The sequence below is a fragment of the Somniosus microcephalus genome, chromosome 14, assembly GCF_052327205.1.
Source record: "Somniosus microcephalus isolate GS21.2 chromosome 14, FLI_Smic_1.0, whole genome shotgun sequence".
Lineage (NCBI taxonomy): Eukaryota > Metazoa > Chordata > Chondrichthyes > Squaliformes > Somniosidae > Somniosus > Somniosus microcephalus.
In genome coordinates, this window is record NC_141000.1 from 114827227 (window position 1) to 114971405 (window position 144179).

Below are 144179 nucleotides of genomic sequence, written 5' to 3' on the forward strand. Positions count from 1 at the left end.
TTCCGAGCCCCGATCTCTGCCTCCTGCCCTCCTTCACGATTGCCGGGCTGTGACCACCGTCGCCGCCCCCCCCCGCTCCCTCCCCAACACCCCTCCCTGCCCACCCACCAAGCTCCGATCTCTCCCAGTCGTTCTCCACCACTGGGGGGTTTTCTCGTGTCGGTTGTGGAATAATTGATCGAGGTTGATTGCTGCAATTAGCCAATAACTCTATTATCGTTGTATCATGCAACTCCCAGGATGTTAGAAGATGAACAATTCCTATGTTCGCTCTCAATTTTAAAATAGTTTAACATCAGAAATGTGCCTCTTTATTTTTAATGTGATACTTGAGAAAAAAATCAACGGAATTAAAATTGTGGCGGGTTGTATAACAGGCTGAAGATCCACTTCACCAGATTACTGCCCAGGAAGTGAAGATGAACATTTACCCCACATGATTGTGTCAATAATAACATTCTTCTTTGTATAAAAAATATTCCAGCTCACTGCCCTCTTCTAACTTCCTCATTTTTAACTTCACATCCTCCGGACTTTGTCCTTTCCCACAGTTTGCTTGGATCAGTCTTGCCTCTTATAATCTTTGAGACTTCAATCAGGTCACCTTGGAGTTTCTTTCTTCCCCAAAGTAACAAGCCCAATGGTTTTAATTTTCCCCATAACTTAACTCACTCAACGCGCTGAGTATCTGTCTAGCAAGGGGTCAATAATTCCCCCACAGTCCCAGTAGATGGTTATATTATAAATACAGAAAATTCCTGGCTAGCTCTGGGTCGACACCCAGCAGGATATTCATGTTGTGGCAGCCCACAAAACCCTCCCACCGTAGAGGACTAACCACCCTTTTGGATGGTATAATGATGGCTAGCGCCCTGGAAGGAGTGTTCCCATCACAGCCTATCTGACTGTTAATCAGCCTGCCAATCCTTCCACTGCTTCACACTGTTCTCCAAGGGAAGAGTGTGAAGATATGTTAAAAAAGAAACTCACTGAAAAGATACAATTAATTTTATAATTAGGACAAAGTTTAGGAGTCATTTTATTAAAATATTTTATTTTTTTGTTGTCTTCAGCCATTTGACTCTTCTCTCTGTGAAATAAAAATAAATTGAAAGCACGATTAGCTACAACAACTTGCCTTTTTGACATGTTTAGGGTGAGAGAGAGAGCGACATCTCAGACCACTGGTGGGTGGAGAAGGGACAGCAGGGGGCGGAACGGGAGCATGGACAGGTTTGGAAGGAGTCAAGGCACGGAGGAAGGGAAGGAATTTCAGGAGGCCTTTTGACACCAGAAGCGGAGCGGTAAGGAAAAGGGATTAAGTTGGGGAGATCCACAGAACAGAGGCGCAATGGCTGACTGAGTGGCCACAAGTGGTGAAGCGGAAGGTGCAGCCTTGTATCGGAGAAACATAGAAAATAGGAGCAGGAGTAGGCCATTCGGCCCCTCGAGCCTGCTCCGCCATTCAATGAGATCATGGCTGATCATCCAAATTCAGTACCCTGTCCCTGCTTTCTCCCCATACCCCTTGATCCCTTTAGCCTTAAGAAATATATCTAACTCCTTCTTGAATATATTTAATGAATTGGCCTCTACTGCCTTCTTTGGTACAGAATTCCACAGGTTCCCCACTCTCTGGGTGAAGAAATTCCTCCTCATCTCAGTCCTAAATGGCTTACCCCTTATCCTTAGACTGTGACCCCTGGTTCTGGACTCCCCGACCATCGGGAACATCCTTCCTGCATCTAGTCTGTCTAGTCCTGTTAGAATTTTATAAGTTTCAATGAGATCCCCTCTCATTCTTCTAAACTCCAATGAGTACAAGCCCAATCGACCCAATCTCTCCTCATACATCATTCCTGCCATCCCAGTTATCAGCCTGGTGAATCTTCGCTGCACTCCTTCCATGGCAAGAACATCCTTCCTCAGATAAGGCGACCAAAACTGCACACAATACTCAAGATGTGGTCTCACCAAGGCCCTGTACAAGACATCCTTGTTCCTGTACTCAAACCCTCTCGCTACGAAGGCCAACATACAATTTGCCTTCTTAACCGCCTGCTGCACCTGCATGCTTACCTTCAGCGACTGGTGCACAAGGACGCCCAGGTCTCGTTGCACTTCCCCTTCTCCCAATCTATTGCCATTCAGATAATGATCTGCCTTCCTGTTTTTGACACCAAAGTGGATAACCTCGCATTTATCCACGTTATATTGCATCTGCCATGCTTCTGCCCAATCACCCAACCTGTCCAAATCATACTGGAGTTTCTCGGCATCCTCCTCACAGCACACACGCCCACCCAGCTTTGTGTCGTCGGCAAACTTGGAGATATTACATCTAGTTCCCTTGTCTAGATCATTAATATATATTGTGAATAGCTGGGGTCCAAGGACCGATCCCTGTGGTACCCCACTAGTCACTGCCTGCCACTCGGAAAAAGAGCCGTTTATTCCAACTCTTTGCCAATACCTTGCCCCCAATCCCATGTGCCTTAACTTTACATGCTAATCTCTTATGCGGGACCTTATCAAAAGCCTTTTGAAAGTCCAAATACACCACATCCACTGGTTCTCCCTTAGCTATTTTACCAGTTACATCATCAAAAAATTCCAGTAGATTAGTCAAGCACGATTTACCTTTTGTAAATCCATGTTGACTTTGTCCGATCCAATCATTGTTCTCCAAGTGCTCTGCTATTACATCTTTTATAATGGACTCTAGCATTTTCCCCACTACCGATGTCAGGCTTACTGGTCTATAATTCCCTGTTTTCTCTCTACCACCTTTTTTGAACAGTGGGGTAACATTAGCTACCCGCCAATCCATGGGTACCGTTCCAGAGTCTATAGAATTTTGGAAGATGACCAGCAATGCAACTACTATTTCTAGGGCCACTTCCTTAAGTAGCCTAGGGTGTAGATTATCAGGCCCTGGGGATTTATCGGCCTTCAATCCCGTCAATTTCCCTAACACCATTTCCCTACAAATACTGATTCCTATCAGTTCCTCCCTCTCATTAGACCCTATGTTCCCTGACATCTCTGGGAGTTTATTTGTGTCCTCCTTTGTGAAGACAGAACCAAAGTATGTATTTAATTGGTCTGCCATTTCTTTGTTCCCCATGATAAATTCCCCATATTCTGACTGCAAGGGACCTATGCTTGACTTCACCAATCTTTTTCTCTTCACATATCTATAAAAGCTTTTACAGTCAGTTTTTATGTTCCCTGAAAGCTTACTCTCATACTCTATTTTCCCCCTCTTAATTAATCCCTTTGTCCTCCTTTGTTGAATCCTATACTGCTCCCAATCCTCAGGTTTACTGCTTTTTCTGGCCAATTTATATGCAGAGAGTGCATGTGGAGAACTTAGACTTCTCATACGTAAAGGCTCCGGTTTTTGCCTGTTCTCTGGCCAGGACAGACAGAGCACCCCCATGACAGTTTGCATGCATGTGTAATTACTGGGGGTAATTTTTAACTCTGCCGCCTGGGCAGTAACCTGGTGGAGCTGATCGCCTGCCCATTGTAGAACCCGTTCACTGTAGAACCCGCCCATTGAAGAACCCGCCCATTGCAGAACCCGCCCATTGAAGAACTCGCCCATTGTAGAATCATCTGTTGTAGAACCCGCCCGATTTACATTCCATTGAAATAATGAGGCAAAGTTGAAAACTACTCGCCTTAAAGTCATAGCTCAGTGATAGTGTTATTATAACTCAGTGATATTGTTATTATAACTCAGTGATATTGTTATGAGACACAGAGATCAGTAGGAAAAAAAATTACATATTTTAAGAAACATAGAAACATAGAAACATAGAAGATAGGAGCAGGAGTAGGCCATTCGGCCCTTCGAGCCTGCTCCGCCATTCAATGAGATCATGGCTGATCATCCAAATTCAGTACCCTGTCCCTGCTTTCTCCCCATACCCCTTGATCCCTTTAGCCTTAAGAAATATATCTAACTCCTTCTTGAATATATTTAATGAATTGGCCTCTACTGCCTTCTTTGGTACAGAATTCCACAGGTTCCCCACTCTCTGGGTGAAGAAATTCCTCCTCATCTCAGTCCTAAATGGCTTACCCCTTATCCTTAGACTGTGACCCCTGGTTCTGGACTCCCCGACCATCGGGAACATCCTTCCTGCATCTAGTCTGTCTAGTCCTGTTAGAATTTTATAAGTTTCAATGAGATCCCCTCTCATTCTTCTAAACTCCAATGAGTACAAGCCCAATCGACCCAATCTCTCCTCATACATCATTCCTGCCATCCCAGTTATCAGCCTGGTGAATCTTCGCTGCACTCCTTCCATGGCAAGAACATCCTTCCTCAGATAAGGCGACCAAAACTGCACACAATACTCAAGATGTGGTCTCACCAAGGCCCTGTACAAGACATCCTTGTTCCTGTACTCAAACCCTCTCGCTACGAAGGCCAACATACAATTTGCCTTCTTAACCGCCTGCTGCACCTGCATGCTTACCTTCAGCGACTGGTGCACAAGGACGCCCAGGTCTCGTTGCACTTCCCCTTCTCCCAATCTATTGGCATTCAGATAATGATCTGCCTTCCTGTTTTTGACACCAAAGTGGATAACCTCGCATTTATCCACGTTATATTGCATCTGCCATGCTTCTGCCCAATCACCCAACCTGTCCAAATCATACTGGAGTTTCTCGGCATCCTCCTCACAGCACACACGCCCACCCAGCTTTGTGTCGTCGGCAAACTTGGAGATATTACATCTAGTTCCCTTGTCTAGATCATTAATATATATTGTGAATAGCTGGGGTCCAAGGACCGATCCCTGTGGTACCCCACTAGTCACTGCCTGCCACTCGGAAAAAGAGCCGTTTATTCCAACTCTTTGCCAATACCTTGCCCCCAATCCCATGTGCCTTAACTTTACATGCTAATCTCTTATGCGGGACCTTATCAAAAGCCTTTTGAAAGTCCAAATACACCACATCCACTGGTTCTCCCTTAGCTATTTTACCAGTTACATCATCAAAAAATTCCAGTAGATTAGTCAAGCACGATTTACCTTTTGTAAATCCATGTTGACTTTGTCCGATCCAATCATTGTTCTCCAAGTGCTCTGCTATTACATCTTTTATAATGGACTCTAGCATTTTCCCCACTACCGATGTCAGGCTTACTGGTCTATAATTCCCTGTTTTCTCTCTACCACCTTTTTTGAACAGTGGGGTAACATTAGCTACCCGCCAATCCATGGGTACCGTTCCAGAGTCTATAGAATTTTGGAAGATGACCAGCAATGCAACTACTATTTCTAGGGCCACTTCCTTAAGTAGCCTAGGGTGTAGATTATCAGGCCCTGGGGATTTATCGGCCTTCAATCCCGTCAATTTCCCTAACACCATTTCCCTACAAATACTGATTCCTATCAGTTCCTCCCTCTCATTAGACCCTATGTTCCCTGACATCTCTGGGAGTTTATTTGTGTCCTCCTTTGTGAAGACAGAACCAAAGTATGTATTTAATTGGTCTGCCATTTCTTTGTTCCCCATGATAAATTCCCCATATTCTGACTGCAAGGGACCTATGCTTGACTTCACCAATCTTTTTCTCTTCACATATCTATAAAAGCTTTTACAGTCAGTTTTTATGTTCCCTGAAAGCTTACTCTCATACTCTATTTTCCCCCTCTTAATTAATCCCTTTGTCCTCCTTTGTTGAATCCTATACTGCTCCCAATCCTCAGGTTTACTGCTTTTTCTGGCCAATTTATATGCAGAGAGTGCATGTGGAGAACTTAGACTTCTCATACGTAAAGGCTCCGGTTTTTGCCTGTTCTCTGGCCAGGACAGACAGAGCACCCCCATGACAGTTTGCATGCATGTGTAATTACTGGGGGTAATTTTTAACTCTGCCGCCTGGGCAGTAACCTGGTGGAGCTGATCGCCTGCCCATTGTAGAACCCGTTCACTGTAGAACCCGCCCATTGAAGAACCCGCCCATTGCAGAACCCGCCCATTGAAGAACTCGCCCATTGTAGAATCATCTGTTGTAGAACCCGCCCGATTTACATTCCATTGAAATAATGAGGCAAAGTTGAAAACTACTCGCCTTAAAGTCATAGCTCAGTGATAGTGTTATTATAACTCAGTGATATTGTTATTATAACTCAGTGATATTGTTATGAGACACAGAGATCAGTAGGAAAAAAAATTACATATTTTAAGAAACATAGAAACATAGAAACATAGAAGATAGGAGCAGGAGTAGGCCATTCGGCCCTTCGAGCCTGCTCCGCCATTCAATGAGATCATGGCTGATCATCCAAATTCAGTACCCTGTCCCTGCTTTCTCCCCATACCCCTTGATCCCTTTAGCCTTAAGAAATATATCTAACTCCTTCTTGAATATATTTAATGAATTGGCCTCTACTGCCTTCTTTGGTACAGAATTCCACAGGTTCCCCACTCTCTGGGTGAAGAAATTCCTCCTCATCTCAGTCCTAAATGGCTTACCCCTTATCCTTAGACTGTGACCCCTGGTTCTGGACTCCCCGACCATCGGGAACATCCTTCCTGCATCTAGTCTGTCTAGTCCTGTTAGAATTTTATAAGTTTCAATGAGATCCCCTCTCATTCTTCTAAACTCCAATGAGTACAAGCCCAATCGACCCAATCTCTCCTCATACATCATTCCTGCCATCCCAGTTATCAGCCTGGTGAATCTTCGCTGCACTCCTTCCATGGCAAGAACATCCTTCCTCAGATAAGGCGACCAAAACTGCACACAATACTCAAGATGTGGTCTCACCAAGGCCCTGTACAAGACATCCTTGTTCCTGTACTCAAACCCTCTCGCTACGAAGGCCAACATACAATTTGCCTTCTTAACCGCCTGCTGCACCTGCATGCTTACCTTCAGCGACTGGTGCACAAGGACGCCCAGGTCTCGTTGCACTTCCCCTTCTCCCAATCTATTGCCATTCAGATAATGATCTGCCTTCCTGTTTTTGACACCAAAGTGGATAACCTCGCATTTATCCACGTTATATTGCATCTGCCATGCTTCTGCCCAATCACCCAACCTGTCCAAATCATACTGGAGTTTCTCGGCATCCTCCTCACAGCACACACGCCCACCCAGCTTTGTGTCGTCGGCAAACTTGGAGATATTACATCTAGTTCCCTTGTCTAGATCATTAATATATATTGTGAATAGCTGGGGTCCAAGGACCGATCCCTGTGGTACCCCACTAGTCACTGCCTGCCACTCGGAAAAAGAGCCGTTTATTCCAACTCTTTGCCAATACCTTGCCCCCAATCCCATGTGCCTTAACTTTACATGCTAATCTCTTATGCGGGACCTTATCAAAAGCCTTTTGAAAGTCCAAATACACCACATCCACTGGTTCTCCCTTAGCTATTTTACCAGTTACATCATCAAAAAATTCCAGTAGATTAGTCAAGCACGATTTACCTTTTGTAAATCCATGTTGACTTTGTCCGATCCAATCATTGTTCTCCAAGTGCTCTGCTATTACATCTTTTATAATGGACTCTAGCATTTTCCCCACTACCGATGTCAGGCTTACTGGTCTATAATTCCCTGTTTTCTCTCTACCACCTTTTTTGAACAGTGGGGTAACATTAGCTACCCGCCAATCCATGGGTACCGTTCCAGAGTCTATAGAATTTTGGAAGATGACCAGCAATGCAACTACTATTTCTAGGGCCACTTCCTTAAGTAGCCTAGGGTGTAGATTATCAGGCCCTGGGGATTTATCGGCCTTCAATCCCGTCAATTTCCCTAACACCATTTCCCTACAAATACTGATTCCTATCAGTTCCTCCCTCTCATTAGACCCTATGTTCCCTGACATCTCTGGGAGTTTATTTGTGTCCTCCTTTGTGAAGACAGAACCAAAGTATGTATTTAATTGGTCTGCCATTTCTTTGTTCCCCATGATAAATTCCCCATATTCTGACTGCAAGGGACCTATGCTTGACTTCACCAATCTTTTTCTCTTCACATATCTATAAAAGCTTTTACAGTCAGTTTTTATGTTCCCTGAAAGCTTACTCTCATACTCTATTTTCCCCCTCTTAATTAATCCCTTTGTCCTCCTTTGTTGAATCCTATACTGCTCCCAATCCTCAGGTTTACTGCTTTTTCTGGCCAATTTATATGCAGAGAGTGCATGTGGAGAACTTAGACTTCTCATACGTAAAGGCTCCGGTTTTTGCCTGTTCTCTGGCCAGGACAGACAGAGCACCCCCATGACAGTTTGCATGCATGTGTAATTACTGGGGGTAATTTTTAACTCTGCCGCCTGGGCAGTAACCTGGTGGAGCTGATCGCCTGCCCATTGTAGAACCCGTTCACTGTAGAACCCGCCCATTGAAGAACCCGCCCATTGCAGAACCCGCCCATTGAAGAACTCGCCCATTGTAGAATCATCTGTTGTAGAACCCGCCCGATTTACATTCCATTGAAATAATGAGGCAAAGTTGAAAACTACTCGCCTTAAAGTCATAGCTCAGTGATAGTGTTATTATAACTCAGTGATATTGTTATTATAACTCAGTGATATTGTTATGAGACACAGAGATCAGTAGGAAAAAAAATTACATATTTTAAGAAACATAGAAACATAGAAGATAGGAGCAGGAGTAGGCCATTCGGCCCTTCGAGCCTGCTCCGCCATTCAATGAGATCATGGCTGATCATCCAAATTCAGTACCCTGTCCCTGCTTTCTCCCCATACCCCTTGATCCCTTTAGCCTTAAGAAATATATCTAACTCCTTCTTGAATATATTTAATGAATTGGCCTCTACTGCCTTCTTTGGTACAGAATTCCACAGGTTCCCCACTCTCTGGGTGAAGAAATTCCTCCTCATCTCAGTCCTAAATGGCTTACCCCTTATCCTTAGACTGTGACCCCTGGTTCTGGACTCCCCGACCATCGGGAACATCCTTCCTGCATCTAGTCTGTCTAGTCCTGTTAGAATTTTATAAGTTTCAATGAGATCCCCTCTCATTCTTCTAAACTCCAATGAGTACAAGCCCAATCGACCCAATCTCTCCTCATACATCATTCCTGCCATCCCAGTTATCAGCCTGGTGAATCTTCGCTGCACTCCTTCCATGGCAAGAACATCCTTCCTCAGATAAGGCGACCAAAACTGCACACAATACTCAAGATGTGGTCTCACCAAGGCCCTGTACAAGACATCCTTGTTCCTGTACTCAAACCCTCTCGCTACGAAGGCCAACATACAATTTGCCTTCTTAACCGCCTGCTGCACCTGCATGCTTACCTTCAGCGACTGGTGCACAAGGACGCCCAGGTCTCGTTGCACTTCCCCTTCTCCCAATCTATTGGCATTCAGATAATGATCTGCCTTCCTGTTTTTGACACCAAAGTGGATAACCTCGCATTTATCCACGTTATATTGCATCTGCCATGCTTCTGCCCAATCACCCAACCTGTCCAAATCATACTGGAGTTTCTCGGCATCCTCCTCACAGCACACACGCCCACCCAGCTTTGTGTCGTCGGCAAACTTGGAGATATTACATCTAGTTCCCTTGTCTAGATCATTAATATATATTGTGAATAGCTGGGGTCCAAGGACCGATCCCTGTGGTACCCCACTAGTCACTGCCTGCCACTCGGAAAAAGAGCCGTTTATTCCAACTCTTTGCCAATACCTTGCCCCCAATCCCATGTGCCTTAACTTTACATGCTAATCTCTTATGCGGGACCTTATCAAAAGCCTTTTGAAAGTCCAAATACACCACATCCACTGGTTCTCCCTTAGCTATTTTACCAGTTACATCATCAAAAAATTCCAGTAGATTAGTCAAGCACGATTTACCTTTTGTAAATCCATGTTGACTTTGTCCGATCCAATCATTGTTCTCCAAGTGCTCTGCTATTACATCTTTTATAATGGACTCTAGCATTTTCCCCACTACCGATGTCAGGCTTACTGGTCTATAATTCCCTGTTTTCTCTCTACCACCTTTTTTGAACAGTGGGGTAACATTAGCTACCCGCCAATCCATGGGTACCGTTCCAGAGTCTATAGAATTTTGGAAGATGACCAGCAATGCAACTACTATTTCTAGGGCCACTTCCTTAAGTAGCCTAGGGTGTAGATTATCAGGCCCTGGGGATTTATCGGCCTTCAATCCCGTCAATTTCCCTAACACCATTTCCCTACAAATACTGATTCCTATCAGTTCCTCCCTCTCATTAGACCCTATGTTCCCTGACATCTCTGGGAGTTTATTTGTGTCCTCCTTTGTGAAGACAGAACCAAAGTATGTATTTAATTGGTCTGCCATTTCTTTGTTCCCCATGATAAATTCCCCATATTCTGACTGCAAGGGACCTATGCTTGACTTCACCAATCTTTTTCTCTTCACATATCTATAAAAGCTTTTACAGTCAGTTTTTATGTTCCCTGAAAGCTTACTCTCATACTCTATTTTCCCCCTCTTAATTAATCCCTTTGTCCTCCTTTGTTGAATCCTATACTGCTCCCAATCCTCAGGTTTACTGCTTTTTCTGGCCAATTTATATGCAGAGAGTGCATGTGGAGAACTTAGACTTCTCATACGTAAAGGCTCCGGTTTTTGCCTGTTCTCTGGCCAGGACAGACAGAGCACCCCCATGACAGTTTGCATGCATGTGTAATTACTGGGGGTAATTTTTAACTCTGCCGCCTGGGCAGTAACCTGGTGGAGCTGATCGCCTGCCCATTGTAGAACCCGTTCACTGTAGAACCCGCCCATTGAAGAACCCGCCCATTGCAGAACCCGCCCATTGAAGAACTCGCCCATTGTAGAATCATCTGTTGTAGAACCCGCCCGATTTACATTCCATTGAAATAATGAGGCAAAGTTGAAAACTACTCGCCTTAAAGTCATAGCTCAGTGATAGTGTTATTATAACTCAGTGATATTGTTATTATAACTCAGTGATATTGTTATGAGACACAGAGATCAGTAGGAAAAAAAATTACATATTTTAAGAAACATAGAAACATAGAAACATAGAAGATAGGAGCAGGAGTAGGCCATTCGGCCCTTCGAGCCTGCTCCGCCATTCAATGAGATCATGGCTGATCATCCAAATTCAGTACCCTGTCCCTGCTTTCTCCCCATACCCCTTGATCCCTTTAGCCTTAAGAAATATATCCAACTCTTTCTTGAATATATTTAATGAACTGGCCTCCACCGCCCTCTGTGGCAGGAAATTCCACAGGTTCACCACACTCTGGGTGAAGAAATTCCTCCTCATTTCAGTCCTAAATGCCTTATCCCTTATCCTTAGACTATGACCCCTGGTTCTGGACTCCCCGGCCATCAGAAACATCCTTCCTGTCCAGGCCTGACAGAATTTTATAGGTTTCGATGAGATCCCCTCTCAATCTTCTAAACTCCAGTGAGTATAAGCCCAATTGACACAATCTCTCCTCATACGTCATTCCTGCCATCCCGGGTATCAGCCTGGTGAATCTTCGCTGCACTCCTTCCATGGCAAGAAAGACCTTCCTCAGGTAAGGTGACCAAAACTGCACACAGGCTTTCATTGTCCAAAAATATCCATATGGAGCACTCACAAACTGTCCGGACCAGCAGGCAACTCTATTATGCCCGCGTCCTGCCAACAGATTGATTACAGATTGGCATTGTTAGAGGCCTGGGGTCAAGCCACCGCTTTGCCCACTAGGCCAGGGAATGGGGAGTAGCACAGGGAGAGGGAAAAGACACTATTATAGAATGGGGAATGCAAAGCAAATAAAACTTGTGAGCACGGAGTCCAGGTTCCGTTGCGTGTACCTCCATTTGCTCGTGTATCCATTCCAGGTATTCGGTGACCCTAGCGTACACTCCGGGTTTGTTCTGGTTTGCACAGCCCGCTCCCCAGCTTGTAATTCCGACTAATTTCCAAGCATTGTTCTCACTGCAGGCGAGAGGGCCTCCACTGTCTCCCTGTTTTAAAACCAAAGAGGAAATCCAAAGGTGAACAGATAATTGAGAATAACTGGATACATATGTACACATCACATGCATGCAGATGTACATGGGGATACACAGGAACTCACACAAATGGAAATACAAAGGCAGATGTACACAGGTACATGTACGCAAATAAATATACTAATTATGCAAAGCTTTGGGGAGCAGAACTGAGACACATTCAAATCTTCTGCAGTTCAATGGCCACGTTACCTAATGGGGTGCATCCGTGGAGCAAGGGAAATTGGAACTCTCTTGTTGACCTGCCAGCATTGAAATGCAGGCAATCTAAAAAATAACACTTCAGATACGTGGCGAGACTAGAGAAGCTGGGATTGTTCTCCTTAGAACAGAGAAGCTTATGGGGAGGTTTAACAGAGGCTTTCAAAATTATGAGGTGCCTGGATAGAGTCGATAGGGAGAAACTGTTTCCACTGGCAGGAGGGGCAGTAACCAGAGGACACAGATCTAAGGTAATTGGCAAACGAACCAGAGGCGAGATGAGGAGAATTTGTTTTTACGCAGCGAGTTGTGATGATCTGGAATGCGTTGCCTGAAAGGACGGTGGAAGCAGATTCAATGGTAACTTTCAGAAGGAAATTTGATAAATATTGAAAAATAAAAATTTGCAGGGCTACAGGGAAAGAGCACGGGGGTGGACCTAATTGGATAGCTCTTTCAAAGAGCCAGCACAGGCATGATGGGCCGAATAGCCTCCTTCTGTACTGTAAGATTCTATAAAACTGCTTATTCTACGTATTGTTCTGAAATTGCTTCATATCAGTATGGCTCATTTGGCAGTACGTTTACACTGGGAGAGCACTGTATTGTCAAAGTTTTCATTCCTCCTAGCCAAAACACTCAAGCAACATCACTAAAAGAGATTATCTGGTAATTATCCCAATGCTGTTTGTGCGACCTTGCTGTGTGCAAATTGACTGCTGAAGTTCCAACAGCAGGGTGGGAGGAGGCTCATGTGGAGCATAAACACCAGCTTGGACATATTGGGCCGAAGAAACCTGTTTCTGTGCTGTAAATACTATACAATTACAGCAGCGACTACATTTCAAAATACTTCATTGGCTGTGAAGCACTTTGGGATGTCCTCTGAGGTCGCCTCAGTACTGCACGGGAACGTCAGCCAAAATGATGCGCTCAAGCTGTTGGAGTGAGACTTGACCCCATAACCTTCATGACTCAGAGGCAAGAGTGCTACCCACTGAGCCACGGTTAACGCAGACTAGACACCAGCACCTTGCTGGGATCCAGTTTTACTGGGGCCGGGGAGTCAGGCGCAGTGAGAAATCATGCCAGGTCTTCAATACGATTGCCGGAACTGTGGAAATTCCTGATGAGTCACCTTAGGGGCGCAGACGCAGCGTCAGCCGGTCCCGCCCATTTCCTGGACACCCCCCCTACTGTCATTTGTAGCCTTCTGCTGCAGGTATCTCCATGGCCCTGAGGAAATTTGTAGCCAACATTTTTACTGCGCCATTGAAAGGCATGGAAATAAATATTTAGTGATCCAGACATTGCCCTGAGAGAGAGATAATGTGAACTTTTGCAAACACAAAATACCAAGGTTGATCATTATTGAAAGGAACCCTGATGGTGAGAAGTCCTCCTGAAAAAAGGGTCTGTAAGCCCATTTGAGTGACCAATTGACAAGAATTGTAGTGCATCTTTGAATATTGGCCTGGTTCAGGTAGGAAGCGTACCTGGCAGGAATCAATCCCTCCCTGCAGGTATCCAGCACAAATCATTCTGGAACTTATCCTCTTATAGTAAACTTCAGGCCGGCTGCACACGTTGTTGTGTATCAGAGGAACCTGGGCCTCCCTCAGACTGAGCGAAATTTCATCTGCTGGATTACAAAGGCACGTCATTCAGTATGTTTCACTCCACGGAACGATACATTCAAAAATATATTGGCCAAGGCTCTGCTGCCAAAATAACGGCGAGTTTAATGGGGCTCGAGGTTATTAACCTGTAAATCGTCCAGCGTCTTATGACAAGGGTGAGATACCCCGTGAATTGCGAATCGCCACAAGTTGTTGGACGATGTGCGCCGCTCCGTCGTTAGCCTCATGAAAGTGGCAGCTCACCCTCAACCTCCCGTGAGTTTCATGAAGTTACTGTGTTTATACGTTAATTGCCCATTTAACTCACCCCAGAAAGTTAGGGCTGGAACATTTTAATGAGGAGATCTATGTTCCTGCAGTGCCACTCAACCTCTCCGGCCCAGAAAGGGAACAATTTAAACGGTGGAGTCTCATTCCTACAGGTACTAAACTATTGTTAGAGATTTTTTAAATTTAAAATTTAACATTTTTTTCTTACTTGCCTTTCCATCTCTTTTTTCTTTCCCTTAATCCAGTCTTTCTTTTCTTCTCTTTTTTTCTCTTTCTGCTTTGACACTAATTCACCTTATTTCTTTCTCCGTCGTTCCTCTGTTTCTTTCTCAACACTTAATTAAGGAGATAGACTGTTGGTCCCATCGTTTGTCAAGGTCCCAGATGTCCCGTTGTCCTCGCCGTGCCATTGTCAGCTCGCATTTCCAGCAACTTACAGAGCAAAACATTTTCGAGCTGAAGGGTGAGGGAAGATGGCTAACTAATGGGGCACGCTGTGAGATGCCCTGCTCCAACAAAATCTGGGCTATTATTTTTACTTTACAAAGTGATGCACAGGTTTGGAAAAGCTCATTACAGTCGATCTAGCTGGACCCAAAGTTCAAACAAATAATCACACACACTTGCCCCCAAAAAACTATCCAGCTCCGTCTTAAATTTCCATACCTTTGCTATCATCAGTGTGAAGCTGTTAAATCTAAACTGTCCACTGACCTTCCCTCTCCAGGGCTTGAGTCCATGTCCCTGGCTACAGTGTTTGTGATAATGTTAAATCAATTATTAGCGCTCAGTTTATCAACACCCGTTGGAAACTGATTACGTTTCCTTGCTTCCTATTTTCTCCTCTTCCCCTCCCCTCCTCTCATGTAGACACTGGGGGTATCACCCACTTTACAATATAGGCCAAAGTCAAAATCACCCCCATTGACCCCTTGCTGTGCTACAGTTCCGTGGGTGACAGTCACTCTCTGATGCCTCACTCAAGTGAGCACTGTTTATATGTGAACCCGGGTGGTGAGTGCTGGTGGACTATTACACAGTGAATAACGCCATAGCCAAGCTTCATGAACCCAAAGCCCACATGTTTACAGCATGGCTAGAGATCAGGAGCAGCAACCCTGAACTTTTTTCTCTTGTCTCTTACTAAGTCTGACTTATTACATATGGGGAAATCACAAGGCACCTCCATAGCTTACTGCCCTGTGTATGACACATGCTTGTGCATTAAAGCACCGTGCCACTGTACCATCCCCCAGTAGGGTGTTAGTTATTTCCCCCCATTTCAAACTTTCTCCCCTCCTCTTTCGAAGGCGCTGACTCTTTGTGTGGTGCAGTTCCATGGGTAGAGCAGCCCTCCGGTATCTCACGCAAGTGGCCATTCTTTGCATGTGAGTGTCAGCAGCCTATTTGACTATGGGGAGTATATTTTGTCTTCATCTAAAGTCTCCACTGTGTGCATTTCTCAACAGGGGTCATTAAAGCATCGAGAGCAGGGATGCTGGCTGGCCGATCACCTCCTTGGCTCAGCAACATTCAGCCCAGCAAGATTCAGCCCAGCAACATTCAGCCCAGTTGTGCTGCCCCAGTTAGTTGAGATCACATAATGAGAACATAAGAGATAGTAGCAGGAGTCGGCCATACGGCCCATCAAGCCTGCTCTGCCATTCAAGAAGATCATGGCTGATCATCCACTTCAACTCCATTTTCCTGCCCGATCTCCATATCCCTTGATTCCCCTAGAGTCCAAAAATCTATCGATCTCAGCCTTGAATATACTCAAAGATTCAGCATCCACAGCCCTCACAACACCCAAATATTCACAACACGCTGAGTGAAGAAATTCCTCCTCATCTCGGTCTTAAATGGCCTACCTCTTATCCTGAGACTATGCCCTCTAGTTCTAGACTCTCCAGCCAGGGGAAACAACCTCTCAGCATCTACCCTGTCAATCCCCTTCAGAATCTTGTATGTTTCAATGAGATCACCTTTCATTCTTCTAAACTCCAGAGAGTATCGGCCCATTCTACACAATCTCTCATCATAGGACAGCCCTCTCATCCCAGGAATCAATCTAGTGAACCTTCGTTGCACCACCTCCAAGACAAGTATATCCTTCCTTAGATAAGGAGACCAGAACTGTGCACAGTACTCCAGGTGTGGTCTCACCAAGGCTCTGTACAATTGTAGCAAGACTTCCTTACTCTTATACTCCAATCCCCTTGCAATAAAGGCCAGCATGCCATTTGCCTTCCTTATTGCTTGCTGTACCTGCATGCTAGCTTTCTGTGTTTCTTGCATGAGGACACCCAAATCTCTCTGAACACCAACCTTTGAAAGTTTCTCACCATTTAAAAAATATTCTGTTTTTCTATTCTTCCCACCAAAGTGAATAGCCTCACATTTCCCTACATTATATTCCATCTGCCACCTTACTGCCCACTCACTTAGTCTATCTATATCCCTTTGCAGACTCTGTGTTCTCCTCACAGCTTACTGTCCCACCTAGCTTTGTATCATCAGCAAACTTGGATACATTACACTCGGTCCCTTCATCTAGGTCATTAATATAGAATGTAAATAGCTGAGGCCCCAACACTGATCCTTGTGGCACCCCACTAGTTACAGCCTGCCAACCTGAAAAAGATCCGTCTATCCCTACTCTCTGTTTTCTGTCTGTTAACCAATCCTCTATCCATGCCGCAATATTACCCCTAACCCCATGAGCCCTAATCTGGTGATCTGGTGTAATAAGCTTTTATGTGGCATCTTATCGAATGCCTTTTGGAAATCCAAATACACTACATCCACTGGTTCCCCTTTATCTACCCTGCTAGTTACATCCTCAAAAAACTCTAATACATTTGTCAATAATGATTTCCCTTTCATAAAACCATGTTGACTCTGCCTAATCATGTTATGATTTTCTAAGTGACTTGATATCACTTCCTTAACAATTGATTCCAGCATTTTCCCAATGACTAATGTCAGGCTAACTGGCCTGTAGTTCCCTGTTTTTTCTCTTCCTCCTTTCTTGAATAGCGGTGTTACATTTGTGACCTTCCAGTCCGCTGGGACCATTCCAGAATCTAGGGAATTTTGGAAGATCAAAACCAATGCATCCGCTATCTCTTCAGCCACCTCTTTTAGAACCCTAGGATGTAGGCCGTCAGGTCCAGGGGATTTGTCAGCTTTTAGTCCCATTAGTTTCTCTAGTGCTTTTTCTCTACTGATATTAATTGTGTTAAGTTCCTCAACCTCATTAGACCCTTGGTTACCCATCATTTTGGAATGGTTTTTGTGTCTTCTACTGTGAAGACAGATACAAAATATTTGTTTAACATTTCTGCCATTTCCTTATTCCCCATAATAATTTCTCCTGTCACAGCCTCTAAGAGACCAACATTTAGTTTTGCTACTCTTTTCCTTTTTACATACTTGTAGAAACTCTTACAATCTGCTTTTATATTCCTTGCTAGTTTTCCCTCATATTCTATTTTATCCCTTTTTATCAATTTTTTGGTCAACCTTTGCTGGTTTCTGAAACTCTCCCAATCCTCAGGCTTACTATTATTCTTTGCAACATTATAAGCTTCTTCTTTCAATCTAATGCTATCCATAACTTCTTTAGTTAGCCACAGTTGGATCACTTTTCCCGTGGAGTTTTTGTTTCTCAATGGAATGTATTTTTGTTGAGAATTATAAAATATTTTTTTTAAATGCTAGCCACTGCTTATCTATTGCCATACCTTTTAATCTATTTTTCCAATCTACCTTAGCCAACTTGCCCCTCATACCTATGTAATTGGCTTTATTTAAGTTTAAGACTCTAGTTCCGGACTTAGACAAGTCACTCTCAAAGTTAACGTGAAATTCTATCATATTATGATCACTCTGCCCCAGAGGATCCTTTACTATGAGATTGCTAATTAACCCTGTCTCATTACACAATACAAGATCTAAAAATAGCCTGTTCACTGGTTGGCTCCATGATATATTGTTCTTGGAAACTGTCCCAAATGCATTCCATTTATCCAAATGCATTCCATTTCTTAAACTCTCTTTACCTCCTTCATTGGTCAGACCCCATCCTGAGATCCAGCAGGTTTTACCTTCTGCAAAATCCTGCCCTGAATTGGGAAGGCAGATGGGTTGAATCCAATCTGTGTTAAAAAAAAAAATCTGGAAGTCATTCCCTGGAAGTACTTTTCAAAACTATAATTTCAAAACAAAATTCTAAAATAGCACAGAGTTGAAAAACAAGCCTCTGAATCCCTTGATTTAATGAGCTCTTTATTTGGGGGAGAGTGGGGTCGGGGTGAGAGAGTCAGTGGATGAATTACTTTCTCTTTCTCCATTTCAGAGATTAGGGCCTAGGTAGCTGAAGGCACGGCCGCCACTGATGGAGCGATGGACATTGGGGATGAGCAAATTACCAGAATTGGAGGAATGCAGAGATCTCGGATGGTTGTAGGGCTGGAGGAGGTTACAGAGATAGAGAGAGGGCGAGGCCATGGAGGGATTTGAAAACAAGGATTAGAATTTTATAATTGAGACATTGTCGGACCGGGCTCCACCATGCCTCGCTGAGATACTAGGGGGAAAAATTCAGTTGTTTGCACCTCCCATTAGCGCCTTAAGAGGGCGCTAATGGGGCGCAAAGCAACTAGCGCCCGGGCGCGGCAGTGTTTGCGCCGCTCGCGAAATTAACTAGACATTTTGCGGCGGCGCTAAACACTACCGCCATGATCTCCTGCACCGGCAGATCGTGACGTCAGTCGAGTGCGCAACGTCCCGGTAGCGCCCCGGACCGGATATTGAGTGGCGCCCCCTGCCTTACCGCCTGCCACTAGCAACGACAAGTTGAAGGGAGCATTTTGCAGTCAGAAAGGGACTGGGGGAGTGCTATTTAAAGGTGACCGCTTCCTGCCTTTTTTTGTTGGTGACATTTTTGCACCACGCATTCTGAGAGAGAGAGAGAGAGAGAGAGACTTCTGGAGAGATTCAACGCTGTGTGAAGGAGTTTTGGGTACTGAGCAGCACTTTGCAGGTTCATTTTGATTTGCCCTTCCTTCCTTCGCCAGCGCCCTGAGGTAGCGTCTCGCTCCTCGGCCTTTGCGCCTGATTTAGCGCTCCAATCACCTCCAGGGACGATAAAAGCCATGTTTGCCAGCGGAGGCGCTAATTAGCGCCAGGCGCTAAACTTTGCGCATGGCCGATAATGCCGGGCAATACTGAATTTTTCCCCCTAGATGATCTGCTCCCAGTCTTCTCCCGATCCCGCTCCAAAGCTGGGCACCAGGAGGTAACAAGGACTCTGAATCTTGATTGAGTCTCTCTGGGAGTTCTTGGCCTGCTGAGTGATGCCAGTCACAGAGAATGGAGCGATATTTTCACCCATGGTACACTTACGTGTCAGACAGATCAGGGCCCGGTTTAGAGTAAAGCTCCCTCTACTCTGCCTGCATCTCAATCCCATCCTTGGAAAAAGAATGCCTATTGAGTGAGGTTTCCATATCCCATACCAACAAACCCTCCAAGCTGTGACTGAGCCTAGATTTAGCTGAGTTGGGTCACAGTCAAGTTTGATAAGGTCCTAATCTCAGAAGAGCACTAGTGTGAGATGCTTATTTCCAACATTAGTCTTTTGAGTTCTGTCGAAAGGTCACCGACCTGAAACGTTAACTCTGTTTCTCTCTCCACAGATGCTGCCTGACCTGCTGAGTATTTCCAGCATTTTCTGTTTTTACCTCAGATTTCCAGCATCCGCAGTATTTTGCTTTTGTATTAGTCTTTGGTGTAGCCACTCTGAGTGATAGTGACAGTATCACGCCAATTGGTGTCTAATTATGAATAGTTTCTGTACTGTGGGCCCAGGCTCTGTAGGAACTATGTTGAAAGTGCGGCAAGATTCATTTTCACATAGCGACGTTCGTTATAGGCTGATGGAGAGAAGAGTCTTTCACCCATGTCAGTCTGGAATAAATCTTGACCCAGGTCATGAATGTGAAAGGACAGCTTGCTAACGTGCTCCATAACACAATTGCCATTGTATTTAATTTTCAGAAAGGGTCCGAAAACCAAAGTTAAGGATCTTTCCGTGAGCTTTCGCGAGCAAAATGGGAGGCACAGTTACCATTAAATGTCAGCGGCCTCTCCAGTTTCATGAGTGCAATATCGTAATCGTAGGTCTTTCCTTTGTATTTCCTGTGGTATATGATCTTCTCCACAATGTAGGATGAAGTTTCAGACAGAGGCTGCTCTACAATGCCAACGTATACTTTCCATGAGGAGAGGAATATAAACCTGAGACCACAATGAACAGAATTGAATTAGATTATAAATTTTAGAAAGGCTAATGCTGTGACCCGACCTCTCCTTCCCCTCCCGAGCGGAAAGTTGCACTCACAGCGAGTGTGGGGATGCAGAATTAGTCCCACAGGGCTGAACCTTAACTCCCAAAAAAATGGGTGAGTTGGGCGTCGTGTTAGAGGTTAAAATCTGGAACAGGAACTGAACCCCTGCCTCGACCCCGCCCGCTTCCGGTTTTAACAGAGGCGGGATGAGGGGCGGACGACCAATCCTTGAAACTTATAAAATTCTAACAGGACTGGACAGACTGGATGCATAAAGGATGTTCCCGATGGTCGGGGAGTCCACAACCAGGGGTCACAGTCTAAGGATAAGGGGTAAGCCATTTAGGACTGAGATGAGGAGGAATTTCTTCACCCAGAGAGTGGTGAACCTGTGGAATTCTCTACCACACAAGGCAGTTGAGGCCAATTCATTAAATATATTCAAGATGAAGTTAGATATATTTCTTAAGGCTAAAGGGATCAAGGGATATGGGGAGAAAGCGGGGACAGGGTACTGAATTTGGATGATCAGCCATGATCTCATTGAATGGCAGAGCAGGCTCGAGGGGCCGAATGGCCTACTCCTGCTCCTATCTTCTATGTTTCTATGTTTCTATCCACTCACGGGAAAGCGGGGTGGTAATTTAAATATTATAATGAGGCTGCCTGCCTTCATTTGAACAGTCATTCTATTTTTTAACCACTGGCGGCCGGGTTTCCCAGGCCTCGGGAAACTCGGCAGCTGAAGAGTCGGTCCTGGTCCTTCCCTTTGGGAGGTGTGAGACTGACACTGGAACAGGCTTTTAAAAAAAATTCATTCCTGGGATGTGGGCAAGTTATTTATTGTCCATCCCTAATTGCCCTTGGTGGTGGTGGGCCACTGCAATCTGTGAGGTGAAGGTACTCCCTTGTAGTTGTTTGGTACAACTGAGTGACTTGCTCGGCCATTTCAGAGAGCAGTTAAGAGTCAACCTCATTGCTGTGGGTCTGGAGTCCCATATAGGCCAGACCAGGTAAGGACGGCAGATTTCTTTCCCTAAAGGACATTAGTGAACCAGATGGTTTTTACAACAATCTGGTAGTTTCATAGTCACCCTTATTTTATTTTATATTTATTTAATTAACTGGATTTAAATTCCCCAGTTGCCGTGGTGGGATTTGAACTCATGTCTCCGGGATCATTAATCCAGGCCTCTGGATTACTAGCCCAGTAACATAACTACCATGCTACCGTTCCCATGCTGAAAGCAAAATACTGCAGATTTTGTGAATCTAAAACCAAGACAAGAAATGCTGGAAACACTCAGCAGGCCAGGCAGGGTCTGCGGAGAACACAACATTGATGTTTTGGGTACAGACCCTTCTTCAGAACCAGAAGATATTACAGACAAACAGCACTTAAAAAGGAACAGCACAAAGGCCACACACATGGGAAAAGAATGATTGTACTGTGCTTAACTGCAGAACAGGTGATGGTTAAATAACAGAACATAAGGCAAAAAGAGGATAGGCAGGTCGAGTAGGAAGTATGATAGAAAATGACAGCTGTGGTTCAGTTCTGAGGTCATTAAAGTCAAAGGCCCAAAAATTGTTGGGAAGATAATGGCGAGTTCACAACACCCACCAGTAACATTGTGTAAAAAAACACAGCAATTTTTGACGAGGAAGAGATGTGGAGTGAGTTGCGAATCGCCACAATTTGCTGGATGATTGGCGCCTCTCCGCCGTTAGCCTCGTGGGAACGGAATCTCAACCTCAAGCTCCCCGTTGACATTCATTGAGTGTCAAGAAATTGCTGGATTTGCACTGTCAATGCAAATTATTTAGGGCTGATAATTCACGTCACAATCATCCTGTTACTGAGGCGATTTATGTTCCTGACATCCCGCTCAACCTTGGAGGCCCAGAAAAGGAACAACTGAAACTGTGGTGTCTCACTCCCGCAGGTAGTAAATTGTTCTAGAGGTTTCTCAAATTTGAAATTTTTTTTCATACTTTTTCTTTCGGTCTCTTTTTTATCTCTCTTAATCCACTCTTTTTCTTTCTCTCTCTTTATTTCTCTTTCTGTATCTAATTTGACTCGAATTCACCCTATTTCATTCTCTGTCTCTGTTTCTCCCTCTATCTTTAAATCTCATTGGTTGAGGAGATAGACTATTGGACCCGACGTTCACTAATGTCCCGTTGACCGTTATCAGCTCGCACTTCCAGCAATTAAAGCGCAAAAATAACATGATCTGAGGGGTGAGGAAAAAAAAATCAATTCATGGCACTCGTGTAAGATGCGTGGGAGAAAGGTGAGGTGTTGTTCCTCAGCTTTGAAAAGGGCGTGACAGCAGGTGACACAAAACGTGATCAACACGTGGCGTGGACCTGTGGGAAAAAACCCGAGGATAATTTCAGGAACAGTTAGACGTGGTGACGGAGGGAATGTTGGGTCTTTCTGGGATGAATGAGCGAGGAAGAGGTTGAATGGCCTTCCCCCATCCATGTCTACCTCCTAGACTTCTACCTGTGAAAGGTTCATTGAGTGAGGTGGGGAATGGGACATAGAGGCAATGTAAAAGGGGAGGCAGGGAGGAGGGTGGGGGTAATTCAATGTATTTTTGCTCATGCGGGGAGTGCTTTGCTTCATCTCAGTCACCCTTTAAGCTGGCGGTTGTGGGGGGGCGGTGGGGGATGGGGTGGTGTGGGGGGGGTTTGGGGGTGTGGGGAGGGGCGGTGGGGGGGGGCGGTTGTGGGGGGGGGGTGGCGGTGGGGGAGGGGGCGGTGGGGTGGGGGGGTGGAATTCTAAAGGAAAAAAAAGCCAAATCGTAGCGTCGGATATGACCACTGCTCACTGTGATTTGCTGAACGAACAATGCTTTCGTATTGTAACTAAAAGACATCAATCCCATCGATGCACCAATCAATTTGGATCTAGTCACCCCGACCTTTGGTTTGAGTTGTGAGGAAGTGACTTACTCGACAACACAGTGCGCGGCAGTTGCTATCCATTGCGAGGCTATGATGGATCCTCCACACAGGTGCTGTCCATCGAAGTGAAGACTAGCCTGCCAAGGCCAATGACCAGCCACCGAGAGATTCCCACCAACAATTCGAGGCGAGTATCTGGGTCTGGAGCCACACTCTGCACAAGGGAAGTCACACGAATTTCAGGGCAAGCTACACGCTTTAGATTCTCTCCTCACTGCCTGTCCCTCCCTCCATCTTGCTCTATCACTTCTTCTCTCTCCCTTCTTGTACCTCTCACTTTATCTCCCTCTCTCACTCCTCTTGTAATCACTTCATCCTCCCTCATTCCTTCTCCCTCCCTCACTCCTGCACACACTCCGTCCTTCACTCACTCCCTCACTCCTCTTATCATCACTCTATATCCCTCCCTTACTCCTTCTCCCTCTCACACCTTCTCCTACCCTCACTTGTGCCCTTTCCTTCCCTCATACCCACTCTCCCTACCTCACTCACTCCTCATAATCGATCCTTCTCCCTACCTCAGTCCTTCTCCCTCATTCACTCTTGCAAGCTCTCTTTCCCTCCTTCACCCTCACTCCCTCATGCTCACTCTTATATTCACTCGTTTCCTCTCCCCACTCCTCCTCCATCCTTTACTCACTTACTTACTTACTTCTCCTCTAACCTTTAGTCCTTCTCACACCCACCCTCAATCCCTCTCTGAGGAAAGCAGGGGTGTCCTGGCCAATATTTATCCTTCAATCAACATCACTAAAACAGATGATCTGGTCATTATCACATTGCTGTTTGTGGGAGCTTGCTGTGCACAAATCAGCTGCCGCGGTTCCCACATTACAACAGTGACTACACTTCAAAAAGTACTTAATTGGCTGTAAAGCGCTTTGGGATGACTGGTGGTCGTGAAAGGCGCTATAGAAATGCAAGTTCTTTCTTTTCTCTTCCTTTCTCTACCCCGCTCTGCAAATTTAATGAGACCCTCGCCTGTTTCGGGCATGATTGCTGCTTGCCGGATTCCTTGCCTGCTGTAAAATCTTACCGGGCCGGACGTCAGCAGGAACGGGGCAGTACGTAGTGCACCGCATTTTTCGGCCTGCTACCCGCCGCATTTTCCGCTTGAAAATGGGATGAAAATCGCCCCCATAGTATCTGCACATTTGTGGCGAGCACATTCTTACACCAAGTCTGCAAAAACTGACTTTACCTCCCAATAGGTGGTGCTATTGCACCAATAAAAGACAGTGGCCTCAGCAGTGCCACCTGAAGGCAATGAGTGGTGCTGCACCCGGACAACCTCATTTATTTCATTTACCAAGTTCCAGAGTGTTTGTTTTATGAGATTGACAGTATATTACATTTCTCTCTGTCAATCACTTTCTCGTGATATTTTTGTTTGACATGCTTGCTAACTTCTATAAACAATCTTTATGACCCCCCCAACTGCAAGGTATATTTTGCTCTGTTAAAGGTGCTATGTACATAAACTGCAACTTACATTTATGTAGCGCCTTTAACGTAGCAAAACGTCCCAGGCCGCTGAACAAGAGCGATATCAATAAAAACATTTTTGACACCGAGCCACATAAGGAGATATCAGGACAGATGACCAAAAGCTTGGTCAAAGAGCATCTTAAAGGAGGAGAGAGAGGTGGAGAGACGCAAAGGTTTAGGGAGGGAGTGCCAGGGCTCAGGGCCCAGGCAGCTGAAGGCACGTCCGCCAATGGTGGAGTGATGAAAAGCGGAGATGCGCAAGAGGCCAGAATTGGAGGAGCGCAGAGATCTCAAAGAGTTGTAGGGCTGGAGGTTTTTCCTTCTTACAATTTTCCAAAGGAGGGTAAAATTGTGCTGGGTATTGTTAGAGCTTAAGGCCTTTGTATTACATTTCTTTCTCTGCTATTTGAATAGAAAATAAGAAACTAACAAATGGAATCTCACAGGAGTGCATTAAGCTACTCAGTAAGATCATGGCTGATCTTCCACCTCAACTCCACCTTCCTGCCCTATCCACATATCCCTTCATTCCCTTAGTTTCCAAAAATTTAGCGATCTCTGTCTTGAATATACTCAACGACTGAGCATCCACAGCTTGCACCAAGTGATTTTACCTTGTCTATTTTAATATATTTGTCTACATCTACTGGCCTTCCATTGACCATCCCTCCCATTTTGACTTATCGTTTGCGGGGAGACTCCAGATGTCCCCCATAATGACAGGGCAGAGGTCAGAGGTCAGGAACTTGCCTGGGATTGGTTGAGTTACACTCTCCTACTTCCTGTGCCGTCTTGGTATATTATTGAGCTGTATCAGAGAATTCCACAGATTTACGACCCTCTGAGAGAAGAAATTCCTCCTCATCTCAGTTCTGAAAAGGCGACCTTTTATTCTGAAATTATGCCCTCTAGTTCTAGATTTCCCCACAAGGGGAAACATCCTCTCTGCATCTACCCTGTCAAGCCCCCTCAGTATCTTATATGTTTCAATAAGATCACCGCTCATTCTTCTAAACTCCAATGAGTATAGGCCCAACCTGCTCAACCTCAGAAGCTCACTGTTTCTGGGGGGAGTTCATTAAAATCCAGCATTGAATGAGAAAGGAGTAGATTTATTAATCTTCAGCTCATGCAAAACTCTGCTGATCATTTCCTATTCCACGCCAAGTCCCACTCACCCATCACCCCTCTCCTTGCTGACCTACCTTGACTCCTGTTGGGGTAAAATTGTTGCGCCTAGGGAAGGTAAGGGTTAAAATATATTCTTGCTGCTCCGGCTTTGTCAACTTACAGAAGTGACAGTTTGCAATAGCATAAAGTTAACTAACTTACAGCAATAGCATAAAGTTGATTAACTTACAGCAATAGCATAAAGTTAACTAACTTACAGAAGTGACAGTTTGAAATAGAAAAGGGTTGAGCAACTGATTGGTGCAGGCGGGCGCATGACTAGATAGGAATCTGCCCCTTGGCCTGCTAAAAAGTACGATGATATAATTAAGTTGTTTTTAAAAGAATGTGATTGGAGGTCAGTTGTTGCTAAGGCGCCAGATTGGCCGAAGAATAACTGACCAAGACTAATGAAGTAATAACTACTGATATCGGTACTTTCCAACCTTTTTGAACTGTATAAGAAGCGCTCGATCACCACTGTAAAAGCGAGTGCTGGACACAAGGTTGCGGAACCTTTGTCTCTTCTCCCAAAGTACTTTGTCCGAATAAATTGTGTGCTTTGAACGATCAACAGACTTGGTGAAGTTCGTTTTCACTTACAAATTGGCGTAGTCTTCAGGATAAATCCGGAGGTCGCCGGACCACCCGACGAATGAACACGGACGAGTAGTCAAAATTCTGACCATCCACCAATTAGCGTCACGTCGGAGGGTGACACAGCGGCGCCGGGTTTATCAAAGGATTCGGAGTAAAGTCTGTGGCGGGTAAGAGTACACAATTCAGTAAGTGTGAATGATAGATTGAATAGGGAAAACCGTGTGGCGATAAATGTCGAGAAGAATAAGATCTGACTAAACGAAACGGACAAGGGGAGTGCCTGTCTCACATACCTAGCCTGAGCCGGTTATTAAGAGGGCACATGCCCCATGTGAAGGCCAGGATCAAATAGGCGCAGAGGCACCAAAGCACTCCAAGAACGTGAAGTCAGAAGGGTGACTGAGAAAGTGAATAATTACTTGAACCTTTTTAGGAGATCCAAGACCAGCCCGAATAGAGGAACTCAGCAGATGGTAAAACTGAAGTTGGACTAACTATGGCATCGGGGAAAGAAATAGAATGGGGACCTCCTGGGTCCCTGTCTAGGTTCTATGCAGATGACCGGAAGGGTATGGTGGATAAGATGACAAAAGACGGGTGGGACCCGCTTCAAACCCCTGCCGCTCAGCGAGAGAGGTGGGAAAAACAGAAACAAAAAAAGACCAAAAATGCAGGAGTAATTTTAGTCCATCAGTTGGTCACGGTAATCCGAAAAACTCAGAATCTTCACACTAAGTTGATGAAACAGAATGAGGAAATTTTAGAATTAGAACAAGAACGAGTCAGTGCAGCAGGCGCACAGATAGCGAGGCCCCAGCAGAGAAAGAAGGGGGTATGTTTTAACTGTGGGAAAATGGGACACATGGCCAAGGATTGTAGAGGACCAAAACAAAACCTCATAAGCTGCGATAACTGTGGCAAAACGGGACATAACACAAGTAGTTGTTGGACGAAACGGGATTCACAGGGATCCCAGGGGCCCAGGCTAAATCCCGAGGAATATCAAAGGTTCTTACAATTCATGAAACAACAAGGAGAAAGCCGCTGACTTACAGCGGCCCCCATAAAAAGGGAGGCAGGCGATAACCGGGCCTATGTGCCAGCACTGTTAGGGGGCTGGCAGTGTGATATGTTAGTAGATACCGGGGCATCGGTGTCCATTACGGACCTGCCTTTACCTGTCACCAAACATAATATATATATTGTGGGATTGGGAGGGTAACGGATCCCCGCGTATAAAAGTGAAGTACAAGTATTAGAAATGGCGGGACGCCTGCTCCCCGCCCAATTTTATGTATGTCCAAACAATGAAGGAACAATTTTAGGAATAGATTTATTGAAGGAATTCAACCTATTGGTGGACTCCAAACAGGGTAAGATAACATGGTCACAGATGGATGGGAGTAAAGTAGGGCTGACAAAACCCCTCTGTCATCTTGCCAAAATAGGTAGCGTGAAACTGGTGGCCCGGGATTGGGGACAGGAACCAGGAAATTATGGGGTTATATGCGAGACGATTAAAACTGTCTGGGCAGTCTCAAAACAAGATACGGGATGAGTGGATATGACCCCTATCGATGTCCCGGGGCCAGAGCACAAATCACATAGACAATACCCCATTAGGCCGGAAGCCAAAGAGGCTGTATCAAAAATAGTACGCGATTTAGAAGAAAAATGGATAATTAGAGCCACGGAGAGTAAAACGAACTCCCCTGTATGGCCAGTAAAGAAACCAGATGGATCATACCGATTGACCATCGATTATACAGTGTTAAATAAGGTAACCCCCAAATTACACCCAATAGTGGCTAGCCCTGCCACTATTTTAAATGGCTTAAGTACGGAGCACAGAATATTTACCATATTGGATATAGCTAATGGATTCTGGTCCTTACCATTGGATCAGGGGTCCCAAGAAAAATTTGCCTTTACCGTTGGAAATAGGCAATATACGTGGACCCGATTACCACAAGGGTTCCATAATAGTCCGACGATATTTCACCGGGTGATGAGCTCACTATTGGAGCCAATAGACCTGACTCCCTACCGTAGTACGATACTACAATATGTGGATGACCTACTAATAGTGTCAGAGGACGAAAGAGGGCACGCTGCAGCCCTGATTGTAATCTTACAAGCACTGGAAAAAGGTGGGTTTAAAGTGAACCCCAAGAAAGCCCAAATTGGACAATCCACAGTCACCTACTTGGGACAACAGTTGTCACAAGGGGCCAGGACCATGCCCAGTGATCGCCGGAAGGCGATGCAAGAAATGCCTAGATCAGTCTCGGTGAGAGGGGTCAGGAAGGTCCTGGGTCTGTTCAATTACAGTAGGAATTTTATACCCAATTTCGCAGCTATAGCAGAACCAGTTCAGAGGTTAGTGAAAGGAGGGAACCCTGCAACAACACCCATTGAGTGGGGGCCAGAGCAGGAGAACGCTTATGCCGAATTAAAACAGGCCCTGATAACAGTCCCGGGATTAGGGTTACCCGATATGAAAAAGCCGTTCCACATCCATTGTGAGAACGAAGGGGGATTTTATGCTGCAGTGGTCACTCAACAACATGGCGATCGAAGGCGACCCGTAGCATATTATTCAACCCAGCAGTCCCCAGTGGCAGCGGGATTATCGCGTTGTGTGGCGGCACTCGATTGCGCCGCCTGGGTGATAAAAGTGAGTGAACCCACCGTGATGACGGGGGACATTACTTTACATACCAAGCACACCTTGGTGGAAATGTTGAATACAGGGAAATTAAGATCAGTCTTTAATATGCGTAGGGCGCGATGGGAAGCGGTGCTGTTACCGGTAGACCAATCAGTAAAAATGACCAGAGATACAGGAGAAAACCCGGCCGAAGGCCTCTTGGGAATGGGGGAACCTCATCAGTGTGCAGAAACAGACGAAGAGGTTAATGACAACAGACTACAGGATGAGCCGCTGGGAGAAGCTCAGCTCACCCTCTATTTAGATGGGTCTCGAAAATATATTGATGGGTCCCCCAGGACCGGATGGGCGGTAGTGAATGACCAGTTAGAAACCGAGTTATCAGGGAGATTGGATGGAGGACTCTCGGCCCAAGTGGCGGAGATTGTAGCCCTCACAAAGGCGTTGAAATTAGCCAAAGATAAAACAGTAAATATATATACCGATAGCCGGTATGCGTTCGGGGTTGTGCATGATTATATGACAGCCTGGGGACGTAGAGGATTTGTGACAACAGGAGGGGAACCCATTAGACATTAGAGTAGAATCCGGGCCCTCTTACAAGCTGCGGAAGGGCCAACACAAGCAGCCGTCATCAAAATAAAAGCGCACCAAAAGATACAAAATAAGGAAGAAGAAGGGAATCAGGCAGCCGATGTTGTGGCACAAAGAGCACTAGAACAGGGCCGTGAGGAAGAAACAGAAGAGCAGGTCGGGAGCGCTGAAAGGGAGGAAGTTAATATAGTTCAGTTACACGCGGATACCTCACAGACGGAGAAAGAGGACTGGTATCAAACAGGAGGGAGACAAGATGCAGATTTGATATGGAGAAAGGATGGAAAGACCATAGCCCCAACCTGCATCAGATGCTGTTGGAACTGCATCACGGGTTAGCTCACACGGGTAGGGGACCCATGACGAAATTAATATCCAAGGAATGGTGGTGGCTGGGATTGGGAAGGGATGTAGCAAAGCATTGTCAACGTTGTGCCACGTGTGCACAGCATAATCCCGGCAGACCAGTTAAGATCCGAATGGCTCACCAGCCGCGCCCGAGGGGGCCGTGGGAAAACATACAGATAGATTTCACTGGTCCATTACCCGCTTCGCGAGGTAAACAATATTGCCTGGTCATTATCGACCAGTTCACCCGCTGGGTGGAAGCTTTCCTGACCCGAAATTGTACTGCCACCACTGTTGCCCGTATTTTGGCAGAAAAAGCAATTCCTAGATGGGGAATACTGTTGCAAATCGACTCTGACTAGGGAACACACTTTACCGGGTCAGTAATAAAAACAGTCTGTGGGCTGATGGGGATAAAAAAAAAGTTCCACATTCCTTACCACCCCCAGAGCTCAGGGATGGTGGAACGAATGAATAGAACTTTGAAGGTGGCCCTAGCGAAGGCTATAAGGGATACCGGGAAATCATGGGTAGATGTGTTACCCATCATTCTGATGAAACAGCGAGCGACCCCGAATCGAACAACGGGATTATCCCCATATGAATTAATGACAGGCAGAGCTATGCAACTCCCAGAAGGAATAGTTACGGGGGGCACAGATGTAGGACCACTTAAAGATAGGCTCCGACGATACGGGGGATAGGACCTGGGTGGGATGGCTGTTGGTGTAGGGACCGGGTGCTAGGGTTTGGATGATCAGCCATGATCTCGTTGAATGGCGGAGCAGGCTCGAAGGGCTATGTTTCTATGTTTCTATGTTTCTATGTGATAGAGTTAAGCAAGCAATTAAAAGATATGAGACAACAAACCCGGGACAGGCAAGCTGAAAAGGATAAAGATCTAGAGTTAACGGCATTCCCATATATTCCCCCAGCAGGGACGAAGGTAATGGTTAAAAACTTACCAGGGAAGCCCGGGTTTGCTCCGAAGTGGTCGGGCCCGTATGATATCGTAATTAGTGGAGATACGTGTGCTTGCGTCAATGAGGGGCATGGGATGGTGGAAACACTGGACACAGTTGAAAATCTATGACCCTTCATCGACTTAAGAAAGGGCCACCCCTGAACGAATACTCTTCGTAGAAAGTGAGGAATGTCCGAACCGATGATACAAAAATTCGAACCCGAAATTGATAGTCTAGAATTAATAATGAAAATTGCAATTCGGGTTATGTGCGTTTTGTTTGTGATATTTGGCCTTGTCTGGATCCTCGAATATTTGTGGCGCCGTGCGCAAAGCGCTGCGGGGGAGACAAGGTCAAATAACAATAATAATGAGAATAAGGGGGAAATTGTTGAGATAATTGCCTAGATAATTGTGTTTGTCCAGAATTTCAGAATGAACCGTACAAGCAACTGAAGAAGAAATCGAGGAAATTTGATGTGAAGTTGCGATTTTTGTTTTCTCTTTTGATTTTGTGAAAAAAAAACTGTTGTAATAATGGAAAAAGGGACATTACTGTTATGTGTGTGCGTAGTGGGTGCCTGTCTAATCGTTATGTTGAGACAGGTCCCCGGACTGGAGAATGATAACAAGCGACATTGTAGAGAACTAAATGTGAATACCTTTTTGTATATGTCATATACTTATGCCAAAGAAACCGATATCTCCAGTTGTTGGGTGTGTGCACATATACCCATCCACTCAGAAGGGGGTATCCCTTTGAGACCAGCCCCCTTCGATATGCCAGACACATTGGAACTGAATGTTGCACATATATCCCTGATAGTTCGGAGAATATAACCAATCTGGCCGAACACATTCGGAAGGAGGTGGGAAAACTTAGACAACCACCTGAATCGACTCTGTGGAGTTGGGCACATGGGTGGTTGGGATCAATCGGAACCTCATTGTTACAGGGACTGATGTCGTTCTTTGTCATAATAATTGTGTTGTATTGTGCATTCCTGTTGTTGAAATGTTGCTGTGCCCAAGTGGCAAAGAATGCTGTTCCAGCCACACCAGTCAGGCTGGTATATGGTAACATAGGGGATAGATCTTTGTTTATTTAAGAGCACAAACAGTTAGAAAGGAAAATGCTTACGCGCAGGTAGCTATTAAAGGGGTATAGTAAGATAGAGTAGAGTAGGGATAGACCATTGGTTATGACATAAGGCACAAAAAGAAACAGATAAACAGATGAAGAAGGGAACGAGAACAAAAAGGAGAAGAACGTGTTCACGACACGTCAGATGAAGGATGATGGATCAAAATGGACAATAACCAAAATGGTATAAATGAATTATCAACAATGTTATAAAAAGGAGAAGAACGTGTTCGCGACACGTCAGATGAAGGATGATGGATCAAAATGGACAATAACCAAAATGGTATAAATGAATTATCAACAATGTTATGAATGACTGTAATTGTTGTTGGATTTCGTAAACGGATCATGAAGAGTTGTGTGCCGCCAGTCTAACCATGGTATGATGGTTCCCAGGGCAAATCAAGCTTTGGCCAGGGACCAATAGGAGGGACTGTTGGGGTAAAATTGTTGCGCCTAGGGAAGGTAAGGGTTAAAATATATTCTTGAAGCTCTGGCTTTGTCAACTTACAGAAGTGACAGTTTGCAATAGCATAAAGTTGATTAACTTACAGCAATAGCATAAAGTTAACTAACTTACAGAAGTGACAGTTTGAAATAGAAAAGGGTTGAGCAACTGATTGGTGCAGGCGGGCGCATGACTAGATAGGAATCTGCCCCTTGGCCTGCTAAAAAGTACGATGATATAATTAAGTTGTTTTTAAAAGAATGTGATTGGAGGTCAGTTGTTGCTAAGGCGCCAGATTGGCCAAAGAATAACTGACCAAGACTAATGATGTAATAACTACTGATATCGGTACTTTCCAACCTTTTTGAACTGTATAAGAAGCGCTCGATCACCACTGTAAAAGCGAGAAGCTGGACACAAGGTTGCGGAGCCTTGTCTCTTCTCCCAAAGTACTTTGTCTGAATAAATTGTGTGCTTTGAACGATCAACAGACTTGGTGAAGTTCTTTTTCACTTACAACTCCCGTCCGCTAACACCTCCAATTTAAGATTCTCATCCTTGTATTTAATTCCCTTCATGACCTCAGCTCTCTCTATCTCTGTAACTTCCTACAACCCTAAAGCTCCCCCTAGAACTCTCTGTTCTTTCGACTATGGCCTCTTTTGCAATCCTCCCTCCCTTCAGCTCACCATTGGCAGCCATGCCTTCAGCCAGCTAGGCCCTAAGCTCTAGAATTCCTGAACCTCTCCACCTCTCTCTCCTCCTTTAAGACTCTCCCTAAAACCTACTTCTTTGACCGAGCTTTTGGTCACCTGTCCTAATATCTCATTATGTGCCTCAGTGTCCAATTTTGACTGATTATGCAAAGCACTTTGAGACGTTTTTCTACGTAAAGGAACTATCTAAACGCAAATTGTTGTTGTCTATAATAATCCAAGACTTCTGATAACTTAATCTTCTGTCTATGAAACTCACCTAAACATTTTAGCGATGTCACCTTGCCTGAATTACACTCGGTGCTGCAAAGAAGAGTAAAACAGAAAATAAATCAAAACTGAGTAAATACATAAGAACATAAGAAATCGGAGCAGAGCTTGCTCCGCCATTCAATAAGATCATGGCTGATCTTCGACCTCAACTCCACCTTCCCGCACTATCCCCATATCCCTTGATTCCCTTAGTATCCAAAAATCTATCGCTCTCTGTCTTGAATATACTCAACGACTGAGCCTCCCTCTGGGGTAAAGAATTCCAAAGATTCACAACCCTCTGAGTGAAGGAATTTCACCTCATCTCAGTCCTAAATGGCCGACCCCGTATTCTGAGACTGTGACCCCTGGTTCTAGACTCCCCAGCCGAGGGGAAACATCCTCCCTGCGTCTACCCTGTCAAGCTCTGTAAGAATTTTATATTAATATATTAAGATGACGAAAAATACTGTGGAAAAAAAGGTAATTGAGTTTCTCTAAAGATTCATTTTTAATTTTATTCCAATGGAAATGAACTTTGAACACCTTTGTAATCATTCCTGTACACATCTTCCATATGCTGTTAAAATAACCTGACCCTTTTACAGGTCCTATTACAAGCCCAGTTAGGTTCACCTCTGACCTCAAATTGTACCCCCCCCCCCAATCCCCTACAACTCTTTCAAAAACAAGCTAGCTACTGTAATGAATTGATATATAAGGATGTGAAGGCCCTTGAGAGGGTGCAGAGGAGATTTACCAGAATGGTTCTGGGGATGGGGGATCTTAGCTACAAGGACAGGTTGGAGAAGCTGGATTTGTTTTCATTAGAGCAAAGGAGGTTGAGGGGTGATTTGATAGAGGTGTACAAGATTATGACGGGTTTGGATAGGCTAGACGGGGAAAGGCTGTTCCCACTAGTTGATGGTACAAGGACTAGGGGACACAGATTTAAGGTTTTGGGCAAGAGATTCAGGGGGGATGTGAGGGAAAACTTTTTTACGCAGCGAGTGGTGATGACCTGGAACTCGCTGCCGACGGAAGTGGTGGAAGCGGAGACACTCAATATTTTCAAGGGGAGACTGGATAGGCACTTGAGGGAAATAAACTTGCAGGGCTACGGGGATAGAGCGGAGGAGTGGGATTGACTGGATTGCTCTGCAGAGAGCCGGCATGGACTCAATGGGCCGAATGGCCTCCTTCTGTGCCGTTATGACTCTACGACATGTTGAAAAGGTGAGATCAAATGGGCTTTCTTCATTCAAACTGCTCCTGTGAAATTATGATCACATTAAAACTACAGTAGCTTCAAACTGCGTCGCAATCTCTCAACTTGCTGTAAACTTTCCAGTAGAATGTAGGACGAAAATCAATTCTAAAGGAAAAAGCAGTGACTGCAATAAATCATAACTGGTGTGTCTGACTATAATTAATACCATCATACATTAATTAAATTATTGAACCACAGGCTTCCTAGCCTAGGAATATTTTCAATACTTATTGTCTGGGAATGTTTCTAAATTTAAAATGAACAGGCTAATGCCATACCTAGACAAAGTAATTTATGTGAATGCATTAAGCTAATAAAACACCGCAGAACTGCCAAGCTTTAATAGTGTGGGAATTGTACCTCAGTGAGATCACCATTTGTGTCCTGGGGCTGCGGATTCCGTGCTGGCTAAAATTTACTTCCACAAAATTAACCTTCAGCTTCCCCTCGATGGATGCAATGGGAAGCTCTGTGGAGTTTATATAGCTGGGAACACAAAGGGGAGACACAAGGAAAAGATCTCGCTGCCCGCAAAGACAAATCCAACGGCACTTCACAACCGTCCAAATAAATATTCGAATAAGATGCAAAAATATGTTAAGTATGGCTGCAACTTGGGAAGCCATGTCTTGGGCAAGGGACTCAGCACCACATGATGTCCTGGGGCAAGTCCAGGGAATTTCTATGTTTTCTTGCGTGTACAAACGTACGAACAATGATGGACAAGAAAAGACCCACTAGCCCATCCAGCCTCATCCCACACAATTGTGATACCTTGTGTGATAATTGTGTATCACAATACGCACACTCTCCACCTCACCCAAAACCATGTGTTCTCCCGGGAGAGGCAATAAATCAGATTAAAAAACCCAGGCCAATTAGGCAAAAGAAAATCTTGGGAATTCCTATCCGACCCCCCCACCCCACTGTCCCCCTCCCAAGTCCACAAGATCACTCTGGCCCTGATAATTTATTGTAGGATTACATAGGATATACAGCACAAAAAAAGGCCATTCGGTCCAACCAGTCCATGCTGGCGGTTATGCTCCACTCGAGCCTCCTCCTGTCTTTCCTCATCTAACTATCAGCATAACCCTCTATTCCCTTCTCCCCCATATGCTTATCTAACCATCCCTAAATGCATCTAAACCACTCCCTGTGGTAGTGAGTTCCACACTCTCACCACTCTCTGGGTAAAGATGCTTCTTCTGAATTCCCTATTGGATTTCTTGGTGACTATCTTATATTGATGGCCTCTAGTTTTGCTCTTCCCCACAAGTGGAAACATTCTCTCTGTATCCACTCTATCAAAACCTTTCATAATTTTAAAGACCTCTATTAGGTCACCCCTCAGCCTCCTCTTTTCAAGAGAAAAGAGACCCAGCCTGTTCATCCTTTCCTGATAGGTGTACCCTCGCATTTCTGGTATCACCCTTGTAAATCTTCTAGGCACCCTCTCCAGTGCCTCTATATCCTATTTATAATATGGCGACCAGAACTGTAAGCAGCACTCCAAGTGTGGTCTAACCAAAGTTCAACACAAGTTTAGCGTAACTTCACTACTTTTCAACTCTATCCCTCTAGAAATAGTACCTAGAAGTAGAACGTACTTTTTGTATGAGGTGGCACAGCTGCTGTCGAACTATCACACGTCAGAGGCAGTGAAAGTGCCAGTTTCTGAGTGGATCTGACCATTAATAAATCACTTGCCCTACCTGCAGTGGTATGTGAGAATGCTACACGGTGTGGTAATGGAGGAGGCCATTCAGTCCCTTGAATCTGTTCCGCCATTCAATTAAATCATGGTTGGTCCGTACCTCAACTCCATTTAGCCACATTTGATCATTATCCCTTGATCTTCCTTACCCAACAATAATCAATCGGCCTCAGTCTTGAAAGTTTCAATTGGCCCAGCATCCACAGCCATTTGGGGGAGAGAGTTCCAGATTTCAATGACTTAGGCTTCATGTTGACAACATCCTCACAAGATGAGGCTCCTTCTGCGTTACTTTTCTTAACCTTGTTGCCTCCGTTGACTCTCTTGTGTGAGGTTGCCTGTGTCACATATTCAGCTCCTCCAGACACCATTCAGTGTTCATAATTTAATGAGCATTGCCTCCCCTCCTAGGGCACTGTACTGAGCCACTTCAACCAGAAGGTCCCAATTTCACTGTCTCTTCTCTGTTGTGTTATCTAAGCTCATCAGGGATGGTGCTGGAAGCACTACAGGTGGCCTCAGCGTCCCGGAGCTAAGTGGGGGTGGGGTGGGGGGGTGGTGAATAAAGCAGAAGTCCCCATTTCCTGATTGCTATCCAGTGACTCCAGTGCGAAGAAATTGGGGGTCATTGTGACCTTGAGCAATCATGTGTAATGGGCGATATGAGATTAGCCGGCCATTATAGATCTCTCCCGATTGAAATGACTATAGGGAGAGATGTATAATGGGCGGCTGATCCGCTATCGCCCGTTATACACTATCGCCCAGAGTCATAATTGCCCCCATTGGCTGTACAAATTGGGCAAGTGTGAGATTGCATTCATCTGTCATGACCTCACAGATTGAATTGGCAGCTGGTGCTCACTATCGAGGATCTGGCAACCATTAAGGCTGCTTGGTTAAAGTCACAAAGGACACTGTTTTTGGCATGGAACTATAAAAAGATAGACTTGCATTTCTATAGCATATTTCATGACCCTGGCAAATTAAATACAGCCAATTAAATACTTTTTGAAGAGTAGCTACTGTTGAAATGTAGGAAACCCGGCAACCAATTGGCGCACAGTAAGATCCCACAAACAGCAATGAGATAAATGGTCAGATCATCTATGTTAGTGATGTTGGTTGAGGAATAAATATTGGCCCAGGACACTGGGGAGAACTCCCCTGCCGTTCTTCTGATTACTGCCGTGGGATCTTTTACATCCACCTGAGGGCAGACGGGGCCTCGGTTTAATGTCTCAACTGAAAGGCGGGACCTCTGCCGGTGCAGCACTGAATTATCCCAGCAGAGAATCAATGCTTTTAGGAGACAAGGTTAGGGGAAGAACATAAATAAAAAAATTAAAAAAGTTCTGGTTGTATTTACCTGCTATATCCAAGTTGTTTACAGGCAGCGGTCCCGTGTACAGCGTTCCACCCCTCCCAACACACCGTCCTCCAAGTACCACCAGTGTAAATCTGCACCACTGAGCTCTTCCCACTGACTCGTACTGACAAAACCAAGCGCAAAAAGAAAAGAGGGTAAGGTTACAGGCTGGGCCAGATGCACCCGCAAAACCATAGCCAACAGTATAAAGCACAAACAGCAGCCATGCTCTTGCAGAACTCTTCAAACCAAACAGATGTAACACTGTCCTGAAGGTCTGTGGCTCGTTTGTCATATGAGTTGGCCACTCATTGTTTGAATTGGAAATATGTTCCATTCCCCAGCAATAGAGTCCCACGCTATAAAAAACACAAACATTCATTGGGCCAAACCTTGCTGGCATGGGGCGTCTCGCGGCGCTCACCGTTAGTTAGACTTTATCCCTCACCCTTCAGCTCAACGTATTTTTGCGCCGTGACTTGCTGGAAGTGTAAGCTGATAACGGCACAGCAAAGGCAACAGGGCATCTGGTACCTTAGTGAACGATGGGACCGACGTCTATCTCCTGAACCAATCAGATTTAAGGATAGAGAAATAAACAGAGGAACGAGGGAAAAGGAAATAGGGTGAATTAGAGTCAAATCAGGTACAGAGAGAGAAATAAAGAGAGAGAAAGAAATATTGGATTAAGAGAGAGAGAAAAAAAAGCGACAGAAAGGAAAAATATGAAAACAATGTTAAAATTTAAGGTTTGAAATTTTTGAAATCTCTGAGAAGAATTTATTACCGAACACTTTAAATTGTTCCCTTTCTGGGCCAGAGTGATTGATTGGCATCGTATTAACAATTACCACATACACTATTAATTACCAGCCCCAATTTTCTGCGTCGAGATTAATCAGCAATTAATGTGCAACTCCAGCAAGTTCTTAACAATAACGGGGAGGCTAAGGGCGAGATACCGTTTGAGTCAAGCAAACAGTGGAGTGATGTAAATCAACCAGCAAGTTCTGGAGATTCACAACTCATGGCATATCTTGTAATCCTCTGAACTTGTTGGGCGATTTGCGCATTAATAACGGTGAGCGTCGTTGACATGCTGTTACTTTTTCAGCGAGATTTGGCCCAACCGTTAAGAAAATATACATGCAAAGAAATTAATTTTCTACATTACCACACCCCAGCTCATCTTCTCCCGAAGGGCAGTCTTTAGCACCGTCACACCGAGCCGAGTACCATATACACGACGAGGATGCGTGACACTGGAACTTGCCAATGCAACTGTACGTGACTGAAAGAATTTAAAATGGTGAAATATTCATTACCGGCTTCTAACAGTTGTTGTGTTATAGTAAGCTTAGTTCAAGAATAAATTTTAAAAAACAACGGGACTGATGTTCCATTCCTGCATTTTGGGTCAATCCTTCTGTCCATCTAATTTTCCCTCCTCTGAAAGCAATGATTTAAGTCACATTTACACGACAGTGAGTGCGAAAAGACTCTGTCCTCCAGGGACTTTCCATTTCACTGTGGAGTCTGGCTGGGCCCTGACTCAGGATTTACACTGTGGGAGTCATTTTGATGGTGCGGAGACTCCAGCGCAGCCTCATAAAATTATTCCTTATACAACAACAACACCAACTTGTATTCATATAGCGCCTTTAATGTAGTAAAACATCCCAAGGCGCTTCACAGGACTATTATAAGACAACAAATTTGACACCGAGCAACATAAGGATAAATTAGGGCAGGTTAAAGGGGTAGGTTTTAAGGAGCGTCTTAAAGGAGGAAAGAGACGTAGAGAGGTGGAGAGGTTTAGGAAGGGAAATCCAGAGCTTAGGGCCTAGGCAACAGAAGGCACGGCCACTAATGGTTGAGCGATTATAATCAGGGATGCTTAAGAGGGCAGGATTAGAGGAGCGCAGATATCTCGGTGGGGGGGCGGGGTTGTGGGGCTGGAGGAGATTACAGAGATAGGGAGGGGTGAGGCCATGGAGGGATTTGAAAACAAGGAGAAGAATTTTGAAATCGAGGCGTTGCTCAACCGGGAGCCAATGTAGGGCAGCGAGCACAGGGGAGATGGGTGAATGGGACTTGATGTGAGTTAGGACACGGGCAGCCGAGGATCACCTCAAGTTTATGTAGGGTAGAATGTGGGAGGCCAGCCAGGAGTGCGTTGGAATAGTCAAGTCTAGAGGTAACAAAGGCATGGGTGAGGGTTTCAGTAGCGGATGAGCTGAGGCAAGGGCGGAGTGAAGTGTGAAGTGAAACCACTATGTGTAGATGCCACGCTATAATGTAAATGCAGCTGTGACAAGCGCTAAAGGTGAAATCTATATTAGCCTTGCCTTCTTTAATACTTTCATGTTACACAAGGGGTTAAACATCAAGCTCACTCTCAGAAATCAGCAGATGCACAGTTGCAACAATTGTCTGGCTGATTGCTAACTAGTTTGCTTGAGGGAGGAGCCAAATCATTCAATTCAAATCCAAATGTGCTTTGTCATTTGTTCAGACATTTGCCTGGTTATTTACATTCACTATGCTGCAGTGACCATTCCAATAGAAAGAAAAATGTGTATAATAAACATAGAAACATAGAAGATAGGAGCAGGAGTAGACTATTCGGCCCCTCGAGCTTGCTCCGCCATTCAATGAGATCATGGCTGATCATCCAAACTCAGTACCCTGTCCCTGCCTTCTCCCCATATCCCTTGATCCCTTTAGCCTTAAGAAATATATCTAACTCCTTCTTGAATATATTTAATGAATTGGCCTCAACTGCCTTCTGTGGTAGAGAATTCCACAGGTTCACCACTCTCTGGATGGAGAAGTTCCTCCTCATCTCAGTCCTAAATGGCTTACCCCTTATCCTTAGACTGTGGCCCCTGGTTCTGGACTCCCCCGCCATCAGGAACATCCTTCCTGCATCTAGTCTGTCTAGTCCTGTTAGAATTTTATAAGTTTCAATGAGATCCCCTCTCATTTTTCTAAACTCCAGCGAGTATAAGTCCAATTGACCCAATCTCTCCTTATACGTCATTCCTGCCATCCCAGGTATCAGTCTGGTGAATCTTCGCTGCACTCCCTCCATGGCAAGAACATCCTTCTTCAGGTAAGGCGACCAAAACTGCACACAATACTCAAGGTGTGGTCTCACCAAGGCCCTGTACAACTGCAGCAAGACATCCTTGCTCCTGTACTCGAATCCTCTCGCTATGAAGGCCAACATACCATTTGCCTTCTTAACTGCCTGCTGCACCTGCATGCTTATCTTCAGCAACTGGTGCACAAGGACACCCAGGCCTCGTTGCACTTCCCCTTCTCCCAATCTATTGCCATTCAGATAATAATCTGCCTTCCTGTTTTTGCCACCGAAGTGGATAACCTCGCATTTATCCACATTATATTGCATTTGCCATGCATCTGCCCAATCACCCAACCTGTCCAAATCATACTGGAGTTTCTCTGCATCCTCCTCACAGCACACACGCCCACCCAGCTTTGTGTCATCTGCAAATTTGGAGATATTACATCTAGTTCCCTCGTCTAGATCATTAATATATATTGTGAATAGCTGGGGTCCTAGGACCGATCCCTGTGGTACCCCACTAGTCACTGCCTACCATTCGGAAAAAGACCTGTTCATTCCAACTCTTTGCTTTCTGTCTGCCAACCAGTTCTCTATCCAAGTCAATACCTTGCCCCCAATCCCATGTGCCTTAACTTTACACGCTAATCTCTTATGCGGGACCTTATCGAAAGCCTTCTGAAAGTCCAAATACACCACATCCACTGGTTCTCCCTTATCTATTCTACCAGTTACATCCTCAAAAAATTCCAGTAGATTAGTCAAGCACGATTTACCTTTTGCAAATCCATGTTGACTTTGTCCGATCCTGTCGCTGTTTTCCAAGTGCTCTGCTATTACATCTTTTATAATGGACTCTAGCATTTTGCCCACTACTGATGTCAGGCTTACCGGTCTATAATTCCCTGTTTTCTCTCTTCAACCTTTTTTGAACAGTGGGGTAACATTAGCTACCCTCCAATCTATGGGAACTGTTCCAGAGTGTATAGAATTTTGGAAGTTGACCAGCAATGCAGCTACTATTTCTAGGGCCACTTCCTTAAGTACCCTAGGATGTAGATTATCAGGCCCTGGGGATTTATCGGCCTTCAATCCCGTCAATTTCCCTAACATCATTTCCCTACAAATATTGATTTCATTCAGTTCCTCCCTCTCATTAGACCCTATGTTCCCCGACATCTCTGGGAGGTTATTTGTGTCCTCCTTTGTGAAGACAGAACCAATGTATGTATTTAATTGGTCTGCTATTTCTTTGTTCCCCATTATAAATTCCCCTGATTCTGACTGCAAGGGACCTATGCTTGACTTCACCAATCTTTTTCTCTTCACATATCAATAAAAGCTTTTACAGTCAGTTTTTATATTCCCTGCAAGCTTACTCTCATACTCTATTTTCCCCCTCTTAATTAATCCCTTTATCCTCCTTTGCTGAATCCTAAACTGCTCCCAATCCTCAGGTTAATGCTTTTTCTGGCCAATTTATATGTCCTCTCCTTGGATCTTATGCTATCCCTAATTTCCCTTGTTAGCCACGGTTGAGTCACCTTTTTTGATTTATTTTTATGCCAAACTGGGATAAACAAATTCTGTAGTTCATCCATGCGATCTTTGAATGTTTGCCATTACCTATCCACCGTCAACCCTTTGAGTGACATTACCCAATCAATCCTACCCAACTCGCATCTCATAGTATCATAGTTCCCTTTATTTAAATTCAGGACCTTAGTCTCTGAGTCAACTACTTCACTCTCCATCTTAATGAAGAATTCAATCATATTATGATCGCTCCGCCCCAAGGGGCCTCGCACAACAAGATTGCTAATTAATCCATTCTCATTACATAATACCCAGTGTAAGATGGCCTGATCTCTAGTTGGTTCCTCGACGTATTGGTCCAGGGAACCATCCTGTATACACTCCAGGAATTCCTCCTCCACAGTATTGTTACTAATTTGGTTGGCCCAATCTATATGTAGATTAAAGTCACCCATGATAACTGCTGTGCCCTTATTGCACGCATCTCTACTGCCCATTTTATGCCTCGATCAAAATTGAAGGTTGCACTTTATGTCTTTATGATTATTGAACGGTGTAAGAAGCATGTTCTAAAGAAGATATTTTATCTTCCTGATAGACTCATCTTATCTTTATTATTTTCTCACTTTTGTACCATCTATATTTTGCAGTGCTTTCCTGCTTTCTGTGTAATTGTGCAACTTGTAAATAAATGTGACTGTTATTTTTTAGCCAGAGGAATGATCTGACAGTAAGATATTTACTGTCTTCCAGAATGGTTCAGAGGACATCCCACATGATTCCTGCTACATTATACTATATAGCACGGTGGCATAGTGGTTAGCACTGTTGCCTCACAGCGCCAGAGACCCGGGTTCGAATCTGGCCTCGGGTAACTGTCTGTGTGGAGTTTGCACATTCTCCCCGTGTTTGCGTGGGTTTCCTCCGGTTTCCTCCCACAGTCCAAAGATGTGCAGGTTAGATAAATTGATCCTTAGTGTTAGGGGGATTAAATACGTGGGGTTAGGGTGGGATATGTGTTGGTGTAGGGGTTACGGGGATCGGGTGGGATATGTGTCGGTGCAGGCTCGATGGGCCGAAATGGCCTCTATCTGCACTGTGGGGTTTCTGTGATAAAGGTATAACTGGTGATTCCCTGGAATGCAAACCCAATTAAGTCACACATAAGGGTTTGAATTTAAGTTAATAGGAGATTTGCTCTGCATATGGAAACTACCTTTTTGCTGTGAATACAAGTTAATTGTGTTGTGTGAAAGCCGAATTGGAACAGTTAGGTTTTTAAGCCATGCATATTCCTCTGTTTATCGGTGTGTATGAGCCTTGCCTCACTGACTTTCCAGATATACAAACCTGCGAAAGCCAAATATCTCGGCCTATTTCAAAAGGATACATTAATCCCAATTCTGTTATGCTGCCTGTGTTAGCCAAGATTAAAAACTAATAGAAAAGCAAAATACTGCGGATGCTGGAAATCTGAAATAAAAACAGAAAATGCTGGAAATGCTCAGCAGGTCAGGCAGCATCTGTGGAGAGAGAAACAGAGTTAACGTTTCAGGTCGATGACCTTTCATCAGAACTGGAAAATGTAGGAGATGGAACAGTGATTTACTTGTACTTCTTGCAATTTAGTACACTGTATTCACTGCTCACGGTGCGGTCTCCTCTACATTGGGGAGACCAAACGCAGATTGGTTGCCCGCTTTGCAGAACACCTCCGTTCAATCCATAAGGGTGACCCCGAGCTTCTGGTCGCCTGTCACTTTAATTCTCCGCTCCACTCCCAATCAGACCTCACCGTCCTCGGCCCCTTACATTGTTCCAATGAAGCTCAACGTAAACTCGAGGAACAGCACCTCATCTTTCGATTAGGCACTTTGCAGCCTTCCGGACTCAACATCGAGTTCAACAATTTCAGCCCATAACCTCTGCCCTTATCTTTTTTTCATTTTTTTTCTCTCTCACATGGCAGCTGTCGATCATTCTGCCATTGCCATTTACACTTCATCTAGAGTCATCTTTTGTTTCTTAGCTTGTCCCATTACCATCTCCTTTTGCCTCGCGCCATCATCCCTTTTGTATCTTAATCTCTCCTGCCTTCCATCCTATCACAGACCTTCCCTTTTGTTCCCTCCTCCGCCCCCCCTCCCTGCCCCTGCACTTGCTTAAAAACCTGTTTGATCTCCAGCTTTTTCCAGTTCTGACGAAGGGTCATTGACCTGAAACGTTAACTCTGATTCTCTCTCCACAGATGCTGCCTGACCCGCTGAGTATTTCCATATTTCTGTTTTTATTATAAACTAATAGCACTGAAGTTAGCCAGAAAATGGCAAGGTGAATGAGTAGATAGACGGTATTAAAGATGAAAAAGCTCATCGGAGCAACATGACCCTAACAGTGTGTTTTTTTTCCAAATGCTTTGAAAAAAAGGTGATGGCTTTTCTCTAGAAATGTGAGTGAGAGAGATCGAGTGACAGTAACAGGGACAATGCTATATAGAATGACCAATGACTTACCGAGGTTAGATGAACAGAGATCAAGTTTGGGTTTTTCTTCTTAAAGCAACCTAATATCCAACAAGGAATTCTTTTTGAACTTTGCTTAACATGTACTTCGTCTTTGCTTTGAAACAGTCCCAGCAACATGCTGGGAGCTGACCCAGGTAACCATTGTCCAATGTGTGTACATCAATAACAAGGCTATTTCGCCACGTGGGCATCACACGTCAGCTTCCAGCAGAGCTCACTGGAAAATTGAGATGCAGAGATATTTTCCCCTCCCTGATACAAGTTCACTGAGGGTCACTGTATCACCCTTGCATAAACTGTGAGGCCACCTAACTCAGCACAGATCAAGAATTGAACCTAGGAACCCAGTGACATGCCAACTTTACCAACCAGGGCAAGCTAGCAATTCAATTTTCTTTTCTTGATTTGTTGGACTTTGCTATGCACAAATTGACTGCCATGTTTCCCTACATTACAACAGTGACACTTCAAAAGTACTTCATTGGTCGTGAAGTATTTTGGGAAGTCCTGAGGTCATGAAAGGAGCGATATAAATGCAAGTTCTTTCTTTCTAATAGATTTGTACACACTATGTAACATAGTAACAGTTTCAGACAGGATAGGAATTCTCTACCCCAGAGGGCTGTGGAGGCTCAGTCATGGGTATATTCAAAACAGAAGTCAATAGATTTCTGACTGGTAAGGGCATCAAGGGATATGGCGATAGGGCTGGTAAATGGAGTTAAGGCAGAAGATCAGCCATGATCTCATTGAATGGCGGAGCAGGCTCGAAGGGCCGAATGGCCTACTCCTACTCCTATTTCTTATGTTCTTATGTTCCATCTATCCACAGTATTCCCCCATGGTGCATTTCTAATAACCCCAAAACTCATTTGTTGACAAGAACCTGTCTACTTCCTTCTTGAAATTCATTAAGGTTTCTTATTTCGCCACCCGTGCCGATAATCTGTCCCACATACTCACCACCCTTTTAGTAAAAAAGTTCCTCCTGCATTTCCTATTTTCCTTTTGTTATGTCCGTGTATCTTGATGTTGTGTCCTTCAATAATTAGACAACAAGACTGCAGGGAACGATTCAACAGGTGTTTACTGAATGAGGGTTACTCTAGAACTAATTGTACAGATCACTACTCAGGGTTTATATACAGGTGTGGTCACTGCCGGTACTACAGTATACAGGAGCTGTAAAAGTAGTTCTCTCCCTTAAAGGTACATACATTACAATTCCTCCCCTTTTAGATTAACAGTACCATAACACTCATTTAACAATTAAATGTCAAACTAATTACAATTAACACTTTTAACATGCAACATTAGCTGAAAATAGTCTATTTATAAATTCAGTCTTTGGGGAGGCTTCCTGATTCTTTCTGGATAACGCCTTTCCCGAGTGTCTCGCTCTTGGTGCGGAGGCGATTCTAGCACCCTGTCGTCAGTTGATTCCTCAGCTTCCAATGCTATTGTTTCTGAGGTAGATGCGACCTGTACGTCGGGTTCCTCACCAGGTACGTATGGCCGAGACATGGGGTTGACTCGTTCCTGTGACTCTAGGATCTGGTCAGCATGGCGTCTCACAATGTTCTCCCCAACATCCACTGTGTACATTACTGGCCCCTGCCGTGTGCATATCGTTCCTGGTTGCCATTTCTCTGTTCGGTAGTCGCGGGCCACGGCTGGTTGCCCTACATTGAAGCTCCTTGTCGGCTTCTCATTGATGTGCTGGAATTGCTTACTCTCAACATCTCTTCGTACATTTGGTCTGAGCAAATCCAGACGAGACCTCAACCTTCGGTTAAAGAACATCATGGCCGGGGTCTGGTTGGTGGCTGCATGTGTCGCATTTCTGTAGGCTAACAGGAAATTGTCCGTCCACCTTATGCTGCAATGGAATGTCGTCATCGCACATGGCCTTTACTGCTTTTTTAAAGGTTTGTACGAACCTCTCAGCCAATCCATTTGTGGCTGGATGATACGGGGCGGATGTGTAATGCCTTACCCCATTCCTTTTCATAAATCTTCGAAACTCTTCGGACACAAACTGTGGTCCGTTATCAGAGCAAATCTGCTCTGGCAAGCCGTTCCTGGCAAAAATGGTCCGTAGGACTGCAATAGTTTTCTCCGTGGTGGTGGAAAACATTTTGATCACCTCAGGCCATTTCGAGTGCACATCCACGGCTATTAAAAACATTGAGTACATGAATGGACCAGCAAAATCAATATGCAGCCGTTGCCATGGAGGTGAGGGCCACTCCCATGGGTGTAGAGGGGCATATGGTGGTGCATTTTGGACCTTCTGGCATCCTGAGCAGCTCTTTGTCAGGTCCTCGATTTGCTGATCGATCTCCGGCCACCACACATAAGCCCTAGCAAGGCTTTTCATTTTCACCCCTCCCAGATGACCTTCGTGAAGCTCATTGAGCACTCTCTCCCTTAACTTGGGTGGAATTACCACTCGGGATCCATACATCAAGGTCCCCTGGCATACTGACAGCTGTTCTCTTCTGGATGAGAATGCTGGCAACAGTGAGTCGCCATGTGCTGGCCATCCCTTCACCGTCAAATCATATACCCGAGACCGTGTCGGGTCATTTCGGGTCTCCTTCTCTATACCAGCGTTAGTTACTGGCAAGCATTCAATTATAGTCGAATGAAATATTTCAACAGGATCCACTGCTGGTGCTTCCTCCGCAGTAGGCAGTGGCAGGCATGATAGCCCATCAGCGTTTACATGCTGTTTCGTGCCCTTATACTCGATTTCAAATTGGTGCGCCCCTAGAAAAAGGGACCATCTTTGTAGCCGTTGCGCAGTCATCACCGGAACGCCCTTCTTTGGATTAAAGATGGAGACAAGTGGTTGGTGGTCAGTCAGCAAGGTGAACTTCTGCCCGTGCAGATAGTGATTGAACTTTTTCACTCCCCACACTAGGCTGAGGGCCTCCCTGTCAATCTGGGCGTAGTTACGCTCGGCTGAGGTTAGTGACCGAGACGCAAAGGCTACTGGCCTCTCCGAGCCGTCCGGGAATTTGTGCGACAGCGCCGCTCCAATGCCATAGGGTGATGCATCACACGCCAGCCGAATTGGTAGTGCTGGGTTGAAATGAGCCAACACCTCTTTTGATGTGATCAATGCTTTGCTCTTCTGGAAAGCTCGTTTACATTCGTCACTCCACTTCCATGGTACCCCCGTTTGCAGTAGGGTGTTCAGTGGGTGTAGTACTGTAGACAAATTCGGCAAGAACTTATGGTAGTAGTTCACCAGCCCGAGGAACGACCTCAGTTGTGACACATTTTCCGGTGCTGGAGCCTTGACTACTGCCTCAATCTTTTCAGGGGACTTATGTAACCCCTCTTTATCAATAACGTGGCCACAATACGAGATCTGCTTCTGGAAAAACTCGCATTTGTGGCAATTAGCTCGGAGCCCATATTCCTTCAATCTAGTGAGCACCTGCTCCAGGTTGGCGAGGTGATCACTGTCCTTTTCGCCCGTGACCAGGATGTCGTCCAAATAACACTGGGTTCCTGGAATCCCTTGCAGGACTTGTTCCATTGCCCTTTGCCAAATAGCCGGAGCTGATGCTACCCCGAACACCAGCCGGTTGTATTGGTAGAGACCTTTATGAGTGTTGATCGTGAGGTACTGTTTCGAGGCTTCTTCTACCTCCATTTGCAGGTACGCCTGGGCCAGATCAATCTTAGTGAAGCGTTTCCCTCCAGATAGCGAGGCGAAAATATCTTCAATCCGCGGACGCAGATATTGTACAGTGTGAAGGACTGGGTTCACTGTCACCTTAAAGTCCCCACAGATGTGAACCTTCTTTGGTTCCCCAGGCATATTACTCAACGACCTCTTCATTACAGGAACGATGGGTGTAGCCCATTCGCTCCAGTCCACTTTGGACAGTACTCCTGAACGTTCCAAACCTTCCAGCTCTGCTTCGACGGCTGGGCGGATTACATACGGTACCGGTCTGGCCTTAAAAACTTTGGGCTTGCATTTTCCTCTATTTTGATCGTCGCTGTTATGCCTTTTAGTGTTCCGAGTCCCTGCTGGAACACTTCTTGTGCGTCAGTTAGCATTTTTGACAGTCGTCCAGGTGTGACGTCGTCATCCTTTTTGGCATCTACAGTCAGTGCTTGTAAGAAATGCCAATCTAGCTGTATCTTCCGGATCCATTCACGTCCTAGTAGTGGTGGTCCTCCATCTGGCAATGCATATAGGTCCATGTTTGGTGTTTCCTTGCCGTTATATATAACGTTCACCCTTATTTTTCCTTTGGGGTAGACTTTTTGCCCCGTGTACGTCTTCAAGACAATCTTTGTATCTCTCAAGGGTATATGTGAGAATAGCCGCTTGTAGTCCCTTCGGTTTATGACTGTTAGGACTGATCCTGTGTCCAATTCCATTTTCACTTGGACTCCTGCTATCTTGAGCGTGACCCAGATAGTTTGGTGATCCTCCATTTTGATCACATTATGTAGTTTCAGACAACCCAGCTCCTTGCTTCTGGAGTCTGTATCACTCTTCTGTTCGTCTGAACTACTCTCCATCACCTTATGTACCTTCTTGTACTTCTCCTGTGGAGATTTCTTGCTGCTGGTTTTCTTTCCCGACCTGCAGACTCTTGCTATGTGTCCTACTTTTCCACACTATCTGCACACTTTGTCCTTGAACCAGCAATCATTATGGTCGTGTGTTGTTCTGCCGCAGCGATAGCACTTCACTGTTCCGTATGACATTTCATTTGTGCCATATTCTTGCGGTCTCCGTTGTATCTCTGCAGCGCCCCGTGCTGCTGCTTCGTGTGATACTGCAATGCTGAAAGCCTTGTCCAGCGTAAGATCCTTTTCTGATAGAAGCCGTTTCTGGGTTCCTTCACTTTGAAGCCCACACACAAACTTGTCCCTTAAAGTATCTGCTAGTCCCGTTCCAAATTGGCAGTGTTTCGATAGCTTGCGCAGTTCCGTTAAATACTCAGCATTACTTTCATCTTTATGCTGGTTCCTTTTGTGAAACTGAAATCTTTCTGCTATCAGCAGCGGTGTGGGGTTTAAGTGGTCCTGTAGGATTGACACTATGTTTTCAAAATCCTTTTCTACTGGCTTCTCTGGCGTTACTAGGTTTCGTGGTAAGCCATACGTTTTTGCACCCATTGAATTCAACAATACCAGCGCTTTCTTGTCATCTGGCACTTCATTCGCCTTGCAGTATACTTCTATGCGTTCGACATATGTCATCCAATCTTCGACTTCATTGTCGAACGCTGTGATACTGCCACTCTTCGGCATTTTTGGGTGTGGTTAGACTGGCTTAAAATGGCGTCTCCCACGCTTTCCTTTCTTCCCTGCTGCGGCTTAAAATGGCGTCTCCCGCGCTGCTGCCTACGCCGCTCTCGGCGGTGCTCGTGGCAAATGGCGACGCCCTGTGGGTTTTGTGCGCTGCTCCTGCGCTGCTGCCAATGCCGCTCTCTGCGGTCCTCATGGCAATGGCAGCGCCTCGCGTTTTCCTGCGCGCCTCTCTCCCCCATTGATGCTGCTCGGCCCTTGAACACCAGCTGCGCTCTGCACGTTTTCCTGCGCGCCTCTCTCCCCCGTTGACGCTGCTCAGCCCTTGAACACCGGCTGTGCTCTGCGCATTTTCCTGCGCGCCTCTCTCCCCCGTTGACGCCGCTCGGTCCTGAACACCGGCTGCGCTCTGTGCACTCTGCCCTCTCTCTCTCCCCCGTCGACGCTGCTCGGCCTTTTCCTGTGCCGCCCGGTAGGCTCTAGCCGCCGCTGTCCGGGGAGGGTCTGCGCAGTACCTGTTGCCAGCGCGTTGCACTGGACCACCGTGACTGGAAAGCCAAGCCTGGCCCTCGACAGCCCCCCCTGCGATGCTCAAATCTGCGCTGGATGACTGGGCGGTTGCCCGTGGTCGACGCCCGTGCTCCTGGACTCGACCTCCTTCCACTGTTCTCCAGGAGCGAATCCCTGGGAGGTGATGCAGAGTTGCAGGAAGGTTCGAATCTGCTCGTCGCCAATGTTATGTCCGTGTATCTTAATGTTGTGTCCTTCAATAATTACACAACAAGACTGCAGGGAACGATTCAACAGGTGTTTACTGAATGAGGGTTACTCTAGAACTAACTGTACAGATCACTACTCAGGGTTTATATACAGGTGTGGTCACTGCCGGTACTACAGTATACAGGAGCTGTAAAAGTAGTTCTCTCCCTTAAAGGTACATACATTACACCTTTGTTGTCCATAATTTGTAAAGATGACCGCTTGTGTTTAAATTCTGTACACAGCAGAAAAGCTTACTTAGATCCAATTTGTCAAAACCTTTCATACTTTTAAACACTTCTGTCATACCCTCTCTCAGTCTTTTTTCAAGCGAGCAAAGAGCCAGGGTAAGCAATCTTTCCTCCTACGTCATTCACTTAAGTTCTGGAATCAACTGTGTACCCCTTCACGGTACCCCCTCCAATAACTAGTTATCCTTTTTGAAATGTGGAGGCCAAGAGGAGGAGAGTACAGACCCCAGGAGGTCATAGACTCCTGGGGCTCATGGGGTTGGGAGTAATATATTAGCATGAATAGAGGTTTGGTTAATGGGCAGAAAACAGGGAGTAGGGATAAACGAGTCTTTTTCAGGTTGGCAGGCTGTAACTAGTGGGGTGCCGCAAGGATCAGTGCTGGGGCCTCAGCTACTTACAATCTATATCAATGACCTAGATGAAGGGACCGAGCGCAATGTATCCAAGTTTGCTGACGATACAAAGCAAGGTGGGAAAGTAAGCTGTGAGGAGGACGCCTGCAAAGGGATATAGACAGATTGACTGAGTGGACAATAAGGTGGTAGATGGAGAATAACGTGGGGAAATGGGAGGTTACTCACTTTGGTAAGAAGAATAGAAAAACAATATTTTTTTTAAATGATGAGAGACTATGGTGAGAAATGGTGAGAAAATGGCGATAATGGAGACCTGGCTCAAAAAAAGGCAGGATTGGGTTTTAAATATTCCTGGATATAAGGTGTTCAGAAAATATAGGGAAGGAAAGAAAGGAGAGATAGTATTGGTTAAGGAGAATTTATAGTGCTGGAGAGAGAGGGTGTCCTGGAGGGGTCAAGGACAGAATCTATTTGGTTAGAGTTAAGAAATAGAGGTGTCATTACACTAGTAGGTGTATTTTATAGGCCACCAACTAGTTGAAAAGATATAGAGGAGCAAATTTGCAGGGAAATTACAGAGAAGTGCAAGAATTATAGAGTAGTGATAATGGAGGACTTCAATTATAGACTGGGATAGTAATAGTGTTAAGGGCAGAGAAGGGGAAGAATTTCTGAAGTCTGTTCAGGAGAATGTTCTTGATCAATATGTTTCCAGCCCAATGTGGAAGGAGGCATTGCTGTATCTGGTTCTGGGAAATGAGGTGGGTTAAGTGGAGCAAGTGTCAGTGGAGGAACATTTAGGGTTCAGTGATCATAGTATCATAAGGTTTAGATTAGCTATGGAAAAGGATAGGGAGCAATCTAGAGCAAAAATGCTTAATTGGAGGAAGGCAAATTTCAGTGGGTTGAGAACGGATCTGACCCAGGTGAATTGGAATCAAAGATTGGCAGACAAAACTGTAATCGAACAATGGACTGCCTTTAAAGAGGAGATTGTTCAGGTACAGTCGAGGTACATTTCCACGAGGCGGAAGGTAGGGCAACTAAAGCCAGAGCTCCCTGGATGATGAAAGAGTTAGAGAGTAAGATGAAGCAGGAAAAAAGTGTGTATGACAGATGTCAGATTGAGAATGCAAGTGAGAACCAGGCTGAATATAGAAAGTTCAGAGGGGAAGTGAAAAAGAAAATAGGAGGGGCAAAGAGAGAGTATGAGAATAGATTGGCAGCTAACATAAAAGGGAATTCAAAAATATGTCCCCTAGTTCTAGATTCTCCAGCCAGGGGAAACAACCTCTCAGCATCTACCCTGTCAATCCCCCTCAGAATCTGGTATGTTTCAATGAGATTACCTCTCATTCTTCTAAACTCCAGAGAGTATAGGCCCAATCTAATCAATCTCTCCTCATAGGACAACCCTCTCATCCCAGGGATCAATCTAGTGAACCTTCGTTGTACCGCCTCTAAGGCAAGTATATCATTGCTCAGATAAGGAGACCAAAACTGTGCACAGTACTCCAGCTGTAGTCTCACCAAGGCCCTGTACAATTGTGGCAAGACTCGCTTACTCTTATACTCCAACCCCCTTGCAATAAAGGCCAACATGCCATTTGCCTTCCTAATTGCTTGCTGTACCTGCATTCTAGCTTTCTGTGTTTCCTGCACGCGGATCCTTGGCTTTATAAATAGTGGCATAGAGTACAAAAGCAAGGAAGTTATGAAAAACCTTTATAAAACAATGGTTAGGCCTCAGTTGGAGTATTGTGTTCAATTGTGGGCATCAGACTTTAGGAAGTAACATTCATGCCACACAAGTGCCAGGCAAAGACCATCTCCAACAAGCGAGAGTCTAACCACTTCCCCTTGACATTCAACAGCATTACCGAATACCCCACCATTAACATCCTGGGGGCCACCATTGACCAGAAACTTAACTGGACCAGCTACATTAATACTGTAGCTATAAGAGCAGGGCATTCTGCGGCGAGTGTCTCACCTCCTGACTCCCCAAAGCCTTTCCATCATCTACAAGGTACAAGTAAGGAGTGTGATGGAATACTCTCCAATTGCCTGGATGAGTGCAGCTCCAACAACACTCAAGAAGCTGGACACCATCCAGGACAAAGCAGCCCGCTTGATTGGCACCCCATCCGCCACCTTAAACATTCACTCCCTCCACCACCGGCACACCGTGGCTGCAGTGTGTACCAGCTACAAGATGCACTGCAGCAACGCGCCAAGTCTTCTTCTTCAGCAAACCCGCGACCTCTACCGCCTAGAAGGACAAGGGCAACAGGGACATGGGGCAGGGACATGGGAACACCACCACCTGCAAGTTCCCCTCCAAGTTACTCATCATCCTGACTTGGAAATATATCGCTGATATATATTGTGGCTTGGTCAAAATCCTGGAACGCCCTCCCTAACTGCACTGTGGGAGTACCTTCACCACACGGACTGCAGCGGTTCAAGGAGGCGGCTCATCACCACCTTCACAAGGGCAATTAGGGATGGACAATAAATGCTGGCCTTGCCAGCGACATCCTCATCTCATGAATGAATAAAAAAGAAGAACTAGTTGCGACATGAGGACATTTTTTTTCGCAGCGAGAAGTTGTGATCTGAAATGCACTGCCTGAAAGGGTGGTGGATAGCTTTCAACAAGCAGGCACAGGCATGATAGGCTGAATGGCCTCCTTCTGTGCTACATTAATCTATGATTCTATAATTTGATTGTTCATCCCATGCTCCTTTTTTTAAAGATTGAAGTCACATTTGCTATGTTCCAATCCTCTGAGATTTGGCTCGTGTCCTGTGAACTCTGAAAAATATGTAGGAGGCAGGCTATAGACTTCTTAAGTTCCGGGAGGCCTTATTGTGGTTAGCTTGTCTCCACACATCATACATTCAAACAATCTTTCCCTCCCAGCCTCATCTGATATAATTAGAATTGTGTGGATGGCCTTTTTTAACCTTACACCAGTTATGTGTGTATTCAGGCCAGTATTCATTCCTTTTGTCCCCACCCCCACAAGTACTCAGGATTTCTCACAGGAAACCCACTTTCTGAATGTAAAGTGGAGATAATTCCTTTGTTCCTTGAAATGTGACGTTCTATACCCTCCCACCTCCCCACCCCACTCCCCTCCACCCACCTCCCCACCCCACTCCCCTCCACCCACCTCCCCACGCCACTCCCCTCCACCCACCTCCCCAACCCACTCCCCTCCACCCACCTCCCCACCCCACTCCCCTCCACCCACCTCCCCACGCCACTCCCCTCCACCCACCTCCCCAACCCACTCCCCTCCACCCACCTCCCCACCCCACTCCCCTCTACCCACCTCCCCACCCCACTCCCCTCCACCCACCTCCCCACCACACTCCCTTCCACCCACCTCCCCACCCCACTCCCCTCCACCCACCTCCCCACCCCACTCCCCTCCACCCACCTCCCCACCCCACTCCCCTCCACCCACCTCCCCACCCCACTCCCCTCCACCCACCTCCCCACCCCACTCCCATCCACCCACCTCCCCACTCCACTCCCCTCCACCCACCTCCCCACCACACTCCCTTCCACCCACCTCCCCACCCCACTCCCCTCCACCCACCTCCCCACCCCACTCCCCTCCACCCACCTCCCCACCCCACTCCCCTCCACCCACCTCCCCACCCCACTCCCCTCCACCCACCTCCCCACCTCACTCCTCACCACCCACCTCCCCACCCCACTCCCCTCCACCCACCTCCCCACCCCACTCCCCTCCACCCACCTCCCCACCCCACTCCCCTCCACCCACCTCCCCACCTCACTCCTCACCACCCACCTCCCCACCCCACTCCCCTCCACCCACCTCCCCACCCCACTCCCCTCCACCCACCTCCCCACCCCACTCCCCTCCACCCACCTCCCCACCCCACTCCCCTCCACCCACCTCCCCACCTCACTCCTCACCACCCACCTCCCCACCCCACTCCCCTCCACCCACCTCCCCACCCCACTCCCCTCCACCCGCCTCCCCACCCCACTCCCCTCCACCCACCTCCCCACCCCACTCCCCTCCACCCACCTCCCCACCTCACTCCTCACCACCCACCTCCCCACCCCACTCCCCTCCACCCACCTCCCCACCCCACTCCCCTCCACCCACCTCCCCACCCCACTCCCCTCCACCCACCTCTCCACCCCACTCCCCTCCACCCACCTCCCCACCCCACTCCCCTCCACCCACCTCCCCACCCCACTCCCATCCACCCACCTCCCCACCCCACTCCCCTCCACCCACCTCCCCACCCCACTCCCCTCCACCCACCTACCCACCCCACTCCTCTCCACCCACCTCCCCACCCAACTCCCCTCCACCCACCACCCCACCCCACTCCCATCCACCCACCTCCCCACCCCACTCCGCTCCACCCACCTCCCCACCCCACTCCCCTCCACCCACCTCCCCACCCCACTCCCATCCACCCACCTCCCCACCCCACTCCCCTCCACCCACCTCCCCACCCCACTCCCCTCCACCCACCTCCCCACCCCACTCCCATCCACCCACCTCCCCACCCCACTCCCCTCCACCCACCTCCCCACCCAACTCCCCTTCACCCACCTCCCCACCCCACTCCCCTCCACCCAGCTCCCCACCCCACTCCCCTCCACCCATCTCCCCACCCAACTCCCCTCCACCCAGCTCCCCACCCCACTCCTCTCCACCCACCTCCCCACCCAACTCCCCTCCACCCACCTCCCCACCCCACTCCCCTCCACCCACCTCCTCACCCCAATCCCCTCCACCCAGTTCCCCAGTGCATTCCCCTCCACCCACCTCCCCACCCCCCTCCCCTCCACCCACCTCCCCATCCCACTCCCCTCCAGCCACAAGGGCTTCTCTGAAACAACGTGACTTGGCATTCAAGCTGAGCAAATCTGTCCATCTGAAGGAATAGTTGGGTCGCCTTGTTCCTGTACTGAGGAGTGATTTTGAAGGAAGAAGGTAAATTCTTGGAAGAATGTAAATTCTTGGATTAGCTGACTCTGAATTTGTCCGGTTCCCTTTTGGAGGATAGCAGGGAATCTTTCCTCACTGCTTGTTTTGGTAATCTGTTCCAGAGGGTGCTGACTTTCTGTGAAGAGAAACACTTCCTGACGTCTAATGTAACTTTTTGCTTAACTATGCTATCTCTAACTGGACATAATCTATTCCTGTCATTATTTGAAAACCTCATTCATATCTCTTCCTAGCCAATTTTTCTTCCCTTCCCCTCCCCCTTCCCCTCCCCACTCCTTCCCCCTCCCCACTCCTTCCCCCTCACCCCTCCCCCTTTCCTTTCCCCTCCCCCCCCTATCTCTCCCTCCCCCTCCCTGTTGGGCCGAATGACCTGGTTCTGTGCTGTAAAAATTCGATTTAACAATACAAGTGCCCTTGTCAACACAACTTGCTGCCCTAAGGCAGGCAGAAAGCCAACAACAGCTTGCAGTCATATAGTAGAAGGCACCAAATGGAGTCTGGTGGGAGGGGGATTCAGACTATCATCTTAACCCAGCCATTGTCTTGCAGCTCCTAGCAACCTACTCAGAGCTGTGATGACAGAGACCGAGGAATAGCTCACCTGTCTGCCTTGTGGGCGGGCAGTGTTGTAAACAGAGCAACAATACCTTACCTCGCCAAGGAAACCCGATACCACTTGGGGTTGAATTTCCACGGAGGTTTTCCCGGCCGTGACTGGCAGAAGATCTGTGCAAACCCTGGAGAAATGGCGAACATGTTTCACCGATGTTCCTGCAGATCTCCCGCCGAAGTTACGGTGGACGATCGGGAGAAACCTGGCGGAGATTCAACCCCCATCTGCTTTTGAAAGAAAATAAAGAAAGAATTTATATAGCGCCTTTCACGACCTCAGGATGTCCCAAAGCAATTTACAGACAATGAAGTGCTTTTTGAATTGTAGTCACTGTTGCAGTGTGTAAGTTTCCACAAACAGCAATGTGATAATGACCAGATAATCTGTTTTTAGTGATGTTGGTTGAGGGATAAATATTGTCCAGGACACCGGGGAGAACTCCCCCACTTTTCTTCCAATAGTGTCAAGGGATCTTTTATGTCCAATTGAGAGGGCAGATGGGGCCTCGGTTTAGCGTCTCATATGAAAAACGGCACGTCCAACAGTGCAGCCCGTCCTCAGTACTGCACTGGGAGTGTCGGCCTGGATTATGGGCTCAAGTCTCTGGAGTGGGGCTTGAATCCACAACTTACTGACAAAGTCGAGAGTGTTACCAACTGAGCCACAAAAATGCCCTTAAAATCTCACTCAAACTTACCTCCTATGGTAACAACATTACCATCGGATGTAGGGCATTTCCTCTCCCTCCATCCCCATCCTCAACCTGGGAGGACAGGCGAGACTAAAAAGAGGATTAAGACCCTTAAAACATATATAAAAAGGATATTTTCAATTCACAAGAGTGATCACCAAAAGCATACAGCTCAAATATTGAGGAGCGTAGAGACATTGTACTCACCACCCACAGCGATGGCTATTATAACTAATACTGCAGCGATCACTATGCCCACTGCAACTAAAATCTGAAGCTTCTTGGATGTAATAATGTAGCACTTTGAACAGGTTCTGTCCTGGTTTCCTAAACAAGGTTAGAAAAAGATTCTTTAAGTGATCAGAAGGTTGAATTTTGTTTTGACTCCCACCATCTTAAACTATAGAATGAGATGCCCCTCATGAGTCAATTACAGACAATATAGTAACAGTAACACTTTAATTCTCCGTCCTCAGCCTCTTGCACTGTTCCAACGAAGCTCAACGTAAGCTCGAGGAGCAGCACCTCATCTTTTGATTAGGCACTTTACAACCTTCTGGACTCAACATCGCGTTCAACAATTTCAGACCAGAACCTCGGCCCTTATTTTTTTTCACATGGCAGCTGTTGATGATTCTACAATTCCCATTTACACCTCACCTAGACTCAACTTTTGTTTCTTAACTTGTCCCATTACCATCTCCTTTTGCCTTGCACCATCACCCCTTTTGTCTTTTAATCTCTCCTGCCTTCCTTCCTATCACAGACCGTCCCTTTTGTTCTTTCCTCCCCTCTCCCGCTTTCCCTGCCCCTCCTTCACTTGCTTAAAAATCTGTTCCGTCTCTAACTTTTTCCAGTTCTGACAAAAGGCCAGTGACCTGAAACGTTAACTCTGTTTCTCTCTCTCCACAGATGATGTCTGACCTGCTGAGTACTTCCACCATTTTCTGTTTTTGTTATAGTAATAGTTGAGGTTGAGAAGGATCTGGGAGTGAGTAGATTTTGCACTTAACACTGGAGTAACGATGAACAAAGCCAAAAATAGACATCGAAATTACGACATGGAAACAGGCTGTTTGGCAAATCCTGATCTCCTGGTCCCAGAAAGGAAAGTAAAATACGTATCTGAATGTACCTGAATGGGCCTCTTCAGCTTCCTGGTTCTCTTCACAAGGGTCTGGGAGAGGTCGAACTTAAAGTTGCTATTGGGACCAATGACATAATTGGGCCCTAATCCGCATCGGCGAATTAGGACCCCGCTGGCTTTGGGTGGGTGTCTCAGCCTGGTAAAACTGGAAACGGCAGGACCTGGGCAGCTTTCCAGCAGGTAAATAACCCGGTGCATTTTAACTGTCCCCCCATCCAGGAGGGTAGGGTTGAAATCCCCCTCCCATCAGCGATGTGAAATGTATTTGGACAGTTTCAAGGCAGAGTCTGGTGCATATGGATGCACAACACAAAGCTGCCTCTAATTCAGCATTACTTCGCACTGAGTAGCTAGACTCAGTCAGAAAGATGGAGAGGAAGACAACCTTCACCTCTTGATGGCATTGGTCATCCTCTCTGTTGGGGGCTCCAGGATGACTAATGCCATCAACAAGGCGACAAAACACCAGTCGACAGCCTCCTGGTCTAAAAAGCAATACATTCGACGTTCCTAACCAAGGTAGCCCTATTTGGAGCCAACTTCAACCGAGAGACATTTGCCCACATCTACGTATCTGTCACCCCGACGTGAAGGCCTCCCATTTCCGTGGGAGGTCTCATGTAACCGTAACATTGCTGTAAGATCTGTGGAAACCCCAAAGAAATGGCATAAATGGTTTCTCTGGGATTCCCTTGGAGCTTCCGTGGAAGTTATGGCCTGATATCGGGAGAACCCCAGCGAAGATTCGCCCCCTCCCCCATATCAACATTTAAGAATAGGTTTGATAGACAGTTGAAGGAAAAGGGAATAAAGGGACATAGGGTGGGCACCTGGGATTAGGAGTACTGTTCGTGTGGAGGATTCCAGGATATTGACCCAGCGACGATGAAGGAACGGCGATATATATCCAAGTCAGACTGGTGTGTGACTTGGAGGGGAAATTGGAGGCGGTGGTGTTCCCATGCACCTGCTGCCCTTGCCCTGGTCTCAGATTTGGTTAGGGGCTAACCAATCAATCTTAGATGGGCTGTTACTGATGGTAATTAAGGAACCGCTATAGTGATGAGCGTACTGTTCGAAAGATGGAAGATACATGTCTTTTGAAAGCTTGACATGTGAGACAAACACTTTGGTGAGAGAGTGACCATTTAAATTTAAATACCTCACTGAGATATAGTTTGTTGTGTATAGCATCAGTACTGTAGCAGAGGTGAGTGAATCGTCAATGGTGGCCACTTTGTTCTTTACTTATATGATCTACAAAGCACTGGGTGTGAGAATGAGGTGACTTAGGGTACTAGCTGTTGGGAAGTGGAACATACATTTCTAAACAATACATTATCAGCTTTGCTTTCCAGAGAAAATTTTCCACCTCAAATGTGTACGCTACATTTACAATATCTAAGAGTGAGGCAGGTAAGGTCCATACAGTGCGGCACAGGAGTAAATGTTAGTTGTAACTTGGTGTGATCTCAGTGGGGCTATTTTCACCTTGGGTGGATATCGTGCAGATGGCAAGAAATGCAATCACACTGCCTGTCCCATGTCCTCAACAAGAAGCCCAAGCCATTATCCCCGGTGTCCTAGGCAATATTTATCCCGCAATCAACATCACTAAAATAAATTATCTGGGCATTATCACATTGCTGTTAGTGGGAGCTTGCTGTGCACAAATTGGCTGCTGTGTTTCCTACAGTATAGCAGTGACTACACTTCAAAAAGTACTTCATTGGCTGTAAAGCGCTTTGGTGGTCGTATATTAACACAAGTCTTTCTTTTTCTTTCTTGATAGCTGGGCCTCATCTGCATAATCCCAATAAACTTTGAGCACGTGACCAGCACTCACAGGCAGCTCTCCGGCAATGGGGATGGGGGGGCCGGGTAGATGAGAAATCCAGCAGCTCAGAGGAGGAGCCAAGCCTGAGGTTCAACATTAGGAGAGAAACAGCCAATCACGGGAGGGTGAGAGGACAGATGTCAATGGGCTAGAAGATCTTTGTGGGGCCAAGAGGAGCATACATGCTCCCACAAAAATTTGAAAAAACCCCCAAAGAATTAACCTGGTTCGGGATCATAGAGTGACACTGCACAGAAGGAGGCCATTTGGCCCAATGGCTGGTTAGGGGTCAATGCCTAGTACCAATGGGCAGAGACTGCATGGTGCATGCATCGGGGTCCTACAGCTGGCGCAGGACTCTATTTGAATACTATAATTAGACCCCTGCCTGGTTCACCCTTCTGATGGCCCCAACGGAAATGTCGACGGATGAACCGGGAGCGAGAACGGGACGGTAAATTTCAGAAACGTAATTTTCACTGAACTACAGCCCCATTCCCGCCTGGAAACGGGGAAGACAATCCCTCCGCCCTATATATTCTGTACATAAACAGGAGCTAAAATCAACATAAACATATGGCCATATTATAGCAGTGGACATTACTCGTTGCTTCGTACGTTCTCACTGGAGCGAAACCCTCTTGAGAAAACGTTTAAAGTCAGGAGCTCACGCTAAATGTCACAAGAACAAAGACAGAAAAGCAAGCACATTACCTGCCTCAACGGGCAATACTTTTGCTTCGAGAATGTTGGGGACCCTTTGCGTAGTGTTGGGGAGTTCGATGGTAGGCAGCTCATCTTCGGTGACAGACACTATTTCTATCTTTGTGTTATCTGGTTTCTCTCCTGCCTCAGCTTGTACCTGTCCATTAAATAAAAAAACTTTAATTAAAATAGTCATATGTTACTGCTCAATGGTAGAACCGGGGTATGCTACATCAAAGATCGGTCTTTCTGAAAATCCCAGCGGCTAGCCACACTCAAAGGGAGTTTGAGATGAAGCTTGGGTTACGACACTGTAGCGCTGATTCTCTAATCTATGGTTCATCCCCAAGTGCAGTTGGGAGCATTGGATTGGTGAATTTAACCTATAATTCATTTGGGCGATTCAGTTACAGGAGGCTGCAGGAGTAGGGTGGGGAAGAACATGGAGGAATTGCCAAATGAGGATAAGGAATTTGAATCCAGTGCTTTGGGGGACAGGGAGCCATTGTTGGTCAGCAGGGACAGAGGTGTTGGGGGCAGGTGTTAGGATTTAGGTGGCTTGTGAGATGAAGATGGAGTTTGGGTGAATGATATTTTAAGCAGGGTCAACAGTAACAACAATAATTTCTCCTCTAAGGCGCTTACATGCTTCCTACGCTGCAAATACATAATTCTACATACTCTTCCCTCCTCATTGTCTTCAAGTCAAGGGTCATCATGTTATCTTCTACTCATTCATTCCCAGAACTTCAAAAACGGAACCGCTTATCTCTCCAAGCTTCCCCTTTCCTCCTGCAGTCTAAAATCCAGTCTTGATGACATCTAACCAATATTTCTTGATTTACCTCATCTTTACACCCTTGGTGATGACCTTAAAAATGGGCCTTGGCTTTTCATCTAGGTTTCTCCAAGATTTAAAATCTCCTGTCAGTTGAAAAGCTAGCTCAAGTGCAGTACTGTGGAAGTGCTACACTGTCGGAGGTGCCGTCTTTCGGATGAGACGGTAAACTGAGTCCCCATCTGCCCTCACAGGTGGGTGTAAAAGATCCCACGGCACTATTTCGAAGAAGAGCAGGGGAGTTCTCCTGGTCAATATTTATCCCTCAAAAGCAACATCACTAAAATAGATTATCTGGTCATGATCACATTGTTGTTTGTGGGAGCTTGCTGTGCACAAATTGGTTGCCGCCTTTCCTACATTACAACAGTGACTACACTTAAAAAGTACTTCATTGGCTGTAAAACACTTTGGGAGGTCCTGAGGTTGTGAAAGGCGCTATATAAATGCAAGTCTTTCTTTTCTTTAACACTTACCTCTAAACTAGGAGAGCTTTAAGAAGACTGGTCAACCAATATTTCTGAGATGCCACAGAAAGCTTTGTCAAAATATGAGATCCGTAAATGATTGAACCTCAGGCCAGACTTTAAAGACCCAGAGTTATTTCTCTCTAACTTACCTCTGTGGAAGACATTTCTCAGAAAGATTATAAAACAAACTCAGAGCAAATACATGACTTAATCCAGCAGGACCCACTGGTCTTGAAGAAATCGCAATGAAAGGTACTGTTGCCAGAGCCGGTTGTCTGATAATCCCTGTTTGAGGAACAATGAAAGTCAAGAGCCAGCAAGCAGCTCAGACAGGGAATATCAAGTTGCTCCTCCACTGTGCGGGTGGCTATGGATACCAGGCAGTACCACATCGCTCCTCGCTGTGATACGAATGATACGGTAAGCCAACACCGCTTCGCAGTTGACACATAAATATAACATGATGTGTGCTCCAGAATGCCCGTGTAAAGCTACATTTCAAGTGCCAATGCTGTTCCCAAATCCCACGCCCTGCTGCAATTTAGTTCTTCCAGTGTTGCTGAAAATTTGTTGAAAGTGTTCATTTTTTTTTAACAAGGCATTGAAGTTAATAATTCTTGTAACTGAAAAGTCACCTTGAGGCTAAATGAATGAAGTAAATCAACAGAACCGCAATTTGAACCTCCCGCATTAAATCATTTTTAAACGGGGCATAAAAAAAGAGATTTACAGTGGCTGAAAAGTTGCTGTCATGGTAACAGCGAGGCTAATGGCGCTCGTTGTTATTTAAGTGCAAATGCCACAACAACTTCAGGCGAGGGCAGATGCGCAATTAAACGTGGAAATTGACAAGTTCATAGAATCATAGAACGGTTACAGCGCGGAAGAAGGCGATTCGGCCTGTTGAGCCCATGCCTGCTCTCTGCAAAAGCACCTCAGCTAGTCCTATTCCCCCCGCCCTTTCCCCGTAGCCCTGCAAATGTTTTTCTTTCAGGTAATTATCCAATTCCCTTTTGAAAGCCGCGACTGAATCTGCCTCCACCACCCTTTCAGGCAGTGCATTCCAGATCATAACCACTCGCTGCGTAAAAGGTTTTTCCTCATGTCGCCTCTGGTTCTTGACCCTCAATCTTCTCTGCTCTAAGGAGAACAACCCCAGCTTCTCCAGTAACTGAAGTCCCTCATCCCTGGAATCATTCTCGTAAATCTTTTCTGCGCCCTCTCTAAGGCCTTCACATCCTTCCTAAAGTGTGGTGCCCAGAATTGGACACAGTACTCCAGTTGAGGCCGAACCAGTGTTTTATAAAGGTTCATCATAATTTCCACACTTTTGTACTCTATGGGCTCGATTTTCATTGGGCTGTTGAGGTGGGATTGGAGGCGTGTGGGGGGTTAAAATTGCAAAAACTGGTGGGCGGACCCAACCCCGCCTCCATCCCGCCTCCAAGCAATTTTAATTAAAAATCGTGTCTACTGGTCCCGTCTCTGTCCCGCCTCCAAGAGGCGGGATAGGCCGTTAAGGCCCTTAACAAGCACTAAATTGCCTCTATAATCCCATTTTGAAAGGCCTTTGTGATTTTAACCCATTTCCGACATGAAGCACGCCTGCTCTGAAACACGACGGTGAAACCTGGTGGGAGCACAATTGGATTGCTGACTATTAGCTGCAGCTCCACCATTAAATAGGATATTTGATCAGCCATCATTTGCAGGTGGCAGGACTTTGTTGTCTCAGGTCTGGGGGAACTTTTAGAAGGCATAACCACAGCTGTGGAAGTTTGGAGCCTGACACCCATCTCCAGTGTGACCTCCTGGGAAACCCCTCTCGCCACCTTCACTGAGCGCTTCCTCAACTGAGGCATATACCAAGTAATCCTAAGCCCTCAATGTGGAAGTCCCATTCGTGAAATGACACATGCCACAACTACAGCAGTAGCCATCAGATTTTTTATTTACAGTAATCATCTGATGGCTTTTTAACATAAAACATCAAATTTCACCCAAGTGACTACCCTTGTGACTATTTGTGCAGTATTTTTCTCTTACGCATGCTCCTACGTGGTGCTTCCCCTGTGGCTTCAGCAGATGTGGAGGCCCCTTACTCACTTTCTTACTGCTCCTGCCTCGACACCTTTGGCAGGCGTCCTCTGGGTTGTGAACCTGTGAGGGCTCGTCAACAGTCTGCTGCTCCTGCGGCTGTGCAGGGGTTGAGACGCCAATCTCCGATGGGTGTGGACTCTGGTGGGGCTCTGACCGAGGGCTCTGCAGTGGCATGGAAGTGTGAGTGTTTGGAGAGGAGCCCCCACTTCCTTGATGTCTGCCACCAACTTCCCTCTCATGGGTCAGGTCCCCCTCAGCGCTTGCAAGTGGCTTGAGAGCACCTTGCTGCACATCAGGGGGGCCATGGGGACCCATATCTGCACTGGCAGTCCTACTCAGAAGGACTTCCATGAAGGTCTGGTTTCTCTGTTCAATAGATGACCATCACTTCTCCAGAGATGTCATTCTATTCAGAACACTCACCATGTTTTCTGCACTCTGGCGACTTATCACCTCCATGGAGGTTGCCATCCTTTCCATGGTGATGCGTCCATGCGTCAATGACTCCACAAAGGCTCTGCTCATGTTCGCAATGGACTCCTCCATTCGCTCCACACTCACAGCGACCCTGGAGACAAAACCTGCCAGAGACTCCTGCATCTGTTCTTGGAATTCCAGCACCGCTGATCTTATGGATGGACCCAGAGGCAGAGGGTCGACATGCAGCTGAGCTGAGCTGGCAGAGTCCTGCGCCCTCCGACTAGGATTCTCCACTGCTGTCCCTGTCTCCACAATCTGCTGATGCTCACATGTGAGCTGTGATACACCAGGTGACAACACTACTCTATCTCGCGATGGTCCCACCGAGGTGTGAGTGTCTGCGCTGGTGCTGGGTGCGCTGAACTCTGCTGACGCTGCGCCCTCAGAGGTTGCAGCTTCCTCTGAGGAGTCTGGATGCTCAGGCTCTTCCTCCTGGCTAGTGGGGACGGGTGCTTGCGATGGTCCTGTGGGGGAGTAAAGGAAAGAGTCAGAAATGTAATGTCAAGGTTACATGCACATCAATTTGCAGATGATCATAAGTCCATCTGTTAGAGCTTCACAATCATTATCAGCGACTCATGCAATGTCATTGAGAGAGATGGAAAACGATTCTGTCACCAGCTTGCTGTGATGCGCCCGTCTGTCCATCCCCCACTTGCGCATCGTCCTCCATTCCCACGATCTCCAGGACCGCATCCTCCCAGGGGGTGAGGTGGGTTACTGAGGGTGGCCCTCCTCCTGTCCTCGCTGTTTCTTATTATGAGCCTTCTTTTCCTGCAATGAGGGAGACAAGTGGAGGTTGAGTGAGAATTAAGGAGTGAGTGTAGAGAATCCATAGCATAGATGCTTAGAAGGAGACAAAGATGGAGTGAGGTGGTAAGACCAAGGGCCCTCCCTGTTGTCAGTTGTTTCCATAGCATCACAGTGATAGGGAGTGTGAGGGCTGCATAGTTAAATAGTTAGGTGAATGTGACCATAAAGAGAGAGGGAATGGGTAAGGATGCATGGATGTCAGTGCCAAGTGGGATGTGGAGGGAGAGATTGCTAAAGCTGAGTGCTGGTGAGGAGAGGCAATAGGAATCAGATTGAGGGTGATGGGAAATTCATACTCACTTTTCCAGTGCGCAGGTCATGAAATCTCTTCCTGCACTGAATCCAGATTCTGCGGGTTATTGACAATGAGTTGACCTCCTCTGCCACCTGGATCCACACAGCCTTGGTCTGCTGGGGAGGCTTCTTCCTCCCTGAAGAAGGGAAGAGCACCTCTTTATGTGCTCTTGCTCCCTCTACTAGAGCTTGCAGGGCAGCATCCTCAATCCTGGGAGCAGACCTCGGTCTCTCGCTGGTCATTCTGCCTCCAGGTCCCTCTAACATGAAAGGCCAAAAGGTTGGCAGTCTGCAGAAGGAGCAAGGCTTGTTGCAGACCTTAAATGCAGCAGCAATGATGACATCATCGGAGGCGACTTTCAGACTGGAAAAACTCATTGGCCATGGGTTCCCACACGTTGGAACTCAATTGGCCAATTAAGTTAAAATCGCATCATTCTCCCACACCGATTTAGAATCGGGTGGCTAACACGAAATGCGGATTACACGACCCCAGCCCGCCCCTGAATCAAAATCCAGCCCGATGCCTCTATTTATGAAGCCCAGGATCCTGTAAGCTTTTTTAACCGCTTTCTCAACCTGCCCTGCCACTTTCAACAATTTATGCACACATACCCCCAGGTCTCTCTGTTCATGCACCCACTTTAGGATTGTACCCTTTAGTTTATATTTCCTCTCCTCATTCTTTCTACCAAAATGTATCACTTCACACTCCAGTAAATTTCATCTGCCACGTGTCCACCCATTCCACCAGCCTGTCTATGTCCTCTTGAAGTCTATCACTATCCTCCTCACTGTTCACTATGGGGGCGATTTTGCCAGCCCTGGGGAGGCGGGGAGGCGGGTATGGAGGCGGAACTGCCGGGAAAATGTCAGAATTTGGGGGCGGGTGCCCAACCTGCCTCCATGCCATCTTCTCAGGAGGTGGGTGGCCGTCCCGTGCCAGGTCCTGTCTCCTTGGAGGCGGGAAGGGATTAAAGCCTATTAACTGCCTGTTAACAGGTAGTTAGCAGGCAGATAAAAGGATTATCCCCTTTTTGCCCTCACAAGTGCGGGCTTCCTGAAGGCTCCAAAACCCGCCAGGTCAGTGAGGCGAGCAGTGGGTCTGCAGGGGTTGGGGGGGGGGGTGCGGTGGGGGTGGGGGGGGGCAGCGGTTTGCAAAAGTGTGGTGTGAAGGTAAGTGATGGGTGCAAGTGTGGAGACGTGAGTATCTGAGGTAAGTGCAAAATGTTAGTAAAAGTGTACTTATCTTTGATTCGTCCTGCAGGCTTCAGTCAGTGTGTATGCGGAGAGTCTCGGACCTCTGTGTTGCAGTTGACAGATGGCCATTGCATTCTCAGATGCAACAACCATCTCATTTCTGTAAAAGAAAGAAGTTTGATGAGGTCTTGAATCACCTCATCAAACTACAGAGAATGTCACTGTTTGACAGCTTCAGAGAGCTGTCAAACAATAACAATTCATCTGTCAAATGTTCACGTTCTCTGGGCACGCTTAACAAGGTTAATCAAGGGAAAATGGCGTGGGTTGGCCACAAATCAATGGAGGCGGGTCATCGCCCCGCCAAGCAGCAGTCCCGCCTCCAACGCGCCCCCATTAACAAAATCACCCCCTATATGTCCAAGTTTCGTGTCATCTGCAAATTTTGAAATTGTGTCCTGTACACCCACATCCAAGTCATTAATATATAGCAAGAAAAACAGTGGTGACCCCTGGGAAACACCACTGTATACCTTTCTCCAGTCCAAAAAACAACTGATCACCACTACTCTCTGTTTCCTGTCAGTTAGCCAATTTCGTATCCATGCTGCCACTATCCTTTTTATTCCATGGGCTTCAACTTTGCTGGCAAGCCTATTATGTGGCACTTTATCAAATGCCTTTTGGAAATCCATGTACACATCAACCGCATTGCTGTCATCAACCCTCTCTGTTACCTCATCAAAAAACTCAATCAAGTTGGTTAAACACGATTTGCCTTTAACAAATCCATGCTGGCTTTCCTTAATTCATCCACACTTGTCCAAATGACTGTTAATTTTGTCCCTGATTATCATTTCTAAAAGCTTCCCCACTTCCGAGGTTAAACTGACTGGCCTGTAGTTGCTGGGTTTATCGTTACATCCTTTTTTGAACAAGGATGTAACATTTGCAATTCTCCAGTCCTCTGGCACCACCCCCATTTCTAAGGAGGATTGGAAGATTATAGCCAGTACATCCGCGATTTCTTCCTTCAATTTCCTTGGCGTCCTAGGGTGTATCCCATCTGGTCCTGGTGACTTATCTACTTTAAGTACAGCCAGCCTTTCTAGTACCTAGAACTACGACCTCTGGCTGTTCACCCTCCCCCTTTCCGAATGTTCTGCAGCCACTCGGTGACATCCTTAACCCTGGCACCGGGGAGACAACATACCATCCTGGAATCACGTCTGCAGCCGCAGAAACGCCTGTCTGTTCCCCATACTATCGAATCCCTACCACTATCGCTTTCCCTATCTTCCTCCTCTCCCCCGTACAGCTGAGCCACCCGTGGTGCTGTGGACTTGGCTCTGGCTGTACTCCCCAGCAGAACCATCGCCCCCACCAGTACTCAGAACAGAATACTGGTTAGAGAGCGAGATGCACTCAGGGGACTCCTGCACTACCTGTCTGGTCCTCCTCTTCTGTCTGACGGTCGCCCATTCCCACTCTGCCTGCACACTCCTTAGCTGCGGGGTGACCACCTCCTGAACGGTGCTATCCACGAAGCTCTCAGCCTCACGGATGCACCACATTGACTCCAGCTGCTGCTCAAGCTCCAAAACCCAGAGCTCGAGCTCCTCCAGCTGACAACACTTCCTGCACATGTGGTTGTCCAGGACATGGGAAGCACCTGGATTTCCCACATGACACAGGATGTGCATTCCACGGGACTGAGCTGTCCTGCCAAGCCTTTATTTATTCGACTATTAACTAGCTTTACAGAAACTTAAGACTAAGATGTACCTAATTCAAGTTATTAATATAATATATTATTAACAGTTACTAATTTAATGTAGTATTAACAGTTACTAATCTCAAAGCTTCTGCTCTATCCCATACCAGCTATTTAACCCCGGCACCTAACTTGTAGAGCCCCTCTCCGACCGTGCTCTTAAGCAGAACTTCACGGAAATAAACTTAAAACTTAAAAAAAACACTCACCAGCTACTCACCAATCAGCTCCTTCCCTTGTGCTGACATCACTTTAGGTTTTTTAATCTGACATCATTCTTTCAAATTCTGCCTGTGTTGAGTTGCTCCACTCTCGCTGTGCACTTTATTCCCGCTCAGCTCTCGATCCACTCCTGCTCAGGTCGCTCCTTCTGGTCTCAGTCTCACCGCGCTCTTTATTCCTGTCCAGCTCTCGATCCACTCCCGCTCAGGTCGCTCCTTCTGGTCTCAGGTCTGTTCTCACCGCGCTCTTTATTCCCGCTCAGCTCTCGATCCACTCTCGCTCAGGTCGCTCCTTCTGGTCTCAGGTCTGCTCTCATCGCGCTCTTTATTCCCGCTCAGCTCTCGATCCACTCCCGCTCAGGTCGCTCCTTCATGTCTTAGGCCTGCTCTCACCGCGCTCTTTATTCCCGCTCAGCTCTCGATCCACTCCCGCTCAGGTCGCTCCTTCTGGTCTCAGTCTCACCGCGCTCTTTATTCCTGTCCAGCTCTCGATCCACTCCCGCTCAGGTCGCTCCTTCTGGTCTCAGGTCTGCTATCACCGCGCTCTTTATTCCCGCTCAGCTCTCGATCCACTCCCGCTCAGGTCGCTCCTTCATGTCTTAGGCCTGTTCTCACCGCGCTCTTTATTCCCGCTCAGCTCTCGATCCACGCCCGCTCAGGTCGCTCCTTCTGGTCTCAGGCCCGCTCTTACCGCGCTCTTTATTCCCGCTCAGCTTTCGATCCACTCCCGCTCAGGTCGCTCCTTCTGGTTGTTATCGGAGATTGGCCGATTTACCGATGGTCTGCAGAAACGGCCTGTCTCTGTCTGGCTCCCCATTCAAATGCATTGAGTGGCGTGAAGTTCCTGTATTTGCACGGTAGATACGATCTAAACTCGCCACAGAAAGTTAAGTCAAGTCATTTCAAATCTAAGTACCCTTTTAACAATGTGATAAGTGTTAATTACTGCCAGTCAGCCTCTCTGGCACTGAAAATTAACTATCGCAAGTGTGGAGTCCCATTCCTTCAGGTTTTAATTATTGGAGATTTAAAAAAAATGAAATTAATTTTTTCTTTACTTTTTCTTTCTGTCTCTCTTTCCTCTCTTTCTGTTATCCAATCTTTCTTTCCCTCTCTTTATTTCTCTTTCTGTATCTGATTTGACTTTGAATTCACCCACTCTAACTTACATTTCCTGGTTCAGACCAGCGCTGTTCATTTCACAATCCTTCGATCTGATTGGTTAAGGAGATACACGGTTCGCTAAGACCCCAGATGCCCTGTAGAGGGCGCTACGCCGTTTCCCGCTCCCACTTCCAGCAACTTGCGGTGCAATATATTGTCAACATTAAACGGGCAAGAGCTAGTCGAATGAACAGCGGCCGCTGTTTATTGGCCTGCCACAGCAAGTTTTGGGCCATTATAAGCTGTTTGGATTGGTTGATGAATGTTGTAAACCTTGAAGTCCAGTCTTCTTCCACACTCAGTGGTTCAAAGACTAAAATACATAACCCTCCATGTTTAAGCCTGTAATCAGTTGACAACTCCTAGCACACACCCCAGACTTCACTCATTTCACAACAGGTGACATGGAAATTCTGAGGTCGTCGTCGTACGTGTCTTCACACTGTTCCCTTTGGGGAACTGTATGAAGTGGTGGAAGGATTTCTGGCCACGATTAACGCTCCTTCCGTGACCGTAACCATCTTTGTACCAGCCATTAGGGTGGTTAGTCCTATGGCGGGAGGGTTTTACGGGCTCCCACAACCCATACGATGGGGGGGGGGTTACCCACACCCACGGACGCAAGTATCCCGCTGGATGTCAACCCAGAATTTAGAGCCGGAGCTCCGACTCCACTTGCCGGGACTGTCTGGAGCGGGGTTCGAAACCCTACGTCTTCTGGCCCAGCGGCGGGGATGCTACCGCTACGCAAAAGGCCCACTCCCGAATTCTGAGGTAAATTATTTAATCGTTTGAAGTATATCGGTGTTACCTTCCACAAAAGCCTTAAAAAATTCCCACCTCACCCACCCCATTTTCCTGCTCCTTTGCCAACCAGGCACCCATTTGGAGGGTTGCTCAGGAGAAGGAGGCCTTAAGGCCTTGTGCCCAGCCCTGTCCAATCGGAACATCAGAGAGGGACAGGCAGTGGCTCTGCAGGTATGCTTCTTTAGAGGGACTTCAGGCCGGGAATTGGCGGTAGGCATTCTGGCTTTTGTTTTTGGACAGCAAGCAGGAGGCTCAGACCAGGCTGGGCGGCCATTTCTAGTGCTGCAGGCCTCCGAAGTTTACAGCGGCGGCGAGCTTACCTCCTCCACTTCCAGGTGTGCCTGGGCCAGGCATGTTCAGATCATTGCAGGCCAACGTAATGTTATGGTAATGCAATGGAGCAAAGGACGCCACTTTCAGATCATGAAAGACATGCCCCTCTTATGGAAACTGCCATCTGGCCACTTGGTGAGAAACTGATGTTGAAGAAAGCCTGAACTGAAATGGTCACAAACGCTTTTTTTCTGGTCATAACTTCATTAGAATTAAATCAGTTTAGTTTAGTTAAAGTAGGCTGCAAGAGTCCGTAAGGCACTGTAGCTCTTAAGTGTGAAACTGTGTCTCTCCTACATTGAAATGAATGCCACCTGTGTTCCTGTGTTCCCTCCACCTCAACCCTTCATGGGATGTAAACGTGATCAAGGATCCAGGTACAGAAACCTCTTGCCATCAGACTGCAATTCCTTTTAACTCAGATACATGCCAGGTACAGCCCATTGCACTCCTGGTGCAGTTGAATTCAAGCTGTGAATCAGAATGAGGTGTGAACCACTGTTCTCTTCCTGAAACTGAGATGGGAATACAATCAATCGCAGATGATCTGCTGCACTTCTGCTAGCGCTATGGTGGGAGTGTGTTGGCAGAGTCATGGAGTTCTGGATTTGTGTCCGGTGTGTGTGTGTGATAGGGTTGCCAACTGTGGTTGGACACATTCCTGGAGGGTTCAGCACATGACTTCCTGTCTCCATCCGTCTCGCTCCCGCGCCCCCACAATTGGTTGCCCGACACATCGATCGTCATGGCACCCCGTCTTCCCAAACCAATTGGGAAACGAACAGACTCTATGGGCTGGATTTTGCGGGGGGTGGGGGGGTGGGGGGTCAGTGAGCGCAATCGGTGGCGGGGCGGGTGGGAACGTTTTTTTCCCCAGCGGGTTGGGACCCCGCTGCAAACCCACTGCCACACGCCTTTACCAAATGTCGGGTCTGTCAGTGCTGAGCAGACCCGACAGGCAGCGGTGGGGGACCCAATTAAAATCATTAGTGGCTTGTTTACAGCCACTTATCAATGTTTTTTCCCCCCAGCTTTTTGGATTTGACAGGTCACCCACCAGTTTCCCGCCTGTGAAGCTGAGGCGGGAGGTCAGTGGCCATTGAATCAGCTGATGAGTTGACAGCTTAAAATGTCAAGTCAAAGCTCCCAGCTGATTGAGAAATGTTCCCTTAACCACTAGCTTCTCTAAACTGCATTTCCACTACAGATTCAGGATGCTGCAAGTCTTTACACAAGTCTCCATGTAGTCTGACCTCATTACCTCACCAGCTTATGTCATCTCTACTTCACCTGCGATCTATTCCATCAGCATGGGTGCCCTTGAAACTCTTCTCACCTTGGTCCTCAGAATCCCACCACGATGAGCACCAAGCCCAACATCACCAGGCACACCAGCAGCACCAACAACACCAACCTTCTCCACAATCACCTGATGCTGCACAGGACACAGGGCATCAGCAGCCGACCACATTGCTGCCCGGGACACCAGGGATGGCCTCACCATGGCCAGATTTACTTCACTTGACGCTGTACACCCTGGCTGCCATATGATGCGCCAGGTTGGCACCCCACACCAGCACCATAAAACATCCCTACAATGTCCAAGCCATTCCTCTCACATTCATCAGCATTGTGGGGGGGTACCGTTAGGTCTCACTATTCAGTGCAACTCACTAAGCCACTTCCAAAGATGCACACAAATCTGTCCAATAATGCAAAGTTTTGAAAATAAAGGTTTCAATGTTTGACAGCACATTAACAGAAACTTTACATGAACATTGCATAAAACACCCAAGTGCATTGTTAGTTGGTATGATTGGACTAGGATGAGGGTGAGTGTGAGGGGTGGCTGGTGAGATGGGGATGTGATAATATAGATAGAGAGAGAGGGATGGGTGGAAGCACAGGGTAAGTTGATGTGAGTAAGGATGTGCAGGAGTAGTGTAGGGAAGGCAGAGTAATGGAGATGTGATAAGAGGCACAGCAGGATGAGGCTGAGTGTGGCTTTGTAGTAACATTTGGTGATCTATTGAGATCATTGAAAGGTTTGCAGCACTGCAGCCTGGTCCTCCTGACCACATCCCTGCTTGTTCCCTCCTCTTCAATGTGCAACCAGACCGTGTTGATCTCCTGGGGAGGTCTCTTCCGCCCATGGGAAGGGAAGAGAACCTCCCTGCGTGCTGTGACTCCCACCGTAATCATATGGAGGGAGTCATTGGAGAGCCTGGGTGCAGCCGTGCTCCTCTGTGCAGTGATTGTTAGTGTTTGCAGCACCTCAATGCTGTAGAACACTGACAGCACAACTGTCAAAACAAATTTGGGCATGGTTCGTTTCAGGAAACCGGCTGATGACCCGTCATCAAATGACATCATCAGACCCGTTTCCTCTAACTGGCTGGTAAAAGTGCTGGGCGGGAATCTCGGGAATTTCATTTCAGAGGCCGGGATGGAGACAGCAGCGGGGTCTGGTCCCACCACCGATGTCGCCCACCACGGACCCGCTAAGGTTAGTAAAATCGCGGCCTATATGTTAACCGATTGGATGATTCTTGATTCCCAGTCAAACAGCCTTTTTCCCCCCATGTCTAGTATTCTAATAAGCGAAAGTGTTCTAAGAAAATTAAACAAAAACACAATTTTTTTGATAAAGTTGCGATGATTTTTCTCCTGGATTGCTGGCAGCAGTGTCCTGGAGGCTAATCTTCAGTTCCTGGAGACTCCAGGCCAATAGTGAGTGAGTGAATGAGTGTGTGAGTGAGTGAGTGAGTGAGTGAGTGAGTGAGAGTGAGTAAGTGAGTGAGTGAGAGAGTGAGTGAGTGAGAGAGTGAGAGAGTGAGAGAGAGTGAGTGAGAGAGTGAGAGAGTGAGAGAGAGTGAGTGAGAGAGTGAGAGAGTGAGTGAGAGTGAGTGAGTGAGAGTGAGTGAGTGAGAGAGTGAGTGAGTGAGTGTGTGAGTGAGTGAATGAATGTGAGTGAGTGAGAATGAATGAGTGAGGGAGTGAGAGTAAGTGAGTGAATGAGTGAGTGAGAGAGTGAGTGTGAGAGAGTGAATGAGTGAGAGAGATTGAGTGAGTGAGAGAGTGAGTGAGTGAGTAAGAGAGTGAGTGAGTGAATGTGTGAGTGAGTGGGTGAGTGAGAGAGTGAGTGAATGTGAGTGAGTGAGAGAGTGAGTGAGTGAGTGAGAGAGTGAGTGAGAAAGTGAGTGTGAGTGAGTGAGAGTGAGTGAGTGAGTGAGTGAATGAATGTGAGTGAGTGAGAATGAATGAGTGAGGGAGTGAGAGTGAGTGAGTGAATGAGTGAGTGAGAGAGTGAGTGTGTGAGTGAGTGAGTGAGAGAATGAGAGAGTGAGTGGGTGAGTGGGGGAGTGAGTGAGAGAGTGAGTGAGTGAGTGAGTGAGAGAGTGAGTGAGAAAGTGAGTGTAGTGAGTGAGAGTGAGTGAGTGAGTGAGTGAGTGAGAAAGTGAGTGTAGTGAGTGAGAGTGAGTGAGTGAGTGAGTGAATGAATGTGAGTGAGTGAGTGAGAATGAATGAGTGAGGGAGTGAGAGTGAGTGAGTGAGAGAGTGAGTGTGTGAGTGAGTGAGTGAGAGTGAATGAGTGAGAGAGAGTGGGTGAGTGAGTGAGTGAGAGAGAGAGTGAGAAGGTGAGTGAGTGAGAGAATGAGAGAGTGAGTGGGTGAGTGAGGGAGTGAGCGAGAGAGAGAGAGGTACAAAGGAAACAGGCAGGGTCAAAGGCCACATAGGATTATGGGTAAGTCACCTAATGAACAACTCTAACTGCTGGGTGAAAGACCCTATCAAACGTTTCTGAGATGCCCAAGGTAATGAGAAATGATTCATCAAAATGTTCACAAGCAGAGGTACGTAACCTAGGAAACATCAGTGGAGCAGTCATTTCCACATTATTAAAAAATATTTTAGTCGTTAATTATTAAACGCAGTGGGCAATGATTCTCCAGCTTGTAAAATTTCAGTAATTTTGCCTTCTTATCTCTCTCCATGCCTTCAAAGGCTTTCTATGAACCTACCTCTTTGGCTGTACCCTCCGTATCAACAACAACAACAACTTGCATTTATATAACGCCTTTAACACAGTAAAATGTCCCAAGGCGCTTCACAGGACAATTAAGACTGAGATAAGAAGGAATTTCTTCACTCAGCAGGTTGTGAATCTTTGGAATTCTCTGCCCCAAAGTGCTGTGCATGCTGAGTCATTGAGTATATTCAAGGCAGACATTTTTGGACTCTAGGGGAATCAAGGGATATGGGGATTGGGCAGGAAAGTGGAGTTGAGGTGGATGATCAGCCATGATCTTATTGAATGGCGGAGCAGGCTCGAGGGGCCGAATGGCCTACTCCTGCTCTTAGTTCTTATGTACTTATGTAGGAACATGATAAAAATGTAGCATAAATTGTTCTTGTTAATTTACCTCAATTAATATTGGATGTGTTGGATGGGATATTCGAGATGAAAGGTCAGTGATGATTTTTAAAAAAAAACAGTATATAGGGCTAGAAATTCGTTATAATCAAGGAATGGGCGGTTTTAGGACAAAAGATGGTGAATTAGCACCAGGCAAAAATGCTCTAGACTGCACGCAAAATTCATCCTCACTGCTCAATAAATTGTTTGGAGTCTTTAATCAGGTCTAAAAATCCAAGCTCATTGGCATTACACTTAAAGGCTGGACCAATATCGAGTGCAGTCTAATCGCAACTCATGCTTGCCACAGGCCTTCTTCACTACTTAAAGGGGAGGTTCATTGATGCTGCAGCACCTCATTTTCAGCATTGTTGGCTGTGCAGCTGCCTCAACAACTATAAGAAGAAGAACAAGAAGAAGGAGCACTTATTTACAAACCCCCTTGGCAGATTGCCACCCCAGGGAGAGAACCCGCAGGTTCTCCTATGAAGCTTTGGAGGCATTGGTTTTAGTGCTGGAGAGAAGGTGGGCAGTCCTGTACCCACTAATTGGCAGGAGGCTCTTGCCAGAAGTCTGCCATACTATGTGGAGGGAGGTGGCACACCACATCACGGACCACCTGTCCAGAAACCCGATTGTCTGACTGCCTCCTCCTTCCCTCCTGTTCCTCATCTTCTTCCTCTTCGTCTTCTTCTGCTTCATCTTCTTCCTCTTCATTTTCTTCCTCCTCATCCTCGTCCTCCTCCCTCTGCACACATGTTGCCTTCTTTCTCACTGCCTACGCTCCCTCCGCCGTAGATCCTGGAGGGTGAGGTGGCATGCCAGTACAGCCCCCATTAATCTTACCAAATGTTGCAGTTTGAATCTTTGAAGAATAAATGTAGCTACATTGTACTTGCCACAAGACTCCTGATACAAAAAAAACTTGAAATTACTCAATGAAACTGTTGTAGTAGCTGAAACTAACAAAAAGCCACTGAAACTTGCACTAACCTGACAGGTTTGAGTGATTACTGATGATCCCTTTAAATAATGTCCCTGCAGCCAGCTTCCTTGTGCTGCACGCCAGCTCTCCCTGTCAGTGTTTACTCCAGGCAGTGAGGTAAGTGGTGAGAAGCAATTTGACAGATCGGGCATTCAGTGAGCATTGCACATGCACTGACGTCACGATCTCCCTGGCGTTGAAGTCCCCGGCGATCGCTGTACTGGCAGCGCTACGGGGGTGGTGGGGTCCTGATTTAGCATGCGGTGCTGGATTTGACTGTTGTTACAGCTCTCAATGCCGCATTAGCACCATCTACTTGCGCTAATAGATGGTGCTAAGGGGACGAATCCTCCCCCCCCAATATATCACAGAGGATGATATAGTCGGGAGCTGTTTCAGTCAGGCTGATGTCCTGTGACTTAAGGTCAATAGTGCACGGTAGGGTACTTGGCTTCTCTCACATGATGATCACAGACTCTTCCGCTCTATTTTCCCTGTCATTTTCACTCTGCCTTCCCTCGCTATTTCCTCAGACAGAATAAATGTTAATCCATGGCTGTAGGTATTAGCCCCTGAATATCTGCTGAGTTCTTAATGATTTTTTTTAGCATAACTTTGTTGTAAAGTCAGTGGAAACCCTGGAGAAATGGTGTAAATGGTCGTTCTCAGCTGCTTGCACTGTTTCTCTGCAGATCTCCCGTCAGGGAATCCCCACAGAAATTTCAGGAGATTTTTTCTTTCTATTCACCTGTTTCTAGCTTCTTTTCTTGTCCTTTCCTCTATTCCATTTCCCTGTGTTGCTGTTTACCATCCTTCTCTCTCTCTCAGTGTCCTATCCGAATACTCCTCTCTTCACCATACCATCAAGATAAAAACAGATTAACTGGCCATTCATCTTATTGCTGTCTGTGAGGCCTTGCCATCTGCGCTTATCCACAGAGCATCAGTAACTATTCTTCAAAATAACTATGCTTTGGAATATTTCTGAGAGTCATAATAAGGTGCTATATAAATGCAAACTCTTATCCGTCCTTCTTCTTACCCCTCAAAATAAAGCAAGACTTGCATTTCTATAGCACTTATCATGACCTCAGGACGTCCTAAAGCACTTTATAGCCAATGAAATATTTTTGAAGTGTAGTCATCATTGTAATGTAGGAAATGAGGCAGACAATTCTATTTCTTTTCCTGCGTGTGTGTGTGTCTGCGTGTGTGTGTCTATGTGTGTGTCTGTATGTGTGTGTGTGTGTCTGTGTGTGTGTATGTCTGTGTCTGTCAGTGTATGAGTGTGCGTGTATGTCTGTGTGCGTATGTGTGTGTGTGTGTGTATGTCTGTCTGTGTGTGTATGCCTTTGTTTGTGTCTATGTCTGTGTCTGTCAGTGTGTGAATGTGTGTGTGTGTGTATGCCTGTGTATGTGTTTGTGTGTATCTGTGTGTCTGTCAGTGTGTGAGAGTGTGTGTATGTCTGTGTCTGTCAGTGTGTGAGAGTGTGTCTATGTCTGTGTCTGTCAGTGTGTGAGAGTGTGTGTATGTCTGTGTCTGTCAGTGTGTGAGAGTGTGTGTATGTCTGTGTCTGTCAGTGTGTGAGGGTGTGTGTATGTCTGTGTCTGTCAGTGTGTGAGAGTGTGTGTATGTCTGTGTCTGTCAGTGTGTGAGAGTGTGTCTATGTCTGTGTCTGTCAGTGTGTGAGAGTGTGTGTATGTCTGTGTCTGTCAGTGTGTGAGAGTGTGTGTATGTCTGTGTCTGTCAGTGTGTGAGAGTGTGTCTATGTCTGTGTCTGTCAGTGTGTGAGAGTGTGTGTATGTCTGTATCTGTCAGTGTGTGAGGGTGTGTGTATGTCTGTGTCTGTCAGTGTGTGAGAGTGTGTCTATGTCTGTGTCTGTCAGTGTGTGAGAGTGTGTGTATGTCTGTGTCTGTCAGTGTGTGAGAGTGTGTGTCTGTGTGTGTCTGTCAGTGTGTGAGAGTGTGTGTATGTCTGTGTCTGTCAGTGTGTGAGAGTGTGTGTATGTCTGTGTCTGTCAGTGTGTGAGAGTGTGTGTCTGTGTGTGTCTGTCAGTGTGTGAGAGTGTGTGTATGTCTGTGTCTGTCAGTGTGTGAGAGTGTGTCTATGTCTGTGTCTGTCAGTGTGTGAGAGTGTGTCTATGTCTGTGTCTGTCAGTGTGTGAGGGTGTGTGTATGTCTGTGTCTGTCAGTGTGTGAGAGTGTGTCTATGTCTGTGTCTGTCAGTGTGCGAGAGTGTGTCTATGTCTGTGTCTGTCAGTGTGTGAGAGTGTGTGTATGTCTGTGTCTGTCAGTGTGTGAGAGTGTGTCTATGTCTGTGTCTGTCAGTGTGTGAGAGTGTGTCTATGTCTGTGTCTGTCAGTGTGTGAGAGTGTGTGTCTGTGTGTGTCTGTGTCTGTCAGTGTGTGAGAGTGTGTCTATGTCTGTGTCTGTCAGTGTGCGAGAGTGTGTCTATGTCTGTGTCTGTCAGTGTGTGAGAGTGTGTCTATGTCTGTGTCTGTCAGTGTGTGAGAGTGTGTGTCTGTGTGTGTCTCTTTGTCTGTCTTTGTGTGTTTTTTCTCTCCCTTCCCCCTTTCCTCTTGTTCTGTACCTTTTTCGATGCTGTTCATCTGTACTATCTTCCAGTCCTGGAAGACTTGGCTTTAAGAACTGAAACGTTAACTGAGAGAAATGAACAGTTGGGCACGCACATAAAGAAATAAGGATCTTTTGGATTTCTGACCCGAGCAGTTCTACATATCAGTCTCTGCGTACATAACTCACCTGCTGAATACTCCCCATCCAAAGTTCTTTCCTGCTCCACTGAAGCACTGGTGAAGCAAGCAGAACACTGCAATGTCTGAACACAAGGCTTACCTCTGCTACACTGGTGGGACCATCGGACTGGACGCTTCTGGGAGCGGTGAGGGTGTGCATTCCAACCTGAAAGTTACTGTCAGTGATTCTAGTGCACGAATGTTTTACACGTTTCACTTTCCCAATGCATCTTAATGGAGGGGTTAACCAGTTTATTGTTAATAGGTTTAAATACCTCTGCTGAAACAGGAAGGTTAAAACATTCAAAGGTTAATATCTCTCGCTAACATTACTAACTAATTTCTAGGCATTAGAAACAGTTACTACGTTCTCTTTTACAATGATTTTTTAAGATTCATATGGGACTGGTGATTTTTCATTTGATTATAATAGGATCTTTCCAATTCAGATAATAGTCATGCATTATATTTTTATATTTAATTAGTTTTGAGTGCTGGACGGGTTGCACCTGAACAGAGCCGGTACCAATATCCTCGCGGGGGATTTGCTAGTGTTGTTGGGCAGGGTTTAAACTAAGTTGGCAGGGGGATGGGCACCAGGATGTAGCATTAGAAAGGAGAAACAAAGGGCACAAAGGATTGGGAGAGACAGATAGCACTAAAGCGAGAAATAGTAAGGTAATAGGTGGGGTCAGGCTAAGAGAGAACATGGGATGGTCTGGGATAGGTTTACAGTGTATGTATGTGAACGCACGAAGCGTAGTAAGCAAGGTTGGTGAGCTACAGGTGCAATAGCCACATGGGAATATGATGTCGTGGCAATAACGGAGACCTGGCTCAAAAAAGGGCAGAATTGGGTATTGAATAGACATGTCGGAAAGTGGAGTTGAGGTCGAAGATCAGCCATGATCTTGTTGAATGGTGGAGCAGGCTCGAGGGGCCGAATGGCCGACTCCTGCTCCTAATCCTTATCCTCTTATGTAGTCATGCATTATATTTTTTAATTTAATTAATTGTGCGTTATATTTTTACTCCATTCTGCTTTACCAGAAATTCAGTTGAACCTACACTTCTATAATAGATTGAAGTACAGTACAATTCAGTTCTAATGTTCAATTTGTTCACCCCTCTTTGATCAGTACTTGTGAATTCCTGTGCTTTTGCATCAGAACAATACATTAATGGGACAAATTTCATGGTTTTTAAATTTGTTTACTTGCTATTTGTATGCTGCTCACATCGGTGCTTGTTTAGCGAGGAGGGGGACGGGGGGAGGGGAGTTCCTACTGCTGGCCTACCGAGGGCTTAAACCCACACTTGTCAGGCGACTAACGGCTAGCGAGTGGCTATACCCTTTGGGAGCGAAGGACGATAAACTGGTTGCCGTTGAGATTGAGTTGGCTCCAAAATGACATGCCTGATGATGGGAAACGGAATCCTCCGCGACAGACTAAGGCCCTTCCAACGGAAGTTTGTTGTACTTATTTATTTTTTGTTTAAAGTAAAAAGGATATGCTTTTTGGGTGAACATTCGTGCTCATCAAGGCCAGTAATGTCAACAACAACTTGTATTTATATAGTGCCTTTAATGGAGTTAAACATCCCAAGGCGCTTCTTAGAAGTGTAATCAGACCAAGAAAATTGACATCGAGCCAAAGAAGGAGGCATTAGGATGGATGACCAAAAGCATACATAGAATGACATAGAATATACAGCACAGAAACAGGCCATTCAGCCCAACTATTCTGTGCTGCTGTTTACACTCCACATGAGTCTTCTCCCTTTCCATCTACCTCATCTCAGACTTTCAGCATATCTTTCGATTCCCTTTTCCCTCATGTACTTGTGTAGTTTCCTTTTGAAAGCATCTAAGCCATTTGCCTCAAGCACTTCCTGTGGTAGCGAGTTCCATATTCTAACCACTCTCTGAGTAAAGACAGTTCTCCTCATTTCCCTATTGGATTTATTAGTAACTATCTTGTATTGCTGCCCCTAGTTTTGGATTCTCCCACAAGTGGAAACATTTGCTCCACATCTACCCTGTCCAACCCATTCATAATTTTAAAGACTTCTCACAGGTCACCTCTAAGTCTTCTCTTTTCTAAAGAAAAAAGCTCCACTCTGTTCAGTCTTTCCTGATAGCTGTAATCTCTCAGTTCTGGTACCATCCTTGTAAATCCTTTTTACACTTTCTCTAGTGTGTCTACGTCCTTTTTATAGTATGGAGACCAGAACTGTGCACAGTACTTTGTGCAGCCTGACCAGGGTCCGAAAAAAGTTTAACACAACTTCACTACTTTTGAATTCTATTCTCCTAGAAATAAATCCCAGTGCTTTATCAGCATTTTTAATTGCTTTGCTGACCTGCGATGCTGCTTTTAATGATTTGTTCACCTGTATCACTAGATCCACCTTCTGCCCTATTCAGTTTTTTATTTTCTAAGGTGTAGGTGATGTTTCCATTTTTCCTACAAAAGTGCATCACCTCATATTTATCGATGTTAAACTTCGTTTGCCACTTAATTGCCCAGTTTGCAAGATTTTGAATGTCTTCTTGTATTATGTTACATTCTTCCTCAGGATTAGTTATACCCCTCAGTTTGGTATCATATGCAAATGTTGATATTGAGTTACTGTTCCTAAGTCCAAATCATTAATGTAAATTATGTATAACAGCAGTCCCAGCACTGATTGTGGAACACTGCTTTCTACCTTCCTTCAATCTGAATGACTACCCTTTACCCCTACTCTCTGCTTTCTATTTTTTTTAGCCAATTTTCTATCCAGTCAGCTACTTTTACCCTGACTCTACCTGCCCTAACCTTTTTCATTTGCCTATGGTGTGGTACCTCATCGAAGCTTGGTCAAAGAGGTAGGTTTTAAGGAAAGTTTTAAAGGAGCAGAGAGAGGTGGAGATGCGGAGAGGTTTAGGGAAGGAATTCCAGTTAGCGTGAGAGCAGTGGAACAATTTATTTTACCTTTGTTACCCAATCTCAGAATCAATATTCCCAAATCTGGGCACCAGATCACCCTGACTTTCCACTCGAGTCTATCTTTTCTTTGTGCTTATCAAGGTGAGGGATTTTAGTAAGCAACGCAACTCCCCACAGTTTCATTGAGAAATACTTCTGATAGTGACAAGATACTCAGGGTTAATATGTTAGACATTGGCCCAGAAATTCCGTTCCCTACGGGTGTGTACGCGCTGTGTAATCACCCGTAGGGCCAACAGAAGTGCCGGTTTTAGGCATGAACTGTGCATGCGCTGGAAACCGGAACTTCTGTTCTGTGAAGAAAGGGCTTCACTGGTCAAACGCCTGCACCGGAGAGGCAGCGCGTACGGCTGGAACTTCCGTTTTTTCCACCGCTGCTTCAGTCCAGGTAAGTCTGAAACAGCTACACCTAGAAAAGCAGGCGCAAGGCCTACTTTTAACAAGGTAAGAGGTGAAGAAAGTAAAAGACATTTTTTTTCCCACTGATTTATCATTTTAAAATACTTTAAAGAAAGCTAAGTTTATTTTTAGCCCCATTAAAAACTTTAATTATTTTTTCAAAAATTAAAATTTTTGTTTAAAATAGTTAATTTATGTAATTTATAGTCATTTTAAAAATGTGTTTTAAAAAAAAAATTCTTTGAAGTTTTACTTATGTTTTGGGGCTGATCTCTATTCATAGATTTGACAGGTCCTCCTGTCAAATCTATGAATGGAGATTAAGAACATAAGAACATAAGAAGTAGGAGCAGGAGTAGGCCATACGGCCCCTCGGGCCTGCTCCGCCATTCAATAGGATCATGGCTGATCCGAACCTAGACTCACGTCCACTTCCCTGCCCTCTCCCCGTAACCCCTAATTCCCTTATCTGCTAGGAAACTGTCTATCTCCGTTTTAAATCTATTTAATGTTGCAGCTTCCACAGCTCTCTGGGGTAGCAAATTCCATAGATTTACTACCCTCTGAGTGAAGAAGTTTCTCCTCATCTCAGTTTTGAAAGGGCAGCCCCTTATTCTAAGATTATGCCCCCTAGTTCTAGTCTCACCCATCAGTGGAAACAGTGGATTCCCTGCTCTGATTGGCTCTCCATGGCCCACATGATCCCAGGGACACTGCGAACTACCTGCGCCCCTGGGATATGCGGGCCCTGCACACCGGCAGTTTGAAGAGGCACAGCAATGGAATTCTGCGCCTCCCGGGAGCCCTCCGGTCCAGGCGCAGATTTTTCAGGATAGTAGCCCTCCGCCTGCGGGAGGCCTGCCAACGGAATTTCTGGGCCATTATCTAACATGGCTTATATATTTAAACAAAATGCATTTTATGCTATTAAACAACAGTTCTTTACATGGAAGCTTAATATTCTTTTCTTTTGCCCTTTTTCTCGTTAAATTTCTCCCCTCCCCTCCCAATCTCTCCTGACAGCTCCTTGCTGGGGTACAGTTACACGCATCAGGCACCCCCTAATCCCTTGTCCAGTGCCTATTATTATTATGTGGGCATTAGCAGGCTACTTTACCATGGACATATCTCAAGTGAGGCCAAGGTAGTCCACACAAACTCACCTCCAGCAGTGGAGTCACTGGACAGCGATCAGGAGCAGGAGCACCTGGTTGATTTTCTTCTCCTATTATCGGTAACTTTGAGGCCCACTCATCAACTGATGTCATCACAGCTGAGATCAGACTGACGTGGGATTAGAACTGGTTTGTATGGCTCAGGATTAGTCTTGTTTAATATTGCTTTCAACCACTAGAATTTATACCGTGGATACCCAACTGAGCCACAGCTTGTACCAAGTCCCATTCACCCCTGTGCTCGCTGACCTACACTGGCTCATGGTCCGACGATGGCTCGATTTTAAAATTTTCATCCTTGTTTTCAAATCCCGCCCTGGCCTCTCCCCCTCCCTATCTCTGTAACCTCCTCTGCGCTCCTCCAATTCTGGCCTCTTGAGCATCTCTGATTTTAATCGCTCCACCATTGGTGGCCACGCCTTCAGCTGCCAAGGCCCTAAGCTCTGGAATTCCCTCCTTAAACCTCTCCGCCTCTCTACCTCTCTCACCTCCTTTAAGATGCTCCTTAAAACCTCTTTGACCAAGCTTTTGGTCATCTGCCCTAATATCTCCTTATGTGGCTCCGTGTCAAATTTTGTTTGATAACGCCCCTGTGAAGCGCCTTGGGACATTTTACTATGTTAAAGGCGCTCTATAAATACAAGCTGTTGTTGTTATAATGTTGTTACTGGGAATTATTTCATTCGAATCAACTGTTTATTGGGTTTTCCTGCAATAAAATGGGGTTCTTTTGTCTTTTTCTTCTTGTAGAGAATCCTGCAGAACCTGAAGAGTTCATTAAAAGACTGAAAACTTATCCTCAACTGCACTCTAAGTCTGATGACAATGGTTGGATTTATCTCCCGTATGTAGCTTTATTTATTATTCTCGGGTAATATAATTGTTGCCTAAGGTCCAAAGCGCGAAGGGGCACCAATGTCTTGTGTACATCTATACAGTGTACATCCACGCATTGTTCTAAAGAAAGCCTTGCATTTATATAGCTCCTTTCGCAACCTCAGGAAGTCCCAAAGCACTTTACAGCCAATGAAACACTTTTGAAGTGTAGTCACTGTTGTAATGTAGAGTCATAGGGGGAACAATTTGGTTGCTTTGTGTCTCCCGTTATCGCCCTAAGAGGGCGCTAACGGGGCACAAAGCAAACAGTGGCCTCCCGCAAAGTTCAGCAGGAGGTTAGCGGCGGCGGTGACCATTAGTACCCCGCGGCGCTGTGCCGCCAGCGATGACATCATCGCCGTGCGCAGTGCCCCGCTCGCGCCCCGGCCACAATCTTCAGTAGCGCCCCCTGACTTACCGCCGGACGCTATGTCCGACAGGGTCAGGGGGGCCTACCTGCGGCATGGCCGGCCCTATTTAAAGGCGAGGTGCCGGGCGGCCATTTTTGTTGCTGTACTCCTGCCAGCACCTGCCTCCGCTGCCGTCCCCGGCCTCCTGACCCGTCCCCCCCGGGGAGTGCCGGCTGCGCTCCATGAGCCTGGCACTTCTCTTGAGTGCCGGGCTCTTTTGCCAGCACTCCAATCCCCAGTGGCCCAGCTGGGCCCCGGGTTGCGCTGCACAAGGCCCCTCCCCTTTAATAAGAGGAGGAAGGCCTGCAATAGCGCAGTACCCCGGCGAAGTTAGTGTCCCAAAGGGGGCGCGACTCAATTATTCCACCACAGAGTCATAACGGCACAGAAGGAGGTAATTCGGCCCATAGAGTCCATGCCGGCTCTCTGTAGAGCAATCCAGTCAGTCCCATTCCCCCACTCTATCCCCATAGCCCTGCAAGTTTATTTCTCTCAAGTGCCTATCCAGTCTCTCCTTGAAAACATTGAGTGTCTCCACTTCCACCACTTCCATCGGCAGCGAGTTCCAGGTCCTCACCACTCACTGCATAAAAAAGTTGTTCCTCACATTCCCCCTGTATCTCTTGCCCAAAACCTTAACTCTGTGTCCCCTAGTCCTTGTACCATCAACTAGTGGGAACAGCCTTTCCCCGCCTAGCCTATCCAAACCCGTCATAATCTTGTACAACTCTATCAAATCACCCCGCAACACACTTTGCTCTAATGAAAACAAATCCAGCTTCTCCAACCTGTCCTTGTAGCTAAGATCCCCCATCCCCGGAACCATTCTGGTAAATCTCCTCTGCACCCTCTCAAGGGCCTTCACATCCTTCCTAAAGTGTGGTGACCAGAACTGGATGCAATACTCCAATTGTGGCCTAACCAGCGCTCTATAAAGGTTCAGCATAACTTCGCTACTTTTGTACTCAATACCTCTATTTATGAAGCCCAAGATCCCATATGCTTTGCTAACCACTCTCTCAATATGTCCCACCACCTTCAGGGACATTTGCACATTAACTCCCAGGGCCTCTGTCCCTGCACACTCTTTAAAACTGTACCATTAAGTGTATATTGCCTCTCCCGTGGCAGCCAACACAGCAAGCTCCCACAAACAGAAATGTGAGAATGACCTGATAATCTGATTTAGTGATGTTGATTGAGGGATAAATATTAGCCAGGACACTGGGAGAACTCCCCTGCTCTTCCATTGAAGTAGTGCCGTGGGATCTTTTACATCCACCTGAGAGGACAGACGGGATTTCGGTTTAATGTCTCATCTGAAAGATGACACCTCCGACAGTGCAGCACTCCCTCAGTACAGCACTGGGGTCTCAGCCTAGATTTTGGGCTGGATTTTCTCAGCCCCAAGGAGGTGGGCATGGAGGCAGGACTGCCGGTAAAGTAGCAGAAAGTGGGGGTGGGTGGCAAACCCACTCCCATCCTGCCTCCATGCCCTTTTGCCAGGAGGCGGGAAGATGTGCTGCTTCGGGTCCCGTCTCCTGGAAGCGGGAAAGGGATTAAATCCTTTTAACTGCCTGTTAACAGAGAGTTAACAGGTAGAAAAAAGGATTAGTGCCATTTTACCTTCACAGGTGAAAGCTTCCCGACCTCGGAGAACCCCGCCGGGTTGGAAGAGTCGAGTAGGAGGTCTGCGGGGGTCGGAGGTAAGATGTAGAGGTGAGTGATGGATGTAAGTGTGGAGTGATAAGTATGGAAGGTGAGTGCTAAGGCCTCACCTCTCCCTATCTCTGTAATCTCCTCCAGCCCCACAACCCCCTGAGATCTCTGCGCTCCTCTAATTCTGCCCTTTTGCACATCCTCGATTTTCATCGCTCCACCATTGGTGGCCGTATCTTCAGCTGCTAAGGCCCTAAGCTCTGGAATCCCTCCCCAAAACTCTCCACCTTTCTTTTCTCCTTTAAGTTTCTCCTTAAAATCTACTTTTTTGACCAAGCTTTTGGTTACCTGTCCTACTATCTCCTTATGTGGCTCAGTGTCAAATTTTACCTGTTAACACTCCTGCGATGTTTTACTACGTTATAGGCACTATATAAATGCAAGTTATTGTTGTTGTTTTATTTTGCCAGCTTTGCTTGGATTAAAACCCAGGCTCTACCAGTGAACTGACTATTTGACTGCACCAGTTTTCATATTGGAATTAAATCTCCACTCTCTAATTATTTGATAATTTAAGTGCATACCCAGCGTTTACCAAAAGCTTTCGCCTGAACAGACAACCAGGCAGATAGCTACTGCACCAGACTTCCCCACTGCCTTTCCAATAGCCATATTGACCTTCAAGAAACTCTCAGGTTGTCCAACCAGCAGAAAGCCTGTTAACGCAGGCCTCACTTCATGCACGGAAGATGCAATATTACGTGGATAAATGCGAGGTTATCCACTTTGGTGGCAAAAACAGGAAGACAGATTGTTATCTGAACGGCAATAGATTGGGAGAAGGGGGAGTGCAATGAGACCTGGGTGTCCTTGTGCACCAGTCGCTGAAGGTAAGCATGCAGGTGCAGCAGGCAGTTAAGACGGCAAATGGTATGTTGGCCTTCATAGCGAGAGGATTCGAGTACAGGAGCAAGGATTTCTTGCTGCAGTTGTACAGGGCCTTGGTGAAACCACATCTTGAGTATTGTGTGCAGTTTTGGTCACCTTATCTGAGGAAGGATGTTCTTGCCATGGAAGGAGTGCAGCGAAGATTCACCAGGCTGATACCTGGGATGGCAGGAATGACATATGAGGAGAGATTGTGTCGATTGGGCTTATACTCTCAGGAGTTTAGAAGATTGAGAGGGGATCTCATTGAAACTTATAAAATTCTAACAGGACTAGACAGACTAGATGCAGGGAGAATGTTCCCGATGGTCGGGGAGTCCAGAACCAGGGGTCACAGTCGAAAGATAAGGGGTAAGCCATTTAGGACAGAGATGAGGAGGAATTTCTTCACCCAGAGAGCGGTGAACCTGTGGAATTCTCTACCACAGAAGGCAGTTGAGGCCAATTCATTAAATATATTCAAGAAGGAGTTGGATATATTTCTTAAGGCTAAAGGGATCAAGGGGTATGGGGAGAAAGCAGGGACAGGGTACTGAATTTGGATGATCAGCCATGATCTCATTGAATGGCGGAGCTGGCTCGAGGGGCCGAATGGCCTACTCCTGCTCCTATCTTCTATGTTTCTATGTTTCAGTCAAGCTTTAGGTGTAGAATTTCCTTTAGTCCCCATCAATGGAGGCTTCATGTTCTCTCACTCCAGTAAAATGTCAAAAACAGTCTTCCTCACCCGTGTCTATCATGTGATTTTGTGAAGACAACTAATACATTTGGAAATGGATCTCGAGTAAACCACAGCTACTCAGAGAGGCCAACTTATTTATTGAAATATTTTGAGTAGACATGGACTACATGAAGATTAGTAAGGCATTTTTCAAACTATAGCCAGCAGATAAAATGGCAAGACAGATAATGACGCCTTTCATCAATCCTTTTCATCATCATTTCTTCGAGTGTGATGAAGGCAATTGTCCTTTTGTTCATTTTAATCTTTACAGAGTTAATGTTTATTACCAAAGTGCTTTCCTTATTCAGGATACATGTCTTTGGCCTAGAAATTCAGTTGGCCGCGCCAGCCGTTAGCGCCTTAGGAGGAGCAGATCTCGAGCGGTAGGCGCTTAGCGCCCGGGCGCAGCGCGATCTGCGCCTCGCCCCAACTTCAGTAGACATTTAGCACCGGCGCAAAATCTTTGCGTGCGCAGATCATGACGTCAGTTCGTCGTGCAACGCCCTTTGTGCGCCCGGAACCGGAACTTCACTCGCGCCGCCCCATTGTGCGCCGGGCGGCCCTAACGACTGTTGAGTGGAACGGTACACAGCCGAGGCGGGCCGCGGGGAGCGCAAATTAAAGGGCACTTACCCTGCACTATAAAGGGCAGCCATTTTGCAGCATTCACTCTTGTGCAACGGATTTTTGGAGAGAGACCAAGGAAGAGAGCTTACTGCTTTGACCCAACACTAGGACAGGTATTTTTGGCTTCAGCCCAGAGCTTTGCAATTATCTTTGCCTTCATTGAGATCTCAGTGTTTGCCAGCATATTATGGGGGCTGCATTGGGTGCCAACGCTGAGTTTCAGCCTTATGTCGGAAGGGCTTACAGACGCCGTGAGAGAGTGGCAGCCCTGGCTAGACGCAGAGGGGGCAACAGGCGTCGCCAAGTGAGACCTTACCCACCCAGGGTATACCGCCAGCAGTTCTCCTATCTCAACATGTCTGCCGCGCAGTGTGTTAGGAGGCTGCGATTCAGAAGGGAGGTGGTTGCAGACATCTGCCAGCTGCTTCACAGAGATCTGCGTCCACAGCTGATGCGCAGGACATCTCTGTCGGTGGCAGTGAAGGTGACGGTGGCTCTCAACTTCTATGCCACCGGCTCCTTCCAATCCGCTGCTGGGGACATCGCTAACATCTCCCAGTTCGCCGTGCATTGCTGCATCCGCCAGATGACCAATGCCCTTTTCAGAAGGAGACGTCAATTCATCTCCTTCCCCATGACCCTGGACAAGCAGCAGCAGCGTGCAGTGGGATTTGCAAGACTAGCGGGCTTTCCCATGGTGCAGGGCGCCATTGACTGCACGCATGTGGCTTTGCGGGCACCTCTGGTGCATGCCGAGGATTACCGCAACCGGAAGGGCTACCATTCCCTCAACGTACAGCTGGTGTGTGACCACAGGCAGCGCATCCTAGCTGTCAATGCCCGCTTTCCAGGCAGCAGCCACGATGCCTTTATCCTGCGACAGACAACTGTGGCTGACATGTTCCAGGCACAGCCTCACCCAAGAGGATGGCTTATCGGGGACAAAGGCTATCCTTTGTGTACCTGGCTCATGACCCCGCTCCGCGCGCCCACGACCCCTGCTGAAGAGGCATACAACGAGAGCCATCAAGCGATCAGGAACCTCATCGAACAAACAATCGGCGTCCTGAAGCAATGGTTCCGCTGTCTGGATCGCTCCGGGGGAGCCCTCCAGTATTCGCAGGAGCGAGTCTCCCAATTCGTCGTCATTTGCTGCATGCTGCACAACCTAGCTATCCGCAGGACTCAGGCACTGCCACCTCACGTTGGACCACCACCTCAGGAGGAGGAGCAGGAGTAGCATGAGGAGGAGGAGGACGAGGAGTACCAGCCCAGGAGGGAGGCAGAAGGTCCAAGGGCCGCCCGTCGGCGGCTTATTGAACGTCACTTCTAGGCCCCCTGTCAGGGAATGGCTTGTGCCAATGAAAGAACATGATTGCAGCCGCTCCGCAAGCCCTCAGCCGGTTAAGGCAACAAACACTTCAAAGATCAAACATGGACAATGTGAATAAATAAAATGGTTTATTGTACAAACTCAGGGCCCTTCCCACATGAAAACCAAAAACACACAAAGCCCCCAAAAACACTCACACACATGACTCACTCCCACAACCTGGGGAGGATTAACAAAAGATGTAAACAAAAATGGCCTTCATCCTCGGCCTTCACAAAACACCCATTCCAAAAAACACAACATTTGGACACACCCTCTACTTTGTGGCCCGCGAGGGCGATGCCTTCTGCAAACTTTGGCGGCCCCTGCACGCCCTGCTGCTCCTCCTCAAAGTGAGGCCAGTGGCTGCTGCAAGGCTGGGGGAAGGCTCCTGAGGGGCACATGTCGTGACGGCAGATGCCCTTGAGGGTCGGCCTAGACGAGGTCTGGCCGTCGAGGGGCCGGCTGGTGAATGCTGCAGCTGTGGCTGGGCAGCATCAGTCGCTGCAGCAGCTCACGGGAGCTCCACTGGGGGAGTGGCAGTGGCGACTGGAGGAATGGGGGCAAGCTGGCGGATGGCAGGCGCTCGCTGGTCACCTGAGACACTGGCACTCGCCCGGGCCAGCACTGCAGCATGCGCAGCAATCTGCCGAGGGACAGACCGCTGTGCTGCTGCAGCGCGCCGGGTGCCCTGGCGATGCCTGGCTGACACAGCGAGTGTGGCAGCAGTGAGTGCCCGTGTTGCCCTGTTCTGTGACCGCATCAGAGCAGCCAGTGACTGCACGGCACCACTGATCACCTGGCCAGTCGCTGCCTGACCTGCCCCAAATTCCGCCAAATTGGTGGCCTGTGAGTCCCCGAATTCGGTCACACTCCGAGACAGGGACTCGATGGCCTCAGGCATCCATGCCACTACCCCCATGAGCTCCGTGTGCTGGCGCTCCGAGTCCACGGACATGTCCTCGAGGCGGCGCACCTCCTCGGCGTTGACCGTCTCCGGACTGGAGGCCGGACTCTCCCTCTGGGGAGAAGGCCGCCAAACTGGCCGACCCTTCCTGCGTTGCTGGACGCCGCTGAGCCCAGCAATTGGACTCCCCTCCGACCCTTCCCCCCTCTGGGGAGAAGGCCGCTGTGCTTCCACCCCCCTCCCGCGTTTCTGCAGGCCGCTGGTCCCAGGAGCTACACTCCCCTCCGACACTTCCCCCACGCTCCCCTCCAGGGAAGACGTCTCCCCTACATTGGCATGGCTTGCCGCGGCTGAGGGTTCCCCTGATGGGCCGCCTTCCTCTTGCTCCTCCTCCTCCTCCTCTTCTGAGGGGCTGTCACTGGCAACTTCAGGGACCTCCTCCTCACCATCTGAAAGCAGGAAGGCACAAGAGTAGCTTTAGAGTGAGGAGAGGGCGTCAGCGAGGGATGCATGAGTGGTGGCATTCAGCACATTGGTCGGACAGTGGCAAAGGATGTAGATCTGATGCGCAAGTGGGACGAGAGAGGTCCAAAAGGTGATGTCCTTACCATTGGTGCCCAGAACAGGGTCGGCATCTCCAGATGCAACGGGGCCAATCACCCGGGCACCCATGATGCGCTCCACGTGCTGTTGCAGCTCGGTGAGCGGCTGGATCTGGGGTCCGCCTCCCCCGGTCTCAGTCCGGCTCCTCTTATTATTGGCCAGCTTGGCCTGCAAGAGAAAGGACGGCCTCTAAGTACAGTGTGTAGCCCTGATCTTGTGTGCACTGCCTCCCATGGTGGAATAGCCTGGCCAGTGTGTTAAATGCACAATGTGCAATTGATGTTCATGACTGTCCCATAGCTGCTGCATGAGGGCTGTCCATTAGGGCTTTCAGGTCCCTTTGCCCATAATGTGAGGTGCACATGCAAGGATGAGGAGGACACTGGAAAGGGTACTCACCCTGACAATCCTGGCGAGGTCATTTAGCTTTTTGTGGCATTGTACAGCACTCCTGGGGACCTCACTGTTGGATGTCACCCTGGTGGCGACATGCCTCCAGGCTTTCCGGTAGACACGGGCCGCCGGCTTCTTCCCATTGTCCGGAAACAAAATATGGCGTCTCTTCTCCACAGCGCCAACCAGCACCCTCAGATCATGCTCTGAGAAGCGCTGCGCTCGTTCACGGGCCTTCTCCATCCTTTCAGGCGCTATTTGGGTCCAGCAGCAGTGTTCAGGCCTAGCTGGAGGGCTGCAGTGTCCAGGGCATGGCAGCAGACCAACTCGACCCTTCCCCCTTAAGAGCTGGCCGGCGCCAGGGTGCCTGCTGTCAATCAAGAAATGGCCGCACCTGCGCTGCGCCCGGCCTCGGCGGTATCGCTCAGCACCTCCGGCTTAGCGCCTAAAGAGAGCCGTGCATCGCCAGTTTTAGCGCTCGAGCAAACTCTTAGGGCGAAGCTAATGAATATCGGCGAAGTGGCCTCGAATTTGCGCCGGGCGCAAACTTTAGCAGCCGCCCGACTTTACCGCCCCAAAAGTGGCTATAATGAATTTCTAGGCCTTTATTCTTTGAGTGACTCCACAATTGTTAGCTTTTACACATGTACCGTTACGTCTGAATCTGTACCATATGAATTCATTCCAATTCTTAGCAGAATACGTTGTTTGGGAGGGAGGTATCAAAGTGTTCTGTGCAAAAAACGAGCAAACTAAAGGCCAATTCCATTTTTAATACCAGTGTATTTATTCCATTAAACAGGTACCGCTATTTCGGAACAGGAATGATGCAGTTGACAACATCCTTGGATCTCTGTTGGTCGCAGGCTATCTATCTCATGTTCCCAGCATCCAAGGGGTAGGTTGAAATATAATAATATTTAAGGATTGAACCTCACTATCAGGAAACTCTTTAAAATCGGGTACGGTAGCAGAGTGGCAATGCTCCTAGACTAGGAGATCCAGCAGGTCTGCACTAATGATCCAGGAGACATGAGTTCAAATCCTACCACCGCAGCAGGGGAATTTAAATTCCGTTAATTAAATAAATCTGGAATAAAAAGCTAGTCTCAGTAATGGTGACCATGAAACTACTGGATTGTTGTAAAAAACCCATCTGGTTTGCTTTAGGGAAGGAAATCTGGCCCTTACCTGGTCTGGCCAATATGTGACTCCAGATGGCCTAGCAAGCCACTCAGTTGTACTAAACCACTACAAAGAAGTAGTGGGAGTACCTTTGCCACACGGACTGCGCCGGTTCAAGAAGGCGGCTCACCGCCACCTCCGCAGCATTGCGTCTGGACCTGAAACCACACCCAGACCAAAATCTACCCCATTGTGTCCCTTCTGATCATCAGAGTGCTTTTACTGCCCAATGTCTGGTGAGCATGACCTAAGGGACTGTGATAATAAGATCCCTTGATGGCAAGGTTCACACATGAAGAATGGCTACTTTTCATTTAAGATAATTAGCAAAAGAACTAGAAGGGAGATGCAGAGAATTTTTTTTACACAGCGAGTTGTTGTGATCTGGAATGCACTGCCTGAAAGGGTGGTGGAAGCAGATTCAATAGTAACATTCAAAAGAGAATTAGATACATATTTGAAATGGAAAAGAAATTGCAGGGCTGTGGGGAAAGTCCAGGGGAGTGGGACTAATTGGATCGCTCTTTCAAAGAGCCAAAACAGGCATGATGGGCTGAATGGTCTCCTTCTGTGCTTGATTGTATGATTCTATGAACATGGGCAAGGCAGAGGAGGGCTGTCGGTGCTTGCGCAACTTTACCCCAGCATTCTTAGAACAGAAGGGGAGAAACTTTGATGGGGAGAGAAGACATATATAGGAGTACTGAAGAGCAGACTCAATCAATCATTTATCTCTGCTGCATATATCGTCTAATGAACATAAGCCTTTATCACCGTTATACCAATACATATGAACACAAAATTAGGACCTACCAATCTTTAGGGAGGATCTCCGGGAAGAAGAATAGAATTCACTTCTGATTAGGATATGGAATCGAAGGTTTTTTAATGTTTTATTCTGTGCTCATTTTCTCTCCTCGCTTGACATTATTGGCTCTATGTTGGAGTACAGTCGCACGGGCATCAGCTGTCCTCTGGTACTTTGCCCCACTGGTCATTCTTAAAGTGCCAGTTGCAACAGTGAGTCTCGGCAGGTTATCTGACCATGGGTGGGGGGAGGAGAGGGGTGCGGTGAGGGTGAGTGGGGGGGACATCATCACAGCTCAACTTGATCCACTCTTCACCTGGCTCCACAAAATAGCTACAGGTGAGGAAGGCCATTCGGCCCATCTAAATGTATTTATTCAGAAAGATCCTAAAGTCCCTCCCTGAGAGGACATTTCCCCTGGCTGGAGAGTCTAGAACTAGGGGGCACAGTCTCAGGATAAGGGGTTGGCTATTTAAGACTGCGATGAGGAGGAATTTCTTCACTCAGAGGGTTGTGAATCTTTGGAATTCTCTGCCCCAGAGGGCTGTGAATGCAGAATCTTTGAGTATATTCAAGGCTAAGATCGATAGATTTTTGGACTCTCGGGGAATCAAGGGATATGAGGAATGGGCAGGAAAGTGGAGTTGAGGTTGGAATAGGCTCGAGGGGCCGTATGGCCGACTCCTGCTCCTAATTCTTATGTTCTTATGTTCTTTTCCCTCTTTGATTTCTTTCCCGTTTCCTCTCATCCCCACCTCTCCTGAAGATGCCGACTCAGCCCCCGGGACACCGTTCCATGGATGCCAGTCAGCACTTCAGAGTCTCACTCAGGTGGCCATTGCTCATTTGGCACCCGTGAAGGCGGATCTCCAGGAAGGCTATCTGACAGTGGAAGACATGGCAGCAAAGCTCGATCCTGCCCTCACCCGACTTTCAGCAGCAACATAATGGATACCAGTCAAACGGTGGAATGAACCTCTGGCCTGATATTCCCACCCCTAAACCAGGAGTACAGTAGCCAATTGTAATGCCCCCTAACACTGTTAACTCAACACAAACTGGGGATCAAACCTGCGACCTTCCCGGTCAGTATGGCTCAGAGGTGGAAGATACCTCTGAGTCATCAATATGGCACCTCTTTACTTTTACTGTACATTGTTGCTGGCTTTTGTGTCAATCGCAAACAATAATGTCAATTAATAAACACTGTTTTCTTTTCATGTACACACACATCAGTGAACTGTGAGACAAAGAAAGCAGCAAACGGTGACTTGCAACTTTTCACCATGGCGCAGAACCCAAAATTAAGAATCCTCCAGCTCTTTCCTGGAATTGATGAAAAATATGTAAGCATATTTCTGTGATTAGAAGGGTAAATTTTCAGCGTCACTGCCTAGGTGGCAGTGCGGTTTAACTGCTCTCTTTCTCCACCCCCGCCATGAAAACCAAAATTTACATTGATCTGCTCGATGGGATTGCTCATCCGTATCCGTCTTGTGACCTTGCATTGATCACGGCTGTGGCGGATTTCCTTGGAGTTGGTCAAGAGAGGCATTGCCAATGGCTTGGGAGTAAATTGCCTGTGTGCCTGCTGGGCCAGGGGATGTCCTTCTCTGTGAGTGAGAGCAAACAAGGGGAAAAGTATTGTCAGGGCAAGAAGGAAGGTACTTAGTCACCACGAAGGAGTATGCCCTTTCAACACAAGTGGAACTGCCTCTGGGAAAGGTTAAGTATTCCGTCCTGTATCCATGTTATAAAGAAACCTCAGTTAGGCTCAGTACATTGTCACTCCTTAAATAGTGTGAAAAGATTCCCTTGAGCAATCAAATTGTTTCAGTATTAAGTGTCTACCTTGCACCTTTGAGTTTGTCTCCCTTCTTTGGCGTGTCAGGTTGCAGAGACTCTGGAAGATGCAAGTGGCGTGATACTGCAAACATGCGGAAGTGACCACATTCCTGGTGACGACTGGTTTATCCGTCTGCTGAGAAAGGCAACGCCAGAATTTTGATAATCAACCGTAGCCAGTGCTTTCGAGGCGATGTGTCTGAAGATGGTGAGGTGAGTGCACAACAGTTACTATCTTCACTGGGCCACTAAACCAATGAGCCTTGTAACAAATATTCAACAGATGACACCTGATGAATCCTAACCCCTTCAGTTTGAGACTTTACCATCCACTTTTAGGGAAGTGCCAGATGTAAGGAAACGTTTTTACGCGGCGAGTGGTGAGGACCTGGAACTCGCTGCCGACGGAAGTGGTGGAAGCGGAGACACTCAGGCCTAGAAATTCGGTTGGTTGCGCCAGCGATTAGCGCCTAAAGAGCCCGAGATTTGGGGCGTTACCCAATTTTCGGACGTGCGCAGTGATCCTAGTGCATCCGGCCATATTGAGTAGCCTGCTCGCGCCGGCGCTAAGTCTTTGCGCCCGCTCGCGGGTGCAGCCAGATCATGACATCATTTCATTGTGCAATGCCTTTTTGGCGCCCCGTACCGGAAATTCTGTGGCGCCCCCCTCTGTTTCGCCTGGCGCTATTAGTGACAGCTGGATGGAACGTTACCAGGTCCATCTCGTATTCGGGGGGCGCTCTTTAAAGGGGACAGCACTACTATAAAACTGGCAGCCATTTGGCCTGGCCATACTGCTCGCTGCTGGAGAGAGTTGCAGACCTTCAGTGGCAAGGACTTGTTGTTATTGAGCCAGAGGAGCCTTGGGACCTTCAGCCCTGTTCAGAGCAGTTGGATCCAGAAAGCTGACTGCGTCTTATTCGTCGGACAGAATAATGGGAGCTGCTTTGGAGGGGCACGTTATCCTTGCTGAACAGCTGGCAGGGGCACAGAGACGGAGGGAGAGAAGGCCGGGATCGGCCAGAAGGAGGAGGGCCAATGGACATCGCCAAATCCGACCATACGCTGCCAAGGTTTTCAGGCAGCAGGTCTCCTACCTTGCCATGTCGGAGGAGCAGTGTCTGCGACGCCTGAGATTTGGTAAGGATGTTGTCTCTGAGCTGTGCCACCTGCTTGCTGGGGATTTGCAGCCGTGGATACGGTGCAGGACCTCTCTGTCGGTGGCCGTGAAAGTGACTGTTGCGCTCAACTTTTACGCCAGCGGATCGTTTCAGGCAGCAGCTGGGGACATTTCTAATATCTCTCAATTTGCGGTGCATTGCTGCATCTGGCAAGTTACAGCAGCCCTCTACAAAAGGAGGCGTGAATTCATCACCTTCCCTGTGACCCTGGAGAAGCAGGGGGAGCGCGCACAGGGCTTCGCGGCTATTGCGGACTTCCCCATGGTGCAGGGGGCCATTGCTTGTACACACGCGGCTTTGCGGGCGCCATTGCAGAATCCGGAGGAGTTCCGTAACCGAAAGGGCTGCCACTCCCTTAATGTGCAGCTGGTCTGTGATCGCCGGCAGATGATCATGGCAGTGAACGCACAATTCCCTGGCAGCAGCCATGACGCCTTCATCCTGCGGCAGACCTCAGTGGCTGACCTTTTTGAGGCCCCAGACCACCCACGAGGCTGGCTTCTTGGCGACAAGGTCTATCCTCTCTGCCCATGGCTCATGACCCCGCTCCGTTTGCCCACCACCCCAGCAGAAGAGCTTTACAACAGCAGCCATCAGGCCACCAGGAACATTGTGGAGCACACAATTGGTGTGCTGTCTAGACCATTCACGGGGCGCCCTACAGTACTCGCCGGAGCATGTGGCGCGCATCATTGTTGTCTGCTGCATGTTCCACAACCTGGCCATTCGACGCACCCAGCCAATGCCAGCCGATCGTCAAGGTCCAGCAGAGCAGGCGGACGAGGAGGTGGAGGAGGAGGAGGAGGAGGAGGAGGAGGAGGAAGATGGGAGGGCTCCAGAAACTGGAAGGGCTGTTCGTCAGAGGCTCATAAGGACTCGGTTCTAGGCCCCTCGGACGGAATGGTGGCTGTGAATCGAACAGCGCCCTCCGGTTTGCTGTAAGCCTATGAAGGCATCTATGATTGTAAATAGTGTACAGCTCGATTGTAAATAAAAAGTTTTCTTTATTTTCAAACAAGTGCTTCCTTCCAGCATGACAACATAATGGCAACAGAAATCATAACTAACAAACTAACAGATAACTGTGTGGCAACACAGCGAAACTAACTAAACCATAACAAACAAACACAACGGCCTAGAAATTCAGTTGGGCGCGCCAGCCGTTAGCGCCTTAGGAGGAGTAGATCTTGAGCGCTAGGCGCTTAGCGCCCGGGTGCAGCGCGATCTGCGCCTCGCCCCAACTTCAGTACACATTTAGCGCCGGCGCAAAGTCTTAGCGCGCGCCCTGCTGCGCGCGCAGATCATGACGTCATTTACTAGTGCAACGCCCTTTGTGCACCAGTGGCTTTCGCGTCCCGATCATTGACACCCGCGGAGCGAAATTACGCCCAAATAGATAGGGAGGCCCTCAGTCTTGTGTGGGGCATGAAGAAATTCAACCATTACCTACAATGTAAAAAGTTCACATTGCTGACAGACCACCAGCCGTTGGTGTCCATATTCAACCCAAATAAGGCCGTTTCCACCATGACAGCACAAAGGTTACAAAGGTGGTCCGTGTTACTTGGGGCACACCAATACGAAATTGAGTACAAAAGGTCTAAACAGCATGGAAATGCTGATGGGTTGTCACGCTTGCCATTGCCGATGGTAGAAGAAGCGAGTATAGTGGACCCAGTAGAGTTGTTCCACTCATCCATAGTGGAGTGTCTACCGATAACAAACTCAATGATTGAGAATGAGACAAGGAATGACCCGACTCTTTCACGAGTCTATGATGTAACGGTGGAGGGATGGCCAGCACAGAGCGAACCAACACTGCAAGCATTTGCACAGAGGAAAGAACAACTGTCAGTGTGTCGAGGAACCCTGATGTGTGGATCTAGAGTGGTGATTCCACCCAAACTCCAAAAGAAGGTGCTAAAGGAGCTGCATGAAGGACATCTGGGGGGAGTAAAGATGAAAAATCTAGCAAGAGCGTTTGTGTGGTGGCCAGGCATTGATAGAGACATAGAGGAGATCACGAAGAACTGCCTAGGATGTCAGAGGGTTCAGAATGCGCCACCACAGGCTCCTCTGCACCCATGGGAGTGGCCCTCATCTCCCTGGCAAAGAGTACACATCGACTTTGCTGGTCCATTTATGGACTCGATGTTCCTAATAGCGGTAGATGCCCACTCCAAGTGGCCAGAAGTAATTAAGATGACCACCACCACGACGGAAAAAACCATCACGGTGTTAAGGACCATGTTTGCTCGGAATGGCCTGCCAGAACAGATCTGTTCTGACAATGGACCGCAATTTGTATCTGAGGAATTTAAGAAATTCTTAAAGAGCAATGGGGTTAAACATTACACGTCAGCCCCATACCATCCCGCCTCCAATGGATTGGCTGAAAGGTTTGTCCAGACCTTCAAGAAGGCCGTAAAGGCCATGAGTAATGAAGACATAAGTTTACAGCATAAGGTGGATAGTTTTTTGTTGGCATACCGAAATGCAACCCATGCGGTCACAAATCAAACTCCCGCGATGATGTTTTGTAATAGACGCCTACGATGTCGGCTGGATTTACTCAAACCAAACGTCAGAAGGGACGTAGAGAACCGGCAATTCCAGGGCATGAACGAAAGGGCCACTAGATCCTTCCAGACCGGTCAACGAGTTTTGGCCCGGGACTATCGTACTGAGAAATGGCAGCCTGGAACGATTGGAAAAAGGCTAGGCCCGTTGATGTACACTGTGGACATTGGAGACAATATAATAAGGCGCCATGTTGACCAGATCATAGGGTCCGCCACAAATGGGCCCCCGACTTCACCACCTTACCCGGATAAGGTTGAGACTGAGTTACCCAGAACACCTACGTCCGATCTGGTAGTTCTGGAGTCAGAGGAACCTGACACTGCTTCGAGCCGATTCAACTTTACCAGAAACACCTACTAGCCCGCTTGGAATGACGACACCACTGCGGCGTTCCCCGGACAGAATCCGGAAACCTCCCGAAAGACTGAATCTATGAACTGTCTTAAATAAATCTGTATATATATATGTGATAATGTATGTCCACTATGGACTCAGTATGTTGAAAGCTAAAAAGGGAGGATTGTAGTGTATGTACCCGTCTACCCTTAAGGAAATTATTGTATGTAACCGTTCACCTTTAAGGGAACTACTTTAAGTGTGGCACTACTTGTTTGGCTTCTGTATACTGTAATACCGACCGTGACCACACCAGTATATAAGTGTTGTGACAGGATAACTGGGGCAGATTCGCCCGGACCTTCGAATAGTAAAGACCTGTTTGTTGTTATTTCTGAAGTCTGTGTATTTATTAACTGCACAACCCACAGACTTTACAGGGGCTGCATTGGGTGCCAACGCTGAGTTTCAGCCTTATGCCAGAAGGGCTTACAGACGCCGTGAGAGAGTGGCAGCCCTGGCTAGACGCAGAGGGGGCAACAGGCGTCGCCAACTGAGGCCTTACCCACCCAGGGTATACCGCCAGCCGTCCTCCTATCTGACCATGTCTGCCGCGATGTGTGTAAGGAGGCTGCGATTCAGAAGGGAGGTGGTTGCAGACATCTGCCAGCTGCTTCAGAGAGATCTGCAGCCACAGCTGATGCGCAGGACGTCTCTGTCGGTGGCAGTGAAGGTGACGGTGGCTCTCAACTTCTATGCCACCGGCTCCTTCCAATCCACTGCTGGGGACATCGCTAACATCTCCCAGTTCGCCGTGCATTGCTGCATCTGCCAGGTGACCGAAGCCCTTTTCACAAGGAGACATCAATTCATCTCCTTCCCCATGACCCTGGACAAGCAGCAGCAGCGTGCAGGGGGATTTGCAAGAATAGCGGGCTTCCCCATGGTGCAGGGCGCCATTGACTGCACGCATGTGGCTTTGCGGGCACCTCTGGAGCATGCCAAGGATTACCGCAACCGGAAGGGCTACCATTCCCTCAATGTACAGCTGGTGTGTGACCACAGGCAGCGCATCCTAGCTGTCAATGCCTGCTTTCCAGGCAGCAGCCACGATGCCTTTATCCTGCGACAGACAACTGTGGCTGGCATGTTCCAGGCACAGCCTCCCCCAAGAGGATGGCTTATCGGGGACAAAGGCTATCCTTTGTGTACCTGGCTCATGACCCCGCTCCGCGCGCCCACGACCCCTGCTGAAGAGGCATACAACGAGAGCCATCAAGCGACTAGGAACATCATAGAACAAACAATCAGCGTCCTCAAGCAACGGTTCCGCTGTCTCGATCGCTCCAGGGGAGCCCTCCAGTATTCGCAGGACCGAGTCTCCCAATTCGTCGTCGTTTGCTGCATGCTGCACAACCTGGCTATCCGCAGGACTCAGGCACTGCCACCTCACGTTGGACCCCCACCTCAGGAGGAGGAGCAGGAGGAGCATGAGGAGGAGGAGGACGAGGAGTACCAGCCCAGGAGGGAGGCACAAGGTCCAAGGGCCACCCGTCGGCGGCTTATTGAACGTCACTTCTAGGCCCCCTGTCAGGGAATGGCTTGTGCCAATGAAAGAACATGATTGCAGCCGCTCCGCAAGCCCTCAGCCGGTTAAGGCAACAAACACTTCAAAGATCAAACATGGACAATGTTAATAAATAAAATGCTTTATTGTACAAACTCAGGGCCCCTCCCACATGAAAACCAAAAACAGACGAAACCCCCAAAAAACACTCAAACACATTACTCGCTCCCACAACCTGGAGAGGATTAACAAAACAGTGCAATTAAAATGGCCGTCATCCTCGGCCTTCGTAAAAAACAAACATCACATCCTCGGCCTTCAAAAAACAAACATCCAATTCTCGGCCTCCAAAAACAAACACAACTGGCCACACATTCGACTTTTTGGCCCGCTAGGTCGATGCCTTGGCCATCTTTGTGTGGCCCCTGCCCGCCCTGCTGCTCCTCCTCAAAGTAAGGCCATTGGCTGCTGCAAGGCTGGGGGCAGGCTCCAGAGGGGCACATGTCGTGACGGCAGATGCCCTTGGGGGTCGGCCTAGTCGTGGTCTGGCCGTCGAGCGGGCGGCTGTTGAATGCTGCAGCTGTGGCTGGCCAGCATTAGTCGCTGCAGCAGCTCGTGGGAGCTCCACTGGGGGAGTGGCAGTGGCGGCTGGAGGAATGGGGGCAAGCTGGCGGATGGCAGGCGCTCGCTGGTCGCCTGAGACACTGGCACTTGCCCGGGCCAGCACTGCAGCATGCGCACCAATCTGCCGAGGGACAGACCGCTGTGCTGCTGCAGCGCGCCGGGTGCCCTGGCGATGCCTGGCTGACACAGCGAGTGTGGCAGCAGTGAGTGCCCGTGTTGACCTGTTCAGTGACCTCATCAGAGCACCCAGTGACTGCACGGCACCACTGATCAGCTGCCCACTCGCTGCCTGAGCTGCCCCGAATGCCGCACGACTCGCTGCCTGATCTGCCCCGAATGCCGCCCGACTCGCTGCCTGCTCTGCCCCGAATTCCGCCAAACTGATGGCCTGTGAGGCCCCGACATCGGTGACACTCCGAGAGAGGGACTCGATGGCCTCAGGCAACCGTGTCACTACCCCCATGAGCTCCGTGTGCCGGCGCTCCGAGTCCGCGGACAAGTCCTCGAGGCGTTCCATCTCCTCGGCGAAGACCATCTCCGGACTGGAGGCCGGACTCTCCCTCTGGGGAGAAGGTCGCCGAGCTGGCCGACCCTTCCTGCGTTGCTGGAGGCCGCTGGGCCCAGCAATTGGACTCCCCTCCGACCCTTCCCCCCTCTGGGGAGAAGGCCACCGACCTGGCACCCCCCTCCCGCGTTTCTGCAGGCCGCAGGTCCCATGAGCTCCCCTCCCCTCCGACACTTCCGCGACGCTCCCCTCCAGGGAAGACATGTCCCCTACATTGGCATGGGTTGCCGCGGCTGAGGGTTCCCCTGATGGGCTGCCTTCCTCTTGCTCCTCCTCCTCCTCCTCCTCTGAGGGGCTGTCACTGGCAAGTTCAGGGACCTCCTCCTCACCATCTGAAACCAGGAAGGCACAAGAGTAGCTTTAGAGTGAGGAGAGGCCGTCAGCGAGGGATGCATGAGTGGTGGCATTCAGCGCATTGGTCGGACAGTGGCAAAGGATGTAGATCTGATGCGCAAGTGGGACGAGAGAGGTCCAAACGTGGATGTCCTTACCATTGGTGTCCAGAACAGGGTCGGCATCTCCACATGCAACAGGGCCAATCACCCGGGCACCCATGATGCGCTCCACGCGATGTTGAAGCTCGGTGAGCGGCTGGATCTGGGGTCGGCCTCCCCCGGTCGCAGTCCGGCTCTTCCGATTATTAGCCAGCTTGGCCTGCAAGAGAAAGGATGGCCTCTAAGTACAGTGTGTCGCCCTGATCTTGTGTGCACTGCCTCCCATGGTGGAATAGCCTGGCCAGTGTGTCGCCCTGATCTTGTGTGCACTGCCTCCCATGGTGGAAGAGCCTGGCCAGTGTGTTGCCCTGATCTTGTGTGCACTGCCTCCCATGGTGGAATAGCTTGGCCAGTGTGTTAAGTGCAGAATGTGCAATTGATGTTCATGCCTGTTCCATAGCTGCTGGATGAGGGCTGGCCATTAGGGCTTTCAGGTCCCTTTGCCCATAATGTGAGGTGCACATGCAAGGATGAGGAGGTCACTGGAAAGGGTACTCACCCTGACAATCCGCGTGAGGTCATTAAACTTTTTGCGGCATTGGACGCCGGTCCTGGGGACCTCGCTGTTGGCTGACACCTTGCTGGCGACATGCCTCCAGGCTCTCCGGTAGGCGCGGAGTGGCGCCCTCCTGCCATTGTCCGGGTACAAAATATGGCGCCTCTTCTCCACACCACCAACCAGCACACTCAGATCACGCTCTGAGAAGCGCTGCGCTCGTTCACGGGCCCTCTGCATGGCTTCAGGCGCTATTTGGGTCCAGCAGCAGTGTTCAGGCCTAGCTGGAGGGCTCCACTATCCAGGGCATGGCAGCAGACAAAGTCGACCCTTCCCCCTTAAGAGCTGGCCGGCGCCAGGGTGTCTGCTGTCAATCACGAGATGGCCGCACCTGCGCTGCGCCCGGCCTGGGCGCTCTCGCTCAGCACCTCCGGCTTAGCGCCTAAAGAGAGGCGTCCAGCACCAGTTTTAGCGCTCGAGCAAACTCTTAGGGCGAAGCTAATGAATATCGCAGATGTGCTCCCCGATGCGCTCCACTCTATTCGGTCACTGCTCTGCACTGCCACTAACGCCACCCCTCATGAGAAAATGTTTGTCTTCCCAAGGAAGTCCACATCGGGGACATCGCTACCACCATGGCTGACGTCCCCAGGGCCGGTCCTACTGAGAAGACACGTGAGGACCCATAAAATGGACCCCCTGGTCGAGAGGGTCGACCTCCTCCACGCCAACCCCCAGTATGCTTACATTGCGTACCCGGACGGGCGGGAGGACACAGTCTCCATACGAGACCTCGCACCCTCGGGGGCCCCTGAAACCAACATCACCGCTACCCACAATGCACCGGCGGCAACGGACCCATACCTAACTCCTGTAGACGGCACGCCGTGGCCCCGTGACCCGCCATTGATCACCAACCAACTCAACACCCATGAGGACGACACGCCAGTGCTCCGGCCCACGCGGGACTCGGCGTCGGAAGCTGCACCACCTCAGCCGGCGCCACGACGATCACGACGGCATACAAGACCCCCAGAAAGACTTAATTACATGAACTTTTAATACACTTCACCCCGTCGGACTCATTTTTTAAGCAAGGGGTGAATGTGGTAAACCACTGTTGTTCACTGTTATTCACTCCACTGTTGTTCACTGTTGTTCACTTCACTGTTGTTCACTCTTGCCCATTGTTGTACCTGCCTGTGCATGCCTCAGCTGGCTCCGCCCCTGGCTCCACCCATATGCCCTGGTATAAAGGCGGCTGCTCTGCAGTTCCCCAGGCATTCAGGACCGGTCGACCACTAGAGGCATGCCTTCGTTCTTTAGCTAATAAAAGCCTGTTTGTTACTCTCTTAACTTCCAGTCTTTCTCAGTAATTGATAGCACATCATTGGCTTGCTAATTTGTGGAGAGCTGATTTAACTTCAGATTTTTTCTCTTCATCTCTTTCAATCACTTCTGACATCATGTATTGATTTCTTTGTGGGTTCAATGATGAGACATTTATGAAAGAGAATGTCTTTTAATCTAAAGCTTGTTCAACTCTTTATACAGCATTTACAGGAGACATCAGGCTAGTGATGCATCTAGAATGAAACTGAAACTAAACCAAACTGCCTTGCTTGTCTCGGTCACATGACCTCTGCTGGTCAGGCACAAGCAATCAATCAGGCAACTATGCTGGTAAGACATGATAATCAAACAGGCAAATAACATCACTATTTGCTGATATCATTACACACTATAGAATGACATGTTATTGATCATTACATCCCCCTTTCTTTGAGGTTTAACAAAATCAATATCAATCAACTTTCAAGAAAACAATAAAGATAATATCAGTAACACTTTTGTTAGTGCTCTATAAACATAAACATTTTCAAAACAGTCAACACATTCTCAAAGCTTTACATTGTACTCAAAGATTAAGTCTATCAGGCATTTTTACTTCACGTGTGGATCTTCTCAACACGGGTAAGTCTGATGTGTCTTCATGAGATTGTTCTGGCGGTGAATGACAAGATGCAGTTGCGGCATTGTCATCAATCTGGTCTTGAATAGTCTCTTGTGTTTTTAGGAGGGAACGGCGGTTCCTCCTGAGAATCTGTCCTTCCTCAGTTCTAACAGTGTATGACCTTGGTCCTACTTCCTCAAGAACTGTAGCTTTCCTGTTCCATGCATCTGGATCCTCAATCCTGACAACATCATCCCTTGTCAATGGTTTTATAGTTTTGGATGACTTGTCATAGTATGATTTCTGTTTCAGCTTTAACAGTTGAAGTCTCTGTCTCAGTTCCTCACTTTGCTGTTCTTTTGCACAGCAGGGTAGCGTGGTGCGCAACTTGCGACCCATTAGTAGTTCAGCAGGTGAAGAACCAGAGTCTAAAGGTGAGGCTCGGTAGCTCAGCAGAGCGAGATAAGGATCAGACTTGCTTTCTGTCGCTTTCTTCAGCAGCTGTTTGAGAACTTGAACACCTTTCTCTGCCTTACCATTTGACTGAGCATACAAAGGACTGGATGTGATGTGCTGAAAGTCATAATGTGCTGCAAACTGTTGCCACTCCTTACAGTTGAAGCACTAACGGCAATCCTGGGAATTCCATGTCTGGCGAAGATGGATTTCACATGCATTATGACACTGCTTGCTGTGGTGCTTGAGAGCAGCGCCATCTCAGGATAGTTAGAATAGTAGTCAATCACTATTAGATAGTCTTTACCATTTAAATGAAAAAGGTCCATACCAACCTTTTGCCATGGTGCTGTTGGTATGTCAGCTACTATCATTGGTTCCTTTGCTTGTTTGTTTTGGTGTTTCTGACATGTCTCACATATGCCTACCAAGTTCTCAATGTCCTTATTTATGCCAGGCCAATAAACAGTGTCTCTTGCCCTCCTTTTGCCTTTTTCAATTCCGAGGTGTCCCTCATGAATCCTTTTGAGCATGTCTTGACGTAGAGCCTGTGGAATGACTATTCTGTTCTGTTTTAGTAATAGTCCACTTGCGACACTCAATTCTGACCTTATGTAAAAATATTTTGGAGAGGAACCTTTTGGCCAACCATGATGAATGTTCTCTATTACTGTTTGTAATACTGTATCTTTTACTGTTTCTTCTGCTATTTGCTTTGATTTTGTGTCTGACACGGGCAGCGCAGCAGTGACCATACTCACATGAACATCCACGTCTTCTTCAGTAGAGCTCACATGACTCATTGTGGGTGCTCGGGATAGTGCATCTGCTAACGCTATGTATTTGCCTGGTGTGTAGATCAGTTCAAAGTCATATCTTTGCAGCTTCATCATGAGTCATTGAATCCTTGGTGACATCTCATTCAGGTTTTTTTTTATGAAGGTTTTTTTATGTGGTCTGTCTCAACTGTGAAGGTGGGAAGTCCATATATGTAGCCATGAAACTTTTCTAGTCCAACTACCAAGCCTAGACATTCCTTTTCAATCTGGGCGTATCGACACTCAGTATCAGTCATAGACCTGGAGGCATAGGCAACAGGCTTCCAATCTTCACCCTCTGCTTGTAGCAAGACCGCACCTAGGCCATCTTTTGATGCATCCGTTGACACTTTGATTCTTTTTGTTGGGTCAAAGAAGGTGAGTACAGGTGTGGTTGTCAGCACTGTTTTGAGGTTTATCCACTCTTGTTCATGTCTTTCTGTCCATGCGAACTCATTTGTTTTATGTAGCAGGTCTCGCAGACAGGCTGTCTTGGCTGACAAGTTAGGAATGAACTTTCCAATGAAGTTTATCATCCCCATGATGCGTAGCACTCATTTTTTGTCAGTGGGTCGGGGCATTTTGAGTATGGCGTTTACTTTTTCCATATCTGGTTCTATTCCTTTACCAGATAGATTATCTCCTAGGAAAGTGACTTCCTGGACGCCAAACTGACACTTGGCTTTGTTGAGATTCAGTCCATTCCGGCGTATACTCCGTAGCACTTTAGTCAGTCTCTCATTGTGTTCTTTCAGTGTGGAGCCCCAGATGATGATGTCATCAACATAGACCCGAACTCCTTCCAGACCTTCAATTATGTGTTCCATCGCTCTATGAAAGATTTCAGATGCAGATGTTATCCCGAAAGGCATTCTGAGGAAACAGTACCTGCCAAATGGTGTGTTGAAGGTACAGTATTTGGTGCTCTCTTCATCCAGTTTTAGTTGCCAAAATCCTTGTGAGGCATCGAGCTTTGTAAAGTATCTGGCACCTAACATTTCACTGGTGATTTCTTCTCGCTTGGGAATCTGGTAATGTTCACGTTTTATGTTTTCATTTAAGTCCTTTGGACCCATGCATATTCTTAGATCATTGTTCTTTTTCTTTAAACATACCATGTTCCTGGGACTAGGGACAGGATCACTGGCAAGGCTTGGAAGCTAAGCTAGAGCCAGGCCTGGTTAGTACCTGGGGGGGTGACCATCAGGGAAGAACCAGGTACAGAAGGTCACAGAAAGAGCCCCGAGGAGGGGCGGTTGGTGAGAAGGTCACGGAAGGAGGAGTGGCTGGTGAGCAGGCCCGGGCGTTGGGCTGAAGACAGGAGGAATGGTGGAAATGGAATGGCGGCGCGCACCGACGCAGCAGCTTTGCTTCTCCCAGTCATGGGAGCTTGCAAGATCACATTTCGTTGTTCATGTACTTGTGCAATGACAATAAAGTTGAATTATTATTATTATGGAGTTAACCCAGTCTGTTGGCTCTTCGACTTTCCTGATGACTCCTTGTGTGGTCATTCTGTCCAGTTCATTCTTGAGCCGGTCACGCAGGGGTGCTGGAACTCTTCGTGGAGCATGTACCACTGGCTGAGCATCCTCCTTTAGCTGGATCTTGTAAGTGAATGGTAGAACTCCAAATCCTTTGAACACATCCTGGAAATTATTCACTACAGAATCCATCGAGTCATCTGGTCTGCTTATGGCACAGTTTATACGGTAGACTCTCTTGACCAGTTCTAAGTCCTCACAAGCTTTGTCACCCAGTAGTGAATCAAGTCTTTCAGCCACAACAGAAAACATGAGATGATGCACTTTGTCTTTGACTGTCACTTTAAATCTGCATACACCTAAGCTATCTATTTTCTGTCCATTATAGTCCTTCAGTAGTACTGACTTTTTCTGTATTTTGGGCTTTTCTTTCATATTGTTAATGTCACTCATACTGATTAAGTTTGCTTTTGCCCCAGTGTCTAGTTTCAAGGTAACTAATGCTCAATTTACCTGCAGTGGGATCATCCATTTGTCCTCTTTTACTGCATTAACTTTATGTTCAGCATTATCCATTTCTGAGGGCTGCACATTTTCTGTATCCTTTTTGATATTGTCACATGACACCATTCCTACAAAAAATATCTCACTTAAATCAGTGTCCTCAATTACATTAACTCGTTGCCCTTTCTTAGTTTTTACTTTTGAAAAGCATTGTTTGGCAAAGTGATTCTTTCCATTACACTTTGTGCACATTTTTCCAAATGCTGGGCATTGTCTTAACTGGTGTTTGTAACCACAGCGTTTACAATTAAAAATTTCCTCCTCTGATTGCTTTTCATTTCTGTTCTGCCCACGTTTCTTCCCCTTGTAGGACACAGCACCGACAGCAGCATTATCACTCATTACAATCGCATCATTATTGATTTCACTGAAAGTCTTCACGTGCTTTTGAGCTAGCTTGCTGGCTTGGCATATTTTCACAGCATTTTCCAAATTTAGTTCGGTTTCTCTCAACAGACGTTCCCTGACTTTTTTTTATCATGAATACCAAACACAATCTGGTCACGAATCATGGATGCTTTGAGCTCAGAGAAATTACATGTCTGTGCTTTCAGTTTCAGATCAGTTATAAAGCTATCAAAAGTCTCATTTTGCTGCTGTGTCCGAGAACGGAAGATATATCTTTCATAGGTCTCATTCTTTTTGGGAGAGCAATGTGCATCAAATTTTTTTAGCACATCTTCTAATTTTTCTCTGTTCTCCTCTGGATTAAATACAAATGTATTAAATACCTCTATCGCCTGTGGGCCTGCAACCGTAAGCAGCAACGCTATCTTCTTTGCGTCTGGCTTCGTACCGAATCCGATGGCTGCAATGTAGAGTTCGAATTGTTGTTTAAAAGTCTGCCAATTGTAATCGATATTTCCTGTGAGTTTCAAATGCTCTGGTGGCTTCAAATTCTCCATGTCGCTTTTCACAATTTACTCCTGGTACCATCTTATGTTCATTAATAAATAGACATTCTTATTATGAACACAGCTAGCTTTTGCTAGACACTTTATTGAGCCCATGTGGACTAGGTACAGTATCTGTAGAGGCATCCATCTTGACTGCTGCCTTGTGGGTAGCCTAGTGCCTCATGGGTAATGTAGTCTTAATATACATACAGCTGGGTAGTGTAGTCTTATATACATACAGCTATATACAGCTCTACGCAGCTCTACGGCTCCACCTAGTGTCCACTATAGAATGACATGTTATTGATCATTACACTTATGATTAGGCCTCCTGCCATTGTCTGGGTATAGGACATCTCGTCGGCGCTCCACTGCAGACACCAATTCCTCCAGAGACTCAGTGCTGAAGCGCTCTGCTCTCTGCCTCACCCTCTCCATAGGATCCAAGTTTGTTGCACCAGAGAAGGGCCTGCGCCGATTTGCAGGCCTACAAGGCGCAGAGTGTGGATGCTGGAGCTGCCTGACCCACCCTTTTAAGAGCTGGCCGGCGCTGGGAAGTCTCGTGGTCATCGGTAATTGAGAGCACCTGCGCTGCGCCTGCCCGCCCCGATATTGAGTAGCGCCGGCATGTTAGCACCTTAGGTGCCCCGTGTAACGCCTGATTTCGCGCCTCAATCACCTTTGGGGTGCTGCAACCCAATATCGCACGAGGTGTTGATAAGTTGCGTCTGGCTATAAAATTTGCGCGCCGCCAATTCTAACGCCCCAAGCGGGGCTATACCTAATTTCTAGGCCTGTACTGTTATGACTCTATGGGCTAAAAACTGAGTAGCGCCCTGTTTGGGGTGCTAACTTCGCTGGGGCACTACTTTTAGCGCCCTGTAAAAATTAGTGCCCCCATGCCGGAAATTGAGTGGTTGTGCCCCAAGAGGGAAGCGGGATGCTATTGGAAGTGCCTCGCACCCCTCTTGGGGCGCTGCGAGTCAATATCGTGGTGTTATGAGGCGTTGCAGCACGTCACGCCACGGTATTGCAGGCCTTCCTCTCCTTCTTAAAGGGGAAGGGCCTTGCACAGCGAGACCCGGGGCCCAGCTGGGCCACCGGGGATCAGGAGTGCCGGCAAAAGAACCAAGGGCACCCTGACCCCGTTGGACATAGCGTCCACTGGTAAGTCAGGGGGCGCTACCGAAGATCATGGCCGGGGCGTGAGCGGGGCGCTGTGCACGGTGATGACGTCATCGCCGGTGGTGCAGTGCCACAGGGTGCTAACGGTTACCACCGCCGTTAACCTCCTGCTGAATTTCGCGGAAGGCGTTGGTGGTGCCGCGCCCGGGCGCTGGTTGCTTTGCGCCCCATTAGCGCCCTCTTAACGGGAGGTGCAAAGCAAACAAATTTTTCCCCCTATGACTCTATGTCTGATCAACATTAATCCATATTGTTTTAACATTTACACTACCGACCACCTAATAGACTATATGTAAACTATTGAGTGAATGAGCTAACCTCTTCATGCCAAAGTCATCATGGGGGAAGGTGGACCATGAAATCATGAACTAATGTTACTTTATTAACAGATTAACGATAATGCCATGAACAGCATCTTAATATTAAACACTAAAAGTACTCAGGTACTGTCTTGCTTTGCACACTTTGTGCAAAAATAATAAATTGCAGGACAATGGAGTATTACAGTTTAAACTCTTTTATGAAGCATCAGGTCTGTGTTCTCAATCATACAGCACAGTGTGGACAAGATGGAGTTAGGACCCCTTACAGATGCCTGCAGGCCAATAATAATTCAATATGCAAATGTTACATCCCCTTTCTTTTAAAAGAAAAATGTTATGCGTTACTTTTAAACCTTTCTTCTACCTAATGTTCTTGGTAGCATAAACATATAAGTAAACTCAGCATTTAACTAGTGCTGAAAACATCTCAACGTTTCAATAACGATGTACAGTATTTTTTTTTTAGGGCAGCGATCCGCCTACACCCTTTGACAGTTTACAAGTCAAGGATAACTCTAGGCTTAACCTCTCGTCCCGATCTTGTGTGGTATGGAACTGAGCATGCTCCTGAATCTTTCTGGAGAGCGTGTCAACAATTTAGGTTCAGGTTTAGGTTCAGGTAAGTATAATGTGTTTTGTGTATTACTCTGTTCATCACACTCTGTTGGACTGATCCTCTCGTCGGAATAACGGTGTTGTTCCTTGGTGTTCAGGAGGTGCCTGCGATTGCGGCGGTACACCTGTCCTTCTGGGGTGCGGACGTGATACGATCGCTCAGTGTCAGCTGGCTGGATGACGACTGCTGGCTTCCAGTAGTCATGCTCCTGGATTCTGACGGATTCTCCATTGTGCAGCGGTGGCAGTAGTCTAGCTGACCTGTCATAGTATCTCTTTTGGTGTTGCTGTCTCTGTACACGTTTTGCATGCACTTGCTTGCAGCTGATGACCTCTGGCTGCAGCTGCTGGTTGGTGCTTGGAAGGATTGAGCGAAGTCTGCGGCTCATCAACAGCTGTTCTGGTGACTTGAAGTTGGCAACCGGAGTGTTGCGGTACTCAAGGAGACTGATGTAGGGGTCTCTTTTGTCTGCTTTGGCTTTGTCCATGAGTGTTTTTGCAATCTGGACAGTTTTCTCAGCAAGGCCATTACTTTGAGGGTAACGTGGGCTTGATGTGACATGTGTGAAATCCCATGCCTTGGCAAACGACTCAAACTCTTTTGATTTGTATTGGGGGCCATTGTCTGAGACTAAAGTCTCTACAATGCCATGCCTGGCAAAGGCTGCCTTTAGCTTGTGGATCACAGCTGCAGATGTGGTGCTGTGAAGCTTGTCCAATTCAAAAAATCTGCTGTAGTAATCAACAGTCACTATGTAGTCCTCGTTGTTCCATGTGAACAGATCCATTGCTGCGACCTGCCAGGGCCTATCTGGGATATGGTGAGGTATCATGGGCTCTTTGACATTTGATGGGCGACGTTCTAGACAAATGGAACATTTTCCGACAATGTCCTCAATGTGTTTGCACATTCTGGGCCAAAACATAATGTCACGTGCTCTTTGTTTGCATTTTTCCATGCCCATATGTCCAGCATGAATTTTTGTCAACATCTCTTCTCTGAGACTGGTAGGAATGATGACTTTCTCCCCTTTGAAGACGATTCCGTTGATTTGTGACAGTTCGTCTCTGTGGTTCCAGAATTCAGATATGCTCTGAGGGCATTTCCTCCTTTCCTCAGGCCATCCTTCATGTATGACTTTGCTCAGTAGTGTGAGTTGTGCATCTTTCTCTGTTTCTGCTCGGATCTCCTTCAGTTTTGAGTCACTCACAGGTAAGCTGTTGTACACCATGTGCACCTGCACATCCATGCCTTCACTGAGGCTGCTGTCCTGGTAGCTAAGAGACTTTCTGGAGAGCGTGTCTGCGACAGGAATGTCTTTGCCTGGATGGTGAATGATTGTGAAGTCGTACTTCTGTAGCTGAAGGATCATTCTCTGTAGCCTTGGTGGGGCTGCGGCTAGTGGTTTCCTCATGATTGACTCAAGGGGCTTGTGGTCGGATTCCACAATGACTAGTCGGCCATAGATGTACTGGTGGAAACGCTTACATCCAAACAGAATTGCATATAGCTCTTTCTCGATTTGAACATAGTTGGTTTCACTATCTGTGAGAGATCTGGAAGCGTAGCCGATGGGTTTTCCTTCTTGCAGTAATACTGCGCCTAGTCCGTACTTTGACGCGTCCACTTGTAGTCTGAGCTCTTTGTTGGGGTCGAAGTAGGCAAGAACTGGTCCTGGTTCTCTGGTGATTAGGTCTTTCATTTTCTGAAATGCTGTGTCATGTTGTTTGTCCCACAGGAACTCATTGGATTGTTTGAGCAACTGACGCATGGGTGCGTTGTTTTCGGAGAGGCTCGGGGCAAACTTGGCTAAGTAGTTAACCATGCCTAGTACTGTCTCTTGCTCTGCGCGGTTCTTCGGCGGCTCCATCATCTTGATGGCGGAGATTTTCTCTGGATCCGGCTTAATGCCATCAGTTGAGAGGCGATGCCTGAAATAATTGATCTTGGTGGATCTGATTATGCTTTTCTCGGGGTTGAGCCGGATACCTTTCTCTCGTGATCTTTGTAGCATTGCACGGAGGTTCCTGTCATGTTCCTCTCTATTCCTGCCATAGATGAGGATGTCGTCTACGATTGCGACTACTCCGTCGAGGCCTTCATAGGTTTCGTTGATCTTCCGCTGGAATTCATCCTGAGCTGAGATAAGACCAAATGGTAATCGCAGAAATCAGTAGCGTCCAAATGGTGTGTTGAACGTTGTTAGCTTAGATGACTCTTTCGTGAGCTTGATAGTCCAGTATCCTGATCGTGCGTCCATTACACTGAAGTAACGTGCTCCCACTAGCTTGGGTGTGATGTCATCTAGCGTTGGTAGAGGGTAGTGAGGGCGTTTGGTAGCCTTGTTCCGATCTCTGGGGTCGAGACAGACTCTGAGCTTGCCTGTATGTGGTTTCTCAACCACTACTAAAGCGTTGACCCACTCTGTCGGTTCTGTTTCCTGGACGATGATTTCTGTATTCTCCATGCTCTGCAGCTCCTCCTTCAGGCGACTACATAGAGCAAGGGGTATCCTTCTCGGTGGGCAAACCATAGGGGTTGCTGCTGGGTCAAGGTGATTAGTGCATTCACCTGGGAATAGTCCGATTCCTTTGAAAACATCAGCAAACTCCTCCATGACTGTCTGCTTCTCAACTGGTGCTGTCAATGATAGCACTAGCTTGACGAGGTCCATGTCTAAACATGCCTTTAGACCTAGCACTGGAGGTGCTCGAGTGTCAATAATGTTAAAGTCCAACATCATGTTGCTTTCTTTTTACTTGCATTTCATCACGCATGTGCCTTTTACAATGAGCTGCTCACCCCCATAGCTGGTCAGTCTGCGTGAGGTGGGCTGTAGCTCACACTCATCCTTCAAGCTGTGATACTCACTCAGAGGAATTGCAGTAACCTGAGATCCAGTGTCTAGTTTAAACTTAAGCTCTGTGCCCTGTTTTCCTATCTCAATGTCAGCATAGGCTTGCTCAGTCTCTGAAATCTGTTTTTTCTGTGACACAGAATCAATAAACAGTTCCTCTGGCTCTCTATCTGGCATTTGGATGTCACTCACTGTGTGTACTGCTTTTCAAAAAACAATCCTGCAAACTTTAGCAAAGTGGTTCCATTTACCACATTTAGCACATTGTCTTCCTTTGGCAGGGCATTGCACTTTTTCTCCATGCATCTTGTTTCCACAATATCCACAGTTTTTGAAGCATTTTATGTCTGTGTCGCCCATTTTTAGAACTCTCTCTGTTCTTTCTGTTCTGAAACACGCTCTCTGGGCGGTGTTCTTTGGTGTGTGTCTATTAACTGCGTGCACTGTCTGTTCACTCGAGCTGTTCATGGCGCCGGTTATGGTTTTCAACTGTGCTTGGGCTATCTTGTGCAATCTAGCTATGTCCATAGCTTTGTCCAGCATTAGCCCGGACCCAACATTCAAAAGTTTCTCTCTCACTTTAGCTGAATGTATTCCAAACACGATGCGGTCTCTGACCATCTCATCTTTATCTGAATATTCAGTCTTTTACCAGCAGTTTTAACTCAGTCACGAACTGTTCAAACGACTCACTAGCTCCTTGTACTTTCTCCTGAAACTTGTACCTAGCGAATATCGTATTTGTCTTGGGCATCACATATGCTTCAAAACGGTCAAAATAACTTTCCAGTACCTTTGCTTCATCCGCGGTGAGAGACCATGTGTTAAAAATGTCTCTCCCTTTTTCTCTGATCCACAGGAGTAGGTAGCTGCATCTTTCTTCCTCCCCTTTGCTTTTCAGCGGACCCGAGAACATCAACTCCACGTGTTGCTTGAACTTGCGCCATTCTCCAGGTAAGTTCAAAGATCTCCAATCCATTCGAGGCAAGGGAGCTCCAATGATGTCCATTTCAAGTCCCTGTTCTGACACCATGGGGTAGATTTTCCCGAACCTGTCAGGAAGGAGGCGGGACTTCCCCTTTCGGGTTTTAGTCCCACCTACTTCGACGTCCGGCCAATCCGCGCGATTTTCCCTTGATTGACCTTGTTGAGTCCGCCCAGCGGGCTCAACAGGCCAATTAAGGGCCACCCGGCAACAGGTGATGTCACAGACTGCAATTTCATCTGTCAAGAGTTCTTGACAGATGAAATATCAGTGTTTCACAGCTGTTTGAAGCTGTCAAACACTGACAGTCCGAGTTCTGACATGAGTCATTCTGCACAGACTCAGTTAGAACTCTTACCGGCACTCAAAGCTGAAGGCTGTCACTTTTCACAGATCGCAGCCGTTCAGCTTTAAGTGCCGGCTGAGTGATAGGCTCCCGACAGCTACAGGAAGAAAGGCTGTGAAGGTAAGTACAGGTAAGTAAAAGTTCTTTACACACTTTAGACACACCAAACACACTTACCTTTACACTCATGCACCCATCACTCACCTGAGCACCAACATCGCGACCCCTCCAACTCCTTCAACCCGACGGCTCGACTGCTCTAACCTGGCGTGGTTTGGAGCCATCGGGAAACCCACACGAAACCCCTCAAAATAGGGATTAGGCTAAAAACTGCCTGTTAACTACCTGTTAACAGGCAGTTAATTGGCACTAATCCCTTCCCGCCTGGTTTTGGCGGGTCCCAGTGCGGGGCAGGTACCCGCCTCCCCTGAAACTTACGTGGGGCGGGGTTTTGGGCGGGATGGTGTCGGGACCCCCAAATTCGGGATTTCCCCCCCACACGCCTGAAACCCCGCCTGACGGCTCCACGAAAATCTAGCCCCATGTCTTGTTTTGCGCACTTTGTGCAAAAATAATAAATTGCAGGACAACGGAGTATTACAGTTTAAACTCTTTTATGAAGCATCAGGTCTGTGTTCTCAATCATACAGCACAGTGTGGACAAGATGGAGTTAGGACCCCTTACAGATGCCTGCAGGCCAATGATAATTCAATATGCAAATGTTACAGGTACTTGGATGGATATCATTAATTGATGGAATTAATATCTGAGGCTACAAAGGCAGTTCAAATGTACTATGGCAACACAGCATCAGCTGGGCTTTACTTATTACAAATTGATATTAGACTTGCTGTCCAAGACTGGCATCAATTCAGCAAGGTTAATTTAAACTAGAATCAGTGGACAGCTGACACGTTTAACAGCTTTGGACAGCAAGTCTATTAGATCTATTGAAGCCTAGTTAACCTCACAGTTTTAGCAGCAGGACTTTATATAATCTCGTCCTTTCTGAGTCCTTTCACAGCACAGTTCGTTATCTCACCTCCCTCTGATCGTGCTCGTGCTTGTCTCTGGGACATTGGAATGACTAATCTGTGGCTGTTGGCGTAATATTGTCGAGTTGGCCTCGCCCTCTCCCTATCTCTGTAAGCTCCTCCAGCCCTACAACCCTTCGAGATCTCTCAGCTCCTCCAATTCTGGCCTCATACTCATCCCCGATTTTAATCGCTCCTCCATTGGCGGCCGCGCCATCAGCTGCCAAGGCCCTAAGCTCTGGAATTCCCTCCCTAAACCTCTCCACCTCTCCACCTCTCCACCTCTCTCTCCTCCTTTAAGATGCTGCTTTAAACCTACCTCTTTGATCAAGCTTTTGGTCACCTGCCCTAATATCTCTTATGTGGATCGGTGACAAATTTTTTGTCTTATAATACTCCTGTGAAGCGCCTTGGGACGTTTTACTACGTTAAAGGAGCTATATAAATACAAGTTGTTGCTGTAGTTCTTTTTATTTCTGATGCCTGTTCTCTCTCAATAGAGCTAGTCTTGCTTCTGTTTTCATGAACTTACCTGTTACATACGACAACAACAACAACAACTATAAAGTCCTTAATGTAGAAAACAGTCCCAAGGCGCTTCACAGGTGCGTAATCAGGCAAAATGTCAGTCAAAGACGAAGATATTAAGTGGGTGACCAAAAGCTTGGTCAAAGAGGCGGGTTTTAAGGAGGGTCTTAAAGGAGGAGAGAGTGGTGGAGAAACAGACGTTTAGAGCATGAGGCCTGGACAGCTGAAGATACAGCCTCCAACGGTGGGGCAAAATGAGGGAGGGATGTATAAGCAGTCAGTGTCAGAGCAATGGAACATTTGGGGAGGGGATCGTAGGACTGGAGGAGATTGCAGTGACAGAGGATGTCATTTGTGACTTTGATCAGGGATGTTTTGCAGCTATGGGAGGGCATAAACCTGATTGGAGAGATTCAAGCATGGCGTTGCGGGAAAGGAAAGCTGGGTACAGATTTTCTTTTAATATTAATTCTCGGGTTGCAGGCACTGCTGACAAGGCCAGTATTTGTTGCCTGTTCCTTATTGCCCTGAGAAGGTGGTCCCATTCTCCCATCACCCCTATGCTCGCTGACCTACATTGGCTCCCCGTCCAGCAACGCCTCAGATTTAAAATTCTCATTCTTGTGTTCAAATCCTTCAATGGTCTACCCCCTCTCTATCTCTTTAACCTTCTCCAGCCCTACACGAGGTGGATGTTTAAGGTGGTGGATGGGGTGCTGATCAAGTGGACTGCTTTGCCTTGGATGGTGTTGAGCTCCTTGAGTGTTGTTGCACCTGCACCCATCCAGGCAAGTGGAGAATATTGCGCCACACTCCTGACTTGTGCCTTGCAGGTGGTGGAGAGGCTTTGGGCAGTCAGGAGGTGACCTGCTCTAGTAGTCCTGGCATTTATATAGCTGGTACAGTTGAGTTTCTGGTCAATAGTGACACCTAGGATGTTGATGGTGGGGGACTAAGCGATGACAATGCCATTAGAGGTGGTTAGGCTCTCTCTTGTTGGAGACGGTCATTCCCTGGCACTTGTGTGGCAAGAATGTTACCTGCCACTTATCAGCCCAAGCCTGGATGTTGTCCAGGTCTTCCTGCATGTGGGCATGGACTGCTTCAATATCTGAGCAACCATGGATGGAGCTGAACACTGTGCAATCAACAGCCCCACTTCTGACCTTATGGTGGAGGGACGGTCTTTGATGAAGCAGCTGAAGATAGTTGGACCTAGGACACTGCCCTGGGGAAGAGATTCCTTTGATGGCCTGTGAAATAATGAATTGAAGTAGGAAATGGTTCAATGATTTTAATACTTTGAAAACTTGTGGAGGAGGAAGTGAATGTAGAAAAGTGTATGTGGAGTTTAGGAGATATAAAAGAGGAATGTTCAGGAAAGAATGACTATAGAAGTAGCAACACAATAGGGAGAGACAGAAAGGGTTGGTTTGGATTTTTTACGGTAAGAGTTGCTAAAAGGAAAAGAAGTATTTGTCACAAAGAGTAAACTCAGCTTCTTGAAGGCAGCTTCAGTAATGATGGAGCTGTGAGAGGCCACAGAGGAGACAGTGAGGCCACGATTGTTGAAAATGAAAGTGGGCATTAGTTAGATTTGTGAGAGACGTGAAGGAACAGTCTTTGAAGAAGAAGCTGAAACAAACTCCAGTTTGGATCTCTACAACCATTAAGGCTTGTGGCACTTCTGTTTATGATCCACCTTAATCGCGATGGACTATCAGAGGTTTGCAATATAGGGAAAGATTTCCTCTTCAGTTGAAGTCATCAAAATGTTCATGTTGAACAGGTTTAGCTCTTGCTACACAGAACTTGCAGGGAAAATCTTTGCCTGGCATCACTCGCTTGTTCCTGTACTTCTGCTGTACAGCAATAAAAAGAAAGACTTGCATTTCTATAGCGCCTTTCACGACCACCAGACATCTCAAACTGCTTTACAGCCAATGAAGTACTTTTGAAGTGTAGTCACTGTTGCAATGTGGGAAACACGGCAGCCAATTTGCACACAGCAAGCTCCCACAAACAGCAATGTGATAATGGCCAGATAATCTGTTTTTGTTATGTTGGTTGAGGGATAAACATTGGGCAGGGCACCAGGAATAACTCCTGAAGTAATAGAGCAATGTAATATAGCTCCAGTAAAGGACAGCAGGAAGGAAAAGGAGAGGTAGCATGAACAAAATAAACTACAGCTCAGTTCCAGTTCTCAACTTTCAGCCTTAATTCAGAGTAGGCAAGTAACTGTAGCCCATCTGCTAAAAGCTTTCACCTGAACAGGTAGCCTCAAAGAAAGCTACTGAGCCAGACTTTCTCAAATACTGGGTGTATTCCCACTGACTTTCAAGAAATTCTAACCAGTTTTCTAACCAGCCCTCACCTTTAGCAAGCTCTCGCTCCGACAAGACCTCAAAAATACTTACTAAATGACAGGAGGCTGGTGATCGGGATCGAAAGGGTAGATCTGGAGCAATGTCTCATAACTAAACTGTGACCAATAACAACAACAACTGGCATTTATATAGCACCTTTAACGTAGTAAAACGTCCCAAGGCGTTTCACAGGAGCGATTATCAAACAACATTTAACACCGAGCCACATAAGGTGACCAAATGAAAGATGACCAAAAGCTTGGTCAAAGAGGTAGGTTTTAAGGAGAGCCTTAAAGGAGGGTAGCAAGGCGGAGAGGTCTAGGGAGGGAATTCTGGAGCTTAGGGCCTTGGCAACTGAAGGCGCGGCCGCCAATGGCACAGCGATTAAATTTGGGGATTCGCAAGAGGCCAGAATTGGAGGAACGCAGAGATTCCGGAGGGTTTTGTCTGAATTTTGTGACTAAATCAGGTGTGCATGTCTCCGTGTTAAATCCTTTTTTACTTTTTTTTTTACCCCTTTTTCTGTAGCTAATGAAAAAGAACATTTGTGGAGAAATGACTGTACCGCTGAAGGATTGAAAGTAATTCCTGGGTAATTATCTTTCTATTCTCCCACATTGTCACCCAAAGCAGCAAGGGACCATTTTGTTTAATGCTTTCTCCCCCCCCCCGCCCCCACCATCGCCCCCCCCCGCCCCCGCCCGCCGTGTCTCTCCCCGCCTCTCCTGAAAGTGCTGAGTCCGAGCGAGTTACGGTAACATGGACGCTGAGCGTTCTGCAACACCTCGCCCTAGTGGGCACTCTTCCCGCATGAGCCTAGGTGGCAAGTTCCTTGATCGTAAGGAGAGGAGGGATTACAGCAAAAACCTGACCTTCCCTCACCTAACAGCCACACTTTCTAGCACGTCCCTGCTAAAGTGTCAGTCATGGCTCAGTGAGTAGCACTCTCGCCTCTGAGTCAGAAGGTTCAAGCCCCACTTCAGAGACTCGAGCACTCCAGTGCAGTATTGAGGGAGTGCTGCACTGTCAGAGGTGCCATCTTTCATTAAACCGAGGCCCCGTCTGCCCTCAAGGTGGATGTAAAAGATCCCATGACACTATTTTGAAGAAGAGCAGGGGAGTTATCCCCGGTGTCCTGGCCAATATTTATCCCTCAATCAACATAACAAAAACCGATTACCTGGTCATCATCACATTGCTGTTTGTGGGATCTTGCTGTGTGCAAATTGGCTGCCACGTTTCCCACATTACAACAGTGACTCCACTCCAAAAGTAGTTCATTGGCTGTAAAGCGCTTTGAGACATCCTGAGGTTGTGAAAGGCGCTATAGAAATGCAAATCTTTTTTTACTGGACAGCGATCAGGACTAGATTCCTGGCTGATCCCCCCCGACCCCCACTCTCTCCCCACACAGTCCCTTATCTGAAGATACTGGCTCTTTCAAAGATTCTATGGCACTGAGGCCCAGTTGTGTAAACCCTGTTATTTCCCTGTCTAAGATCAGCTAACTCCAAACAGACCAAGGATCAAACCAAGGGGTTTCCTGGTCTGTGCGGTTCCACATCACACCTGGCAGTGCATTTATCTGCTCACTGTGCCGGCCCCAAATGGAAATAGTCAAGCTAGTCTGCTTTTGTAAATCAGGAGGCTGGATGTAAAATTAAGGCCTTTTTTCACTTCCCAGGTCAATGAAGCTTCAAGTGATGGATTTCCTGAGATTGGATTAAACTGACATCTGTATATTTACTATAACAAAAACAAAAAATGCTGGAAATACTCAGCAGGTCAGGCAGCCTCTGTGGCGAGAGAAACAGAGTTAACGTTTCAGGTCGTTGACCTTTTGTCAGAACTGTGTATATTTACTATAAGATTAAGGCCTAGAAATTCAGTTGGTTGCGCCAGCCGGTAGCGCCTTAGGAGGAGGAGATGTTGGGCGCTAGGCGGCTAGCGGCCGGGCGCAGCGTGATCTGCGCCTCTCCCCAACTTCACTCACGATTTAGCGGCGGCGCAAAGTCTTTGCGCGCGCTCAGCTGCGCGCACAGATCCTGACGTCATTTCCTCGTGCAACGCCCTTTGTGCGCCCCAAACCGGAAATTCAGCCGCGACGCCCCATTGTGCGCCTGGCGCCCCTAGCGACTGGTAGAGTGGAACGGTGCTCAGTCGATGTGGGGCGCGGGGGGCGCAAATTAAAGGGCACTCCTCCTGCAGTATAAAAGGCTGCCATTTCGCAGCACTCCTTCTTGAGAGACGGATCTTTGCAGAGAGACCAAGGTAGAGAGCTTTCTGCTTTGGCTCAACACTCGGACAGGTACTTGTGGCTTCAGGCCACAGCTTTCCACTTGTCTTTGCCTTCATTGACATATCATTGTTTGCTAACATATTATGGGGGCTGCAATGGGTGCAAAGGCTGGCCTTCTCCATTGCATCCAAAGGGCTCACAGACGCCGTGAGAGAGTGGCAGTCCTGGCTAGACGGAGAGGGGGCAACAGGCATCGGGAACGGAGGCCTTACCCACCCAGGGTATACCGCCAGCAGTTCTCCTATCTCAACATGTCTGACGAGCAGTGTGTTCGGAGGCTGCGATTCCGAAGGGAGGTGGTCACAGAGATCTGCCACCTGCTTGGCGGTGATCTGCAGCCACATCTGAGGAGCAGGACGTCTCTGTCGGTGGCAGTGAAGGTGACGGTGGCTCTCAACTTCTATGCCACCGGCTCCTTCCAATCCGCTACTGGGGACATTTCCAACATCTCCCAGTTCGCCGTGCATTGCTGCATCCGCCAGGTGACCAATGCCCTTTTCAAAAGGAGACGTCAGTTCATCTCCTTCTCCATGGCCCTTGCCAAGCAGCAACAGCGTGCAATGGGCTTTGCAGCATTCGTGGGCTTCCCCATGGTGCAGGGCGCCATTGACTGCACGCATGTGGCTTTGCGGGCACCTCTGGAGAATTCCGAGGATTACCGCAACCGGAAGGGCTACCATTCGCTCAACGTCCAGCTGGTGTGTGACCACAGGCAGCTCATCCTAGCTGTCAATGCCCGCTTTCCAGGCAGCAGCCACGATGCCTTCATCCTGCGCCAGACTTCGGTGGCAGACATGTTCCAGGACCAGCCTCACCCACGAGGATGGCTTCTCGGGGACAAAGGCTATCCTTTGTGTACCTGGCTGATGACCCCGCTCCGTGCGCCCAGCACCCCTGCTGAAGAGGGATACAATGATAGCCATCAAGCGACCAGGAACATCATTGAGCAAACAATCGGCGTCCTGAAGCAACGGTTCCGCTGTCTGGATCATTCCGGTGGAGCCCTACAATGTTCGCCGGAGCGAGTCTCCCATTTCGTGGTCGTTTGCTGCATGCTGCACAACCTGGCTATCCGCAGGACTCAGCCACTGCCACCAGAGATTGGAGGACCACCTGAGGAGGAGGAGGAGGAGGAGGACCAGCACAGGAGGGAGGCAGAAAGTGCATGGGCCGCCCGTCGCCGGCTTATTGAACGTCGGTTCTAGGCCCCCTCTCAGGGAATGGCTTGTGCCAATGTCAGCAGATGAATGTAGCCGCTCCACAAGCCCTCAGCCGAGCAGGGCAACCAGGACTTGACAAAAAAACCATGCACAGTGCAATTTAAGAACATTAATTTATTGCAAACCTCTGCCCTTCCCACATTACAACCTCATGTGGAGAAGCCCCCTCCAAAAACACAAAACTAACAGTCTCGGCCTTACAAAAACTAAGAAAGACACCAGCCTCGGCCTTACAAAAACAAAGAAAGACACCAGTCTCGGCCTTACAAAAACAGAGAAAGACACCAGTCTCGGCCTTTCAACAACCACAAAGCATTTGTGCAGACCTTCTACTTTTTGCCCTGCGAGGGCAATGCCTTTCGCATCCTTGCCTGGCCCCTGCCCGCCCTGCAGCTCCTCCTCAATGGGAGCCCAGTGGCTGCAGCAAGGCTGGGGGAAGGCTGCTGAGGGTCAGATGGCGAGACGGCAGATGCCCTTGGGGGTCGGCCTGCACCAGCTCTGGCCCTGGAGGGGCCGGCTGCTGACTGCTCCAACTCTGCTTGGGCGGCAGCAGTCTGTCCAGCGGCTCATGGCAGCTGCAATGGCGGAGTGGCAGTGTCGGCTGCAGGAATGGTGCCAACCTGACAGATCGCAGGTGCTCCCTGGTCGCCTGAGACATTGGCACTCGCACGGGCCAGCACTGCAGCATGCGCAGCAAACAGCTGAAGAACAGACTGCTGGGCTGCTGCTGCGCGGCGAGTGCCCTGGCGATGCCTGGCTGATCCAGCGAGGGTGGCAGCAGTTAGTGCCCGTGTGGCCCTGGTCTGTGTCCGCATGACAACAGCCAGTGAATGGACGGCACGACTGAGCACTTGGCTCGAAGCCGCCTGTGCTGCCGCGAAGTCCTGTAGACTCCTGGCCTGTGCTGCACTGAATTGATCCAGACTCCTGGCCTGTGCTGCTCCAAATTCCTGCACACTCCTTGACAAAGACTCAATGGAGTCAGGCATCCTTGCCACTGCAGCCATGAGCTCATTGTGCCTGCGCTCAGCCTGGACGGCCATTTCCTCCAGGAGCCGCACCTCCTCTGCGCTGACCGTCGCAGGACTGGAGGCCGCACTCACCCTCTGGGGAGAAGTCCGCCGAGCTTCCCCACCCCTCCCGCGTTGCTGCAGGCCGCTGGGCCCCGGAGCTTCACTCTCCTCCGACCCTTCCCCCCGGCTCCCCTCCAGGGAAGACGTGTCCCCTTCATCGCCATGGGCTGGCGCGGCTGAGGGTGGCACTGATGGGCCGGCTTCCTCTTCCTCCTCCTGTAATTTGGAAGCGCTGACAGTGGCAGCTTGAGGGCCCGCCTCCTCACCTGGCGATTAACCATCTGAAAGCAGGAAGGCACAAGAGTAGCTTTAGAGTGAGGACAGGGCGGCAGCGAGGGAGGCATGAGTGCTGCCATTCACTGCATTGGTCGGACAGTGGCAAAGGATGCTGATCTGAGGCGCAAGTGGAACGAGAGAGGTCAAAAAGGTGATGCCCTTACCATTGGTGCCCAGAACAGGGTCGGCATCTCCACTGGCGACGGGGCCAATCAGCCGGCCTGCCATAATGCGCTCCACACGCTGGTCGAGGTCGGAGAGCTCTTTGACGTCAGGACAGCCTCCCCCGGTCTCACTTCGTTTCTGCCGGTTGTGCGCCACCTTGGCCTGCAAGAGAAAGGACGGCCTCTAAGTACAGTGTGAAGCCCTGATCTTGTCTGCAATGCCTCCCATGGTCAAATAGCTTGTACAGTGTGTAAAGTGCTGAATGTGCAAGTGATTTTCATGACAGTCCCATAGCTGCTGGATGAGGGCTGGCCATTAGGGCTTTCAAGTCCCTTTGCCCATAAAGTGAGGTGCACATGCAGGGATGAGGAGGACACTGGAAAGGGTACTCACCCTGACAACCCGAGTGAGGTCATTAAACTTTTTCTGGCATTGCACAGGAGTCCTGGCAACCGCGCTGTTGGAAGACACCCTGTTTGACACCTCCCTCCAGGCTTTCCAGTAGGCGCTGGGCAGCGGCCTCTTGCCACCTTCTGGGAACAGAACATGGCGCCTGCGCTCCACTCCGCCAACCAGCACCCTCAGGTCACCGTCGCTGAAGCGCTGCGCTCTCTCCCTGGCCTTCTCCATAGCCCTGGGCGTTGTGCAGATGAAGCAGAAGTGGTCAGGCCTAGGTTGAGGGCTGCAGTGTGCAGGGCGTGGCAGGCAAACAAATCCACCCTCCCCCTTTAAGAGCTGACCGGCACCAGAGTGTCTGCTGTCAATCAACAACTCGCCGCACCGGCGCTGCGCCCGGCCTCAGGGGTATCGCTCAGCACCGCCGGCTTAGCGCCTAAAGATAGTCGTGCATCGCCTGTTTTAGCGCAGCAGCAACCTCTTGGGGCGATGCGACTGAATATCGGCGAAGGTGGCGCGACTTTGCGCCGGGCGCAAACTTTAGCGGCCGCCCGACTTTAGCGCCCCAAAAGTGGCTATACTGAATTTCTAGGCCTAAATGTTTTGGATCTTAAATGGTTAACAATGAGGGTCAGCCGTGATCTTGGATCATTGATTTTCAATTAAAACAGCCCTGTGTGTGTTAGCGGAACGATGACAATTAATTCACCTAAACAACCTCACAATCCACAGAACGTAAAGTTGTGGATACAGGGCATGTCTGACATGATTGTAGGGCAGCAGTTTCCAAACATTTCTGTGTAGGGACATCTGCAAAAACTGGTACTCTCCCAGGGACCCCCTGCAAAAACTGGTACTCTCCCAGGGACCCCCGGCCAACATTAACACATTCCTGAGTGCTCCCTGCAAAAATTGATATATCGCACAGACCCCCTGCAAAAACTGGCACACTCTCAGGGACCCCCTGCAAAAACTGGTACGCTCCCAGGGACCCCCTGCAAAAACTGGTACATGCCCAGGGACACCCTGCAAAAACTGGCACACTCCCAGGGACCCTCTGCAAAAACTGGTACACTCCCAGGGACACCCTGCAAAAACTGGTACGCTCCCAGGGACCCCCTGCAAAAACTGGTAAGCTCCCAGGGACACCCTGCAAAAACTGGCACACTCCCAGGGACCCCCTGCAAAAACTGGTACTCTCCCAGGGACACCCTGCAAAAACTGGTACACTCCCAGGGACCCCCTGCAAAAACTGGTACGCACCCAGGGACCCCCTGCAAAAACTGGCACACTCCCAGGGACACCCTGCAAAAACGGGTGCACTCCCAGAGACCCCCTGCAAAAACTGGTACACTCCCAGGGACCCCCTGCAAAAACTGGTACACTCCCAGGGACCCCCTGCAAAAACTGGTACACTCCCAGGGATCCCCTGCAAAAACTGGTACACTCCCAGGGACACCCTGCAAAAACTGGCACACTCCCAGGGACACCCTGCAAAAACTGGTACACTCCCAGAGACACCCTGCAAAAACTGGTACACTCCCAGGGACACTGCAAAAACTGGTGCTCTCCCAGGGACACCCTGCAAAAACTGGTACACTCCCAGAGACCCCCTGCAAAAACTGGTACTCTCCCAGGGACACCCTGCAAAAACTGGCACACTCCCAGGGACACCCTGCAAAAACTGGTACGCTCCCAGGGACACCCTGCAAAAACTGGTACACTCCCAGGGACCCCCTGCAAAAACTGGTACACTCCCAGGGACACCCTGCAAAAACTGGTACACGCCCAGGGACACTGCAAAAACTGGTGCTCTCCCAGGGACCCCCTGCAAAAACTGGTACACTCCCAGGGACCCCCTGCAAAAACTGGTACTCTCCCAGGGACACCCTGCAAAAACTGGCACACTCCCAGGGACACCCTGCAAAAACTGGTACGCTCCCAGGGACACCCTGCAAAAACTGGTACACTCCCAGGGACCCCCTGCAAAAACTGGTACACTCCCAGGGATACCCTGCAAAAACTGGCACACTCCCAGGGACATCCTGCAAAAACTGGTACACTCCCAGGGACACCCTGCAAAAACTGGCACACTCCCAGGGACACCCTGCAAAAACTGGTACTCTCCCAGGGACACCCTGCAAAAACTGGTACACTCCCAGGGACACACTGCAAAAACTGGTGCTCTCCCAGGGACCCCCTGCAAAAACTGGTGCTCTCCCAGGGACCCCCTGCAAAAACTGGTACACTCCCAGGGACACCCTGCAAAAACTGGTACGCTCCCAGGGACACCCTGCAAAAACTGGTATGCTCCCAGGGACCCCCTGCAAAAACTGGTATGCTCCCAGGGACCCCCTGCAAAAACTGGTATGCTCCCAGGGGCCCCCTGCAAAAACTGCTACACTCCCAGGGGCCCCCTGCAAAAACTGGTACTCTCCCAGGGACACCCTGCAAAAACTGGCACACTCCCAGGGACACCCTGCAAAAACTGGTACGCTCCCAGGGACACCCTGCAAAAACTAGTACACTCCCAGGGACCCCCTGCAAAAACTGGTACACTCCCAGGGACACCCTGCAAAAACTGGCACACTCCCAGGGACACCCTGCAAAAACTGGCACACTCCCAGGGACACCCTGCAAAAACTGGTACTCTCCCAGGGACACCCTGCAAAAACTGGTACACTCCCAGGGACACACTGCAAAAACTGGTGCTCTCCCAGGGACCCCCTGCAAAAACTGGTGCTCTCCCAGGGACCCCCTGCAAAAACTGGTACACTCCCAGGGACACCCTGCAAAAACTGGTACGCTCCCAGGGACACCCTGCAAAAACTGGTATGCTCCCAGGGACCCCCTGCAAAAACTGGTATGCTCCCAGGGACCCCCTGCAAAAACTGGTATGCTCCCAGGGACCCCCGGAAAAAACTGGTACACTCCCAGGGACCCCCTGCAAAAACTGGTACACTCCCAGGGACCCCAAGGTGCTTCACAGAGGCGATCAGACAAAAATGGACATTGAGCCAAAGAAGGAGATATTAGGAAGGGATGTTCAAACGCATGGTGAAATAGGTGGGTTTTGAGGCGGGTCTTAAAGAAGAAGAGGTTGAGAGGTTTAGGGTGAGCACAATTCCCCAGTCAGGGTCCAAGACCTACTGTATAGGTCCATCGTATGAGAGAGAAAATGAGGTCTATCTCCAAGATCAGCTGGTCACCAAAATAAAATCGTCTTTCAAAAATTGCTTCTGTTCCCTTCACTGGAGAACATTCTCATGCTGTGTTAAAGGCAGCACATGTTAGGACCTCAAATACTGATTAATAATTATGCTCTTTTACCAGGGTGTAACAGTTTTTACTCAATGTTAACAAAATAAAGTGTAAATTGTCAAGTAACGCGAAAGGAAGTTTAAGCTAAAGGGATCAAGGGATATGGGGAGAAAGCAGGGACCGGGTACTGAATTTGGACGATCAGCCATGATCACATTGAATGGCAGAGCAGGCTCGAGGGGCCGAATGGCCTACTCCTGCTCCTATCTTCTATGTTTCTATGTAAGCTAATTTGCGTCTTGTAGTTATGGGATTAGGCCACAAGGTGGCAGCAGCGCCACATGCCAAATATTGTTGTGCACTTGCTCAATCCCTATCTCGATGAGAATGTTCGTCAATAGCGAGCAGTAAGCACGTTTGTTCTCTCCCAACAAGGGGCGTTTCAATTTAATAATGACTGGGTTCAAATCACGATTATTAAGAACGAACCTGTCAGTGTCTTGATAGAATCATTTTACAGCACCGAAGGAGGCTCCGCCCCTCGCCTGCCAGATTGAAATGAGGCCGGGGTCTGAACATGGCGAGGGTGGGTTGGAGATTGGCGGGCGGGTTGGGGATTGGCGGGCGGGTTGGGGATTGGCGGGTGGGCGGGTTGGGGATTGGCGGGCGGGTTGGGGATTGGCGGGTGGGCGGGTTGGGGATTGGCGGGTGGGCGGGTTGGGGATTGGCGGGTGGGCGGGTTGGGGATTGGCGGGTGGTTTGGGGATTGGTGGGCGGGTTGGGGATTGGCGGGTGGTTTGGGGATTGGTGGGTGGGCGGGTTGGGGATTGGCGGGTGGTTTGGGGATTGGTGGGCAGGTTGGGGATTGGCGGGTGGTTTGGGGATTGGTGGGTGGGCGGGTTGGGGATTGGCGGGTGGGTTGGGGATTGGCGGGTGGTTTGGGGATTGGTGGGTGGGCGGGTTGGGGATTGGCGGGCGGGTTGGGGATTGGCGGGTGGTTTGGGGATTGGTGGGCAGGTTGGGGATTGGCGGGTGGTTTGGGGATTGGTGGGTGGGCGGGTTGGGGATTGGCGGGTGGTTTGGGGATTGGCGGGTGGTTTGGGGATTGGCGGGCGGGTTGGGGATTGGCCGGTGGGCGGGTTGGGGATTGGCGGGTGGTTTGGGGATTGGCGGGCGGGTTGGGGATTGGCCGGCGGGCGGGTTGGAGATTGGCGGGCGGGTTGGGGATTGGCGGGTGGTTTGGGGATTGGCGGGCGGGTTGGGGATTGGCCGGCGGGCGGGTTGGGGATTGGCGGGCGGGTTGGGGATTGGCGGGCGGGCGGGTTGGGGATTGGCGGGCGGGCGGGTTGGGGATTGGTGGGCGGGTTGGGGATTGGCGGGCGGGCGGGTTGGGGACTGGCGGGTGGGCGGGTTGGGGATTGGCGGGCGGGCGGGTTGGGGACTGGCGGGTGGGCGGGTTGGGGATTGGCGGGCGGTTTGGGGATTGGCGGGCGGGTTGGGGATTGGCGAGCAGGTTGAGGATTGGTGGGCGGGCCTCATCGCTGTGGGAACGGGTGGTCAACGAGCGCGCTCCATCAGTCGGTGGCTCAAAATTGAGCCTAGTGTCCCAACGCTTCAAACAGTTTCTCAGCTCAACACTCAAACAGTTAATGCTAGGGAGGGGAAGTGAGGGGGAGGCTGGGGGGTGGGGGGAGGGAGGGGAGTGGGGGAGGGGAGGAGATGGAGATGCTGGGGGGTTGAGGTGGTAGAGGGGAGGAGAGGGTAGGGGAGGGGAGGGGTGAGAAGAGGAGAGGTGGGAGGGGTTGGACAAGGGAAGAGGAGGGAGGGGAAAGAGGGGGAGGAGAGGGGAAGACTAGGGGGAGGGGAGGAGATGGAGAGACTGGGAGGGAGGTGGGGGAGAGGGGAGGAGAGGGTAAGGGAGGGGAGGGGTGAGAAGAGGAGGGGAGGAGGGGGGGGAGTGGTTGGGCGAGGGCAGGGTGAACCACTAGGTGTTTATTCCACCCACCCCACTGCAGTAACTGTAAATGGGTTAACGCCTCCATTAAATTAGCAGAGACAGAAATGAGATACAAGAGCTTTGAAGGACAATGCCAATGACAGACATTTCCGTAAGGTAACTTTGGAAATAAATCTGGGAAGCAGGAGGTTTTCCTCCAGTCAGAGCCTCTGGTGAAACCATAAACGCAACCAAGGAATTCTTTCCATATTTGTTTATGAGGTCGCTACTTACGGATGCGGTTGGAAATCATTTCCCGCGGTTAATGAGGGTATCGGGGCCACAGAGCCACTAACAATGGGCTAATTAATCACTTGCCCAGATCAGGCAACTGCCGCAGCAATTAGCAGCCTCTGAAATGTGATGGGAGACCGGGATATGCTCCGATAACAGACACGCACCATTGCCTTGTTACTTGGTGGATTGACCCTCGCCCTGTGACCTTTGATGGGGTCAGCGGTGGAGATCACAAGGGTGCAGAGCGGCACTGCCTCCAAGAGGACCCCTGCCCCTCAAAAAGCTATTTACCTTTATTGTACCTTTTTTTGCAAGGCAACTTATTAAACGCGTTACTATTATCGAATCGCCAAACCCCGTGACCTCTACCACCTAGAAGGACAAGGGCAGCAGGTGTATGGGAACACCATCACCTCCAAGTTACCCTCCAAGTTACACACCATCCTAACTTGGAAGTATATCGCCGTTCCTTCATCGTCGCTGGGTCAAAATCTGGAACTCTCTCCCTAACAGCACTGTGGGAGTACCTTCACCACACGGACTGCAGCGGTTCAAGAAGGCGGCTCACCACCACCTTCTGAAGGGCAATTAGGGATGGGCAATAAATGCTGGCCTTGCCAGTGTAAGGGGTTTTACTGTGTGGGTGTCTTGGGTTCGTCAGTTGTGCCTCTGACTACCCCCTTTGAGTGGCTCGAATCGCTCGCCCCTTTTGAGTTCTGACCACCGGACTTATTTGCAGGTAGCGATATAGAAAACGAGCAGACCAGTGGTTTGGTGCAAAGAAAAACCAAGATTTTATTACCAGAGAACGATTCTATACAAAGGATAATATGGATACAGTACACTTACACTTAACAGGGATGGGAAATAAACGGCACATCGAGGGAAAATGACAATTTTAGCAATCCCCTTAACTCCCACCCTCTAAACCTCGCTAGGCTATCTTATGAGGGGTCAGAATTCCATGCTCACCAGTCCGAGTCGTTTAAACAGACGAGAATCTTGCTTCTTTGCCCTGCTGCCTTTCGATGCCACCTGGTTTCAATGCTGCACAGGGTACCGTCCAGGTGAAAATACCCCAGTAATAAAACAGTCTCTGGCAGGGTATCTCACCTCTCAGGACGGGCTCTTCTTCGTAGGTCCTCTTCCTGGGGTGGTGGCAGGCAGGGCGCGGGAGGCGAGGGGAGAGAGAGAGAGAGCATGGCTTCCTGAGGGGCTATATTTATACTCCTCTCGGGAGCCCTTATCTCACGCACTAAATCAGCTCATCCTTTGTCTGATTTGAGCAGGTTGGAAATTGAACAAAAGGTGTCGATCTTGGCCCATCGACTTAGATGGCCGGTAATAGTCTCTAACGGCCCCATAACTGCTCTTCTTTGTTCAACAGATTCCTTGATGGGGCCAGCCTGACCTGGATGGCTCCGCTGATCGTTTGGATCGTTTGAGTAAACAAACTTGATGGCCTGTAAACGGGGGCCTGAATGCAACTGAGTTTGCTCCTAATGCATAAATGTAAATGTTCTGTCTGGTTTCGTGATCTCGCAGACATCGAAAATACCCAAGCTGTTAGCTTGTCACAGAGTCCACAATTGGAATTTACAGGCTTTTGGTCACGAGGTTGACCGCAGCCATTTTGTGTGCCCCTGGATTTTTAAAATCAGTCCAACCAGGGTCTCTTTTAATTAAATATAATCTTCGGGGGGGAACTGCCTGAATTTTGCAAAACTTACAGTCCCCCCTAGGAAACTACAACTTGCTTGCAGTATCCATGTTCCAAAGGTGAGCAAAATTTTCTGAACCTCCATAAACAACCTTCCCCCGTATTTGCCTATCCATAATCCCTCGACACATGTGTTTCCCGTACTTAGAGAAAGCGCAGTGTGTGATAGGCATCTATAGATGAAAATACGGTTCATTACAAAATCCAAGTGCTGCTCGAACCTAACAAAAGTCACCAGTGGGAGATAGGGGACCAGATAATGGTGAGGAACTACGCCCGACTGGGGAGTTTAGAGCCACTGTACATGGGACCTTATAGCATAGTGGATAAAGCCAGCCCCATGGTGTATGTAGTAAAATTGCCCCGGCGCACAAAGTGGTTTCATGTAAACCAATGCAAGCTGTTCAGGCCGGAGGCAAAGAAACAGGCAGCCGGGATCCAACCCGAGGTTAAAAATCCCCAGCCTGCAGCAACTTCAAGTACACAGGCTGTGCAAGCAGGCGCAGTCGCGTGCGTCAGGGGAGGAATCACCCAGCCCCCTGTTCAGACCACTCCCCCCATCTTCTGGGATTCAGGTGGGGAGGAGGAGGAGCCCGAGCCAGATGACCCCGCCTACAACACAGGTTTTGAACCTGAAGGCGGAGACCCTCAGCCACCGGCAGCCGGAAGCGAGGGATTACCTGTCCCCAGCTTAGGTTTGGGAGGGGTGGGACTCAAGGGAGAGGACCCTCAGCCAGCGGTCGTGGGAAACCCACGGCCCACGCCCACAAAGGCTGGGGTCCGAGCAAAAGGTCCACTCACCAAGGTGGCCCCACCAGTAGCCCTCCCTAGAAGGTCCCCTCGGACACCCCAGCCCAGAAAGGTATGGTCACCGGCTCCCCAGCTTAAAACGACAGTCTCCCGAGCCAGGGAGAAGCCGAAAGACAAAGGTCCCCAGCTAGCAGCTACAGACTGCAAGGGACCAGAAGTGCAGGTCAGTGCAGCCATGCCGCAGGGAGCAGCCTGCAACAGCCCAAACAGGGATTAGGCTGGCCGCCCGGAGACGGGCGGCAGATGTATATAGTTTTTAGGTAGTTTAAGTTTTAAGTTTATATAGTGTTAAGTTTAGGGTGTTTAATTTAATTCTAATTAAGGTGATGGTTAGTTTTAAGTAAGCCATCTCAGAGTATTGTCCATGTGAGTCGTGGTCGTGTGGCCCGACCATACGTCACCCGAGCCAGCGAGTCTCTAGGGAACCTGGCTGTATGCTTCTATATCTGTTACAGGGAAATTTCGGAATGTACGGAGGCGTAATCCTGCTCGCCCTGCTCGGGCTGAGCATCGGTAGGAGAGGGGACATCGAGGACCACCACATCTTCGGGTGCTCGGGGAACAGGGCGCCGGTGGCGGTCGACGGTAGCGGCATACGTGAGGCGGAGGAGACAACCGTTCACTTCCACGAGGGGACGTGGCCAGGGTGGCTGGGATTCAATTCGTCCCAGTACTCCAGCCAGACCGGGTTCACCTACGGGGAGGCCTCCCTCCTGTGCCCCAGGATATGGATCGTTACTCCCAGGATTAGCGTCACTGTGGGCAAAAGGTTATGTTTAACATGCAAGGGACACGTTCCCCTGGATAGGTGGTGGTGGCTCAGGAAACTAAGTAAAGGCATGGGGAACCCCAGAGTTGAGTGGGAACAGTTGGGGAACAACACCCACTGGACTATCACAAGGACCCACGGGGGGGTTAAGTGTGTGCTGGGATAAATGGTGGAAACCGGATCAGGGGATCTATGTCTGTATGTGGGGATCAGAGAAGGCCTGCCCCACAGGCATTTCCATAATTTTCCGCAGCCAGTGGCAAGATAACGGGAGGGGGATGGACTGGGAGTCTCGCCTGAACGCATGCACGATCCTGTACTCCCCAATCTCAGTTAATGCCACTGAACTAGTGACCCTCCCCCGACAGCCCCTGCCCACGACCGCGACGTCACGGACAATAGTAGAGGGATGCCCCGCCACCACCAAGGGACCAGGGAACGGCTTGGTGCTAGTACCTACAGACCAGGTGCTGTATCAAGGGGTGCATTACGCGGTAGCCTCCGTGATTTTAAACCTCACCGAGGTACACCTACCCGCGTGGTGCCCCACAGAGACCGCGCAGTTGTATCAAGCCCTGTTAAAAGATATGTTCCGTAAATTTTATGAGTTTGATTTTTCAGACGTTGACAGAACTGGACTATACACCCTCGAGCTTTTGGACGGGATTGGGAGACAATGAAGGGGTGCTTTTAACAATGTTTTAACTGGTTTTAACACGGGGTCTTCTGTCATTAACAGCTTAGACGACATCGAGCTGAAGACCCAGATTAATGGTTTAAAATGCAATTGAAGAAAATATTAACCGATGTGAATGAGGTGGTGGGTTCCGAGTTGCATGAGGACCAGGCCATGACACTCCACTTAAAGGAGATCATAGCGGAGCTGGAGAAACATGCCAAAATGGTTAATGCTCTCATTAGGGAGGACAGAAACGCTTCTAACCAAGCTGCGCAGAATGAGGTGTGCGTGAAGTATGGGGCATGGTTGCTGGGCGAGGGCCGCAGCAATCTGGAGGATTTAAAGCAAGGTTTAGTCCCCTCCTGGATCAGCAACAAACACCTCGCAGCCCTCCACCCTTTTGAGAATGCATTAAGCCCGTGCCAGCTCCGGCTAGCTTCGGAGGCCTACCCAGTCCCAGTGGACTGTGGGCGGTCCAACCACACCGTCATGGGTATAGTGGTTAGGATGCCGGTCATGGGCGAGACGGCCTGACCCGCGCCGGTATACAGGGTGGAGAACATTGGAGTCATTCAAGGGGGTGCACACATTCGTTTTACAGCGGCCCCACCGTACGTCATAAAATGGGAACATGCTATGATGGGTACCGACCTCTCGGGGTGCCGTAGCCGGGGACCACACATCATCCTGTGTCCCCAGCACTTGAACGCCTATTCCAAACCACAGTGCGGGTTCAGAGCTGCTGGTGCGAAACCTATAAATTGCACCATGGAAGCAATGGCACAAGGCCATGTTCCCCCCCAGGTAGCATACAGGAAACTTTGGTTTATCCGGAGGTTGTATGTCCGGAAACCTCGACCTAACGGCAGAAATCAGCAGCCGTTTTGGTTAGGATTTTTTTCTTCTCCTAGCGTTTTTTTAACAGTCAGGCTCTGGAAAGCGTCTCTGTAGCTTAGCAACAGCTTCAGAGACGCTTCCAAGGTACGGGCCGAGTGTTTATAAGCTGTTGCTAAGCAACAGTGTTTGTTGTCAGATACGGAGATGAAAACCTCCGTATCCTTCAACATTAGCGCTGGTCTATCCGGAAGTTTTGATAGATCGGCAGCAGCTCGGTCCCGTCGGTGCCGGATATCGCGAAGTTTCCTGTATATAGGAGGTGGGACATATTGTGTCACCACGGCAGCGCCTCACTACCAGTACGGACAGCATAGCTGGTGTGCGGTGAGTGACAGCAGTTTCTGTTTCAAACTTGAGGCAGAAGTTCAAGTGGCACAACTACGAATTGTCCCCATTCCTGAACCCTCCACTGTTCACCTCACTGTGAAAGAGAATTTCAGCCACCTGCAGAAATATGTTGCGCATTTCGGTTATCAGATTCCCCCTCTCCCAGAACACCTCACCAAATTGCTGAAAGCCGTTTTAGTGTCACAAAAACACTTCTATACTCTGGAACAGAGACTGTCCAGATAGGGGCCGACATTTTAGATATTACGACCCCACCCTGGTGGGACGTTTTTGAAAATATAGAGGTCCCATCCTGGATTCGTATGGCATCCCACATCCTGGTGGTGTGTCAGTTAGGGATAGTTCTCTACCTGGTGTTCATCCAGTGTAGGAGAAAGGGTCCCAGATTAGAGTTTAAAACTCAGAAGGTGTGGAAGGAATATTATGCCCGGGTGGAAGAAGAGACACCCATTTGAGTTTTGAGTCGCATCACTTAAACATGATGGTCGTTGTTTGTTATTTTTACTAAAGATTGTTTCTTCGTTTTATTGCGCTATTTTAATAAAGATTGTGACTGTTTTATACTACAGAATAAAAATTTGTAATGTACCCATACTCCCTGCTGCCTGCTCGTAGACCTGCTTTTGGTCCGGGGCCAAAGCTACGCCCTGTGTACCTCCCTTGTCCCGGATTGCTGCTACCGGGCTTGCTCTACAGGGGTCCCAGAACTCTCCTTCCCTGTCCCCCTGCTTGGCCACCTCGTCGGTCTTTTGGTTACCCTCCCACGTGGTATGGAGGGATCCTAAATCTATGGCCAAAGGTTTTGACCTTTCCCCAGCCTGCTCGTTCCCTGTGGATCCCATTAAGCTAAATGGGACCTTGTTAGACCGGGGTGAATTGGTCAGGTCTTCCGAATGGACCACCGTGCTGGAAGCTCCAGTGTCCACCGAATATCTCCCCTGCACCGTCTTCACCCCCATCCTAACATAGGGCCTGCTCCCCTCAGCATTTTCGCGGGGACACAGGTCGACAGGTTGCGCTGGTTCTAGTCATTGCTGAGAGTTGGATGGGGCAGACGGGGTCAAAGCACCGGTGGTGGCTGCTATTTTTCCCTGGCTGATCAGGAAAACCTGCATCGACTCTAACAGTGATGCGACCGCGGGAACTCCTGCCTCTGCCTTTTGGGCTGGGGGTGGTGAATTCTTCCCTTTATTATCCTTCCAAGGATTTTTACAATCCTTGCGCCAATGGCCGTCCTTCCCGCACCCATAGCAATTTAGCTTGATTTGAGAGGGACGGTTCCCTTCCTGGTGCCACTCTTTCTTATTTTGGACCCCAGGTTTAACCTCATAAACTTTGCCCTTTTGCTGGGGCGCCTCGTTACTTCTGCCATTTTTATAGGCTACTGTGAGCTGACGGATTACGGTCTCTTCGGTAGTTTGGGGGCTTCGGGGGTCGAACCAGGCCTCGGCCTTGGCTCAGATCTGGGGTAGGCAGTTCGACACCAGGCAACGAAGCCAGTGGGTCAACTGTGGCCGGGTCAGGAATGCCCGATCCGCCACTCCCAGACGCGCGCTATTGTAGACTGGCCACAGCCTGTCTGCGAACACCTGCGGGGCCTCCCCTGCGAGCTGTACCGTCCTCTCCACTCGGGAGAATGGACTTCCGTCGTTCATACCCATGGCCTCCAGTATCTCATCTCTCAAATCGTCATACCCCTTCTGCCCTTTTTTGCACTCATCCGAAAGGGTCTGGAGGAGCTTACCCTCCAGAGAGAATAGCAATATCTTGGCCTGCTCTGCGTCATCGCAATCGTTGATGCAGGCTGCCTGCTCTACCTCTCGGAAGTGCAGTGAGGGGTCTCCCGTTTCGGAGAGCTTGGGGATGTGACTCACCATGGCCCTGGGCTGTTGGGTGCCATGAGGTAAGACGAATTGGTTTTGGATGGCCCCGGGTTCATCGTCCTCCCCGGGCGGGCCGTACCTCCGCTGTCGGATGGGGCACACCGGTCCCGGTCCCGACCTATCTAACGGGGGCTGCTGTACCTCCCCTACCACTTCATCTTCCACCCCCCTTTGCTGCCAGGCCTGCTGAAAGTTCGGCACTATGGATGGTGGCCGTGAAACCTCTGGTTCCCTGACTAGCTCGTCCCCAGGCGCCGCCTGCAGGACTGTTCTGCTTGGGTTGCTGGTAAAGTCCGACTGGCCTGCCTTCGGGCTGATAAGGCATACCATCCCCTTTGCCCTCGCTAAGGCCATACTCAAGCTTTCTATCTCTCCCCTACAGGGGCCATGATCTGCTTCCTCGAACCCTCGGTCGCAGGCTAGTTTATACGCTGCCTTTACCTCCCTAACCTTCTCCTCCTGCTCTCGTATTTCTTGGGTAAGGCGGGCGTTCTTCTCCCGCAACCTTATCTCACTATTCTTGGCCTCGGTAACTTGGCACTCCAGATACTCCAGCTTGTGCCTCATGTTACTTTTGCCCTCACTAATCTGGCGCTCCAGGCGCTCTATTTTGGCCTGGTGTTCCCTTGCCGTCTGCGCTCGTTCCTGAATCTCTATTTCCTTATCCTGGACTTCCAGGGCTGCTTCCTTAAGCTTGGCAGTCTGTGCCGCTACAACTCCGTCCAAGAGTAGGACCTGCTTCTTGTAGCACATTAGCCACACTGCTTTCTCTATTGACCTGTTATGTTTCTTGCTCCCTGTCCACTGGGCAGCAGCTTCTATCGGACGCTCAGCCTTTAACAGAGTGCTTATCCACTTCTTGGTGATATTCACCTTTCTAAAAACATAATCGGACAACCTCTCTTCCATAGCTGTTCCTTCCTCCGCACCACTGTCTGCTATATCGCTTACTGCTGCCGATGGTCCTGCAGCGGTCACCATTCTGTAAGGGGTTTTACTGTGTGGGTGTCTTGGGTTCGTCAGTTATGCCTCTGACTACCCACTTTGAGTGGTTCGAATCGCTCGCCCCTTTTGAGTTCTGACCACCGGACTTATTTGCAGGTAGCGATATAGAAAACGAGCAGACCAGTGGTTTGGTGCAAAGAAAAACCAAGATTTTATTACCAGAGAACGATTCTATACAAAGGATAATATGGATACAGTACACTTACACTTAACAGGGATGGGAAATAAACAGCACATCGAGGGAAAATGACTAAAATGACAATTTTAGCAATCCCCTTAACTCCCACCCTCTAAACCTCGCTAGGCTATCTTATGAATGGTCAGAATTCCATGCTCACCAGTCCGAGTCGTTTAAACAGATGAGAATCTTGCTTCTTTGCCCTGCTGCCTTTCGATGCCTCATGGTTTCAATGCTGCACAGGGTACCATCCAGGTGAAAATACCCCAGTAATAAAATAGTCTCTGGCAGGGTATCTCACCTCTCAGGACGGGCTCTTTTTCGTAGGTCCTCTTCCTGGGGTGGTGGCAGGCAGGGCGCGGGAGGTGAGGAGAGAGAGAGAGAGAGCATGGCTTCCTGAGGGGCTATATTTATACCCCTCTTGGGAGCCCTTATCTCACACGCTATATCAGCTCATCCTTTGTCTGATTTGAGCAGGTTGGAAATTGAACAAAAGGTGTCGATCTTGGCCCATCGACTTAGATGGCCGGTAATAGTCTCTAACGGCCCCATAACTACTCTTCTTTGTTCAACAGATTCCTTGATGGGGCCAGCCTGACCTGGATGGCTCCGCTGATCGTTTGGATCGTTTGAGTAAACAAACTTGATGGCCTGTAAACGGGGGCCTGAATGCAACTGAGTTTGCTCCTAATGCATAAATGTAAAAGTTCTGTCTGGTTTCGTGACCTCGCAGACATCGAAAGAACCCAAGCTGTCAGCTTGTCACAAAGTCCACAATTGGAATTTACAGGCTTTTGGTCACGAGGTTGACCGCAGCCATTTTGTGTGCCCCTAGATTTTGAAAATCAGTCCAACCAGGGTCTCTTTTAATTAAATAATCTTCGGGGGGGGGGGGAACTGCCTGAATTTTGCAAAACTTACACCAGAGATGCCCACATCCTCAGAATGAATATATATATGTATAAAAAGAAAAACTAGTGGTCCCTAAATTGGTGAGTTCTTGTTGGCAAGGGTATTTGCCCCAGGGTAGAAACAAGCACAGAGCCCATTCTGTGCCACCCTGGTCCTTGTGCCCTGTGTGTGCGTTTACCTACATCTGCAAGCGGAGATAGGAGGAAATGGAGCCCAGGGTACTGATGGTCGAGGATGATCTAATGAGCCTGCGCTGGCTTCCAGAGGTTGAAGCCAAGCCATTGCTAGTTTTCCACATTAACACCAAGTCTATATTTATGCAGAGCGCTACCCAATATGCGTGAATAATGTACAAAATATCAGAAACACATTTCGTGAGTCTGGTGCTTTTTCTTTAATGTGTGAGGTTTTATTAGTAACAGAGAGAGGTTGGAGCCTGAGCGACGCGCTGGGTTGGGACATAATCACTTCACCTCTTTGAGTTAGGAAGTTGGTCTATCATCTTCAGTGCTGAGGCCAAGTTAATAAGTGTCTCTTTCTGGGACTTAAACGATGTGGTGAATGATATTCCACAGGGACCCATGACAAGAGCCTTCTTATTGACTACAGGCTTAAATGTTCTGGAGTTAGGGATTGAGGGACCGATATTGAAATTTGCAGATGACACCAAGTAGGAGGGGCGAGGGTAGGGGAATAACAAATTGTGACCAGCACATTGAAAATCTGCAGAAGAATATAGGTTAGCAGGATGGGTAGATAGGTGTCAAGTGCAGTTCAGTGCCTGAGGAATATATTTTGGAAATAAGCACAGAACAGGAAACACCTCGTCATGCTCAGATTTTAATTGAGTGAACGAACAAATGGACCTTGGTGGGCAGATATTCAGGTCATTAAAGGTACAGACACTGAGGTCATTAAAGGTGCAGATACTCAGGTCATTAAAGGTACAGACACTCAGGTCATTAAAGGTACAGACACCATGATTATTAAAGGTACAGACACTCAGGTCATTAAAGGTACAGATATTCAGGTCATTAAAGGTGCAGACACTCAGGTCATTAAAGGTGCAGACACTCAGGTCATTAAAGGTGCAGACACTCAGGTCATTAAAGGTACAAGGTGCAGGTATTCAGGTCATTAAAGGTGCAGATATTCAGGTCATTAAAGGTGCAGACACTCAGGTCATTAAAGGTGCAGACACTCAGGTCATTAAAGGTACAGATATTCAGGTCATTAAAGGTGCAGACACTCAGGTCATTAAAGGTACAGACACTCAGGTCATTAAAGGTACAGACACTCATGTCATTAAAGGTGCAGACACTCAGGTCATTAAAGGTACAGACACTCAGGTCATTAAAGGTGCAGGTATTTAGGTCATTAAAGGTGCAGATATTCAGGTCATTAAAGGTGCAGACACTCAGGTCATTAAAGGTGCAGATATTCAGGTCATTAAAGGTGCAGACACTCAGGTCATTAAAGGTACAGACACTCAGGTCATTAAAGGTACAGATATTCAGGTCATTAAAGATGCAGACACTCAGGTCATTAAAGGTACAGACACTCAGGTCATTAAAGGTACAGACACTCAAGTCATTAAAGGTGCAGACACTCTGGTTATTAAAGGTGCAGACACTCAGGTCATTAAAGGTACAGACACTCAGGTCATTAAAGGTACAGACACTCAGGTCATTAAAGGTACAGACACTCATGTCATTAAAGGTGCAGACACTCAGGTCATTAAAGGTGCAGACACTCAGGTCATTAAAGGTACAGACACTCAGGTCATTAAAGGTACAGACACTCAGGTCATTAAAGGTACAGACACTCAGGTCATTAAAGGTGCAGACACTCAGGTCATTAAAGGTACAGACACTCAGGTCATTAAAGGTACAGACACTCAGGTCATTAAAGCTACAGACACTCAGGTTATTAAAGGTACAGACACTCGGGTCATTAAAGGTACAGACAGTCAGGTCATTAAAGGTACAGCTACTCAGGTCATTAAAGGTGCAGACACTCAGGTCATTAAAGGTACAGACACTCAGGTCATTAAAGGTGCAGGTATTCAGGTCATTAAAGGTGCAGATATTCAGGTCATTAAAGGTACAGACACTCACGTCATTAAAGGTACAGACACTCAGATCATTAAAAGTGCAGACACTCAGGTTATTAAAGGTA

The 144179-nt window shown here is 48.0% G+C and overlaps 1 protein-coding gene across 1 annotated transcript; it reads right to left on the reverse strand.

Moving 5' to 3' along the window:
- Window positions 1–1007: 1007 nt before the first annotated feature.
- tmprss3a (transmembrane serine protease 3a) lies at window positions 1008–62262 on the reverse strand. Its single transcript, XM_086007234.1, has 12 exons — window positions 62048–62262; window positions 58557–58676; window positions 39404–39520; window positions 38230–38353; window positions 35504–35629; window positions 33881–33924; window positions 23467–23632; window positions 20283–20452; window positions 18214–18309; window positions 13736–13881; window positions 11838–11990; window positions 1008–1090 (listed from the first exon to the last, which is right to left on the reverse strand). The coding sequence occupies exons 1-12, from the start codon at window positions 62232–62234 to the stop codon at window positions 1070–1072; spliced, it is 1470 nt and encodes a 489-aa protein (XP_085863360.1). The 5' UTR covers window positions 62235–62262; the 3' UTR covers window positions 1008–1069.
- Between the last annotated feature and the right edge of the window lie 81917 nt (window positions 62263–144179).

Excerpts from the sequence above, each read along its gene's own strand:
- tmprss3a (XM_086007234.1), bottom strand. The coding sequence starts at position 62,234 with ATGACTATTTTAATTAAAGTTTTTTTATTTAATGGACAGGTACAAGCT. Across the intron at positions 39,521-58,556 it reads AATAGCCATCGCTGTGGGTG|TCACGTACAGTTGCATTGGC; the intron begins GTGAGTACAATG and ends AAATTCTTTCAG. Across the intron at positions 18,310-20,282 it reads GAGGCCGCTGACATTTAATG|ATTGGATTCAACCCATCTGC; the intron begins GTAACTGTGCCT and ends TTTTTAACACAG.